General features: G+C 39.4%; 4 protein-coding genes, 1 non-coding gene and 1 pseudogene across 12 annotated transcripts in view; 3 read left to right on the top strand and 3 right to left on the bottom strand.

Annotated features, from left to right (window-relative positions):
- Window positions 1-7004, top strand: part of GNG5 (G protein subunit gamma 5) — an 8957-nt gene extending 1953 nt beyond the window's left edge. Inside the window, exons 2-3 of the mRNA XM_069596444.1 lie at window positions 2326-2470; window positions 6097-7004. Coding sequence (XP_069452545.1) covers window positions 2326-2451 — 126 coding nt within the window. The 3' untranslated portion in view covers window positions 2452-2470; window positions 6097-7004. The remainder of the gene's footprint in view (window positions 1-2325; window positions 2471-6096) is intronic.
- Window positions 7005-7065: 61 nt separating this feature from the next.
- Window positions 7066-27268, bottom strand: RPF1 (ribosome production factor 1 homolog). The gene is made up of 9 exons (XM_069596360.1): window positions 23159-27268; window positions 21678-21734; window positions 19568-19648; window positions 12917-13012; window positions 12193-12346; window positions 8786-8868; window positions 8192-8373; window positions 7884-8010; window positions 7066-7287 (listed from the first exon to the last, which is right to left on the bottom strand). The coding sequence occupies exons 1-9, from the start codon at window positions 23384-23386 to the stop codon at window positions 7246-7248; spliced, it is 1050 nt and encodes a 349-aa protein (XP_069452461.1). The 5' UTR covers window positions 23387-27268; the 3' UTR covers window positions 7066-7245.
- Window positions 27269-55880: 28612 nt separating this feature from the next.
- Window positions 55881-60357, top strand: LOC138428504 (mitochondrial transcription rescue factor 1 pseudogene; annotated as a pseudogene).
- A 29039-nt stretch (window positions 60358-89396) lies between these two features.
- DNASE2B (deoxyribonuclease 2 beta) lies at window positions 89397-107862 on the bottom strand. 6 transcript variants are annotated; one of them, XM_069596286.1, is made up of 7 exons: window positions 107666-107862; window positions 107009-107370; window positions 102464-102641; window positions 97711-97792; window positions 95058-95219; window positions 93520-93717; window positions 89397-90013 (listed from the first exon to the last, which is right to left on the bottom strand). In XM_069596286.1, exons 2-7 carry the CDS (start codon window positions 107119-107121, stop codon window positions 89673-89675), a joined length of 1074 nt encoding a protein of 357 aa, XP_069452387.1. In that variant the 5' UTR covers window positions 107122-107370; window positions 107666-107862; the 3' UTR covers window positions 89397-89672. The 6 variants fall into 6 exon arrangements, with proteins under 6 accessions (XP_069452387.1, XP_069452399.1, XP_069452416.1 ...); XM_069596298.1 differs by having other exon boundaries at window positions 95058-95153; window positions 107666-107832; XM_069596315.1 differs by lacking the exon at window positions 93520-93717 and having other exon boundaries at window positions 107666-107832.
- LOC138443640 (uricase) lies at window positions 104113-140676 on the top strand. 3 transcript variants are annotated; one of them, XM_069596415.1, is made up of 8 exons: window positions 104113-104252; window positions 119730-119948; window positions 121844-121960; window positions 122061-122139; window positions 134201-134387; window positions 136185-136308; window positions 137657-137740; window positions 139693-140676. In XM_069596415.1, exons 2-8 carry the CDS (start codon window positions 119772-119774, stop codon window positions 139765-139767), a joined length of 843 nt encoding a protein of 280 aa, XP_069452516.1. In that variant the 5' UTR covers window positions 104113-104252; window positions 119730-119771; the 3' UTR covers window positions 139768-140676. The 3 variants fall into 3 exon arrangements, with proteins under 3 accessions (XP_069452516.1, XP_069452506.1, XP_069452496.1); XM_069596405.1 differs by lacking the exon at window positions 104113-104252 and adding an exon at window positions 106156-106312; XM_069596395.1 differs by lacking the exon at window positions 104113-104252 and adding an exon at window positions 107966-108126.
- Window positions 112363-112435, bottom strand: TRNAG-CCC (transfer RNA glycine (anticodon CCC)). The gene has a single exon. It is a non-coding gene; the product is annotated as a tRNA-Gly (tRNA).
- Window positions 140677-144179: the final 3503 nt, after the last annotated feature.

Genomic DNA, 144179 nt, shown 5'->3' with positions numbered 1-144179 from the left:
AGTTAGATTTCATTTTGTGTTTCTGTTTTACCCATGACTTTTATAGATGCTTTTGTAGTGACATTTTACTTTTGAATTAGCACGAGTTTATTTTTTAAAAGCCTTTGTTTGAGTAGTTGATAGAAATTATCACAAATGCTCGACAAACTTCCCCAGTGTTGGTGACCATACACTTTGTTCCCAACCCAGGGCACTTTTGAGAGTGAAAGAGGGCACTGATAATTATGCCAGGATTATAGGGTTTCAACCTCTCTGATGGTTATTATTATAGTGTCTTAGGGGCTGGCAGCTTGTTTGAATTTTAAGCCTTTGTCTCCACTCTCCCCATTGATTGGAATTCTCACTGGTTATTTTCTCACTGATGGTTCCTTGGCTGGATCTCTTGTCACTGAGATCTCAATTTAAATGTCACCTCCTTGAAAACACTTAGCCACAGGTCCTGATCCAGCAAACTATTTTTTTTTTTTTTCTGCAGATCATCTTGTCTCTTTTCATCTGAACTGTTAGCTCTGTAACAGGGACCTGGTTGTTCTTACATATTCTCAGGGCCTAGAATTTTATTTGGCACATAGAGGGGATGAGAAGTTTGTGAAAGGGAGTTTAAGTTGGGAGTCTGCCTACATTTTTGGCAGAAAATTAACAGATTCTTTCTCATGTTTATGCTCAGTCATGTCCTAAGCATAAAGTCACAACTCTTTGTGACCGTATGGACTATAGCCCACAAGGCTCCTCTGTCCATGGGATTTTCCCAGCAAGAATACTGACTGGGTTGCCATGCCCTTCTCCAAGGGATCTTTCCAGACTCAGGGATCAAACCCACATCTCTTATATATCTCCTGCATTGACATGTGAGTTCTTTACCGCTGAGCCACAGGGGAAGCGCAGTAGATTCTTTACTGCTGGTTAATGTGAATGAATGAAACCGTGTTATAAGATAGTGAAAAATGTTGAGGGGGAGCAGGGTGCCCATTTCTTGTAGTACTTGGAACCCAAAACTACTTCCACAGTTGCTAATAAATTCATGAAACTCTTTATCCTGGGCTGGTGTATAAACCAAACAGATAAGCAGATTCCAAGAAGAGTTTAGATTCATCTCACAGTGATGGATCCGTTTATCAGAAGCTGTCATCTGCAGAAATTCTTTGTATAGAGAGCACTTGTGATGCCCTTAGCTCCCTTTCAGAGGGTAAATATTACCCAGCCAGATTGGACACCTGTTCTTATCCTTCTTGTGGATAGTTAAAACAGAATACAATAAATGATTGCCTTCCCCATCTTCCTAAACCACAATTCAAGAGTTAGGATACTATATTTGAGGCATCCTTTAGTCATTCATATAATATATATGAACTATTCAGTTTATTGTTTTGGTGTCCTGCACCACGCCTTAACAGAATATATATAAATAGTAGATGTTGAAGTTGGTATAAAGTTGTTTTAACTGTGAAACCACAGAAGTTCTGTAAGTCCTGTTTGAATGGCTTTGTATATATATATATGAAAATTATTAAGTCACATTTAAGGCAGTTTCTTAAAGGCAGGCTGCTCAGTAAAGTTCTTTAACTGAAGTTTGCTAATAATCAGCCTTTGAGTCACATGTCACTGAGCAGAAACTCATTGTCCAATTTTGTAACATAGAACAGCTGATGGTATGTAATACCAAGACACTCACAGCATTTTCTCAGTATACTGCTTTCAAGACAGAGTGATAGTTTACTAGCATTTTAATTTATCTTTACCCTATAATATCCTGTGTACTGCTTTTAATAAAAAAAAATTTGAGTACCTTCATGGTTACACTAGAACATCCTGTTGATTAGTAAACTAGCAAGATGTGCTATGCTTTGCAGATAAAACGGGAGTTGTACTGTTTGTGCTTGTTTTATTTACATGGAGTGTTTTGACTGTATATGACTGTATGTCAAACATATGTATATGTTGACAGTATATGACTGTTGATGAGCTTCCTGGTGGCTCAGTGGCAAAGAATCCACCTGCCATGCAGGAGATGCAGGTTTGATCCCTGGGTCGGGAAGATCCCTTGGAGAGGGAAATGGCAACCCAGTCCAATATTCTTGCCTGGACATGGACAGAGGAGCCTGGTGGGCTACAGTTTACAGTTGATGGGGTCGCAAAAGTCAGACATGATTTAGTCAGACACAGTTTAGCCACCAAACAACAACAGTAAGACTGTTGACCTTCACTTAGTGTATATATTTTTTGAGTTGTTTATTGGCACATAATTTTATTTAAGATTTGAAAAAACTTTCATTAAAACACTGTCATCACCTCCTGCCCCCTTCCCCCACTGCTTGTTATATACAGGTTTCCCAGGCAGCTGCAGATTTGAAACAGTTCTGTCTGCAGAATGCTCAACATGACCCTCTGCTGACTGGAGTATCTTCAAGTACAAATCCCTTCAGGCCCCAGAAAGTCTGTTCGTTTTTGTAGTAAGACAGATCTTGACAAGGTAAGTTTCCTTAAATTAAAACAACAAAATTAGTAGGGATAACTAGTCAGGTTTCTTTCTTTGTAGCACTTTGTAAGTTGAGCAAGCTCTTAGCATACTTTTGTTTTGCACTTGGATTTTCAAGTCTTTTTTGTTTTGTGAAGATTGATGAAATTTGCTGATTTAGTAATCATGAAGACTAGTTGTTTCTATTTTATCAGAGGGTTAAGTAGAGGATTCAGTAACCATAAGAGGATATAGGGGTTACTAGAAAATTTCACTATTGTGACAAGCCATGTTACCCTTTATAGTATTGCCTAATGGTGTACTTTGGTGCCCCAAATACTAATTTTTTTGTACCTAGAAAATATTTAGACATTTAAAGAAATCTGCTTTGTTCATGGTGGTGACTTTTAAAATACTGTCAGTGGATTTGGATTAATTATGATCTACTAGAATAGCATAGACAGAGAAGGCAATGGCACCCCACTCTAGTACTCTTGCCTGGAAAATCTCACGGACGGAGGAGCCTGGTAGGCTGTAGTCCATGGGGTCGTTGAGAGTTGGACATGACTCAGTGACTTCAATTTCATGCATTGCAGAAGGAAATGGCAACCCACTCCAGTGTTCTTGCCTAGAGAATCCCAGGGATGGCGGAGCGTGGTGGGCTGCTGTCTATGGGGTCACACAGAGTCGGACACAACTGAAGCGACTTAGCAGCAGCAGCAGCAAAGCATAGAAAAGAAGTAGTGAGTGCAAACGGAGGAGATAGCTGCATAAGCTTACATAGTGCAGGCATTTGGAGTTGGAGACAAAAGGTTTTAACTTTATTCTTTTTAGGTAAAGATTACAAGAGAGGGAAATGAAGTATCTAAGTTTATGGTGGGAGACAGCGGGTTGGTTTTCAGAGGATTAAGAAAATAAAATTTGGGTGGGTTTAAAGCATACTTCTATATGTTAACCTGTACCTTGCAGAACAGATGTCAATGTGTACAAAAATGTATGTTAATTCATGAGAGGTGGCAAGACAACATGAGGTGTGGATAATTGAAAATGTAATCTGGCCAGATAGCATGATGTGTGGATAATTGAAAATGGAATCTAACTGTACTGCCTTCATGAAGTCATAGGACTTTAGTCAGAGCATTCACTTGTTATAAAGACAACTCTGTATATGTTACACACCCTCTGCAAATATTCTGACTCCTCACAGTGCAGGAAGCTGCTTCCTAAAATACATGTTGCATAGTTGTGCCCTCCCTAATTAAATTTAGTAGACTTGGGAGTGTCCAGGAAGTCTGTATAAGTAAAAGCATGTCTCTAGTAAATACCATGATTAGTTGAATTGGTTAAGGTTCCAAACCCAGAGGGGAAGAAACCACCTTTGAGTTTAAGGAAGTAATTCTTTTCAACATTCAAGCACCTTCATATTTAATAATTAAAAAAAGTTTTTTGCTTTTGGCAATTTTGAGAAATTCCAAAATTGTTATGGTTCCTCTTGTATTTTCTTTATAAGTTTATTTTCATTTAAAATACTGGTAAGTGTGGCTTCTTAACTGGCTGTTCAAAGTTTCATTTCATAGAATACAGATCAGTGCCTAATTAACTTGGCTCTGGTTGGGATAAGAATCCAGATTTCAAAGTAAAATAATGGCTATTAATCCTGGCAGTATAGTAAAACCTGCAGGTTTATGAATATTATGATTTGAAGCACTTTTGGCTAGGAAGAGTATTTGGATGTAAAAGCATTTCTTCTCACACATGAATGTAGCTACAAATCACGGTGTTAAAATAGAGACTCTAAAACAATAGGTCTGGGATATTATACTGATGTTGGCTGTCCTTGGCACACTGAGTGGCGTCGATGCAAAACATCTATATTTAAATCTGTATTTGTCTTCACACTCATAACTTTTAAAACTATATGTGTAATTTAAAGCATAGATATTTTAGCAATAAATAGTCCAGAGTATTAAAATAGAATTTACCATGATTTGCACACCTAGAAATAACCACTGTTAACAGATGTTTCCTTTAAAAAAAAAAAAAATTATTGAAAAGTGATTATAGTATGCAGTTTTGTTTTTTTGAAGTTGAATTTTCTTGTTTCATTTAATAGTCTGTAAATTCCCTGGTGGTCTGGTGCTTAGGCTTTGGTGCTCTCATTTAATAGTTTTTGTAAATGAGATTTTTCTGTGGTTATACTATAACTTAAATTATACTTCATCAAATATTGAGGTTTCCAAATTTGAGGCTACACTGAGGTGAACATCTTGGTACCTATAAGTATACTCTACCCATTTCTTTAAAATAAACTTCTGGAGGTAAAGTTATTCTGTAAGGAATGACATTTAAAATTTAATAACCTTGATAATATTGCCAAATTAAACTTTGCTGTTCCACCTGGAGTTTAAAGAGTACTTTTGGCTGAGCCCCTGCCAAACAGATCACAGACTGTTTGCTACTATTTCCTGCCTATCTCAGTTTTGTAATTTGCAAAACTTGAGGCTAAACATTTTCACCACTGATTCTGTTTATGCTTCTTGTAAAACTTTTTGTAATGAAGTAACAGAAAATTTTAAATCAGTATAAAAAAACAATTATTTACTATCCTGAATTAAATGGTTTACCTTGTTAGTTCTGAGCTGTGCAGCTTATGGGATCTTAGTTCCCCAGCCAGGGAGTGAACCTGGTCCCTTGGTAGTGAAAGACCAGAGTCCTAACTATTGGACCACAAAGGAATTCCCAACCTTGTTAATTTTTATAAAGAAATAAGATACTTTTTCTACCTTTCCATATAAATAACTTACTCTGGCACTGTTATGCCCATGTATTTATTGTTTTATAGTTCTAAAATCCAGCTGTTATTTTTAAGGAATGATTATTAGTGCATTATTTTTGAGATTTGTGTTAATCCATACATTGTTTAGTCATTTAAATTGTTGTATTCCATCATGTTTATAAACCTTAGTTTATTTATTCATTGTCCTATTGAGTTGCATTTAGGCTATTTGCAGTTCTTTGCTATTTAAACACTGCTGCTGCTGCTAAGTTGCTTCAGTCGTGTCCAACTCTGTGTGACCCCATAGACGGCAGCCCACCAGGCTCCTCTGTCCCTGGGATTTCTCCAGGCAAGAATACTGGAGTGGATTGCCATTTCCTTCTCCACTATAGTCAATATCTGTGTGTATATTTTTCTTTGTGTATAGATTTATGTGGGTAAATAGAAGTGATTGCATCTTGCTCTTCTCAGTTGTTGCTCATTTTCTAGAGGTGTTCAGATATCTCCCATCGTAAGAGATTTTTATATTAACCTTTTTAAAAATTAGAGTCCGCAGTTGTTTTTTTTTTTTTGGATATATTGGCAAGTTACTCTTTAGGTCCTTTGATTCAGGCATGTTCTATCTGGTTTCTCATTTCCTATCCACCACCCCCCCGTACCCGCCCCCCCCCCCCCCCAAAAAAAAACCAACTGGGATGTCTTTAAAAAAAAAACAGGCTTAGTTTAATTGAAAGCACTTTATAAGTTGACATTGAAATAAATACCCTAAAAGTGATGTACTATAAGATGTACTGCTACTCATAAAAAAAGCTATTGTTCTTATGATACCTTACCCTAATTCACTTTTTCCCTTTTTCCATTTCAGGTTTTCCAAACCACGTTTCATAAACCAGTGAATATTCAAAGGAAAGCTAAATTTGAAGCCTGTACAAAAGCCTCTCTGTAACGTGCCATACTATACAAACTTCTACTTTTGTCAGTCCTTAATGTCTACCTCTCTGAATATTCATAATTTTCTGTTTCACAAGGGCAATTATTTTATATACACTGATGGCAATATACAATAAAATACTTAGTATAAAAATTTTATGTATTAATTTGTTTTGAACACTTAAAAAATGAAAATTTCCCCATCATACTTTTAAGTGGTTAAATTTTTAGTGTTCTAACAACTCATCTCATAACTTTATGCCATGTATTTATAAGATTACTAGAAAATTAAAGACTGCAAAGTTATTTTTTTAAGGTCAGGAGAAGGCTGCTAATAATACTAGTTTCTATTCATGAGTTACTTACATGGTTAACTTTTTAATAAACTCCTTTGTTGGGTGTTACTTTGTATTATTTACTTCATATTAGGTGGCTCTCCTAATAAGGATAGTAAAGACTAGACATAATTCCATTTTAAGATGTGAGAAAAATTTCAGAGCCTGAGTTAATTCCTGAATGGAGCCCTACAGTACAATGTAATGAGGTAAAGAAGTACCAAGGAAAAAAGGAACCAAAAAAGTAAGCATCAATAATTTGTAACTTTTGTTCTACGTCCTTAGGAAACCATCTTGCTTTAAAACTTTTTATCCTTCTTGAAAGGCTTAAAGAAATGTTAAAACATCTTAGAAACCTGGTCCAAATTATGTGTTTTCAGGAAACAGAATTGAAACTATGAATACTAGTCTGATAGAAAACCAGTAGGTTACACAGTATCTACCAAGCATTGTATTTCTCAGCAGCCCACATGTTCCATGAAAGTACAAATGGGAATGTTAGTTTGAATCTTGATTCCAGTTTATTCAGTTACCTAAAAATAAGAGAATTAGATTTTAGGAAACTTATAAACTCTTAATAAAATGACCTTTTTATTTGCTATATAAATAGTGGTAATTCATGGCACTTGATACTTTGTTCAGAGATGAAAGAAGGTTTATGAAATCGGTAACTGCCATTTTGAAAAGTCTTGTTTCATAAACTCCAGACAGGCGTGTTCAGCACAGTTTAATACTATCCTCTCAGTCCTTTATAAATGGAATTTTCTTCTACTTGTATCCATTTCCCGGGGCTGGAGGGAGAAAAAAAAAGTTAACATTCTGTAGGTAATAGTGCAAAACACTCTCGGTTTGTCTCTGAGACCGAATTTAAGTCTTCAGGTCTGTGTGTGTGTGTGTGTGTGTATATATATATATACATATATATATATATACACACACACACATATATATATATAATTTTAAAGTCAGGCCTATGTATTTTTAAAGTATTTTCATTTATGATTTAAAATGATCTCCAAACTTCTCTGTAGCAATAATTCTCAAGCATGCAGCAGAATCATCATAACAGGTTTATAAACAGACTGCTGGCCCACTCCCTAAGCTAGTGATTGAGCAGGTCTGTGGCCCAACAGTTTGCCTTTGTAACAAGTTCTTAGGTGATGCTACTGGTCCACCTTTCAAACCACTGATCTTTAGGGATGTTTCAGGTGAACCAAGGTTAATCTCTAGACCAGAATGCTGTATCAGAGATTAGTTTTAACTCATGGGAATAAATGCACAAGCATAATTTAAGGTATAAATATTCAAAACTTAAAGTGCATGGTTTTATTCTCATTCCATCCTTTTTAAAATTGCCTAACTGGCTTTTCATAGAGTAAGCACATACCTTATGGACCCATTCATATTCTCCATATTTAGAATCAAAGGTTCCTTTCTGAAGAGATCTTAATTTTAAGGTAAAACGTGGTCCCAGTTCCTGAATTCCCACTTTCTTTTCGCTCTTGAATATGTATCTTAAAGAAAAAAAAGAGTTAAGGAAATCAGTCTGAATGAACCCAACTATTCTTTAATATATATATCAGTTTTAATTTCTCATCTACAGTACTTGTCAGAATACATTGGGAAACAGGTTTATATAGAAAACATGTTTCATAATTGAAGTCAAAGTCCAAGGAGTTAAAGTACTTTCCTTACCTGTGAAATCTGAAGAAGATATAATCCCGTTGATTATGGAATGTGGCAACCTGCCTTCCAATAAACTGAGGATTATGGGGAAAGAGAGATGCAAACATACGTCCAATAGAGTGACCCAGTCGTGTTGTAAAATTGTTCAAAATTATTTCTGGTATGTGTTCTGTTGGGTCTTTGCCTCTTCTCTAGAAAAATGATGAAAAATCACAACAGTGGCAAAAGTACATCTCATTGCAGTTTCAAGTTTTAGAATTTACATGACATTGAAACATTTTAGTTATCTTAATGACAAATTACTATAGATAACGTCTCTGATCTGGGAAGATCCTACATGCCGTGGAGTGGCTAAGCCCACGTGCAGTTACAGAGCCTGTGCTCTAGAGCCCTTGAGTCACAACTACTGAAGCCTGTGTACCTAGAGCCCATGCTCTACAAGGAGACAAGCCACAACTAGAGAGAAGCCCCCACTCACCCCACAGCATCACAAAACCAACCAGCCCCGCCCCCAAATTAAATCAATGAACCTATAGGTTATAGCATTTACTAATCAGACACTGTGAGGAGACCAGTGCCAGTCAAGGAATGCATAAAACTCACCTTTATTTCTTTACGCAGACGAACACTGCTCATTTTAAAGTGAGCGGTTGGGCCGCTGGGCAGGTGACTCAGAATTAATCCATCTGTTCACAAAGCTAAGGACACACTGAACTCTGTAATCTAAACCTTAAGTTGTTTAAATAACTAGTCCTTTGTATACCCAAAGGCTCCTAAAATCTGTAGGTAATTCACCTATTAGGTGAATAGGTGGATGCATGTATTCCTTTGACTTGATTTTCACACCATACCCAAAACTCAAAAGACATAAATCAACCCGAATCTTTCACAAAGATTATGTTAAGCATTGAAGTAAGCGAAAAGAGCTAAAATCCACTACTATAATACAGGAATAAGGATAAGATTCTAGCATAACTGTAGCACCACAAATGGAATATAGTCTGTATATACATTTCATACATTTGTAAGGCCAGGATATGCAGTTTTCAATATCACGTAAGACCAGCTACATCTGGAAATCAAGGTTATTAGTGTTCCCAAGAGACAAGGTCTTAATTCTTGGGATTACTGTACTACAGTTTAAAATCAACCAATTAATTAACCCTTACAGACCCTACAAACAGAATTAAGCTATAAACTAAATTATAAACGAAATATAAGAAAACTACCTACAATCAAGGCTAGTCGACCAAGGGCTTTCAAAATTTGGAATGCAGCTCAAGCCTTTGTAGCACAACTTGATTCTTTCAAATAACCTTAAAAGGAGGTCAGAACTAGACTTATAAGTATCTGCACACAATATAAGTTTTATAAAACAGATGTTGCCATCTTTAAAAGACATCAACATTCTCCCATTCATCTATTAAATTAGAAACTATGGTGGTATCATCTTCAACTTTCTCCTCTCCCACCACCAGATCCTGTTCACTGCTTTTACCTTCATAAATTCCTCACTTCAATAGCTGCCTCTTACCGCAGGTGTTATTGTCTTATTTGAGGTCCTTGAGATTTTTCCGCCCAGATTAGGAACAGTATCCTGCTTGGTCTGACTTCTCTTTCACCACTTCAAGTACATCTGTCTCCTAATATAGACTAATCAAGTTGGATTTAGGCCTTGGTTCTGTAAGTAATAAGCTATGGGACTCAGCCGTGCCATTGTAGTTTCTCATAGCTTCTTATGTGCTAAGTGAAAACCTAGATACCTTGATAGTTTTGCCAGCTATAGGTAGTTTGAAACTACTCTCACCACAGACTCATCTATAGATTAAAAACATCAGCATAGCACTCATACTGTGGTTCCGCACTACCATTTTATTAATAACCTATCTCTACATATTGTTTTATAACTGGTAGACACAGTCTCTCTAATACACCATAAACAATCCTATCATGTGTTTTTTGCTTATGCTATTTCAAGTATCTACAATATTTTACTCATCCATTAAGGCCTGCTTCAAATGCCATCTCTTTTTACAGACAAAATTAAGCTCTAAATATTCTCAGCTCTCACTGTTACTATAGCAGTTGTCATTTGAGTTTTAGTTACACAAATGCCTTTCTTCCCAATGAATCCATTAACTCTAAAATCTACTTCTGACAGATACTATGCCTACTACCCAGCAGATTATCAGTAAATGTTTGAATTCTTCCCTTCTCTTTAAGGTTTGGCTATACTCATGAGGTACAGCCATAAGTATTTCTGTATCATTTGTACTACCAAAAAAAAAAAAAAAAAAAATCAAAATCTTAAGGGGATTAAGAGAAGTAGAAGTCATTTAACCTAAATCAAGGCTTGAATCTTTTCTAGAAATTTGCACTAAATTGTGGTTTGTGTCAAAACAAAGTATAAAACCCAAATGTATCAATTCCTAAGTACCTGCACTGTACAAAAGGTGTTACCTACGTTATTCCTAATCTCTAATACAAACCATGCCACATAGGACTCATCCCGATTTTTAGTAATGATTTTAGCAATGAAGAGTTTGAGAAGGGTCAGGCAGATTCATTCAAGTACTACATGGCATATCTAAACTGGGGTGGGATTACACCTGAGTCCTATACCTTAGCTGTTAATTTGCAGTCAGAAATATATAGGGGCATTTTGTTACCACTGATGTGAAAGTTACTTTGTTATGACCGACTCAAAAGGCCAGGAATGTAAAACACCCTATATAAGCTGCTCTCTACATCAAATTTCCATTTAGAAATAAGGAAGAGGAAAAAAGTGAAAGGAAGTACTGCCCCAAACAGAGGAACAAAGGTCTTGAAACCTCATTTGGGGTGGGGTGGAGGTGGGGACGACATGTTTTAAAAAGGCAGGGATTAGTACCTTCAAGGCAGATCTCTTCTGGAATAGATTAAGTACTCAAGACACTTTTTTTCTAAACTCACAATCCAGCCAAATTATAAAATGACTAACAATACAAAGCTAGTTTAGTCTTAAGTCTCTGAAAAACAACTGGTGCAAGGGGATACTTGGAGAAGGAAATGGCTACCCACTCCAGTGTTCTTGCCTGAGAAATCCCATGGACAGAGAAGCCTGATGGGCTACAGTCCATGGGGTTGCAAAGAGTCGGACATGACTGATCAAGTGGATGTCTTTAATTAACTTATACTGAAAACAATAAATGCCATAAAAGTTATTTAGATGGAAAAAAATAGATTGTAAACCATTATTTTTTAAAAAGCAGTGTTCATTGATTTTTAAAAATGTTATCCTCGCAGCATGGAAGTACTATCTCCATTGTTTATAAATCCTTGGTAATTTTAATAATTTTGACATTCAGTTGGCCACTTTTAAAGTTACTGAGGTCACAGGCAATGAGTAAGTGAAACAACATAAATGACAAAAACAAATCCAGGGATCCTTTATGTGATCTCTTATCTCAAAATAGGAAGAAATATCTAGGGTTGAGGTAACACATTCACCTTGGATCTGAGACTCATAGTAAAAGGATAGATTATTCTTGGTATCTGCAATACATAATATGGGCCCAAATACCTACTTCAAAAATGCAATCTTGTGACACCACTTCTGGCAACACAAAATCTAGCCACATCAAAATAGCTGCAGATCCCCAACTGGGAGAGGACCTTCATGCCTCTATCTTTTCAAATGGTTATGTTTTTGCAATAAGTATTCTTCCTCTGCCTTACCTCATTCACCCATATCCACCTAGACAGGGTTTAGGCGTCTTTTTTCTGTCAAGTACTTTCCTAATGTCCCCAAGGCAGATTTTTACCAAAGTTTGTACTGTATACTATATTTCACTCTGTAATTGTACTGTCTACACAATATTTTTGTTTCTTTACATATCTATTTTATCCTACTAGATTATGAATTCCCCGAAGCTGACTTTTACCAGGAAACATTTTCTTATTCTTTTAAATATATCTTAAAAGGGGGTGAAGGGGAGACAAGAAAACGCCTTAAAAAGAACAAAGGATACTTGGTATTTTACGATCTTCATTAATAACAATCAGGTCTGTGAAATCTCTTGAGATGCACTGTGGAATAATTTTTTTCAGAGCCAGTCCTCTTCTGTAATAAACATGTGAATTTGGTATAACTGTAGAGAGCTGTTCACAGAGTCGTACTGTTCTCTATAAAACAAAATAACAAAATCCTCAAAAATCAAAAAGAATAAAAATCTAAGTGGCATATACTTATAAGGAAAGTAATCATTATAGTGTTACTAATAGAGAGCAAGGCTAGGGAAGAATCAAATCCAAACAGTTTCATCCTCCATCAAAGGCTGATCTACCTAAAGCAGTCATTCTCAACTAGGGACAATTTTGTCATCAAGGGATGTTTGGAAACATCTGGAAACATTTTTGGTGGTCATGACTGATGGTAGTGGTAGAAGTTGGCTGCTATCAGTATCTAGTGGATAGAGGCCAAAATGCTGCTAAACATCCTGTAATGAACAGGACAATCTGAACAATAAAAAAATCCAGCCCCAAACGTTTAAACAGTGCTGAGGCTGAGAAAGCCTATCATGAAGAATCACACTTGGTGAACCTATATCACATCACTGATACATTTTATTTAGTTTATTTACAGACATTACCTAAGGCAATTACTAAAAATTTAACTCTTCTGAACGAAGTTATTTTAAATAACCTATGTAAGAAAATTAAGAATTCAACAACTATAGTAACTGATATGTTTACCCCATGAGGTCTATCTGACGTAGTGATGAGAATCTTGGGAGAAGTCTGTCTGTTGAAATAAGAAGCAAATTCATCTGTAGCTTCATCATAAGCAACCTGAAAACAGAGAGAGAGAACTTTACATCAAACACTCTACTGGGCCAGCATTTTACAAGCAATTCGAATAGGATTCTGTAACACTGGGTTATCTAGCTGACTCGTGGTTTAAAGAGGGCCCAGGAGGGACAGGTTAATGGCAACATGAAGAGGTTGGATAATTTTCTAGCTGAAGAATACTAATATGAAACTGGGGAAAAAAAACTGTCAAAAATAATTTCAAGAAATTGAGATGCATTCATTGAAAAATGGATCCATTTGTGGGCAAGAACATCAAGAATCTTGCCTAGAGCTATTCCATTTCCCATGTCAACCTGGGTGGCGAAAACAGTAACTGTATCAGCTTCAGGACTAACGGTAAGCGAGAACCAGCAATCCTGGGTCCACAGGTGGTAGACCAGATTCCAGGATGGGCAGGCAGGTGGTCTTGGACTTGGACTTGGCTTTGCCAGTCCAAGGTTACAGGCCTGGTTCAGGGTAGGTATGGATCAGCCAAAAATTTAAATGAGAGCTCTGGAAGTGAAAAAATCATAGACGAACTGACATAATCTCTCCCCAAATCCTTGACTGACAACTAAGCTCCACATGAGAGAGACCTGAGAATCCAGTGCACATGAAAGACAAGGGAGACTGGAGAAATGGCTGCAACTTTGAAAGCCTTCCTCAATCCACACACACCTCAGGTGGCAAGGGGAATGTATGTCTTAGGGGCCCAAGGTTTCACGATGCAACGTCTACCCAAATCACTAGCTGGCCACTGAGTCACACAAACACAGGGAAAAATCTCTAGGAAGGAAGGTTAAAAATAACACAAACTCATCAGTAGTGTAATGCTACTGTCAGAGAGATTCCAGTTTAAGTCCAGACAAGTTACTAAAACAACAAAAAAATCAATAACCTGTTAAAAAAAAATAATACTCCAGAGTTACTGCAATGTTTTCTAAAAGTGTCCAATTCTCAACCTATTAGATATACAAAGAAACAGAAAAGTATGCTGTATAATCAGGAAAAGAGAAGTCAATAAAAACTGACTGAATGGGTCCAGATGGTGAATTTAGTGACAATTTCAAAGCCATCATAACAAATATACCCAAGGAATTAAGGAAAAATACAGGCTTTTTATTTTTTAGCCTGTAAAAATACTATAAAGTAGATCTAAGATGCAGGAGAATCAATAATCCTGAAAACAGATTACTAACAATCCAATCTGAAGCATGGAGAACATAATCATAGCAAAAAGAGCAAAGCTGCAGAAATTTTTAGGATAGTGTTAACCATTTCAACAGTGTGTTAGGAAATCCCTCAAGGAGAGAAGAGGGCAGGAAAAAAAAGTATTTCAAGAAATAATGGATTAAAAACTTAACTGACAGGTCCAAACTCAACAAACATTAAGTAGAATTTAAAAAAAGAACAATACCTAAACACACTAGTGTCAAACTGGTAAAAGCCAAAAACCCAGAAAACTTTAGTAAATCATCTGGTTTTAGTAAAACCAGAAAACTTTGGTAAAACTTTAGTAAAAAACCGGTAAGTCATGACTGGTTTCTCAAAAGAAATAGTGAAGGTCAAAATTCAATGGAACAAGTTCAAAGAAAAAAACAGGTCAACCAAGGATTCTATGTCCCACAAAATTTTTTAAAAAATAAAGGCAAAATAAACGCTTTTATAAAGACAAAAACTGAAATAATTAGTTCTTAGACCTGCTACAAAACAAAGGCTTAAGAAAATCCTGCAAGCTGAAAAAGAATAATACTAGATGATCCAGAGGCAGGAAAGAAGAGGACTGTAAACAGGTAATGATGAGGGTAAACATAAGGCTTTGTGGGTGTGTTTTGTGTGTAAACTCTTTTAAATTTTTTTTTTTTTTAAACACGAGGATGTTTAAAGTAGTAATTACAACATTGGGTTTATAACATAGACAGATACATAACAACATGTGCTGACAATTAACAGCATGAGTAACAGTGGAGGTCACAAAGCTATACTGGTGCAAACTTGCTGTATTCTACCAGAATTGTGTCAGTATTTACTAGAAGTAGATTGTGATAAATCATTCTCCAGAACAGATCTTATGCTAGGACATTTATTCAATTGAAAAGGACTGAAATGAAACAAAATATGTCCCAGACCACAATAAAACTGAATTAGAAATCAACAGCAGAAATCAGCAGAAATCAGGGAAATCCTCAAATATTTGGAAATTAAGATACTTCTTGAAAATTGTAAGCCAAAGAAGAAATCACCAGAGAAATTAGAAAATATCTTCAACAGAATGAAAATGAAAACATCACAAACACACCAAAATGTATGGAAGGTGGTTAAAGCAGTGCTTGGGTGAACACCAGAGTTTTATATGCTTATATTAGAATGAAAAAATAAAATCAATAATCTAAGCTTCCATCTTAGGAAGCTAGAAAAAGAAGAGCAACTAAAACCCCAAGTAAGCAAAAAGAAAGAAAAAATAAGGATGGGACGGGGTGGGGGGCGGGGGGAACTAATGAACTTAAAAAATACAACAAGCAAGAAGAAATCATCTTTCATTAGAAGAGGTACTCAGATGTAAATGATAAAAGGAATCCATCTTAAAACTTGTGGGCGATAGCAAATGTGAATTTTATGACCATAATTTCTCATCATAAAAAGATGAAAATGAATCACATAAAAAAATAGAATAAACTCAGAGTATAAAAGAAATAATAAAGGTAAGAGGAGATATAAGTGAATTAGGAAACATTTAATAGACAAATAAAATAGTAACTTGAAAAGAATAACAAAACAGGTATGTCTCTGGTGAAAGCTCAAATAAACAAGATTAGGAATGAAAACAGGGTATTACTTCAGTTTCACTCATGAGCATATTCTATCTAAACAATGCATTTAACAAACCAAAACAATATTTTAAGAAGATAAAACACCTTAACTAAATTTGATTTACCCCATGAATAGAACAGGTTTAACACTAGAAAGTCCATTTCATTTATTAAATTACTGCAATAAAGGAGAAAACTGGATATTCATCTCCATATTTGCAGAAAAGTATATAAATTATCTTAATATTTGCAGGAAAGACATCTAACTTTCTAATTCATTCATTAAACAAACAAAGCAGCAAAAAAAAAGAATGGAATTTCCATAACTCATAAGGAAAATCTACCATTAATGACACATACATTAATGATGATACACTGGAAGTATTCTTTAAAATTAGTAACATGGCATAGAGGATAATGCTGCTTTTTAAAATTTATTTGACATTATGGTGCGATTCAAATAAGCACAAAAGAAATTGTTAATGGTTTGAAAGAAACAAACACATATTTGAAGAAATGATTATCTAAACATGAAATGAAAACATGTAGAAAAATTATTAGAAGTAAATTCTACTGATTAAAAGATCATGATTCAAAAAGCAATCTCATTTTTGTAAATCAGCAAATCAGATAGTTTTCAGAGACATGTGATTTATACTATCGAGAAAAAAAATACCCAGATACCCAGGAATAGTTGTAATAAGATTTATGTGTATAACTTGTATGAAGAAAACAATGATATTCACTGAAATACATTTTCAGTATTTAAAGGCCCAGTGAAGCAAAATTTGAGATCCCAACGGAACATTTCATGCCAAGATGGGCACAATAAAGAACAGAAATGGTATGGACCTAACAGATGCAGAAGATATTAAGAAGAAGTGGCAAGAATACACACAAGAACTATACAAAAAAGATTTTCACGACCCAGATAATCACAATGGTGTGATCACTCACCTACAACCAGACATCCTGGAATGCATATCAAGTAGGCGTTAGGAAGCATCACTACGAACAAAACTACTTAAGGTGATGGAATTCCAGTTGAGCTATTTCAAATCCTAAAAGACGATGCTATGAAAGTGCTGCACTCAATATGTCAGCAAATTTGGAAAACTCAGCAGTGGCCATAGGACTGGAAAAGGTCAGTTTTCATTCCAACCCCAAAGAAAGGCAATGCCAAAGAATGCTCAAACTACCACTCATCTCATTCGCTAGCAAAGTGATGCTCAAAATTCTCCAAGCCAGGCTCCAACAGTCTGTAGACCACGAAATACCAGATGTTCAAGATGGATTTAGAAAACGCAGAGGAACCAGAGATCAAACTGCCAACATCCACTGGATCATGGAAAAAGCAAGAGAGTTCCAGAAAAACATCTACTTTTGCTTTATTGACTACGCCAAAGCCTTTGACTGTGTGGATCACAACAAAATGTGGAAAATTCTGAAAGAGATTGGGAATACCAGACCACCTGACCTGCCTTTTGAGAAATCTGTATGCAGGTTAAGAAGCAACAGTTAGAACTAGACATGCAACAACAGACTGGTTCCAAATAGGAAAAGGAGTACGTCAAGGCTGTATATTGTCACCCTGCTTATTTAACTCCTATGCAGAGTACATCATGAGAAACGCTGGGGTGGATGAAGCATAAGCTGGAACCAAGATTGCCAGGAGAAGAATCAATAACCTCAGATATGCAGATGATACCACCCTTATGGCAGAAAGTGAAGAGGAATTAAAGAGCCTCTTGATGAAAGTGAAAGAGGAGAGTGAAAAAGCTGGCTTAAAACTCAACATTCAACTAAGACCATGGCATCTAGTCCCATCACTTCATGGCAAATAGATGGGGAAACAATGGAAACAGTGGCAGACTCTATTTTTGGGGGCCCCAAAATCACTGCAGATGGTGATTGCAGCCATGAAATTAAAAGATGCTTGCTCCTTGGAAGAAAAGCTATGACCATCCTAGATAGCATATTAAAAAGCAGAGACATTATAGTACTGTCAACAAAGGTCCGTCTAGTCAAAGCTATGGTTTTTCCAGTAGTCACGTAGGGATCTGAGAGTTGGACTATAAAGAAAGCTGAACACTGAAGAATTGATGCTTTTGAACTGTGGTGTTGGAGAAGATTCTTGAGAGTCCCTTGGACAGAAAGGAGATTCAACCAGTCCATCCAAAGGAAGAAAGTCCTGAATATTCATTGGAAGGACTGATGCTGAAGCTGAAACTCCAATACTTTGGCCACCTGATGTGAAGAACTGACTCATGTGAAAAGACCCTGATGCTCGGAAAGACTGGAGGAGGGAGGAGAATGGGACAACTGAGGATGAGATGGTTGGATGGCATCACAGACTTAATGGACATGAGTTGAGTAAACTCTGGGAGTTGGTGATAGACAGAGAGGCCTGGCATGCTGCAGTCCATGGGGTTGCAAAGAGTTGGACAAGACTGAGTGACTAAACTGAAACAAGATATATATACATACATACATATATACTAAGACTTCCCTGGTGGTTCAGACAGTAAAACATCTGCCTACAATGTGGGAGACGGGGGTTCAATTCTTGGGTTGGGAAAATCCCCTGGAGAAGGAAATGGCAACCCTCTCCAGTGATTCTTGCCAGGAAAATCCCATGGATGGAGGAGCCTGATAGGCTACAGTCAATGGGGTCTCAAAGAGTTGGACACAACTGAGCCACTTCACTACCTACCTACCTGCATATATACTATATATATATATATATATATATATACAGTGGATATATACACACACACACATATAGGGTTGGCCAAGAAGTTCGTTCCGTAAAATAGTCTGTAAGATGGCCCAGAAAAACCCGCATGAACTTTTTGGCCAACCCAATAGTACCTAGATTCTGACACTGATCTGATTTAGTACGAGTCACACTTTTATACGGAAGATGTAAGATCCAGGAAGATAACACTGTTGAAGAGAGGGATTTGAGGATGGGAATGGCGAGGGGCATCTTTCCTTCACAGCTATCAAAACTTACCATGAAGCTAAATAATCAAGAAACTAAAGAACCAATCCAGTAACAAGCTACCAAAAAAAAAAAAAGACTCAGCACATATGGACAACTAATGTATCACACAGCACTACAATTTACTATGAGATAGACTACTACTTCAAAAATGGTGCTGGGAAGCTGGTTATGTAAGAGGGAGAAAGAGGGAAGACTGGAAGAAAGAAATTGATTTCCTTTCTCACTCTAATAAGAGAAATCCATTTCTGATAATTAAGTACATGAATGTGTACCTTGACTCTTTCTCTGTACTGTTGCAAACTAAAGGGAAAAATGAAAGATTATCTTGAAACCAAGAGTTTTATATGGACACACGAAAAAATAGCATCAGATTACCTTAGCTGTCAAAATGTCTAACAAATACTACACAAATCTATAGTAAAAATTTATAAAACAAGGACTGCTTTTCAAATGACATTAAAAAACACTGGAAAAATTATTCATTGACAAATAAGTTTATCTAAGCATAAAATACAACACCTTCTGAGAAAATAATTTATTTCCTTTTTCTACAGCATTGTTGGAAAACCTAATTATGAAATAATCTTTAACAAATAATAAGATAATATGCCAGCATTATAGCTAAATCAATCCATTATATAATTTCACCAGCTAGTACTTTAAATTAAACACTGGCATAAGAACAGATAAGTTATCAAATGCAATTATCCAAATTTATTTAAGACTTCTAACATTTACCTCTTCATCATTAGGATCTACTATGGTTTCATCATACACTCGCTGGTTGTCAATAGTCTTGGGTACAGGCTTTGGTGGAGCCTAAATAAAAGAAAAAAATGTTAAGTCTGGGAAGCATTTCACATTAATAATTTTGCATTATGCTCGGGGAAGAATAACAAAAATCTGGAAATAATGCAAAAACTCAATCTGTTTCTCATTCAACCCACTGCTACATCAGTCCTAGTAACAATATTGAGTAAGAGGCTTTTTAACTCTTTAAGCACACAAATGCACTTACTGGAAGAACTGCTGACAGGATAAAATGGCTTAAAACCAGGCAAAAGTAGCAGAAAGAGAAAACGGAATTAATAATTATTCACGAAGATGAAAAATATCAAACATAACAGAAAAATCACAAAGGTCCATATTTAGGTAGCTTGGTTCGAATACTTTCAGAAAACTATTCAGAAATATCTAACAAAGGCTACAAATCTGTATCTTTCTGCTGAACTAGTAATTCTAGTTTAGAGAATTTATGGTAAGGAATGAAAAGGGGAGCAATTTATACAAAGAAATATGTATAATCACTATGGTTAGTGGAAATGAACACTAAATAGGGCAAATGTCCAACAAGAAGATAATGACTATGGCATTGCCAACTTAATGGAATAGCATTAGCATCAGCAATCACATACACTCAGCTTAGATCAAGAAATTGTGTAAATGAAATTTTAAGGAGCAAGAACACAAAACCATAACCATACACTGATTAAAACTAATCTAAAATATATGTACACTAACAGAGATGAATATGACCTGATAAACTATTTAGGAATTCTTTTTTATTATTTTATGAAATGAATATTAAGTTTTAAGTAATTTTTTTAAAAGAGGCAGTTCTAGATCATCTATCAATCCAAAAACAAGAATGGTGATATTTTCAAATGGTGATCAGCATATTAATTTGCTATAACTGATTATTGAGTTAAAAAGAGACTAACACTGCTTGATAGGATTTTGCAGGTGAAAACAGTCTTAATATTGAAATTTCCTGTGATTTAATCTAATACTATTCAAGAGAATTCATGAAAAAGTAGTATTTAGTTTGTATACAGTATATGTATATAGTCTGTAGTTTTCCCTTCCTCAAAAATGCTTATTACTTGGTACTCCATCTTAAGTAAGAGAAGGGAGGAGGGGGAGTTGAACATTTTTAAAATTTTGCAGGTATAAAACGCAACCTGAAGCATTCAATAGTTCTTTTAAAATTTTTCAATAGAGAGATTTCACTTTTTGTCAGCATCACAAAAACAGCTAAATCCTTTCTTGATGCTCTTTTCTTTGCCACAGTCCACTCAGGCGTTTCACCTTCCTCCTACTCCCCATTCTCACTCTTCACAGGTTTATACCCTCTGTGTCAGCTCTCATTCTCACACATCCCAACCCTACAACAGAAGAGGCTCTATTATGCCTTTCTTCAGCCTAGCATAACAAAATGCCTTTGCTTCAAGTCTGAAGAACTCCAGTTACAGGCCTATGGTGGGGATCTTCTCCATTCCCAGTCAGGGATAATGTGTCTCTGCCTCTCAAACACATGAAGTTAAGTAAAATAAGCAAGCTGGAAGTATATATACCATTTTGAAATTTTGAAAACATGCAAAATACCACTACTACTGTATTTACTGTTTATACACACAAACATAATAAAGGAAACAAACAAGTGCATGGAAATCATAAAAAGCAATTTCATGAGTTATTGTCTTTTTTTTTTTGACTCTGCTTCGAGACAAAAGGGATCTTAGTTCCCCAATCAATCAAGGATCAAACCCTTGCCTCCTGCAGGGCAAGTGTGGAATCTTAACCACTGGACTGCCAGGGAAGTCCCAAAGAGTGGTTGTCTTTGGAGGGGCAAGCAATCAGAAAATACCACATAAGACACTTGAACACTATTTACTAATGCATTATTTCTTGAGTAAAGGATAGAAAGGGGTGTGCTGTATTGTTTTTACATCATTTTAAACATTCAAAATATTTCATAATAAATTTTAAAATAAAGTGATTCAATGTAAATATTAGGGAACATTACTTAATACAAGATATAAAGCAGAGGACTAAAAATTTTATTTACCTTATCACCAAGAGCCTCTCTCTCTTTTTTAAGTTTTTTCTTAGCTGCCAACTTTTCCTAAAGGATTTAAAAAAGAAAAGAACAATATTGAGCAACTAGTTACATAGCAAACACATAATGAAATTACTAATGCTATGAATATTTAAACTGACCAGTCTAAGAACTGTATTAAAATAAACATCCAGACTTAGATTTTCACACCCAAGTTATTGTAAACCAGATGATCTTGCTCCCTCAAAATAATCTAAATTGACAAGTTTGAATATTTAAAATTTCATTAGCTTTATCTTTTACTCTAAAGCCTCAAATAAAGTGAAAGTGCAAAATGTATACTAAACAAGTTAACAAGCTTTTGTTATTTTGCATTCCTAACAAGTTGGAAACTAAAGAAAATTTATGGCTATTCTGGTGGCCTCTTTTGAAAAGCGCTAAAAATAATGAGAGTTTTCACATTGTTTACAATAAATCCATCACTAGTTATTCAAACATTTTATAATCAAAATATGCTTTTATTATTCAGAATCTGCTGGGTGTACTGTAAATCTGTAACTTCTGGGGACTTCTGAACAGTATGCTTGACACACAATATAAAATAAAAATTTTCTTTTCCCTAGCGCCTGTTGATCCTCAATCCACCAGGTCTCCGATTAGAAATTAGACCCAAGAAATCTAGGACACCCTTCCCCCATACGTGTGCACCAAAATGGGTTTTTTTGTCCCTTCCAGGTACTCCAATAGCACTTGTCACCTACGACAAATAGGACACTGTGTAGGGCCTTAACAAGTCTAGCAAGAGGCAGCAGGCAAGTAAAAAGAATACTGTGTATGAATTTTCGCGATATGCAATAAGCAACTTGGTTCCAAGCAAGCAACTTGGTTCCAAGCAAGCGTAATTTAACCACAAATGAGCACCGTGACTTCGGGCTTTATCTCTATGTGTATACCTCCTAGATTGGTATAAGGACAATGCGGGAAAGAGTAAATCCAATTTCTAGAAACTTTACAGTCTAACTTCGGTAAGAGCGGCTACAGTAATCAGAGAAGGATCCTTTTGGATATCTGTACTGCCTGTACTGCAGATTTTAGGCATTAACCAACGTTAGGTTGACTGGGGAAACAGGAGACGAAAATTCTTGCCTTTTAAGTCTGGCGGGGGTGGAGGGGGCAGAGGAGCCGGGTAGGAAAGTAATTTTTAATACTAGGAGAGCAAGAGTTCTTGCTTTCTTTCGCAACCAAGGACAACAGAGCTGGCAAGGAAAGCAATCCTTGCTACTCAGACGGAAAGCTGAGCCGAGAGTGTGGTAAAAACGAGGGTGCAGGAACCAGGGCAGGGCTGCTTGGCCCCTACCCCTTCCGGATTAATAAGCGCCGCCTGCGACCCGGGCAGGGGTGCCCGCGCATGTGCATCGTCCAGCCCGCCCCACCCCACTGGCTCTAGAGCGACACCGCGCACGCGCTCTGGCGACTCCGCTGCCTCATACCTTCCGCTGCTGCTGTTTCCACCGCGTGAACATTAAGTGTCGCCGCTGTTTGTTCTTAATTTCCGAAATGCTGAATCCTGGAGGAAAGGCAGCGGTCTTTGGGGGTTGTACCCCGCTTTCCGTCGTCCCATCCTCACCGACTGCAGCCTCCTGAGCTTCTTCAGTAGCGGCTTTGCGTTTCAGGCCTTTTTTTCCGCTGCCGCCGCTCTTGTCTCCGGCCTTCGCCATGGTATTTTTGCTCCTTGTGGTCTGTACGGAAACGGAAGTAGCTTCCTCGTCCCACCCCCGTCCTTAAGCTTTTATTTCCGGGGTCGGGAAAGTCTTAAAGGAAAGTGTATGTTTGCTGAGTTTTATCAGTTTTAAGGAGGTGCTGAAATTTAGGCTTGAGAAGAATATACGGAGCTTGCCCAGGCATGTGAACTGTGAATTGAGTTGCTGAAATCCATTATTGACTGTTATCCATGCGAGAGCCCTTCAAACCTAAGTGTTAGTTGCTCAGTCCTGTCGGCCTCTTTGCGACCTCATGGACTGTATGTAGCCTGCCAGGCTCCCCTATCCGTGGAATTCTCCAGGCAAGAATACCTGAGTGGATTGTTATTTCCTTCTCCAGGCGATCTTCCCCACCCAGGGATAGAACCTGGGTCTCCTGCATTGCAGGCGGAATCTTCTGAGCCACTATGGCCTAAGTACAAAACAATATAGAGTTTACATTCTACTAGAAACTAAAATGATCTCCCAAATAATTACTGTGGTAAGCTATTAACTATGCATGGTGTTGTAAAAATAGGACAGGATAAAAGAAGATGAGGGGGTAAAGGGATGGGTTACAGCTCTTAAATAGGATTCTGAGAGTGGTCTTAATTATTGAGCAGAGATTTGAAGGGCATATGGGTTTCCCTGGTGGTTCAGGGGTAACGAACCTAGCTGCAATGCAGGAGACCGGGGTTCCATCCCTGAGTACGGAAGATACTCTGGAGAAGGAAATGGCAACCCACTCCAGTATTCTTGCCCCAGAATTCAAATGGACAGAGGAGGTTGGCGTGTTACAGTCCATGCGATCAGAAAAGAGTGGAACACCACTTAGTGACTGAACAGTAACAACAAATGGAGCATACAGTGCAGTTATCTGGGGGAAGAGCTGTTAATATGAGAAAAGCAAAGCTTTTTATCTAGGAGAAAAGCTGTCCAGGCCAAGGAAACGTTCAGCTCCAAGGCTTCAGTCAGTAGCGAGCCTGGCTTGTTCAGAAAACCTCAATGAAGCCAGAGGTCAATGAGAGAGGAGAGTCAAGGTGGTGGGAGTGGGCGTGGGAGGTTAGGGTGACAGATTGTGTAAGATTTTGTAAGGACTTTGGCTTTTATGTGAGATGCAGATTTCTTGGAAGATTTTGAGTAAAGGAATGGTGTGATGACATATTTTAAAAGCATCACTCAGATTCTTCTAAGTGTAGACTGTAGGGGAGGGAAAGTGACAGGAGGGGAGAAATGAATGTCTTGAACGGGTGGTACTAGTGGAGGTGGTAAGAAGTGAACAGATTATTTTGGGAGGTAGAATTCCTGACAATTGAATGAAAGGCATAAGAGAAAGAGAAGAGTCACAGATGACTCCAAGATTTTGACTGAATGACTGGAAGGTTGGAGAGAGAGGTATGGGCTGGAGATCAGAATTGGGGAGTCATCAGCTAATGGATAGTAATTCAAACTATTATAGTGAGTGTAGATAAAGAACTGAAATTGAGAAGAGAATGATGAACTGAACCCTGAAGCAGTCTCACATGAAGAGCTAGAAAGAAAAGGAGGACCTAGTAAAGGAGAATGAGAATGGAAAATCAAGAGAGTAGAGTGTCATGAAAGCGAACATGTTTTCCCAGTGAGTAAATTTTGCCATATTCCTCATTCTAATTTTAGGAAAATGACCTCCAAACAATTCTTTTTGGTTTACTGTCAGCAGTTGATTTTCCAGAAATTACCTTAATTTCAAGTTATATGTTTCAATATTGACATTGGGTGTTTTGCTAATCTAATATTTTGGTTTCCATCCTTTATTTTCACCTTTTCAAGTTCTTTTCAACTGGATGTTAAAGATATCAAAACTGTAGTTTAGAATACAAACCCCACCAAAACCTTCTACCAAGCTACAAGTCCAGAATTGTGATTAGAAAACAAAACCTGTCTGCTTAGATCCAAAACTGGATTTGAATTATACAATACAATAAAAAGGAAAAAATAGTGTGGAGCTAAAAAGTCACTAGCCTACAGGTTTGGCTTCAAGCAGTCATAAAAATATTACTTGGCTTATTTAAAGAGGAATAATCAGATTGTAATTGAGGTGAGAGGGCAGCAGGAGGAGATAGACCAACCTTTATCTAAAAAACAGACTGAAATATTTTGGAAGTCTCTTCTAGTCTTAATATTTTCTGTCTCTCTACATATAGTATATTCGTTCCTTGTAAAAATAAAATAATCCTGAAGTGAATAACTGTCTTTATTTATTTAGAGGTACCATACAAGAACTGTTTATAGAGGCTGCCTTCATTGTTTGTTGCCTTCCTTGCTTGTTGGTAGTGATAGTTGTATGAGTTGAATAAAATGATTTATATGATCAGAATAGAATTCTTATCTGGAAGAAATCACAGAAGTGTTGACCAATTCAGCAGAAGTGTTTAATACTACTCAAATGAATAGGGACAGCAAGTATGATGGAAACAGTGGGCTCTGTGTTCAGATCTGTGTTTAGATTTTGATTCAGTCACATAGGTGCTATAAAATCTCAGTTAAATCAATAATCCCTCTGAGCCTCATTTTCTTCATCTGTTAACTGGGCTAATATTACCACATAGTTTCTTCGGAGAACCCCAGGGATGGGGGAGCCTGGTGGTCTGCCGTCTATGGGGTCGCACAGAGTTGGACACGACTGAAGTGACTTAGTAGTAGTTTCTTCAGATAATGTACATTAAAGAAACATACATGTGCAATAAATACTAACTAGTTATTTTTATTACTTCTAGATCTAGAGGCTAAACTAAACATTGTTGAGGAAAAAAGACATCATGCTTGCCCTCAGGTAGCTTACAGTTTGGAAGAAGATAAAACAGAATTCTAGTGTAAGTATTCAGTAGTGTTCGATATTCAATGCTTCTTAGTTTGAGGTCCGTTTCTTCCATGCACTTCTTTTCAGTAACTGCTTTATTGTTTATTATTTGCAAGGCCTACTCCTAATAGAGTATACATTATTTTAAAATAACACATTTAATTTTGATAGTTAATAACTTTTTTAACTTGATATATGAGAATAAAAATATACATGATATTCTGGAATACCCTGGAATACAACACATGGACACCAGATGAGTTCAGTGATCCAAACAAATATAACCTAAGATTCTTCTGAGAAAATTTGATCTATGTTTACAATATGACTTAAGCTCTTTACATAACATAAACCATTCCAAAAGTACAAAATATTAGTCTATTGCATGAAGAAAAAGAAATACCAGGTTTAGGGATAAAAAATTTTTTGTTTACAATGTGCTATAACTCTTTAAGAAACACAAAGTAATAAATTAATGCTCTCTGAGCTTGAATTATGCTATTCAGTTTGTTATTGGTTAAAGAAAAACCAAAATAGAAGCCTCATTTTGAATATACTGCTGGACCAAACACTCATAATTATATAACTAAAACTTTTAAACTGTCCAGATTTGCCCAAAGTCTAACTCTGATCTAAAACTAAAACAGCTTTTTTCAGGTCAGTATGACCTTAAAGCTTCCCAGCAAATTGCTATAGACAGTTAAGCTTACACAGTGCTGCTACTATATAAAGACTAAGTTTCTAGTAACCAGTCACACACACAACACACACACACACATGCTTCCTCATTCATGCTTTTTAAACTCAGCTGTCACTGCTGCATGCTGAGCTTCTAACCACGTTTCAGCTCAAAATTTCCCTGTTTTGAGCAGTGTTTCTTGCTTAATAAAATGCTTATATCAAGTAAAGCTCTCCAGATTTTCTTTTGACAGGACAATAGAACTATTACAGAGCTAGTTTTTCATCTGTGAATATTTCCCTGGTATCCAAGACCTGTTTTTGGCAATTAAATTACTTATCTCATAGAAGTTTGAGAAGCCTCTTTTTTGTTTATTGTATACCTTAAATTGTCTTAGTGACTAATGAAGATGGTAGAGAAGTTATTACAAGAATTCATAGTGTCAGTACAACTCTCAGGATGTCAGCTCTCCTTTGAAAGAAGTTAAAAAAGTCAATGAGTAGAATGAATACAACTTTGTGAGGCGATATTAGAGCCACACACACTCCTACCCAAAACTGAATTAGAGTACTCAAATATGAGAACTTCTGAAATACTGAAAACCTGGAGATTAATTGTATGGTTAATACTGCCATCTCTATGTACTCCACACTATGAAATAGGCATAATGCATATCCTGGCCTTTCCGGAAACCAGAAATATATTAGAAAACCAACAGTTTTCTTCCAGAAGTAAGTCTTTATAGGTTGTAATAATTTCCTTGAGACGTTTAACGTTTTTTCAGTAGACACTGAACTCGGCCATGATAGTGTTGGATGGAAGGACAGTCCTCACTTTATTTTCTGAGTAGTCTTATCCTTAGCATTAAGATGGGCTGTTGGCATAAACAGGGTTTTTTTTTTTTTTTTCTTTTTTCTGCCTGCTAATTTTGCAGAGTGCATGTAGTTCCACCATATCAGAAATGTTTCTGATCCTTACCAGGAAAACACCACAATAAAAATCCAGTTTCACTAAAATATCATCTCCTAAAGTGATTTCTTGTTATTTGAGTTCATCACAAAAGCTTTTATTTATATTTTTGTAATGCATTCAATGCCTCTGGATGATATTTCTGACTGTGGAGCAAGCATAAATATAATTTAAAAATCATCCTGGCATGACTTTTGTAGATCTAAGTATTTAGTATTCTGTTGATTGATTCATTCAACAAATATTTATTAAGTCATACTTAATGCCAGATCCTCTGGCTTTTTTTAATGTATGTATTTATAGAATTAAAAAACAAAAGCAACTCCTTGTCCTCAAAGAACTCCAGTGGGGAGAGCCCAAGTACAGAATCAAATCCCCAGAGTGTGAGAAGTTCTATGACCATTACCATGTTTTATAATCAAGACCAAATTTCTTCTCACATCTTCTTCAAAGAACCAGATTAGGTGTATTTGCAAGTCACTTGTGGTAGCTCAGAATATATTTTCCATAGATGTTAACCCATGTGTTGTGATTAGATCACCCAAACCAGAGATACAAATATTAGTTGTTTACAACCAATACTGTTTATTTTTCCCCACCTTTATGTTCTAATTTTCCATTATCATAGAATTACAATGTGACGTAAAATATTTTCTACTGTTACCATTTTACAAACAAAATATAGCAAGCATTCTGTATAATTATCAGACACAATATTAAAAAGTTGATGGAAGCATAGCCCTTAGCTTAGGCTGAAGTGAAATGGAGTGAAAGTTACTGTCATGTCTGACTCCTTGCTACCCCATGGACTATACAGTCCATGGAATTCTTCAGGCCAGAATACTGAAGTGGTTAGCGTTTTCCTTCTCCAGGGGATCTTCCCAACCCAGGAATCAAACCCAGGTCTCTCACATTGTGGGCGGATTCTTTACCAGCTGAGCCACAAGGGAAACCCATAGCTTAGGGTAGCAATTTTCAAGCTTTTATCCTTAAAAATTATTGGGAAAAAATTTTTTAAATAAAAAGCTTAAAAAGAACTATTGGGGACTCCAAAGAACATTTGTTTATATGCTTTATATCTATCGATATTTACCATGTAGAAAATTTTAATTTCTTTAGTTTTCTTAGAAAAAATTTATGTAAAAATAATGACAATAAACCAATTATGTGTAATATACACACTTTATGAAAATAAATATATTTTTCCAAACAAAAAGGCCAATGAGAAGTGACATTTTACATGCTTTGCAAATCTCTTTTATGTCTGACTTAATGGGAGGTACTACATTTGTATCTAATGTCTGTGTTTAACATATTGTGACATACCATTTTGGTTCAAGAATATAATGAAAAATCTGGCCTCAAACAGGTCTGTGATTGGAAAAGGGAGGAGTGTTTAAGAACTTTAGCAGATAACCAAGGATGTTCTTTTTGATATTACATTAATATTTGACTAGTAAGTTTTTTAAAGATTGAAAGTAAATGAAAGTCGCTCAGTTGTGTCCAGCTCTTTGCAACCCCATGGACTGTGTAGTCCATGAAATTTTCCAGGCCAGAGTATTGGAGTGGATAGCCTTTCCCTTCTCCAGAGGATCTTCCCAACCCAAGGATCAAACCCAGGTCTCCCGCATTGCAGGTGGATTCTGTACCAGCTGAGCCACAGGGAAGCCCAAGAATACCAGTATGGGTAGCCTATCCCTTCTCCAGCAGTCTTCCCAACCCAGGAATGGAACCAGGGTTTCCTGCATTGCAGGAGGATTCTTTACCAACTGAGCTATCAGGAAAACCCTTAATTTTAAAGATTAATTGTACTGTATAATCTAAAATCATGTCAACAAGCTCTTTATGTTCTATTACCTTAAAATCTATTGGTCTGTTTTGCATTTTGAATGGATCTTTTACTGATGCATGATTTTGTAACATCATGCATTCATTGGTCATCTGAAAAATATTGGTTCACTGAGTTATGCATTTCTTCTATAGGTTGACACACTATACAGTATCAAAAAAGTCACAATGTTGAAATCACTACTAGTCTCATCAGAGAAGTCTTCTGGTACTAGTAAGTTGTCAAGCTTACAGTAGTGAACAGTTTTCTGAAGTTCTGCTTTTGTTGAATAGGGGTTTCTTTTGGCTCCAGTTACTGATGGTAGTGCCCATAATGCAATGCAGGGATAGAAACTGAATTAGGAGACTTGTGAGTAGTGAGGGCCATTTGTTGTTGTATACTACCCAGGGCTAGGCCACCTCACTGTCACCTTTTTTCATCTGTGGACCCCTGAAGGTTGCCTGACTATACCCCTGCCACTGTTAGTTAGCTAGAGACACCTTTTGATTCACCTGAATATATTCTGGGAGTCTACTTATAGATGCAGTCTGAGGGGGGCTTTGTAGGGGTCCTTCTACCCTATTCACTTGTTCAGTTGATGCCTGCTACCATCCCAGCTGTGATGGATCCTCAGGCAGCATCTTGGGAGAGCCACAGTTTATAGTATTAGTGGATTCTGACTAAGGTTTCTCTTCCAACCCAGTATGGAAAAGAATACGTTCTCCTAGCCAGTCCTCCTCTTCTTGAGGCAATCAGCAAACCTTTCAATTTTTCTGAAGCTTCCTTTTTTTTTCTCTATAGCAACCAGATGAAATAGATATAAAAGACTTCTTATCCTTTATCCCTTTATATTCTAAAATGGATGATAAGGTCTGATAAGTTCTTATATATTGTTGGCCATTGGCTAAAACTTCATTTAGGGGAAATAACAAAAGTCAGTAGCTTTCCTGGAAATTCCATCATAAGAGCCAGGAGGACCTCTGAGACATCGAGAGTTAAGGAGATGGAAGAACAGTCTCAGGAACTGAAGACATGTTCATGAGATGAGCATTCATGGCAGTGACCTAGGCAGAAACTGCAGAACTGGATTATACTCCTCTGTATTTTTTCCCTAGGTCACTCCTACTTACTAGATTAGGGTAAAAAAGTAGAGATTAAAGATAAAAGACCCCTCAGTAAGTGACCAGACTCAAGAAGTTTCCACCGTGTACCAGTGCACTCCGGGGAGATTTTGTTAACTTAGTTTCCCTACAATTATCCCTTTATTCTAAAGACTTGGGTTCAGGATGTAGATTTGTGTATTCCAAAACTTGCCTTAGTCAAAGGCATTATTTCTTTTTTTGTTTGTTTTTTCTTTCTTTCTTTCTTTTTAAATTAGAGTACTCCTTGGAAGGAAAGTTATGACCAACCTAGATAGCATATTCAAAAGCAGAGACATTACTGTGCCAACAAAGGTCTGTCTAGTCAAGGCTATGGTTTTTCCAGTGGTCATGTATGGATGTGAGAGTTGGACTGTGAAGAAAGCTGAGCACCAAAGAATTGATGCTTTTGAACTGTGGTGTTGGAGAAGACTTGAGAGTCCCTTGGACTGCAAGGAGATCCAACCAGTCCATTCTAAAGGAGATCAGTCCTGGGTGTTCTTTGGAAGGAATGATGCTAAAGCTGAAACTCCAGTACTTTGGCCACCTCATGTGAAGAGTTGACTCATTGGAAAAGACTCTGATGCTGGGAGGGATTGAGGGCAGGAGGAGAAGGGGACGACAGAGGATGAGATGGCTGGATGGCATCACCGACTCCATGGACTTGAGTTTGAGTGTACTCCAGGGGTTGGTGATGGACAGGGAGGTCTGGCTTGCTGCAGTTCATGGGGTCGCAAAGAGTCGACTGAGTGACTGAACTGAACTGAACTGATAGGTGCTTTACATTGTTGTATTACTTTCTGCTGTACAGCAAAGTGAATCAGGTACCCAAAGAATTATTTCTATGACAGAGCATTGGTAGGAAGTTCCAAGATTCTTGTATTTGCTAAAATCATCAAAAGGCATATACCTAACCTGAAGTATGATCCATGGCCCAGCAGCAATGCATCATCTGGAAGCTTGATAGAAATGCAGAATCTCAGGGTCCACACCTAGACCACCTGAAAGATCCTTAGGTGATCCATAAACACAGCAAAGTTTCAGAAACACTGCTGAAGATGTGTTTCATCCCCCAACCCTATTAAGTTTCATTGATCAATCAGAGGCCTTGTTTCAGGCCAAAAACTTATGGTGGGTTTATAATAATTTATTATTGTCAACAAATATTTTAAAAATGATTGAATTGATTGAAGGGAAGATAGACTTGTGAGAACTGCTGTGGAAAGCTCATATCTTTGTGTTATTTTTCTAACTTAGTCCTTGCACAGACATGAAATGAAATTTAACAGATCCCTTATCGAACTGGTAGGCAGCAGATAAATCCAAGGACCTATGATTATACTTACCTCATCAGAACAAAATGGCTTTATTTTTCTTTCATGCAACTATCAACAAAAGTAATTCCCGAAGTATATTTCCAGGACCAGCAGCATCCACATCACCTGTGAACTTGTTAGTATGCAAATGCCTGGGCTAGCCCAGACCCTCTGAGTTGGATGCTCTGGGGATGGAACTCAGAAATCTGTATTTTAACAAGCCCTCTGGTAATCCTTGTGCATGCCCAAGTTAGAGACCCATTGGTCTTGACTCATAATTATCTTCTAATACATGTTCTGTTTTTGTTCAGTTGCTAAGTTGTGTACAACTCTTTGAGGTTTCCTGGACTGTAGCCCGCTAGGCTCTTCTGTCTATGGGATTCTCCCAGGCAAGAATACTGGAGTGGGTGGCAACCACCTCCAAGGGATCCTCCTCCAGGGGATCTTCCCTACCCAGGGATCAAACCCATGTCTCTTGCATTGGCAAGGGGATTCTTTACCACTGAGTCATCAGGGAAGCCCCCGATACATGTTTAGCAGACTACTTAAGGTTTTATTTCTCCAGTATCTAAGGTAAGTTTCCTTAACTGGGACCCAAGCGAGCCCCTTCTCATGTCTTTGTTTGGAAAATCTAGTTGTCTACACTAAGTGATAGCAAAAGAATAATCTTATCAAAACGTTCTCATGGATATACAAAAAAAAAAAAAAAGACCCCCAAACAAAAACCAAACAACAATGACCAAGAGCCCTCTAGAAATGATGGTAGAGCTTTTCTTGATACAATCATCTTTAGGTAAATAAAAGGTTAATGGCTACCTACAAAATCATACATTTTGCTAAGGTTAAGAATTTGACACTGTGGTGTGCCCAGGTGGCTCTTGAACACTCAATTTGTTTTTATTACTGCTCAGCATTAATATTTTGACTGATTAGCCTCATTGCCCAGAAACAGTTGATTTTTTAAATCTCAGCAGTAAGACATTAGACACTCCTATTAAATGCAATGTAGGGTATAAGGATTGAATCCTGAAACATAAAAAGGTATTAGTGTAAATAAATGAAATTAGAATAAATTCCACAGTTTAGTCAATAGTGATATTCCAATGTTGGTTCTTAGTTTTGAAAAATGTACTATGGCAATGTAAAATATTAACATTTAGGGAAACTGGGTAATGGTATATTGGAACACTCTGTATTATTTTTGCAACATTCTGTAAATCTAACATTATTCCAGAATAAAAAATTGTTTTTTTTTTTTTTAAATGTTTCCCTGACCCTTCACTTAGTAAGCTGTAGCAGTATTACCAGGTAAAATAAAGAACTGCTCTCCACCAACCCAGACTGCCCATTTGTTAAGTAGACCAACGTTGTTTAATTTATTTTGTTGGGATGCCAGTAAAGCTACTAGCAGCCACAAAACACATTTACTAAATATATAGGACAGGCAGTTAAAGCCGGAAAGGTGCTTCTTTTATTCTCCATTTCTTGAACTTCTGTGTATAGAGTTTCCACTTGAGTACTTGGTGATCTGTTGTGTTAATAATAATCCTTAAATCATTTCATGATGACTGTTCCCATCCACCCCCGCCCTCCTCCAGAGCACTTAAGGCAGTGTGGTGCAGGAAGTAGGCTTTCAGAGCTCAGATTTCTCTGACTAACTGACTGACTCAGTGTGCTACCTGTAATTATATTTTAAAATTTAATCAGGGCAGTTCTAGGAACTCAAGGGGATAAAGTAAAAATCAGCTATTCAAGTTAGGTTTGCATAAATTGTCTAGAGTGAATAGACTTCATCAAAACTTGTCAAAATGGAGAATTCATCAGTAGGAACCAGAATATCAGAAATTTAAATCATCCCTATGAAATACGCTTAAGACTGAAGGTGAATAGTTCGTTGCGAAGTTATCATTTCTAAAATAAATTTTGAGCTGAACGGAAAGTTATCAGTCTTAACCCTTGTGCTTTTTGAAAATTGTGCTTTGTTTTTTAAAGTAATCAAGGATCACAAATATTATCTTCTGGTCGTTGATATGTGTTAAGAAATTCTAAAAAAGGCTTGTAATAGAAGGAACCATTACCTCCCCAGTCTTCCTTACTAGTATCTATGTAAAATAAAAACCAAAGCTGTTTTAAAATACTAGGAATTATGATACAACTAACCTTAGATAGTTTCAAAGTATTTCTGATAGAGCATCACAGTCCTCCTAAAATTCCTATAAGTAGATGCAAGGCAGGCATTTTCACCATTTTTCCAGTGGGAAAATGGAAATTCAAAGAGATTTAAAACAGCATCCAGATTAAGCTATGAATTATTAGTTCATTGCTCTTTTAATTTACCATGGGTCATGCCTTTCGGTCCATATGACTTAGAGTAAATGATTAACTGAACACAACCCCATACAGCTGCATATAACTCATTTTCTTTTCTTAACTCTGCAGTGAATTCTCAGGAACAAAGCCCTTGATGAAGTCAAATGTGGATCCTGTAATAGAGGCAGATGCATGAAGTTTGAAACAGTGAATGTGAAAGCAATATTTGTTTTTCATTTAATTATTTCAAACCATGTTTTCTCTTGTGGAGATGATAGAGCTTGATAGAATTTTGGCAAAATGAATTTAAGCAAGATTTTACATATATATATATATATAAAATATATATATTTGATGTATTGTTTCCCATATCTTCCCTGATGGCTCAGACGGTAAAGTGTCTGCCTGCAATGCGGGAGACCCGGGTTCCATCCCTGGGTCGGGAAGATCCCCTGGAGAAGGAAATGGCAACCCACTCCAGTATTCTTGCCTGAAAAATTCCATAGACTGAGAAGACTGGTAGGCTACAGGCCATGGGGTCTCAAAGAGTCCGACACATTTCATTTTCACTTTCCCATATTTGTAACTAAAAAGAGATTTAACCTCAGGGGTTCCCAGTTGTAAAAAGTGGGAAAGAATTATCTTTATGCTTTCCTGACATAATAAGTTGAAAATTATTTGGGTGACACAATAACAAAATTATTGGTCAGAAGGCAGGAAAATTTCTCTTCCAGATTTCTTCCTCAGGAACAAAATAGTTTTCAAAGACCTGAATAAGGGGCTTCTCTGGTGGCTCAGTGGTAAGAAATCTGCCTGCCAGTGAAGGAGACACAGTTTCAATTTCTGGTCTGGGAAGATCCCACGTGGCAGTAGAGCAACTAAGCCCACGCACCACAGCTATGGAACCTGGGAGCCACAACTACTGAGTTAATGTGCAGCACCTACTGAAACCCGCGTGCCCTGGAGCCCGTGCTGCACAACAAGAGAAGCCACCACAAAGAGAAACCCATGGAGTTCCACAACTAGACAGTAGCTCCCACACTTCGCAACTAGAAAAAAGTCCGTGCAGCATCGAAGACCCAGTGTAGCCAAAAGTAAACAAATAAATAAAATTATTTTTTTAAATGCCTGAATAAGATTTTACTTTCACACCATTCATGGGGAGATTTAGTGCCTTCTTGCATTGTACAAAATGAAGATGCACCTAATGTACTGTACATAGCTAATAAAAGATGTCATCTATTTAATATTGTATTTCAAATTAACATGGCTTTCCTGGTGGTAAAGAATCCGTCTGCCAGTGCAGGAGATGCATGTTCAATCCCTGGGTCAGGAAGATCCCCTGGAGGAGGAAATGGCAACCCACTCCAGTATTCTTGCCTGGAGAATTCTATGGACAGAGGAGCCTGGCAGGCTACAATCCACGGGATTGCAGAGTTGGACGTGACTGATCGACTAATGCTTTCACACTTTCACTTTCAAATTAACAGAAACATTGCTGCAATTGTTTTGAAACTAACATCTAACATGGATTGCTCAGATTTGATGTTCTAGATAAGAAAATACAGTGTGTTATCTTTTCCAGAGGATGATTGTATTGTCATATCAAACACTTAAATAGGAGTCATGGCATTGATTCTTAGGCATCTTTATTAAAAATGGAAGTCTTCCTAAACTTAGAAATGTATTTAATGAATATAGCACATTTAGTCCATATAAACTATTAAGTAAGATTGTTCTAGTACTCATTTATTCATTCATTCTATAAATAATACAGAATACTATAGATATACTAGAGAATACTATTCATTCTATACTATACTTTCCAGAGTAAGGTATCTTACTCACCAGTAAGGCATCCTCACATGTTATTCCAGACATGCCAAAATAGCCAGTTATTTTTCCCTAGCCAGTAATCTGATTTTACTCATTAATACACATCCCATCAAAAGATAAACTATGAGAGATTAGGGAGGAGGGGAGGCATTTTAGTGATTTAAGTTGTCTTAAAGCTTGACTGTCCTTAAAAATAAATTGGCTTTTAATCCAGGACATTAGAGCCAATGCTTATTTTCATAACTACGAAAAGATACAGTGTCCTTAATTTGTAGTAAGCACAAACTACAGAAATGTCTGGCTTTCCAAGCATCTTGTCATATAAATAGTGTGACAATTTGGAAACTCCTGAACAGGTGATAACATATTTTATGACATAAATCTTACTGAGTGACCAACATGTTTAGAAAACTGGGAAAGCCGGTTTTATATGGTACCAACTTCATTTCAACTGGACTTAAAGTGAGTAAATAAGTACTTTAAATTTCCCTTAACAAAGGTCATTAGAGGCAATCCCCTTCCTCTCTTAGCCACTTCAGATTAAGTAATCTCATTGGACTCCTATTTGGTTATTTCCCAGTCACTAAGTTCTTGTGTGAGGAAGCATCCCTGAGTGGGTTTGGATTTCTGTTTACTCTGTTTTGGGCTTCCCAGATGGCGCTAGTGGTAAAGAACCTGCCTGCCAATGTAAGAACCACAGGAGACGCGGGTTAAATTCCTGCGTCGGGAAGATCCCCTGAAGGAGGGCATGGTAATTCACTTCAATATTCATGCCTGGAGAATCCCATGGACAGAGGAGCCTGGCAGGCTACAACCCATGGGATCAACAAAGAGTCAGACACGGCTGAGGTGAATTAGCACACCCACGTATTACACTATTTCCCCCATTCATTCATTAGCTCCTAAGGGTGGTTATTTATTTTTTTTTACTTTTGCTTTACAATACTGTATTGGTTTTGCCATATATTGACATGAATCCACCACGGGTGTACATGAGTTCCCAAACATCAACCCCCCTCCCACCTCCCACCCCATATCATCTCTCTGGATCATCCCCGCGCAACAACCCCAAGCATCCTGTATCCTGCATCAAACATAGACTGGCGATTCTTTTCTTACATGATAGTATGCATGTTTCAATGCCATTCTCCCAAATCATCCCACCCTCTCCCTCAGAGTCCAAAAGTTCGCTCTACACATCTGTGTCTCTTTTGCTGTCTCACATACAGGGTCATCATTACCATCTTTCTAAATTCCATATATATGTGTTAGTATACTGTATTGGTGTTTTTCTTTCTGGCTTACTTCACTCTGTATAATTGGCTCCAGTTTCATTCATCTCATTAGAACTGATTCAAATGTATTCTTTTTAATGGCTGAGTAATACTCCGTTGTGTATATGTACCACAGCTTTCTTATCCATTCATCTGCTGATGGACATCGAGGTTGTTTCCATGTCCTGGCTATTATAAACAGTGCTGCAATGAACATTGGGGTACATGTGTCTCTTTCTATTCTGGTTTCCTTGGTGTGTATGCCCAGCAGTGGGATTGCTGGGTCATAAGGCAGAAAGCCCAGAGATAAATCCACACACATATGGATACCTTATCTTTGACAAAGGAGGCAAGAATATACAATGGAGTAAAGACAATCTCTTTAACAAGTGGTGCTGGGAAAACTGGTCAACCACTTGTAAAAGAATGAAACTAGATCACTTTCTAACACCACACAAAAATAAACTCAAAATGGATTAAAGATCTAAACGTAAGACCAGAAACTATAAAACTCCTAGAGGAGAACATAGGCAAAACACTCTCTGACATAAATCACAGCAGGATCCTCTATGATCCACCTCCCAGAATTCTGGAAATAAAAGCAAAAATAAACAAATGGGACCTAATTAAAATTAAAAGCTTCTGCACAACAAAGGAAAATATAAGCAAGGTGAAAAGATAGCCTTCTGAATGGGAGAAAATAATAGCAAATGAAGCAACTGACAAACAACTAATCTCAAAAATATACAAGCAACGTATGCAGCTCAATTCCAGAAAAATAAATGACCCAATCAAAAAATGGGCCAAAGAACTAAACAGACATTTCTCCAAAGAAGACATACGGATGGCTAACAAACACATGAAAAGATGCTCAACATCACTCATTATTAGAGAAATGCAAATCAAAACCACAATGAGGTACCACTTCACCCCAGTCAGAATGGCTGCGATCCAAAAGTCTACAAGCAATAAATGCTGGAGAGGGTGTGGAGAAAAGGGAACCCTCTTACATTGTTGGTGGGAATGCAAACTAGTACAGCCACTATGGAGAACAGTGTGGAGATTCCTTAAAAAATTGCAGATAGAACTAAGGGTGGTTTTGAATTGCAGTGGTTTTGAACTGTTTCTTGTGTCCTGATTATTACACCAAAGAACCTGAATCCTACTGTGATAGAAACAAATTCATGTTTTCTGAATGCTTTCTGTAATTATACTTCTCATGTACTGTATTATTTTAACGATGAAAAATGATACTATGGTAGGGTATACATTTTGTTTCAATAAGAATGGTGGCTAACATTTATTTAGCACTTTTTACCTGTCAACCAGTGTTCTAAGTGCTTCACATCTGTGACCTATTTAACCCTCTCAATGATTCAATGGGTTGGGTACTATTACAGACCTTACTTTTATCGATTAGGTGCCTGAGGCACAGAGTTCGAATATTCTGGCCCAGAGTCACCTGACCAGTGCCAGGATGCACACCCAGGCAATCTGGCTCCTGCACCCTTGCTCTTAGGGGACAGTGCTGTGCAGTGAAATGTAAAACCAGTATTTCATTAGTAATTTATAAATAATTTGGAGTATGAACTTTACCATTACAGAAATGAAATGAAGACAAATAAAATTTGCAAAATTAGTATCAGCAAATAAAATAGGCAGGAAATGGTGCATTGTGCTTACAAGTAGACATGGGAATTAAGGAATAGTGAATATTCAGAGATTCTAATGAAAGCCTATGTCTTGCCTAGAACATTTTTCCTTCCCCACTGCATACCCTAACAGGGAATTAATGTGGTAGTAACATCCTGTATGAATCCCTACTATATCTCCTGTATATAACTCCAAGCAGTGTGAGCCCTGGGTGAATATTGGTATATGATTGGAAAATTCACTAATATATTCAACAAGTTTTTTTTTTTTAAGATTTTGTGTGTGTGTGGATCATTTTTTTTTTAAGTCTTTGTTGAATTTGTTACAATATTGCTTCTGTTTTGTGTTGTGGTTTTTTGACCTTGAAGCATGTAGGATCTTAGCTCCCTAGCCAGGTATTGAACCCAAGTCCCCTGCATTGGAAGGCAAAGTCTTAACCACTGGACCACCAAGGAAGTCCCAATTCAACAACTATTTATTCAGAAACTACTCCTAAAAGCTCATGTATCTATAGGTGAGGCAAATATATGAGCAAATAATTGCAATAGAAAAATGACTTTATTTGGGGATAACATGATAAAGAGAAGTGATGGAGAAAGAATATTAGGGAGAAAAAGATATCCCTAAAGAGGAAATGTTTGATTTGGGTGAGTGGATTCTGCAGGCAGACAAGGAATAGGGATGATCATTCCAAGCAATGGGAGTAGCATGTGTAAAAACTTGTGAATATGAAATAAGATAATGTATTCAAGGAACTGCATGTCCCTTAGTATTAAGGAAGGGGACTGAGGATGAAGCTGGAGGGATAGGCAAGCACTGGAAGAATATAAAGGAATTGAAGAGAATGAAGGATCAGTAAATAGTTGTAAACAGGAGAGTGACATGATGAATACTCAAGAAAATTGAACCTCAGCTTTTTCCAGTTGATTATTACACATGAACAGTGTATCAAAAAGTAATCAACATGGGGACTTCACTGGTGGTCCAGTGGCTGAGACTCCATACTCCCAACACAGGGGGCCCAGGTTCCATCCCTGGTCAGGGAACTAGATCCTTCATGCCCAGTCTAAGACCCAGTACAATCAAATAAATAAATACTTTTTAAAAAAAGTGATCAACCATATGAGATATATGTATATACAAAGTTGGCACCTATAGTTGGCATATATTATTTATGCCTGCCCAGCATCCATTCTTTCTGTCATTTTTTGTAATAGCAGTTAAATTTTCCTTTCAGGAGTTAACCCTTCCAATACCTACCAGCTCCTGCAAGTATCAGACAAATTATTCTACCCTCCTTAGCTGAAAAGGGATCTAAGTAAGTTTCATCCAGCTCTTCCTGGAATTTAAAATTTGTGAGGAGTGACTCAGGATGGGAAAAAATTGTAGCTGATGAACTTGGTGTCAGCACCCTGAAGGAAGCCTGTACTTCCTGTTACTCAGGTCATCAAAATTACTTCAATCTTCCTCTTCTGAAGCTAGATCTTCCCAAATTGCCTTTGGTTCCTTGAACTTCCCTCTGTGCGTGCATGCGTGCTAAGTCAGTTCAGTTGTGTCAGGCTGTTTGTGACCCTATGGACTGTGGCCTGCCAGACTCCTCTGTCCATGGGATTCTCCAGGCAAGAATACTGGAGTGGGTTGCCATGCCCTCCTCCAGATCTTCCCAAACCAGAAATTGAACCCACATCTCTCATTCTCCTGCATTGGTAGGCAGGTTCTTTACCACTAGCACCATCTGGAAAGCCTGAACTTCCTTATCACCTTCCAATAAATCCCACTTTTAAGGTAATACATTCTTTTCTTGCTCAAACCAGGTGCAATATGCTGCCAAGCTAAAAGCCCTAATTTATACATCACCTGTGGGAATGATCTGCTTTACTTTTATCTGCGGACTTTAGCTGAAAATTTTGTACTTAGGTCGTTGTGCTCTCCCAGCCCAGACACAGCAGGCAGCCTTTTCTCTCTGGGTCTTGCTGGTGCACTAGTATTCTGGTAGGACATGGGCTCAGGTCTACTTTGCTCTCAGAATTGCAAGCCTCTGCCTCTCTCTCTCCTCCCCTCAGCCGCCAACCTAGATCAGAGGAAATCTATTTATGACAGTCTTCTTCCCTTTTTATTTTTAGCCAAGACACTTTTTCAATCTTCAGCAAGAAACATATGTCCCCTTCACAAAACCACTGTATTCTCTTAAGATCCTGGAAGAATGATGAAAATGATTTGCTGCCATTTTCCACTTTCTGTCTTGTCTCAAAACTACTTGGAGGCAATAAATGTATCATTTCTATGTGCCTGAATTGGGAAGCAAGTTGAAAGTGGAAGAAAAATAAAAAGACACAGAGGAGGAAAAGAAAGGCAATTAACACTTCAAAATATTCCAGTAGCTTAATAATAAAAATAACGGTGTGTATGCTGTCACTTCAGTTGTGTCCAACTCTTTGTGACACTATGGACTGTAGCCCACCAGGCTCCTCTCCATGGGATTCTCCAAGCAAGAATACTGGAGTGAGTTGCCATGCCCTCCTCCAGGGGATCTTCCCAACCCAGGGATCGAACCCAAGTCTCATGTCTCCTGCATTAGCAGATGGGTTCTTTACCAGTAGCCCTACCTGGGAAGCCCCTGGTGGTTACCTTTCAAGATACCTTCATTAGCATTCTTTATTTTTTCTGTTTGTGTATTTTGTTTCATTTTATACTTTACTCGTGGAAGGAGGGTAAACATTTATTATTAGATGTATTTGGGTTGTTTTTCTGGGTACATAGTGGCCCTTTTAAGTCCCTGTAATGCCAGCAATGATTATGCCTATTTCACAAGATAAACAATTTTCATGCATTTTGAAGTACGAAATCATCTGAAACAGCTCTGGAAAGCCACACTTCTTGGCTTTCCAAGAATGTATGGACAACAACCCGTCCATCTTAAACACTGGACTTCGGTCACTGGTGAGGTGTTGTTCTTAGTCATCTCTTTCATGCACACCTTCTGGCAGTCAACGCTTCCTATTATGCTTTTGTGTAATATCAAATCCAGATGGTGGAATATATGGAAGTGCAGCAGATGACTGTGCATGTTTGAACATGCTTCATGACTGGACTTTATAATGGTGGACTTTCTTTCCTAAGTCTTCATTTCTGCCATGTTCTGTGATCATGTTTACCAGGTTATATAGACATCCTTGTAGAACTAGGGCTTAAGGGAGGTAAATGCTTCAGTCTCTAATGCTGGTCACACTCTCATTCTCTCTTCCCATATCATCCCTTTCTTAACCACAGAACCTCGGAGCTTAGAAGTATGGAGGAGATGGAGACAAAGAAAAAGGAAAAGGCCCCAAAGGGAGAAAAAGCCATTAAAGGAAACTGGAAAAAAGAATGAGAACTTGAAAGAGAAGAAGAAGAGAACCTATACTCCAAATATTTTGAAAGTTTTAAAAAGCAAAAGATTAGAATTAGTTAACAACCATTTTTACAAGTATTGCTTTATGCTTCCTCTCCTCATTTTACATCTGCTTCCTGCCCCCACCCCCACTGCATCTATCTCCCCCTCCCCAAGTCTTTCTGATACGAGATACTTCACAAAAATAATACTGGTTTTGTACATGTTCTTTCAGTACATGTATTTTATCTACTGCTCATCATTACTTGGGTTCCTCTAATTAAGAACTGCTTCTGACTGCTTTATCATTACTGGTAATGAAGTTGTCCTTCCGCCTGAGAGGATGATCCAGAGAGCAAATCCGGATTTGAGACTGCCTCTTAATTCTCTCCTCAGGATGGAAGCAACTTGTACTCTGGACCTCATCAAGTTGTTTTATACTCTTGTTCATGCTTATATTTTGGGTTTTTTTTAAAGGATTTTTTTAACCTGCATTTCTTTGGTATTATTTGAAAACTGTTGTTTGACTTCAGCTCTTTTCTTGGATATGAATATAGCCAATAGTAATATTTATGTTACTTTGTACAAGAGTGAGGGCAAATAAAATCTAGTCCATTCCTTTTATTTTAGGTTTGCCTTCTAAGGAGAAACTACCCTGAGATGAAGGTAGCATTATTTTTGGTAGCAAATATTATGTGCTTTGGTATTAAAAAAAAAAAAAAACTTTTCCTGATGTAATAATAAACTTCTTTCATTTGGTGAGCTTAGGAGGGTAGAGTGAGAGATAGCTTCATCCAGTGATGGCCTTTCTTTGGAGATTTGTTGTAATAATTACCTAGGCTTTATTGTCTATGTTGCCCTGTTTGTTAACATTCCTTGATGCTTGAAGTGATTTCCGTCATAAGCTTTTATCCTCATAACTTTACTTCCCAGAGGCAAAGGACCTGCTCTGTGCTTGACTACATTATGAAACACTTGAGTTTGTCTGACCCATCCCTCCACTGGCTGCACCACCCAGGACACTGAAAATTAAGATGCCACCGACTGGAGGTCAGCAGTAGTCCACTGGTTCAGATGAACTTAACCAACATGGAACCCCAAAGTCCAGGCTGTGGAAGGTCATTTCTGAACCTCCTTGAAGTAAGTTTTCAACCAGGTTGTTACTTATCTTAGTGCTGGTCTTTGAGATTGACTGGATTTAAAAAAAACTGATGCTTGTAGAAGCATGTAGGACTTCACTGGATGAGGGTGATCATTACCAGGTTCTATTTTCTTTTCTGTTCATAAGGACCTCTTTTTCCTTTGTTGCTATTTTATGCTCAGTATCTTGGGAGAAATACTTCTTAGGAATTGTTTCTATTTTATGTTATAGCAGTCTAGCCAAACCTAAAGAGAGAGTTGAATGGGAATGAGATGAAATTCAAGGATTAATTTAAACAAACAAACAAAAAAATATATATATTAATCTTAGGTTTTATATAGCTCACAGCCCATCTCTATACTGGGCTTCCTAAGTGGCACAGTGGCAAAGAATCTGCCTGCCAATGCAGGAGATGGGGGTTCGATCCCTGGGTCTGGAAGATCCCCTGGAGGAGGAAATGGCAACCCACTTCAGTATTCTTGCATGAAAAATCCCATGGACAGAGGAGCCTGGTGGGGTACAGTCCATGGGGTTTCAAAGAGTTGGACACGACTGAGCAACTGAGCACATCTTTATGCTCTAATTCACCTAATTCTCACAGGCTACCCCCAGTATTATTTATTATTCATTGATCCAACAAACATCTAGGGAGAGATTTCAAACAATATAAGTTCCATGACAGGAATTTAGTTTATTCACTGCTATATCCATAGCACCTGAAATAGTGCCTGGCACATCAGAGACGCTCATAAAAATTTGTTGATAAATGAATAAATAAATGAATATTAGTGCAACTTTTTAAAAAAGTTTGTTTTAGAGTAAGAGATATAATAAGTATATTGGATCTGGGGTTGTAAACGGCATAAAACCCATCATTAAGAAAAGAACCCTTTGGAAGACTTGAGGCACGCAAGTGTCAGAGGAGATATGTTCCTTTATGTTCAGAGTGGGCAGTTATTTTGTTTTCCAGATTGCTTTTACCTCAAAAGGGGGGAAGCAGTTAATTTCATTTTTTCATTTTCACCCTTGTCTAGATGGTAAAAAGATTCTGATCTGTAAACACAATGAATTAGCTTTATAAGTCTTTTCTGTGTTCATTTAGTGCCTATCTCTGTGGAATTCCAGGGTGTCCACCAGATGGTTGTATTAAGCTTTACAGCTCACCACAGAGATTGTGAGCAGAGCCAGCCCCTGGTGCAGACAGCATGTACTTCTGCACACAGCTTCTTCACCAGTGCCAGCTGACTCTCACTAGAGTTTCCATTTTTGAGTTTTCTATTTACAACAGTATTTCTGTATCCTTCTAAAGGGCAGCAGTAAAGAAAAAGAGAATTGAAGATGGGGACCTGGGATGTTGCTGGAGGACTTGGCTGGCACCCGCTATCACCCATTTTCTTTCCTGTATGCCTAGTTCAGAACATTGTCTCCCCCCCCTTTTCTAGCAGCAAAGTCAAAGTGGGAACCAACTGCAGATTTTGTTGTGGGCACTCCCAGGTAGAAAGGTACCATCTCTTTCCTTTTGTAGTCACAGGAACAGGTTTTCTGAGGGTATGCTGTGTCTGCTGTGGTGAGACCGGAGATTCTGTCTGAAGACTTTGCTATTATACTGTGCTATAAACAGCACATAACAGTTTTTTTTATGTCTCAAGTGAAGTGTTATGAGATTTCATTTTATTAGAACCTTAAGTCCTACACATGAATCTCTCTCCAGTCAGTGAGGCCTTGTATTTTTTGTTTGTTTTTTTCCCTGTGACTCACTCTGAGTTCATCCAAGGTGAATATTTTTTTTTTCAGTCGTGTTATGCAGCATGTGGGATCTTCGCTCCCTGGCCAGGGATTGAACCGATGTCCCCTGCTTTGAAAGCATGGTGTGTTAACCACTGAACCACCAGGGAAGTCCCAAGGTGAATATTTCTAAACCAGCTGGTTAGAAAAGATACAGTGGTGCATTGGGTAAAGCCCAAAATTGTGAATCAGTAGCTCAGTTCTAGAGTGGACTTTGTTGCTGACCAGCTGAATCAAGACCCTGTGCCTCATTTTTTTGTTTGCTAATAAACTGAAGGAATTGTACAAAATAAACAGTAGCAGTACTTTCAGCTTTAATATTGTTTGGTCTGTCCTCTCCACCTTTTTGAATAATGGAATATAAAACACTGGACAGAACTGTAGCATCAGTTCAGTCAAAGTGAAGACTGAGCTAAATAAAATCTAGACAACCTATCACCTACAACCTCCTCTGTAGAGGAGGGAACTTGGTAAGCACAGAAAAGTCAGTCCAAGTCAACAACTAATTAAAAGCAGAAACCTAACATTTTTTTTATCAATCATGAATTTTTTTTTCTCGGAAAAATTTCCTCTTATCTTGTGATGGTGGTGGTAGTCATGGCGGTGGCTGTGGAAGAAACAGAAGTTTTCACAAAAAGTGGAACTTCTATTTCTGCTGAGATGGCACTGCCCATTTTGATATTCCCTGTATAACTCTTGCCAAAATACTGGTTGCTGTTGTGCAGAAGAATGTGTTCATTGCTTTAACTTCTAGAGAAAAAGACTACCCATTCCTTAAGAAATTAGCACCTTTCTTTAATTTCTTTTTCTTCTGACCACTTTTAAAATCATGCTTATTGTTCAAATAGTAAAGGAGGACAGAAAAATCTGTTCAGACTATCAAGAAGTAGGAGTTCCAGTCTAGCCTCTGCCTAGGCTTTTGGAAAATCTGATGGCTGAGTAGCATAAGCGAATGTGAAAATAGTAACACTCTGCTGTACACACTGCTTCCTGCTCTGAAAGGAGTGCTGTTTACGCATGAACTCATCACGCTTCCAGAAGCCAGCTCTTCATGACTTCTCTCTTTGAACACTGTCCCTATTCTCCATGTTACTCACACTTCAGACATGAGTCATCTTTAACTCCCTCCCTTTCTCTAATACATTGGAACAGTTGCTGAACTCCATGGATTCCTTCTTTGCAACATGTCTTATATTAGTTTTCTTTTCTTCATTCCTATTTTTCATGTACGTCACATGAAGTCATGTTTTGTGAGCAGTTTAGAACATAGGTTTGGAGTCAGGTAAAACTGGTTTGAGTCCTAACCCTGATACTTACTACCTATGTGTCATTGCTTAATCTCTCCAACTCTTAATTACCTTATCTGTAAAATGGGAATCATAATTTTATTGGCTCCAAAGATCTGTTGTGAAAATTAAATGACAGAATATGTGTAAAATATTCAATAGAGTACCTACTGAAGAAGTATTCAACACATTTTGTTGTTGGTCAGTCGCCCAGTCATGTCTGTCTCTGTGACTCTAACGACTTCAGCATGCCAGGCTTCTCTATCCTTCAGTATCTCTCAGAATTTGCTCAAACTCATGTCCATTGAGTTGGTAATGCCATCCAACCATCTCATCCTCTGTCGCCCCCGTTTCCTCGTGCCCTTAGTCTTTCCCAGCATCTGGGTCTTTTCTAATTGGCTCTTCGCATCAGATAGCCAAGGTATTGGAGCTTCAGCTTCAGCATCCATCCTTCCAATGAATATTTGGGGTTGATTTCCTTTACGACTGACTGGTTTGATCTCCTTGCTGTCCAAGGGACTCTCAAGGCCTTCTCCAGCATCACAATTCAAAAGCATCAATTCTTCAGCATTCAGCCTTTTTTATGGTCCAGCTCTCACATCCATACATGATTTTTGGAAAAACCATACTTTGAGTATACGGACCTTTGTTGGCAAAGTAATGTCTGTGCTTTTTAATGGGCTGTCTAGGTTTGTCATTGCTTTTCTTTTAAGAAGCAAGCGCCTTTTAATTTCTTGGCTGCAGTCAACATCTGCAGTGATTTTGGAGCCCAAGAAAGTAAAGTCTGTCACTGTTTCCATTGTTTTCCCATATACTATTATGAAGTTTATATTATTTAATATTAATATTTTAAATTAATGATACATAATAAGTTAATATAAATTTTTGATAAATAAAAACCTATGCTATTTTCTTATATTTACTATTTTATAAACATACTCTGTATTCATTTCTCTGGTCTTGTGGTTCCTTCCACCTAGAATGCAGGGTGATGTAATGGAAAGAGTACTTGTAGCCCAAAAAGGGAAATAGGTTTTATATACTTATGTGTCAGCTTTGACCTAGTAGGAGGTATGTGGATTACTTTAAAAATACTCTGGGGCTTTGCATAGTTTCAGTGAGAAGTCATCTAATTTTTCTCCCATGGGCCTTAGAGGGAGAAGTGGAGACATATCTTCATATTTTTGCCACAATGAAGTATTCATTTATAAGAATCACAGTATATGTATAAAAACACATATTTTTGGGTAAAAGAAATTTTCTTAATACTGAGGCTACAGAAAAGAATTTTCTGACTGTTCACTTTATTGCATTTTATAGCATTCTTCTGATTGCTTTATAAACTAGAATTCATTTATTTCTCATTTATATATAGCATGTTAATACCGTGTTTTCTGAGGTAGATAGTATTACTGTCCTCATCTCCTTTCCTGCAAAGGCATAGGGAAGTCAAGTAACTTGCTTGAGGTCATGTGGTTAATAAATGAAAAGGCTGGGATTTGAAACGTGGTCAATCCAGTTCCAAAGTGTATGCTTTTGGCCATTATACTAAATATAACTCTTGATCCTTGGGTTACTTTTTAAGTAAATATATTTTAATTAAAAAATAGTGTAACAGTGCAATTTGAATAAATTTAACTCTATGCTTTCAGACAGTTCTGTGTATGTGTGCTCGGTCATGTCTGACTCTGTGACCCCAGGGACTGTAGCCTGCCAGCCTCCTCTGTCCATGGAATTTTCCAGGCAAGAATACTGGAGTGGGTTGTCATTTCCTTCTCTGGGAGTTCTTTCTGACCCAGGGATCGAACCTGTGTCTCTTGTGTCTCCTGCCTTGGCAGGCGGATTCTTTACCGCTAGTGCTATCTGGGAAGTCTGACAATTATATGAAGGCCCAAATCACTTTTCAAATATGTATTTCTCTGAAGATTGTCTTGATCCAATAATAAAATTAAGAGTGTGTTGAGCAGTGGAACAAACCACTGCTTACAGAACCCTAGGGTTGCACAGAAGTTTTTCTGGGATCTGCAGGTTGCTAAGTGATGAGCATAAAAGTGGCTCTGAGCCTCCATTCTTATTTCAACCAGGGTAGCCTTGTTTTATCTGTTTAAAAATTGGGATCCTAAATAAGATTTTTTGAAGAAAGAGCTTTGGGTTTTAAAAAATGAAAAAAAATCACTAATCAAGGGAAATAAATGGATAGCATATTTAGTCAAGAACACAGGTTTAAACTCTCTTCGCTCATACATAATAGAAGAAAAATCGTAACTGGCCTCAATGGATTTTATAGTATTTTGAATGTTCAACTTTTAAAAAATTCTACTTTTTATCCTGAGATTGGAAGTGTTTCCTGTAATTTACTTTTCATTAAGTTAAAACATCAAATGTCAAACAATAATCAGTATCAAGGCTGCAAAGAACAAAGAACTTTATTCGGGGTCTTAAGATTTGCAGTTCAGGAGACACAGATTTGGTAAAACAAGAGTGTTCCTGGAAAGAGAGTCAGGGGCTTATAAGGCAAAAGCCACAAAATTGTTAAAATTGTCTGGCAGGAATTATGATTAACTATGACACAAGAAAGGAAGTATTTATCCTTAATGGATAAGCTGTCATGAGTTATTTTAGGCTAAGGGTCAAATAAGTATTTTGAGTTTCTGGATCATTGGGAAGATGTTCTGGATGCCTATGTTAAGACAATAGTGATTGAAGTTCAGATTTCATCTGGGCTGTGCATGCATGGGTGCTAAGTCACTTCAGTCGTGTCTGACTCTGGCATTCTATGCACTATAGCCTGCCAGGCTCCTCTGTCCATGGGATTCTCCAGGCAAAAATACTGGAGTGGGTTGCTATGCCCTTACTCCAAGGGATCTTCCTGGCAGCAATCGAACCTGTATCTCCTGCAACTCCTGCATTGCAGGATGATTCTTTACTGCTGAGCCACTGGGGAAGCCCCATCTGGGCTGAGACATATGTCAGTCACTCTTCCTTGATGGCCTCCCACCTCTATTTTAGACAGTTCTGTTGGCAATACTGATGCCATTTTGATTTTCCTGTTACACAACGTTGGTTTGGAAGGGAGGGGGGACTGAAAAAAAGATAAGCAACAACTGGAAGAATGCTCCTTGAATCTACTTCTTAGAATACAATGAAGGCCCTAAACATGCCCTGTTGTTCTCTAGAACCCACTTGTGAAAATGCAGATTATTGGGTCACCCAGAGTTCTGGAGTAGACTTTTAGAAGTATGCTTCCAAAATAACATCTGTCTTAAGGAAAGGTACAATTCTACCAGCAACCAGTTTTTCCCTATTATAGGAAGAAGGACTCAGTTTTTCCCTGCTTCCAAAATATCATCTGTCTTAAAGAAAAGTACAGTTCTACCAGCAACCAGTTTTTCCCTATTATAGGAAGCAGGACTCTGGTACTAATGATTCAAAATTTTTGAATGAATAGTTTATTTGGCCTGGGGATGCACAGCATTCCTAACCTAATTTCCCTTCCTAATTATGATTTGCTTTAGGTGAGTGGCATTTAAAATGACTTTCCCTTGAGAGGCACTCACGGGGGGGCGGGGAGGAGGGGGCGGACAGGCTGTCGGTTTGAGAGAATGCTGATAGCATGAGAAAGTCAGCCTGATATTAACATTCCTTGTGGAAAATCTAACAAATAGTAGCCCACATAGGGAATAATTGAGAGTTGATTTTACAAGCAAAACTCATGACTCTAGTTGACTTGGTATTTAATTCAGCTGTAACTCTAATCTCCATGGTATACTTCGTCAGTGCCCTTATCTCTAAGAGTGAATTAATAAGACACTGATAGAGCAGGAGAAGGGAAATCCTCAGTCCTCACCACTGGCACAGCCTACAAAGCCCTGGATGCCTGCAGGCTTACTTTAGATGGAGTAGGATTTCAATTCCTGCTGAAACAAGTTATAGAATTCTAAAGCTATAGAATTTAAATGGTTACCTTTTTCATTTAAAGTTACCTTTTAAAATCATTCCTGGGCTTCCCTGGTGACTTAGTGGTAAAGAATCCACCTGCCAATGAAGGAGACACAGGTTCCATCCCTGATCTGGGTGGATCCCACGTGCCACAGAGCAGCTAAGCCTGTGAACCATAAATACTGAGCCTATGCTCTACAGCCAGAGCTGCAACTACCGTAGCCCATGAGCCCTAGAGCCCATGCTCCACGACAAGAGAAGCCACCACAATGAGAGCCTGTGAATCACAACTAGAGGGTAGCCCCTGCTCGCTGCAACTAGAGAAAAGGCAGCGCAGCAACAAAGACCCAGCACAGCCAAATATAAATAAAAAATAAAAAATAAAATAGATAAGCAACAAGGATTTATTGTATAACCCAGATGGTCAGTACTGAAATCAGGTTGATTATATTCTTTGTAGCCAAAGATGGAGAAGCTCTATGCAGTCAGCAAAAACAAGACCAGGAGCTGACTATGGCTCAGATCATGAACTCCTTATTGTCAAATTCAGATTTAAGTTGAAGAAAGTAGGGAAAGCCACTAGACCATTCAGTTCAGTTCAGTCGTTCAGTCGTCTCCAACTCTTTGCAACCCCATGAACTTCAGTACTCCAGGCCTCCCTGTCCATGAGCCTGCCCAAACTCATGTCCATTGAGTTGCTGATGCCATCCAACCACCTCATCCTCTGTTGTCTCCTTCTCCTCCTGCCCTCACTCTTTTCCCAGCATCAGAGTCTTTTCCAATGAGTCAGCTCTTCACATCAGCTGGCCAAAGTATTGGAGTTTCAGCTTCAATATCAGTCCTTCCAATGAACACCCAGGGCTGATCTCCTTTAGGATGGGCTGGTTGGATCTCCTTGCAGTCCAAAGGACTCTCAAGAGTCTTCTCCAACACCACAGTTCAAAAGCATCAATTCTTTGGTGCTCAGCTTTCTTTATAGTCCAACTCTCACATCCATACATTACTACTGGATAAAACATAGCTTTGACTAGATGGACCTTTGTGGGCAAAGTAATGTCTCTGCTTTTCAATATGCTAAGTTGGTCATAACTTTTCTTCCAAGGAGTAAGCATCTTTTAATTTCATGGCTGCAGTCACCATCTCTAGTGATTTTGGAGCCCCCAAAATAAAGTCTGTCATGGTTTCCACTGCCCCATCTATTTGCCATGAAGTGATGGGACCAGATGCCATGATCTTAGTTTCCTGAATGTTGAGCTTTAAGCCAACTTTTTCACTCTCCTCTTTCACTTTCATCAAGAGGCTCTTTAGTTCTTCACTTTCTGTCAGAAGGGTGGTGTCATCTGCATATCTGAGGTTATTGATATTTCCCCCAGCAATCTTGATTCCAGCTTGTGCTTCTTCCAGTCCAGCATTTCTCATGATGTACTCTGCAATAAGTTAAATAAGCAGGGTGACAATACACAGCCTTGACATACTCCTTTTCCTGTTTGGAACCAGTCTGTTGTTCCATGTCCAGTTCTAACTGTTGCTTTCTGACCTGCATACAGATTTCTCAAGAGGTAGATCAGGTGGTCTGATATTCCCATGAACTGTACAAAAAATATCTTCATGACCCAGATAATCATGATGGTGTGATCACTCACCTAGAGCCAGATATCCTGGAATGTGAAGTGAAGTGGGCCTTAGGAAGCATCACTACAAACAAAGCTAGTGGAGGTGATGGAATTCCAGTCGGGCTATTTCAAATCCTAAAAGATGATGCTGTGAAAGTGCTGGACTCAATATGTCAGCAAATTTGTAAAACTCAGCAGTGACTACAGAACTGGAAAAGGTCAATTTTCATTCCAATCCCTAAGAAAGGAAATGCCAAAGAATGCTCAGACTACCTCACAATTGCACTCATCTCACAAGCTAGCAAAGTAATACTCAAAATTCTCCAAGCCAGGCTTCAGTAGTCTGTGAACTGTGAACTTCCAGATGTTCAAGCTGGATTTAGAAAAGGCAGAGGAACCAGAGATCAAATTGCCAACATCCGTTGGATCAATGAAAAAGCAAGAGAGTTCCAGAAAAACATCTACTTCTGTGTCATTGACTCCACTGAAGCCTTGGACTGTGTGGATCACAACAAAGTATGGAAAATTCTGAAAGAGATGGGAATACCAGACCACCTAACCTACCTCTTGAGAAATCTGTATGCAGGTCAAGAAGCAACATTAGGACCTGACGTGGAACAACAAACTGGTTCCAAATTGGGAAAGGCTATATATTGTCACCTTGCTAATTTAACTTATATGCAGAGTACATCATGAGAAATGCAGGGCTGGATGAAGCACAAGCTGGAATCAGGATTGCCAGGAGAAATATCAATAACCTCAGATATGCAGATGACACCACCCTTAGGGCAGAAAGTGAAGAAGAACTAAAGAGTCTCTCAATGAAAGTGAAAGAAGAGAGTGAAAAAGTTGGCTTAAAACTCAACATTCAGAAAACGAAGATCATGGTATCCAGTCCCATCACTTCTTGGCAAACAGGTGGGGGAACAGTGGAAACAGTGACAGACTATTTCTGGGGGCTCCAAAATCACTAGAGATGGTGATTGTAGCCATGAAATTAAAAGACACTTACTCCTTGGAAGGAAAGTTATGACCAACCTAGACAGCATGTTAAAGAGCAGAGACATTACTTTGCTGACAAAGTTCCGTCCAGTCAAAGCTATGGTTTTTCCAGTAGTCATGTATGGATGTGAGAATTGGACTATAAAGAACGCTGAGCACAGAAGAATTGATGCTTTTGAACTGTGGTATTGGAGAAGACTCTTGAGGGTCTCTTGGACTGCAAGGAGATCCAACCAGTCCATCCTAAAGGCAATCAGTCCTGAATATTCATAGGAAGAACTGATGCTGAAGGTGAAACTCCAATACTTTGGCCACCTGATGCGAAGAACTGACTCACTGGAAAAGACCTGATGATGGGAAAGATTGAAGGCAGGAGGAGAAGGGGTTGACAGAGGATGAGATGCTTGGATGACATCACAACTCAATAGACATGAGTTTGAGTGAGCCCCAGGAGTTGGTAATGGACAAGGAAGCCTGGCGTGTTGCAGTCCATGGGGTTGCAAAGAGTTGGACATGACTGAGCAACTGAACTGAAGAAACATACATATTGTATAACACGGAAATATGTTGTAATATCCTGTAATAATCTATAGTGGGAAATTATCTGAAAATCTATACATATATAGCTAAATCACTTTGCTGTACACCTGAAACTAACACAATACTGTAAATCAACTAAATTTTAAAAATTTATTTTTTACTGAAGGATAATTGTTTTACAGAATTTTTTTTTAATTAAATAATTAAAAAAATTTGAAAGAGCGTTCTTGAAAGAAAGTGTTCCTATGGAAGGCAAAGTCCTGGTCTGAAACAAGGTTGTATTTGAAAGAATATTAAAACAGAGCACCTTCCAGTGGAGTTTTATAAATGCATCTGTATTGGTTTTTTTGCAACTTTAGTTCAAATGTAGTGAGTTTTGGAGAAATTGGACCAGTAGTCAAATGGAAAATTATGCTGGCTCTTTCCATAGTCGTTTTGGTATATGATGATGATTCACAGCCATGACTTTAGCTAATGATGTGGCATCTTTAGTCTTTCTGAGCAACACTGCCTCCTTGTGTAATGAGAATGACCTTCTAACCCATTAATCTGTTCAATTTTAAATATATCTTTTCATTTGAATTTATTTATTTTTCTTTCTTTGGCTGCACCATTTGGAACCTATGTCCCCTGTGTTGGGAGTATGCGGTCTTAACCACTGGACTGCCAGGGAAGCCCCTTGTTTGAATTTAGGCTCTTAAACAACCCCAACCAGATAGGATGCCTCACTGAAGAAATATCTTTGTGCCCACATTTGATAATTTCCATTGGTAAGGTCAACTGTCTTGTTTTCAGGGACTGTTTGCCTAATTTGATATTATCTTGGTCGTTGATATTTTTTGCTGTTACTTCTAATCCCTCTCATTATCACTTTAAAGTGGTAGAAAGCAATAGAAAAGTGAATGAAATACAAAACAGTACTTTTGCTACTTATTACATCATCTTGTGAAGTTTTTGTTGGAGGAAAGATAGAAAAGGTGAAATAATCCACTAATCAGAGATTCAATTATACAGATATTCTAACTTTATCAAAAACGGTTGATCCCAAGTAGTAAAGCCTGATGCATTTAAGTCACATATTTTCTCACCATCTCCTATTTACTCTTGGTTCAGGAGATTGGTGCTATTTGTCTCCATGCAATTCACCCAACAAATATCTATGTGCATCTGTTGCTGCTGCTGCTGCTAAGTCGCTTCAGTCGTGTCCGACTCTGTGCGACCCCATAGACGGCAGCCCACCAGGCTCCCCCGTCCCTGGGATTCTCCAGGAAAGAATGCTGGAGTGAGTTGTCATTTCCTTCTCCAATGCATGAAAATGAAAAGTGAAACTGAAGGTGCTCAGTCGTGCCCGACTCTCAGGGACCCCATGCACTCTAGCTTACCAGGCTCCTCTGTCCATGGGATTTTCCAGGCAATAGTGCTGGAGTGGGTTGCCAGTTCTTTCTCTGGTGCATCTGTTAGAAACACTCTTTTTCAGATGCTGGAGAACAAAACAGAGAAAAACCTTGCCCTCATGGAGCTTATCTTCTAGTGAGGAAACAGATAAGAGAGATACTAATAAAATATACAGTTAACCCTTGAACAACATGGGTTTGAACTGCATGGATCCACTCTTTTTTTTTTTTTTTTCATTAGTAAATACTATTGTACTACAGGACTGATGGTTAGTTGAATCTGCAGATATAGAGGTTATATGTGTTACATATAGAGAAATAATGTGTTACACGCTGATTTTTGACTGCACAGAGGGCGCCCCAACCCCTTTGTTTTTTGAAGGGCTCACAATTTATTATTTTAGATGGTGGGAAGTGCTAAGGAGAAAAAATAAAACAGAGAAAGGGGGTAGTGAACATCCAGAGTGAGGAGTGATATTACAGTGTTAGCTAGGGTGTCAGGGGACGCCTTCCTGAGGAAGTGATATTAGAGTGAGGTGAGGGGAAGAGCAGACCATACCATGAGGATATTTGGGAGAGGAATGTTCCATGCACAGCTAACAGCAAGTACAAAGGTGCTGAGAAGGGAATGTGTGCCTGGCCTGTTTGAGTGACAGCAAGAAGGCCAGCATGGCTGGAGCTGAGTGAACAAGCAGCAGAGTCATAGAAGATGAGATCAGACAGAATCTTAAAGCCTTTGCAAGGATTTGGGATTTTAGGCCATTGTGAGGTTTTGAGCAGAGAAATGAGACATTTTGACTTATTTTTTAACAGAATAGAATGAAAACAGATTAGAGTGAAAGTAGAATATATGACTAGAAGACTGGAATTTGACTTTGTCATTCCCCCGCTCCCATTTTGGGCACCAAAATCTGTTACCAGAAGGAGGTGTGTGTGTGGGGGATCCAGATGCTCGCCGCTCAGAAGCCAATAAACAGGCCAGGGTGGTGGAAAGGAAAGCTTGCTTTATTTCAGATGCCAGCAGCTGGCAGACATCTGTCCAAAGGCCAACTACCCCCACTAACAAGCAGTGGGTGAGAGCTTTTAAAGACGGAGTGGGATTGGGGGGAGGTTGCAAGCAGAAACGACATAGTCATCTCTAAGAGTCATCTTCAACTGGTCATCAGTGGTCTGACTAGCATCATCTTCTTCGTTTTAGGTACAGTTAAGCTTTAGTTCCTGGGCGCACTTGTTCCCATTTCTTTGTGGTCAGTTCTTGGCGTTCAAGTCCAGGGTCCAGGCTGGTCATCACATAGTTAACTTCTCTACCTGATGTTTTGGTATCTATAAGACAGCGCACAGGATATGGCTCAAAATATTATATCCATAGCCTTGGAGAAAGAACTAAAGGTCCTTGACTATGCTTAAGGGTTACATTATTATCATTATTTAGTTTCTTTTGACTGTTTTTCTTTGTTTCAGCATTTCCCACTTCTCTGATTAAACTTATTCTTTGACTAAAGTTTTCCACAGTCTAAGGCATCCAGAGGACATGGTGGAGGGGGCAAGGACCATATGGTCTCGCTCCGTTTCAATACCATCATTTATTCTGGAGCATGCATACATTCATGAACCAAGAATTTGTTAATAATGTACAGGGTACTGGTCATGATCAAGGGTTTGTTATTAATAATGAGTTACCATATAATAAAGTTGAATACTGAGTAGGCAATAGTTTTTAGAATTCTCAACAGTAATCAACAAGGAAATTTTTGTTTAAACAGCAAATGAGTAGATTTGGGAATAGAAATGCAAATATGATTTTAATTAGTATTTTATGTTTATAGAAACCTACCCTATTTTATAAAATTGTGACTTATGTAGAAAGAAACTTAGGATACTTCATCTTCCAAGAGTAACCCTTTCCTGAATGTGTTAATCTAGTCTAAACATTTTAGCTAGGAAGATCTTTTGACAAAAAATGGAATAAAAACTTGTTCTCTTTTCCTTTTTATATATAAGTACTCATCCTTCACAGCAGTTCTGCTTCCCGGGAGTCTTGTTTACATTGCAACTGATTATGTTTTCCTAGAACTACCTTAAATGCACGGCATCACCATTGCATTGTATTGTATTATAAAAAAAATGTGTATAAATTCACATTTTAAAAAATTAATGTTTGGAAAACTTTAGCATTATTACCCAAATGCTAGTCCCTGAAAGCAGACTGTGGTTTCTGTATATACTCTGGTAGCTCAGACAATAAAGAGTCTACCTGCAATCAGGAGACCTGGGTTTGATCCCTGCATCAGGAAGATTCCCTGGAGAAGGAAATGGCAACTATTCCGGTATTCTTGCCTGGAAAATCACGTGGATGGAGGAGCCTGGTGGGCTAAAGAGGTGCACACGACTGAGCGGCTAACACACACACACACACACACACACACACACACACACACACAGAGAAAAAGAGCTTAACACATTATTGAATTTGCGGCGTTTCCTTACATTACCCTTCCATTCAGTTCAGTTCAGTTCAGTTCAGTTCAGGCTCTCAGTCGCGTCCGACTCATTTCATCCCCATGAATCACAGCACACCAGGCCTCCCTGTCCATCACCAACTCCTGGAGTTCACTCAGACTCACGTCCATCGAGTCCGTGATGCCATCTAGCCGTCTCATCCTCTGTCATCCCCTTTTCCTCCTGCCCCCAATCCCTCCCAGCATCAGAGTCTTTTCCAATTAGTCAACTCTTCACATGAGGTGGCCAAAGTACTGGAGTTTCAGCTTTAGCATCATTCCTTCCAAAGAAATCCCAGGGCTGATCTCCTTCAGAATGGACTGGTTGGATCTCCTTGCAGTCCGAGGGACTCTCAAGAGTCTTCTCCAACACCACAGTTCAAAAGCATCAATTTTTCAGCACTCAGCTTTCTTCACAGTCCAACTCTCACATCCACACATGACCACTGGAAAAACCATAGCCTTGACTAGACGGACCTTTGTTGGCAAAGCAATGTCTCTGCTTTTCAATATGCTACCTAGGTTGGTCATAACTTTTCTTCCAAGAAGTAAGCGTCTTTTAATTTCATGGCTGCAATCACCATCTGCAGTGATTTTGGGGCCCCCAAAAATAAAGTCTGACACTGTTTCCACTGTTTTCGTGTCTATTTCCCATGAAGTGATGGGAGCAGATGCCATGATCTTCATTTTCTGAATGTTGAGCTTTAAGCCAACTTTTTCACTCTCTTCTTTCACTTTCAGGAATCATTAATTTGAGCATTAAAGGCTTTAATAGTGTTGATGGTGTTCAGCCACCACTGATGTGGCAGCTTTCAAGGATATACCTCATGTCCTTGAAAAGATTGTGTCAGTGGCCTGAGGTAAGAAAAGCTGTCAATGATCCCATGACTTAATGCTCAAGAAAATCTTTTATTATTTATTCACTCAACATATAATTATTGGACCCTATTATGTGCAAGCTGCTGTGAGAGAATTTAGATATTCAAGAATCAAAAGAAATAGCCTAGGGGAAGGGGAGGCGGGGAGGGAGGAACATCCCTGACGTACGATAGTATGTACCATAGCTATGACTAGTGTCAGACTGCCCAGCAGCACTTTAAGAAAGTCAGATGCCTGGATTGGACTCTGCAGAGCACAACGAGGGACACCTTCACTTAAAGGCTGTGTTTTCTGGAATCAATACTTGTATTTGTCTAGTGCCAAGTTCAGTTCAGTTCAGTTGCTCAGTCATGTCTGAGTCTTTGCGACCCCATGAATTGCAGCACGCCAGGCCTCCCTGTCCATCACCAACTCCCGGAGTTCACTCAGACTCACGTCCATCGAGTCAGTGATGCCATCCAGCCATCTCATCCTCTGTTGTCCCCTTCTCCTCCTGCCCGCAATACCTCCCAGCATCAAACTCTTTTCCAGTGAGTCAACTCTTCACATGAGGTGGCCAAAGTACTGGAGTTTCAGCTTTAGCATCATTCCTTCCAAAGAAATCCCAGGGTTGATCTCCTTCAGAATGGACTGGTTGGATCTCCTTGCAGTCCAAGGGACTCTCAAGAGTCTTCTCCAACACCACAGTTCAAAAGCATCAATTTTTCAGCACTCAGCTTTCTCCACAGTCCAACTCTCACATCCATACATGACCACAGAAAAACCCATAGCTTTGACTAGATGGACCTTTGCCGACTTAGTCGGCAAAGTAATGTCTCTGCTTTTCAATATGCTATCTAGGTTGGTCATAACTTTTCTTCCAAGGAGTAAGTGTCTTTTAATTTCATGGCTGCAATCACCATCTGCAGTGATTCTGGGGCCCAAAAAAATAAAGTCTGACACTGTTTCCACTGTTTCCCTGTCTATTTCCCATGAAGTGATGGGACCAGATGCCATGATCTTCATTTTCTGAATGTTGAGCTTTAAGCCAACTTTTTCACTCTCCTCTTTCACTTTCATCAAGAGGCTTTTTAGTTCCTCTTCACTTTCTGCCATAAGGGTGGTGTCATCTGCATATCTGAGGTTATTGATATTTCTCCCGGCAATCTTGATTCCAGCTTGTTAAAGGCATCAAATTATAAAACACTCCTCCATAGCATTTTCTCAGTGAGACTCCCAGGGCTTTTAATATCTCCAGAATATATTTTGCCATTTTTCCATAAGACTCAAAAGTAATATAAGTTCTAAAAAATCCACTAAAAGGACTGCAAAAAGTAGACGACAAAGGGCACTCTGATGAAGAGAGATACCATAATGACATGAATGAGCTGGAAGAGGAGCCCAGGGACCACCCTAGTGAGGTCAAAAGCTGTAAAGACCTGGGCAAAGTAGTACAGTCTTTACAGTTTGATGTTATCCTGAAGACGGGCCTAGATATTGGAAAAGGTTAAAGTGGGAGATACATTGAATCTTCTCATTGGAGAGGATAAAGAAGTGGAAACAGAGGAAGAGATGTGGATTCTCCTGAAAAAAGTGCTGAAGAAGAGCAGCAGAGAAGTACAGAGTGGTGTTATGACGGTAGAAAAAGTTACAACTGCTTAAAAAGAGTATGCTCAAATAAATGGATTGCTTTTCTCCAATAAAGCTGCTTTCTCATGGTGCAGGAAAGGGCCAGGTTCAAAAGAAGATGTTTTTGTTAAAATAAAGTTCTCCCACCATTTGTGGAAGATGCCGAGCCGTTTATGGAAGTCAAGATCCACATGGTAGCTTTTGAAGACGCTTCCCTTGGCCTGGATTTCCCTCCCAGGCTTGATTTGTTCAGATTTTGACCTCATGAGCAAGAGTGAGATGTGTGCTGAATAAGCTAAACTCAGAGATGATTTACATGATCAGCCCGCTGTTTCCCAGGTTAACTGCCTCGAGAGGCAGTGTACAATAAACTGGCCTTGTTCTTAGGGAAAAAAAAAAGAAATAGCCTAGAAAATGTATGCATTATCTTCAACTAATACTTTTCTACTATTAACAACTTTACTTCTGTCCCTAGGGATTACTGTTTATAAACTGAAAATAAATCTTAATCATAAAATATACAGATATAGAATGTTACATATTCTATCTTGACCCTGTATTTGAGAATTAACTGTCTTTTTCCCTCAGGCTTAGAATAGAGAAGAATCTATTGTCCCTTATCCTTCCACTTCCCACCCATACCCAAAGTTGCTGTTGTTTCTATAATTGTGTTTATTTATTTTGGCTGTGCTGGTTCTTCATTGCTGCATGGGCTTTCTCTCTAGTTGTGACAGATGGGGGCTACTCTCTCATTAGACTGTGCGGGCTTCTCACTGCAGGGATTTCTCTTGTGGAGTGCGGTCCTTAGAGTGCATGGGCTTCGGTAGTTGTGGCTTGTGGCCTTAATGGTTGCCGCTCACGGGCTCCAGAGCACAGAATCAGTAGCTGTGGTTCACGGACTTAGTTGCTCTACAGCATGTGAGATCTTCCTGATTTAGGGATCGAACCCTTGTCTCCTGCACTGGCAGGCAGATTCTTTACCACTGAGCCACCAGGGAAGCCCACGCCCAAAGTTCTGAAACATTTATTTTGTCTTCTGTGATCATAGTTGCTGATTCCCTCTGATTAGCCAAGCTTGTTTGTTAGACACAGACTCAGTATTCATGCCTTTAAGGAATTTCCCTGTCAATTCTAGGATGGATTACCACTTGCGCTCCCTCAATTATGTTTCCCTGGATACCGGAAAAAAACGTTCAGGCTCTTTGCTGAAGCTGTATTTAGGGCCAGTCTTGTTAAAGCATGGACTTTACTAGGTGCTCAAAGCCTTGTTTGAGGCCCTTCTCCACTGCAGGCCCTCTGGGCCCCGTGATGTCCCTTGGCTACTGGCAGTGCCTCAGGCTCACTTGAGAGGTCTCCTTCCTCCCGAGAGCAATCTGAATTTCTCCTAACCTTCTTCAGTCCTTCATCTAGAATTTTATAGGAACAATTTTTGAGCAAACAAATAAATCCTCATGGATCTTGTCAAACCATAGTAAAATCACAACATTCCACCTTTGGGGTAGCTGCACTATAGATTTATAACCAGAGTATATTTTTAGAACTAGAAAGAACCTTAGGCTTTTCTGGTTTTGTTTGTTTGCTTTTTTTAGTACTCATGATCTTTACTTAAAGAAACCTTATTTAGAAATCCAGCATATAAAACAAGTGAGAGTAGAGCTGTGCTAGATGGAGGTGTAATGGGTCCCCACATGTTCTAATTTCTCACTCTCCACAGCCTCAGAGCCCCCAGAGACACGGTAGAAACATTCTCCCACAGAGACCTCTGCAAACCGCCTGATTTGCTAGATGAAGATTGCCCAAGAGCTTCATTTTGTGTACTTCCTCCTGCCTTTTGGAGGTCTGATCTCTGCTTTCATAAACTTGTGGCTGTTATTTACCTGCCCCCAGCCTGATGGCACCCCACTCCAGTACCCTTGCCTGGAGAATCCCATGGATGGAGGAGCCTGGTGGGCTGCAGTCCATGGGGTCGCTGAGGGTTGGACACGACTGAGTGACTTCACTTTCACTTTTCACTTTCATGCATTGGAGAAGGAAATGGCAACCCACTCCAGTATTCTTGCCTGGAGAATCCCAGGGATGGGGGAGCCTGGCGGGCTGCCATCTATGGGGTCTCACAGAGTCGGACACGACTGAAGTGACTTAGCAGCAGCAGTAGCAGCAGCAACCTGCCTGGAGGCTAACAACACTTCACTATGGTGAATGTCACGAGGCTAGTTTTGATGGATATGGGTCGTGGAAACTATTCCAAGACCCAGCATACAAGGGCTAAGTTTTCTTTTATTACAGCATTACACTCTTAAAAATATTGTAACAAAAATAGAGACTTGTGAAAATGTTCTCCTTTCCAGTGACTCTGGTGAGAAAGCACTCTAGTCTGCAAAGACACAAAACAATTCTCATTCTCCCTTCAGCTTTTGACAGGCAAAATCCAGTTGAATTGCCCTTCATATCAATAGTCTGTGTCCCTAGAGAAATCTAAGCCCATTTCCATTTCTTTAATCAAAGTGGAGGGAGGCTTGGCACCAGGCTAATAGCAGTGATTATATTTTGGAAAAGTCTATGTTAGAGAACACATTGTTTCTTTTACTTGGCCCACAGGACAATTTAGGACAGATAGAAGATAATCAGGAAGCTTGATGTAGGCAACTTAATTTAGTTTAGGCTTCTGATTTAAAATAAATACCCATGTTTAATGGTGAGGGAAGTGGAGGGAAGTAAATAGAAGGCTCCTTTGTTTTTTATTCCTGGTAATTAAATTTTGCCATCACAATAGACCACGCCCTTCTGCAGAGGCAATGGGATAGGAAGGAAAGTATGGGAGCTTTCAAGTCTTTCTTTCATTTTTTTTTCTTGTCATTCAGTTCAGTTCAGTCACTCAGTCATGTCCGACTCTTTGCGACCCCGTGAATCACAGCACACCAGGCTTCCCTGTCCATCACCAACTCCCGGAGTTCACTCAGACTCACGTCCATCGAGTCAGTGATGCCATCCAGCCATCTCATCCTCTGTCGTCCCCTTTTCCTCCTGCCCCCAATCCCTCCCAGCATCAGAGTCTTTCCAATGAGTCAACTCTTTGCATGAGGTGGCCAAAGTACTGGAGTTTCAGCTTTAGCATCCATCCTTCCAAAGAAATCCCAGGGCTGATCTCCTTCAGAATGGACTGGTTGGATCTCCTTGCAGTCCGAGGGACTCTCAAGAGTCTTCTCCAACACCACAGTTCAAAAACATCAGTTCTTCGGCGCTCAGCCTTCTTCACAGTCCACCTCTCACATCCATACATGACTACTGGAAAAACCATAGCCTTGACTAGACGGACCTTAGTTGGCAAAGTAATGTCTCTGCTTTTGAGCATGCTATCTAGGTTGGTCATAACTTTTCTTCCAAGAAGTAAGCATTTATGAATTTCATGGCTGCAGTCACCATCTGCAGTGATTTTGGGGCCCCCCAAAATAAAGTCTGACACTGTTTCCACTGTTTCCCCATCTATTTCCCATGAAGTGATGGGAGCAGATGCCATGATCTTCATTTTCTGAATGTTGAGCTTTAAGCCAACTTTTTCATTCTCCACTTTCAGTTTCATCAAGAGGCTTTTTAGTTCCTCTTCACTAATCTATATTTTTCCCCATTCCCTCCCTCCTCTCCTTCTTTTCTTCCCTCCCTTCCTTCTTCTCTTGACAGTAGTTTTTGTCTCCTAAAATGTGCTTGGTGTTGCTAGCTGCTGGGGTCACAACACTAAATTACACAGTATGGTGCTTCAGGAGAATTCCTGTTCCATCTTTGCCATTTACTGACTAAATGACCTTTGCAAAATCACTCAATATTGCTGAGCCTCAGTTTCCTCTTTTATAAAATGGGAGCAATAGTAGGTATACACAGAGTAGCAACAATGAAATAATTAAGTGAGATAACATGTGTAAGTTACCTCCACAGAGTGCCTGGCACAGAGTAGGGGCTTAAAAAATGGGAACTTGTTATAGATTCACATCTTTTATAGTCATTATAATCTAATTCAGGTTCATCTTTCCACATTTTATGAGGAATTCTCTGAGGGGTTTGGCATCTGGCTCTTAATTTCATTCTGCCCCAGTCAGCAATTCATAGGCCAGCCATGGCTCCATCCCAGAGATGCTGGATTCTCAAAACCCCTTCCATACTCCAGCTTCTATCCTTCAAACTCTCTCTCCAAGTTCACTCTCCCACTAAATGGGATTTTCAATTCTTTTGACATCCCTGGTTTCTGGATCTCATCTCAGCTTCTCAGACTGTCAACCTTCCACATCCCGTTCCATCCCTTCTGCCCGCAGCTTCATTTCCTTCCACATTCTTCCTGCACACCACAGCCAAACTCATTGCAGCAGGCTCACCAGGATATTACTTATTGCATTGCTTGGTAATCTATCACTTAATCAGCCCAATTACAGATTTTTTTTTCCTTCTCATACCTTTGGTTTACCTGTTGCTGCTGTAGAACAGCATTCAACTGTGCCAACACTCATCTCCTTCGCTTTACATTTCCAATCTCCCTGTCCTCTCAATACTGCCCAGGGATTCTTTCACAAACTTTTAGTTGGTTTGATTTTCCTTTCCTCCTGCAGAACTGCTCTAGCATAAAACCTTTACTATTCTCCTTAAGCCCTCATCTCATTGCCGTTCTTCTGAAATCATCACCCCCACTGCTATCTAAAAGTCGTTTGTACATCCTTTCTTAACTCCCCAGGTGTCCAAGAACATGTACTCTTATTTGTTTTGAAGACTCAGCCTGGGCTCTTGATCCTTTCCCCTCCCAACTAGCCTGTCTGGACCAATCATTTCTCATCTGTCTCTCTCTCTTCATTGGCCCTTCATTAACCTTCAGACATGTTCAAATCAAGTCTTCGGAAGTTTCCCCTACCCCACTCTCTCCTCTGGACACCACTGTCTTTCTCTCTCTTCTTCTTCAGTGCCAGATGTATCGGTAGTGTTTTTTATTTTCATTTCTTTTACTTTATAATCTACCATTTAAGCTGTCACTAAAATTGAGTTTGGCCTCCACCACTGTGCTCTCTTGGGGTCACCAGGGTTCATAGCGAAGCCAATGGTTTCTTTAAGGACGATCCTTCTTGGCCTATCTGGATTTTGACACCGCTGACATATTCCCTCTTGACATGTTCTCCCACTTTGGTCAATCTTATAATCATTTCTTTAGTTTTCCTCCAGAATCTCTGAAGATTCTGTTTCTACTAATGGTTCCTTTTCTGCCCGTTCTTTAAATGTTGGTGATGTTCTACAAGTTTTCATAGTCAGCTCTTTTCTCTTCTTTTTCTTTATTTTCTCTGTGGATGATCTCACCCATACACATGACTTTAACTGTGATATATATATATATATATATATATAAAAGTTGATTTTTTAAATCTGTAACTCCATTTCCAAATCTTTCCCCTAAATTCTACTCTCTCTGGTAATATTAATAGCTAACTGGATAGGTTGTACACCCTTCAAATTCCGTGGAGCTTACCTGCCCCTCCATAATTTGATCACCCAATCCCTGCAACTTTTCAGCTCAATGTTAGATGCTTTCAGTAATTTCCATGGTGAAAAAAATCAGGATCTTTATAGAATTCTCTTTGTTTCCCTCTCGTCTCCATTACAAGTAACTAGTAATTTTCAAAAATCACTAGTTAATATTACAAGCAATTTCTTACCCCTGGACATTTCAAAAGTTCAAATTGAACTCAGAATTTAAATTATAAAGGTGAGGAAAGTCTTAATCTCCAGGTTCAATCTGAGTTGAAGAGACCAAACAAAGAAATAGCCTGAAGATGAGAGAAACCTGGCACCTAGTCAGAATTTGCCTTATGTTTCATCATATAGAACAGGAAAGGAAATTTCCAGTGTCTTTTAAATAAATTTAAATATCTTTGGAATACAGTTTTGCAGGTAAAGTCTAAAGCTATTTATTAACAATGTCTAATTGCCCTATTTTTTTGTTGTTTTAAAACAAAAAACAAAACAAAACAAAAAATAACTTGGGCTTCTTGGTCAGCAGGGGGAGCACTGCCACTTTGCTCTGGGAAGCTTTTCACCAGGGTAACCGCTATCTTTAATATAGACCACATCCTAGCAACGAGGAGGAAAAAAACAATGATACGATCGATACATTTGCTCCCTTGTGGTTGCAATTTTTAAAAATAACTTTTTTTTTTTGCTTTTGTAATTCAATAGTGTTTGCTTAGGAAGGTGTCATCTTTTGCCTTTTCATCTTCTCTGCCCTGTCTTTCAGTCACTTTCTAATTAGAGAGGTGTTTATTCAGGGGACAGGGTCGAAAATGGGTGGTGGAGGCCAGTGTAACAGCACTGAGGCATTTAGGCTATTCTGTGTGATGCAGAAACAAACACACTGGTTTGCTCATTTTATTTAAATTGGTCAACATGGTGGAATAAATCAGTCAAACCAGTTTTCTGTCTAAAATGACCTTTTGCTTGAGTGGACTGATACAAGGATATCAGTGGGACATAGTGTCCTTCCCAGACTGAGCTGGAGTGAAGCCTATCAAGCAAGGGTGGCAGCATTGTGAAAGGAGTCAGGAGACCAGGCTTTCATCTGGATTCTGCTCTGTGACTGTGGACAAAACACTAACTTAACTCTTTGTACCTCGATTTCTTCTTTTATTAACTTCACACTCTATTTTGAAGGGGAAATGATGTGATAGGTTTGAAAATACCTTGAAAGACCAGGAAATATCTATATAATAATTTACACAAAGATCTAGTTTGACACGTATGTGTCTGCATGTAGGTTATGTATGCACTGCATACATAGTGCATATATACCCTGTGTGCACATATATATGTATGTGTGTATGTATGTAGATATAGATATAGGTGGATGTGTCTGTGTAAGATACGCATGTATATATATGAATGTATATAGATTTGTGTATGTACGTATATATGTAAGTATGAAGTCTATACACATTACAGGAGATAAGGAGGTAAGGACACTTCTTTCTGAAAATATTGTATTGTTTATAATAATTACTCCACTCACTGAGAATAATAATAGCTTACAGCCTGAATAAAGAATCTAGGTCTCTATTGATGATCATTTACTTACTAAAATTCTTACTTGGTGATGAAAAGTTTGTATCTCTTATTTCCCATGCACATTTTATTTTTCTTTCTATGCACATTTTATAAGGAAAAAATTACAGATGATGCTTTAACTAAAGCTTATAATATACATTTATCCTTATTTAATAATATACCTGATGTGTGCTTAGTTGTTCAGTTGTGTCTGATTCTTTGCGACCCCATGGACTGTAGACCACTAGGCCCGTCTGTCCATGGGGATTCTCCAGGCAAGAATGCTGGAGTGGGTTGCAATGGCCTCAAAATAAACCTGATAAGACCTAATAAAACACTTTGCCGCTTTTGTTCACTTTCCCCTTGTCTTATTTGTGCTCTGAATGGAAGCTCAGAATCAAAATATTTTTGTAGGCATTTTGAGAGAAATAATGATTAAGAAATATACATGATTCCTAATAAAGAGAAATCTAGCTCAATATGATGAAAAGTGTACATTTTATCCACTTAGTTTCTAAAATGGCTGCTTGTTTCCAGTAAATCTTTCTTTCTTTCCAAATGACAACAAATAATTTAACAAGTGACATTAAGATTGTAAAGTAGTGAATTTTAAGAAAGCAAATGGAATAGCTTTCAGTTTTAGCAATATATTCCTCCATTTCAAATGCAATTGGAACTAATTTGATCTGTGGCTAGTTAACTCAGTGATTCAAACTGAAGTGCTAATGAAGTCAAAGAATAAATTTAATTCCTATGAAGTTAGGTTTATGCATTACTGTTGCATAAGCAGACACACACACATCCTTAATCCTAACTAGTCATTTGTCCTACAAATAATTATTACTGTCCAGAACTGAGACCAGACAATGAAATATCATCCACATAAGGCAAAACTATCATTATTAACAAGAGGAAAGCGACTAAATTCCCTTACCCTACTTCTAAATGTTTTTGGTATAATCTTGGTACAGTTGGGACACAATTATATTTTGTGTTTATGTAGTGTTAGGAAGGGCTTCCCTGGTAGCTCAGCTGGTTAAGAATCCTCCTGCAATGCAGGAGACCTGGGTTCAATCCCTGGGTTTTGAAGATCCCCTGGAGGAGGGCATGGCAACCTACTCCAGTATTCTTGCCTGGAGAATCCCCAGGGACAGAGGAGCATGGCATGCTACAGTCCATGGGGCTGCAAAGAGTCAGACATGACCGAGCGATTAAGCACAGCACAGTGCTTAGGAAAGGTTATAGATTGAAGAATTTCAGGTATTTTAATTGAACCTAATAGGAAAACTGATATTATCTCAGATAAAAAGCTGAAATGCAGTGAAAAATTTCCTGGACTGGGAACCAGACATACTGTATTTGAATCCCAACTCTTCCACTGAGCACTTAGACAAGTCACTTAGCATTGTCTAGCCTCCATTTTCTCATGGAAGAAGGGAGAGAACTATATTCCAACTTTATTGCAGGAATTAAATAAGATAATATATGTAAAGTACTTAGCATAACACTAGGCACAGGATTGGAGAAGGAAATGGCAACCCACTCCAGTGTTCTTGCCTGGAGAATCTCAGGGACGGGGGAGCCTGGTGGGCTGCCGTCTATGGGGTCGCACAGAGTTGGACACGACTGAAGTGACCTAGCAGCTTAGCAGCAGGCAAGGATAAGTACTCAATAAATAGTAGCCATTTTTATCCTACTAATCATTATTATAACTCCTACTGAAGAAGTATTATAAGAATTAAATGAATTATTTCCTGAATTGAAAGTATTTTATATACCATTAAGCATTAAATTCATGTAAAATATTACTATCTCACTAGGAGAAAATGATGCTAAGAAAACTGAGATGATTTCTTTGTTCATGAATTAAGAATTCATGGCACATTACTGTGTATTGTGTGCAAAATATTGAGATAAGGATCAAACAGTCTCATGAGATTTTCTCTTCTGGGTAAGATATAGTACACCATGGCAAGTCAACACTCCTCCGAATACAACAACTAGGTTAACCTGGATAAGTGACGATAATTGTATTTTATTTATTTATTTTTTTGATAATTGTATTTTAAAGGCAACAAGTTGCTATGGAAGCAGTAAGGATTAGATAAACTAAAATTTCAGAGAGAGAACAGAGTACTTTCCAAAGTGAGTTGACACTGTCTGTTATTTGTTCCCAAAGACACTTGCTGATTCTGAGTGTGGTCAAAGGATTTGTTTGGGCAGAAAACCTCTGCTGGGGCAAAGAAAAACCAGTGAAGTTCTTAGCAAGTATAATGCAATAATGGGAAAAATAGGAAAAAGAAGACCCATATGGCAGAGCTCCCCCATAACATGTTTGCTGAATTCAGGTACTGCACAGGAGGCTACAAAGCTAGGGGAATAATTTTCAAAAGACAAAGTGAAATCTACCTCCTTTAGTCTTGAAATGCTTAGGAAACAAAAGCCCTCTGAGGAAGGCTTTGCCTTCAGTATCTCCTCAAGATATTGACTTAAAGTGCTGTGGGACAGGAGGCTAAAGAGCTGGGCTAGAATTTCTGAAGGGCAGACGGAGATCTCTTGTAGTCTTCCAGGGCTAAGTTGCTGAAGACTCTTAGGCTCACAATCACAAGCCCAGGAGAGCCATATGCTCAAAACAGGGTCAGATCCAAGGTAGAGCAAGTCTTTGTAAAACTACAATCATGCCCAATGCACATCATATTCTCATGTAATGAAAGTGATCAACTCCTTATCCTGTTAGCCTAATAGAGGAAAGGGTGAGCTCTCTTTGGTAGAAGGGAACATTTGGAATCTTTATGACATTTTTATGCCTAATCTCTGGCATAGAATATAAAAATAATGGACATTCAATAAGGCAATAAAATGTAGCTAATAATCAAGAGAAAAGGCAGATCATAGAAGTGGACCCCAGAGAAGGCAATGGCACCCCACTCCAGTACTCCTGCCTGGAAAATCCCATGGACAGAGGAGCCTGGTAGGCTGCAGTCCATGGGGTCGCTGAGGGTTGGACAAGACTGAGCGACTTCATTTTACTTTTCACTTTCATGCATTGGAGAGGGAAATGGCAACCCACTCCAGTGTTCTTGCCTGGAGAATCCCAGGGACGGGGGAGCCTGGTGGGCTGCCGTCTATAGGGTCGCACGGAGTCGGACACGACTGAAGCGACTTAGTAGCAGCAGCAGCAGAAGTGGACCCACTGATGATCTAAATGTTGAAATCAGCAGTCAGGAACTATCAAACAATTCACAGCATAATGGGAGGCCAGCAAAGGCACCATCAATGAAGAATGACGATCATGTGTGACTGATCTATGGTTTATGGGGGAGTATCCTCAGTCAAGAGCATTTATCCTGTTTCTCTCCACCTTACGACGGTGGTGGGAAGATAAAAGGAAGAATGATCTTTGGACTGTGTAACCAGACAGGGGCCTCATGTCCTGGACTGTGAGTGAGAAGAAATCTAGATTAGCAAATACAAAATTCCAAAGAAAAGTCAAAGATTACCAGCAAAAAGTTCAGGAAACAATAACTGAAGTATTAAGGTGAGAACTGAAGACTTACCTTGATCCAACATGTGACTAAAGCAGCACACAGGAGCCAGGCTGGAGGCTGGCTTTGAGAGATACTAAAGGATTTGAGAGATACTAAAGAAGTAGAATCAAGAGGAGATAGTGGTTGTTTGGATGAGTGAATGAAAGAAAGGGAAGAATCTATAGTGTCTCCAAATTTGGGTTATTGATGAGTGGTTCTTAGATAGGGAAAACCCAAGGAAGAGGAAGTCTGAAGAGCAAGACTTGAATATGAGATGTTGTAAGTGCCATCCAGGTGGAGATGGTCACTCACTTTGGTTTACACAGTCACATGCAAATAATGGACACAAGTAAGAACTTTGCAGAAATATATAGATGAAGGTGTCATACAAGAAAGAGTGGGAGAGATTGTCCAGGGAGGATGTTTCCAACGAGATGATATTCAGAAATATTTAGAAACCCTATGAAATACTGATATAGAGGATTCAGACGGGAGAGGTAAAGTTGAAAGGGGACCTGGGTAGGACAGAGGTAGGAAGAAAGTATAGCAAGGGAGTATCACAGGGGCCTGGAGGAAAGCGTGGCTTAAGAAGGGGGGTGCAGTCAACTGCAAATGCAGATATGCAGAAGATAAGAATTTAATAAAAATAAAGCATTGGAAAATGGCAAAGAATTTCTTAGAGAAGTGGCCACAAGTTTCAGAGCTATTCTTAAAAGTTGGATTATGAAGGAAAGGAAAGGTATAGGTCAGTGCTGGGAGAGGGTGGGGTACAGGAGGACCTAGGCAGAGTTTCTTATTTTGGTTTGTTTAGGAGAGACTTGAATATGCTTATATGTTGGAGAGAAAGATCTAGTAGAAATCAAGGAGCTGGAAGTAATTAATGGCATCAGTTCCTGGAAGAAACGGCAAGATTTCGTTTGATTTAAAAATAGGTGTCTAATGTCTGTATATATATTTATATATCAGTAAGACTACATAGATAAAAATAAATTCTCTGGATGGGATTTTAGCATAGTAGTATTGAATATGCCTAATATATATTTAAAGCTTTTTTATTGGTGTATATTTGATTTACAATATTGTGTTACCTTCAAGTGTACAGCAAAGTGACTCAGTTATACGTCTACATGCATCTACTCTTTTTTTTTTAAGATTCTTTCTTCATATAGGCCATTACAGAGTATTGAGAAGAGTTCCCTATGATATACAGTAGACTTTTATTAGGTATCTATTTTATATATGCTGCTGCTGCTGCTAAGTCACTTCAGTTGTTTCTGATTCTGTGTGACCCCAGAGACAGAGGCCCACCAGGCTCCCCCGTCCCTGGGATTCTCCAGGCAAGAACACTGGAGTGGGTTGCCATTTCCTTCAATGTATGAAAGTGAAAAGTGAAAGTGAAGTCGCTCAGTCATGTCCGACTCTTAGCAACCCCAGCCTACTAGGCTCCTCCATCCACGGGGTTTTCTAGGCAAGAGTACTGGAGTGGGTTGCCATTGCCTTCTCCATTTTATATGTAGTAGTATGCATATGTCTCAATTTCCCAGTTTATCCCTCTCCCCCCACCCCTTATCCCCTGGGAATGTAAGATTGTTTTCTAATACAGCTGTGACTCTACTTCTGTTTTGTAAATAAGTTAATTTTTTAAAAAATTGCCAATTAAAAAAAATTCCACATATAAACTATATCATGTGATATTTGTCTGTGTCTGACATTTCACTCAGTATGACAATTTCTAGGTCCATGCATGTTGCTGTAAATGGCATTATTTTTCTGTTTTTTGGCTGAGTAATTTTCCATTGTATATATGTACCATGTCATTGATGAGCATTTCGGTTGCTTCCATGTCCTGGCTCTTATACTAGCACTGCAATGAACACTGGGGTACTTGTGTCTTTTAAATTATGGTTTTCTCTGGGTATATGCCCAGGAGTGGAATTGCTGGGTCATATGGTAGTTCTACTTTTAGTTTTTTAAGGAAACTTCATACTGTCCTCCATAGTGGCTGTACCAATTTACATTCCCACCAACAGTGTAGAAGAGTTCCCTTTTCTCCAAACCCTCTCCAGCATTTATTGTTTGTAGATTTTTCTATGATGGCCATTCTGACCATGTGAGGTGATACCTCATAGTAGCTTTTATTTGTATTTCTCTAATAATTAGTAATGTCGAACATCTTTCATGTGCTTTTTGGCCATCTGTATGTCTTCTTTGGAGAAAAGTCTATTTTTTGATTGGGCTATTTTATTTTTAATGTATATATTGAGCTGCATGAGCTGTTTGTGTATTGTAGAGATTAATCCCTTGTTGATTGCTTTGTTTGCAATATTTTCTTCCATTCTGAGGGTTATCTTTTTGTTTTGTTTATGGTTTCCTTTGCTGTGTAAAAGCTTTTAAGCTTAATTAGATTCCATTTGCTTACTTTTGTTTTTATTTTCATTACGTTAGGAGGTGGATCAAAAATTCTTGCTGCAATTTATGTCAAAGAATGTTCTGCCTGTTTTCCTCTAAGAGTTTTGTAGTGTCCAGCCTTACATTTAGGTCTTTAATCCATTTTGAGTTTATTTTTGTGTGTGGTATTAGAGAGTGTTCTCATTTTATTCTTTTACACATAGCTGTCCTGTTTTCCCAGCATCACTTATTGAAGAGACTGTCTTTTCTCCATTGTATATTCTTGCCTCCTTTTTCATAGATTAGGTGACCATAGGTGCATGGGTTTATCTCTGGGCTTGCAATCCTGTTCCATTGGTCTATTTTCCTTTTTTTTTTTTGTTCCTGTACCATACTGTTTTGATTACTGTAGCTTTGTAGTATAGTCTGAAGTCAGAGTGCCTTATTCCTCCAGCTCTGTTTTTCTTTCTTAAGATTGCTTTGGCTATTTGGGGTCTTTAGTGTTTGCATACAAATTATAAATTTATTCTAATTCTGTGAAAAATTCTTTAGTAATTTGATAGGGATTACATTGAAATTTGTAGATTGCCTCAAATCTGTAGTCATTTCCCCAATATTGATTCTTCCAATCCAAGAATATGGTATACCTCTCCATCTGTTTGTGTCATCTTTGATTTCTTTTATCAGTATCTTACAGTTTTCTGAGTACAGGTCTTTTGCCTCCTTAGGTAGGTTTATTTCTAAGTATTTTATTCTTTTTGGGGGATTATACTTAATATTTTAAGTGGAAGTGCTATTAACAGCCAACATGATATAACCTGAACTTAAATGCCAACTTTAAAACTTCATTTTGGAAAGTGATTTTTCCCAAATGCTCTACTTCGCCTTCTTAAACAAAATATTATGAATATAATTTGACCTTATCTTGATGACTTGCTTTGAACGTCAATCATTGTCCAATGCTACAAATGTTGCCATGACCTCAGGAATATTTGAGGTCCTCAGGGCTCTTAGCCCCAGGCTAAGTGGCTCCAGACAGCTGTGCATTTGCAGTTCTTCTGTCCTCCACCCTGTCATTAGTCACTTCTCTGCTGTTTTCAGTGTGTCCTGACTCCCTGCTTTTCACCCATTGCCCTCACTTTGTACATACTTGCTGAGTGAGGGCCCAAGAGCAGCTCCAGCCATACAACATACAGATGCAGATGTGGGGAACAGCTTGTTCAGCCGCTCAGGTGCCCTTATGCAGAGCCTGGCCCAAAGGGATTCAGGCCTTCCTTTCTCCAGGTCTCTTCCCTGGGTTCAGGTGAGAGCTGAGGGTGCAGAAATCTGACTTCTTGGATATAGAGATACAGCTGGCAAGCCTCCAGCTTGGCTTAGCCTCTCCTTGGTCACTAGGCACTCTTCCATCTTGGAGGTGTGTACACCTGAGTCATCAGGGAGCCCTGATTAAACCCTCATTTGCCTATGGTACTGCTCTAAATGAGTTATGAAATCTCACTAGTGTTCTGTTCTTGTTTTTCTGTCAATGAGGCCAGATTATTTTGTCTCTGATAAAAGTGGCTGGAGTTTAACAGCTTCCTTTTCCATTCTTTAGGAACCATATATGCCAGAGACAGATTACCTCATAGTTAGAATCTTTGTTTAATACCCCTGGTAGGAGGTATAATTCTCTCTCTTGGACTGAGTAGCCCACCTACACACACAGATATCCAGAGATGCAGAGGCAGAAGCCAGGAGGTAATTGCTGCTGCTTTCCCTGTAATTGTATCTGTACCCTGACATCTGTGTTAACTGCTGGGATGATTTTGACTTTAATTCTTCCAGCTCTTTCTCTATTAGATAATAGAGATAAGAGAATTGGTTCTTGGAGGTTCAGAATTATAAAAGAAACCAGAATATGACTCCAAAATATGATACTGTTGCAGAAGGATTATTTTAAGCTAAAGGTACTTGAAAACCAGCAAGTGTAAGAAGAGTGCTCTGATCTCCCCTTTTCTTCCTAAAAGCAGGAGATAAAACTTCCATGTGAAAGATGTCATGTCCCTAGCAAGAGGAAAGAAACATTCTGATCACCTGAAGTGAGGAGTTGAAGCTAAGAGAATTCTGTACAAACAGGCCTGGTTTAAATGATTCCTTTCTTCCATTAGCCTCCCCATTTATTTTAGTTACTTTCTACAATTGCCTCTAGTTGTTTAACCTAGTGTAAAATCATTCAGGCTCTGCCACTTATTTGGGTCTTCATTTCCTTGTGAAGGTGCCCATAAACTTAGAAATTTTATTATGTAAAACTTATATTACATAAAACTTGTATTATTTTCCCACTGTTCACTCTCTTGTATCAGGTAAATTCTTAGTCCTGGCTGGAAACTCTAAGAGGGTAGAGGTAAAGTTTTGCCTGCCTTACAATTAGCTCTGGAAAATGATAGCTTCGCCTCTGGAAGTAGTGGTCAGCATTTTCTGTTCTCCTACCTTTTAAAATATCTAGTAAATCTCTAGAAGCAGAGGGTTGTGTGGGTGTACACCAGGCATAAACCTACAGGTGGACTCACATTTTCACAGGCAGAGGTGATATAGTCAGGGGTATTGGCAGGAGCTGCCAGTGGGCTTCTTAGCACTCAGCTACCATGACATTACTAATGGCAGGTGTTGCTATCCAGCGTTTATACAGTGCCTATTAGGTGTACAGTGATTGTTGAATCATCTATAATGAGATCCTGGAGGTTGTAAAAGTCAGAATAGCTTCCCCTGTTTCTCTTTTTCCAAAGCAATTTTTTCTCTTCTGTGTTACATAATATGCTTTGTGGTTATGGTGGTAAAATCTACTTCCAAGCAAGAGAATAAAAAATTGAAATTGATAGAAAGCTGTTACACTTGATAAAAATGATACCTTTTTTGTATAAACAAATAAACATGTATGTTCATAAACACATAGAAAGATCATTTGAAGAAATGTACATAAGGATATTAACAATAGTTTTGTATGGGTAATGACAGAAGTACTTTGAAAAGTATGAATTGGCTTTTTAGGTATAATTTGCATACAATAAATCACATCCGGGTTGAGTATACAGTTTGATGAATTTTTACAGTATATAAGAATTCATAATCATTACCACCACAAAAAGTTTCTCTATGTCCCCTTTAATCAATTCTATCTCCCCCACCCTCCATGCCCAGGCAATCACTCATCTGCTTTTTTGCAGATGTATTTTGAATTATTTTTCTTTTGCTTGTCTATATAATATTCTTCAGTGAACATGTATCTTTTTTAATAAAAAAAGCTATTTTAAAATTCAAAAATTATGTTTAAAACAGGAAAGGAATACAAAAAAATTAGTCTATGAAATAGTTATTTCAAATTTATTCATATATTTCTCTCCCATAAAATATGCACCAAAGAGTAGGATTTTATTTTCCTGTTTTGCCCCTGACTCTGAAGGACCTCCCCATCCATCTCCCAACCCACAATCCAGTCATTTAGCTGACCCAGAGTCATTCAGCCCAAACCTCCCCAAAGTTGGGAGCTCCCCACCAGTCTCTCCCCTCCCTAGTCTCTAGGGCTTATAACAATCTTCTCACCCAAAATGGAAAAAAGAGAGATAGCCCTCTTTTCTGATGTTTGTAGATACATGACATTGATATAATTTATTGCACAGGGCAATCATTCAAATTATTATTCTTCCTTCAATTCTCTTTGAAATACCTCCTGACCACAGAGTGATAATTAAATACAGTGGAAGCTTAACACAGTCCAAATATGTTAAAAAGATTGTCTTCCATGGATAGCTCTTCTGCCAAACCACTGGAAACATTCTGAGACTAAAGGAAATGAGGAAATTGTGGTGAATGAAATAAGACAGGATCTTGGGATTAGGTCAGGATGCTGCAGACCTAGGAAGCTGGTAGCTTCTCTACCTACAAAGGTTATGAAGCAGATCCGAGATTAGCTGTTGGGATATGCAAAGTAATTCCATTAAAGCCAAAACAAATGACCAAATATTTGTTGAAGACCTGCCTGCCTAATATCCAGATACAAAATCCTCTTTGTACCATGTACAGTTTGAGTGACGTAGCCCAGTAGCCCTGATCAAAACTATTTTATTTAGTTTACATTGCTCTAGAGGAGTAAGGATACAATAAACACTGATGCTTATCTTGTATAAGAACTTTACATATATTATTTTTCTTGATTGTCTCCATTTCACAGATGAGAAAGTCAAGGCTTTGAAGGCTTAAGCAAATTGGCTTAGGCTGCATGGAAAGCAGCAGACTTGGAATTTAAACCTTCAAAGCCCTGATCTCATGAAGGGCCTCATGTCTGTTTGCTCTGCAAATATGGCTGCAGCACCCTTTAGTCTACTTATTAATCTTGTATTGAAAGCACTTGCAAAAAATTCTCATGGATATTTGTAAGGCTCATGCCTGCACCTTTCTCTTCTCTGAGAGTATTTCTTATATCCTTTCCTCTTGACTCCTCAAATGTGAGATAAAGTGAAAAATTACTGGCTTTTATTTATTCATCTGTTTGTTACTGAGCAAACATTATCACCAAGGAGAAAGAGAACAATTCAAATAAATGGCATTCTCAGTTCCTTTACTGTATTTACACCTGTGTCTGTTAGACCAATTTCTTCATGGGATTGAGTAGTTGTTAGAGTGTGGTACAGACAGAGCAGTTGATTTTCCCTCAATCTCTGAATTATTAAGATTAATTAATGTAGTTAATCTTTATTATTGGTGTGATAGTTTTAAATGGAAGGTGGGGAAATTTTTTATGTGCTAAGGACTAAGTATTTTACGAAGATTGTCTTATTCCTTTTATTAACATTCTTGTTTTTTAGTTTAAGAAAGTAGCTTAGAAAGGTTACATAATTTGTAGAAGGTCATGCAGCTGATAGTTGCTCAAGTTCAACAGAGCCAGCTTTCAAACCCAGGCTGTGTGATTCCAGAGCAGTTGCCCTGTGTTGTCGTTCAGTTGATAAGTCGTGCCTGACTGCACGCCCATGGATGGCAGCCAAGCTCCTCTGTCCTCTACTATCTCCTGGAGTCTGTTACAATCTGCTACACCTCTTCCCAAATTCAACTGGGCTCTTCTAGGGTGGCATACTGAATTCATTCACATAACAAATACATTTGACATTTCTTTGGCAAAAAAATGTGGGGGGAAAACAGCAACAAAAATCAAGCAATATTAGAAATAAATGAATCAAATGGAGAGAGAAGAAGAAGAAAGGCCAGTTAACAAGGGAGAAGAAGTGAAAGGTGGTGGGGTCAATTGGGATCTTGCTGCCTGAAGCAGGGAGTTGTGTTGATGCTTTTAAGGAGATCTGGCAGAGAGTCACATGGCATGAACCAATGCCTATTGAGTGATGAGTTATTTTAATTGTTTGGCTGGTGTGTGGCTTCTAAAAGTCTTTTGTAAAGAGAAGTGTCAGGAGGCTGGGAAGAATGAGACGAAAGGGATGGGCTTTTAAAGTGATTAATGGGAAAGGACTGTATTTATTGTATAAGTGCTGGCAAGATGGATAAGAAATCATTCTGATCCCTTTATGGTGCTGCCTCACAGAGGCCTGGTCACATGAGGTTGTAACAACTGTTCTGAACGGAGCATGTTTCTAATAAGGTCACAGTCATATAAGTCATAGGGACAGTTTACAATAGAGGACATCGTTTTCACCTGACCATGCTCACCCAGCCACCTGCAGCACACTGGTGACAGTGGATTCTGAGTGAGAGGATCTGTGCAAATTCATTGCCATTGTCACACAAAGGATTCTAGGTATCTTGCAATGTTCAGTAATAGAATCTTTTTATGGCACACAAGCAAATGTTTATCGAGCACCTACTATATTTTGGATTCCATTATGGAAATAACTATAGTTATTATTAATTTAGGCATGAAATCCTGATAGCTTTTTAAAAAAATCTCTCACATTAATCTTTCTGTTTCACTTGTTACTATCTTAGGTCAGGACCTCATATCTTACATCAGGATTATTGTTAGAGCCTCCTAAAATGGAATAGATTAGAAAATAATAAATTGTTTTATAGTTGAAGGGATATCATTTAGTTCAAATCAATTACAAGGCTCAGATTCTACCAGAGATGAAAATCTCTTAAATCATTGCCTTATCATGGTGTTCACCTATCTTCTCAAGGATACTCAGGATTTTCCCACAGAGTGTAATTCATAGTTTTTAAGGTCCCACCTTGTATTGTGGCCCTACTCTATCTGTCTAGTCTCGTTTTTCTCAAGTTCCCAAAGCACATCTTCTCCTTTAGATGACCCTAACTTCTTACAGTTGTCTCTCACTCATATGGTACTCAGGTCTGCCTCTGAGACTCTGTTCATGATATTTCTTTCTCCTAAAACATCTTTCCTCCCATTCCTACTGTCTAAATTCCACCATGGACATGAGTTTGAGCAAACTCTGGGAGGACAGGGAAGCCTGTCATGCTGCAGCCCATGGGATCGAAGAGTCAGACACAATTTAGGAACTGAACAACAACAATTGCATCTTTGATGAAGCCTTCTTGGCTGTTCCAGTCTCCATTTATCATCTCTCTCGAACCACTAGTGAAATTACAATGCATTCCATAAATTAGGGATTAATTGTAGAACTTCAGGATTGAAAAGGTCTTTAAGATCACCCAGTTATACTTTTTAATCTGTGTGCTAATCTCCCCTACTATAGCCTTCCCAATGAGCTTTTGCTCTTCACTCAAACATATATTCTGGCAGATCTCACCAACTTTACATTCATTCATACATTCGACCAATATTCACTGAGCACCCAATGTTCCAGGCATTGTACAAGGGGCTGAAAATTCGACAGTGGATAGGAAGCAAAAGTCCATGTACCACCATGAAGATAATATATAGGGATGAATGCTAAAATAAAATAGTGCTGCATTGCAAAGTGACTGGAGATGCTAACTTAGATAGGGTGACCAGAAAAGCCTTCTCATCAGAATTTACCTTAATGCTAAGGGCCTTAATGATAAAAGGCCAACCATGGACACGTCTGGGGGAAAAGCTTTTCAGACAGCAGGACTAGCAAGAACATGATGCTGAGGTCGGGTTGGTGAGTTTGAGGAATAGGAAGGATGACAGTAGGTGACCTGTAATGAATGGGTGGGAGAGCAGTGGGACAGTGGCTAGAGAGAAGCCTAGTACGGTAGATCCCATAGAGCTCGTTGGCCACGGGTAAATATTTGGACAACATGGTCTGTACTTCATTTGAGCTGAATGTGATTCACTCTAGTTTTCATTGCTTTATCCTACCTCAGCCTCTAGATGTCACACAGAACAAGTATAGACCCTCCCTCCTCCACAGAACAGTCTTTTATATATTTGAAGACTTATATCCTGTTCCCAGTGACCCTTTTGGGGATAGACATTTCCGTTTCTTTCTACTATTTCCTCTTCTGTCACAGAAGCCGTCTTTACTGTGGCCCATTTCTTGTACACGTCCTTCACTGTTTGTGTATATCTCATAAAGATGATACCTGGGCCACTGCCTATTTACTTACTCTTTCTAATATATGTATGATGCAAACATCTCAGTATTATAGTATCTTCTTCTTTTTTTTTTTCCAGCCAGTCACACTGCATAGTCATATTGTGTTTTCTACCAAAGTCCATGAATCATTTTCTGTCATCTGCTGTTAAATTATATGTTCCTTCAACCTGTTACCTCTATGATGGTCATTGTGGGTTTTTGTGGTTGTTAATTTTGGATTCAAGGGAACAGAATTATACTTATCTTTACTATATTCATTATTATTTAATTTAATCTATTACACCAGCCTTTCAAGATTCCTTGGGAATAAATTTCATCATCTGCAGGATCTACTATTTTTTTTTTACCTGCTTGTCATATGAAAATGTAATTAATGTGTTTTCTGGATACTCACCAAAGTCATCTAAAAATGTTTATGAACAGACCTGACAGACTCAAATTTAAGATCCTTAAGGGCAGAAACTGTCTGTCTTGTTCCTTGTTGTTCCTTTTGCTCATCACAGTGTTTGGTACAGACTATGTTTGATGGATTAAATTGGAAAAAGTGCTCAGGCTCTTTGGTATGACACCAAGAACTTCCTTTTAAACGGACATAAATTCAACTTGACTACACTTTGAATAACGTATAAATTCATCAGTCTGTATTCACATTCACACAATGTTATCTTCTTGACCACAGGATATTGAGAGATATCTATTTTGTTGCTATTCAAGGATTTCCTACCTACTACAATTTTGCTGTTGCTGCTATTTAGTCACTAAGTCATATCCTACTCTTTGTGACCCCATGGATTGTAACTGGCCAGGCTCCTCTGTCCATGGGATTTCCCAGGCAAGACTACTTGGAGTAGGTTGCCATTTCCTTCTTCAGTGATCTTCCCCATCCAGAGATCGAACTCACATCTCCTTCATTGGCAGGCAGATTCTTTACCAATGATCCACCTGTAACTCTTGTCCACATGGAATGAGGTGGTCAGAGATGCCTGACTCTTAGAGGGCTTGGTTCATTCTCACACCTGCAGATTGTCTAACTGATCATTTCCTAAGTGCTTACAATTTTGCCCTTTAAAGATTCACTGCAGGATAATTTTGGTGATTAAATTTCAGACCATACCTTCCATCCCGTTTTGGAAATTAAGATGATATTTGCCTGTCCTCCATGTTTCTGTAAAGATCTCTGGTCTTTCAGTAGTTTTCAGCTGTAATTTATTGGGCCTGAAAACATGAACTCAAGGTAAGGAAACTTTCTTAAAGCATGCTTTCTTAAAATTACTTTGCAGAAGTCTTGATTTAGTCATCCCCGTCCATTTTTCCCATACCTTCTCAGTTTGAATACCATTCACCTTTACTGAAAAGACAGAAATAAAAGAGGCAAAGATTTTTTTTTTTGGTATTCACAAACTACTATTTGTTTCAGTGTATCCTGATCAAATATAAGCATAAAACTTTTTTTTGTTAACCTTAACATTTTTTGCAACAAGTAGCCTTTTTTCTTTTGTGTAATTCTTTATATAGATGCCATTCTTTTACTCTTTTTTCATTGGTCTTTTTCTCTTATGCTTTGTATGCAACTGTTATATATAACCTCATGAGAAAACTGTATAATTACATTTCTTTTCCATTTCTTTCTCATAGAGAAACCACATAGTCAGAACTTCATTTTTGATAACTTCTTAACCTCTTAAACTATATCGCCTTAAAGAATCTTCTGCCGTGGAATCATATTTTCTTCTGTACCTCAATCTCAGGCTTTCCAATCTTAGGCTATATTCAACTTCTGTTTTCCTGATGATCATCCAGAGAAGTTTTCTCCTGGGACACCATTACTTTCCTTTCACCAACAAACTCTTCCCTTCTGGCAAGTTTTGGTCCAGAGTTGAAATTCCTCTAGGCACTTCATCTGCTCTTTGGGAGATGAAATTGTCTGTGTATTAAACTAAAAGTTAATCAAGAATTAACTTTAGCTGGATGAGACCCCTAGTAAATGTCTGAATATTTGAAACTACGTCATAACTATTATTCTATCCCATCAAGTGCTTCCTGTGAAAGCATATTTACCATGCCATGCTACAATATCAATGTATCTCCTTTATAACCCATATTCTATGTTAGTATGTAAAACACCTGATGTTATGAGACTCTGAGACTTGTTTAGGACACTATTCTCTATCATTTTTATTGAAATGATTTGCAACACACTCATAGTCATGCTTTTTTCTACATAATTTAGGTAAGAATTGTTTGCTTGCAAGAATTAGATACCCACTCAAATTAAACTAAACTAAATATGGGGGCCTTAATGACAGAATGCAGGAGTATGTTATAGAATATGTGACCATGGAGGATAGCTGAGCTCCACAAGGAACTCAACTGACATCTGACACCTAGGAATTGCTGTCTTTCCGTGCTTCTTTGATTTTGAGGTTCATCTGTACCATTCTCCAGCTTCTGCATCCTAGCATTTGTTGGTTATGTTTGCACAAGGTAAAAAATGGTGATGTTATCTGCAATGGACATGACCCTCCAGATCAAGTGTCCAATCCCTAAACTCAGTCTTGGTACCCTTACTGTATCTTCCATATCTAATTGCCTTGTAATGGCCTATAACTTATGTTCTTTGGTGTTACAAGCTCACTTGCTCCAGCCATCTGGATCTAGAGAAGAAAGATCTTCTTTTCTTGATACCAACAAACTGGGGAAAATAGCTTTTCTAAGAAGAGGGCACAGAAGAAAAATGTCTTGGAGTTTCCATGTTAGAACTACCATCTTTTACTCTCATTATTATTGCTATAGCTTTATTTCTAACTTTTCTTCATAATTACATTAAGTAGTTTATAGACAAACAGTCTTACACTTCTTGGAAAGGTACAGTCCCATCTTAGACATGGCTCTTTAATTTCATTGTTTTAAGTCATGGTTTAGAAAATTTCATTCACTAATATCTCCCATATTTTCCTCTTTTTCCCAAAGGTAATCAATTTAAAATACCTCATGTTCTCAAATATTTGTTTCCTTCCAATAATGTTATTACCCTAAAGATATGTCCCAATTGTCTCTATGGGAATCAGCTTGACTAGGTAACAGTCCTGGGCACATGATTGAGAAAGATAGCAATACTAGCTCTCCTTTGGTTTATTATAGCTGCCTCTAAGTTCCTCCATAGGGAGTTACCAACACCAACATAGATTCCTTCATCCCAGGGTTGTATTTGATAGCTTTGAACTACCAGGACTATTTAGTTCTGGCATTTTTTTCCTTCCTCAAGGGAGGTCCAGTCATATCCCATCTCTACTTCAATGAGAAACACATCCTTTCTGTGCATTTCAAATGAAACAGCATCTTCTATTTCTTCTCTCTGTCACATTCCTATATTTTTTATTCCATGAATTCTGATTTTTATTCTCTTCTCTGATAGATTGTTCTGTTGAAATTGGTATGAAACCACTTTTCTAGAAAGTCTGGATTTACTTTTGAGAGTAAATCTCATACTTATTGTGCATGTTTAGTTCACTTGAATTTCTTCACCTTTGCTATCTCTTTTTCCTTTTATTCGTTACTCTTTTATTCACTACTCATTTTATTCATTCATGCTGTTGGATCAAGTTTTTCTTACCAAGTCCAAGCTCCCTCTGCTTACTGCATGACAGGCCAATAAATCGGGAGACAAGTTGTTGGGGCAAAGAATAGTGACTTTAATCGGAAAGCTAGCAGACTGAGATGATGGCAGATTAGCATCTCAATAAATAAATAAATAAATAAATAAATAAATAAATAAAAGAGCCCCATCTTTTCTTAGCCCCAATTCCAGGATCCCTTTTTACAGAGTAGGGGGAGGGGCCCACTGTGGTGCTGACCAATGGCCGAGAGGGGCTGCTATAGGTAGCTCCTGCCCCACCCCTATTACAGTTTCCCACTGTCAATGTTCATTCCACAGTCTTGTAGGAAAACGGGTGATGATCTTTTTGGTTACATCCCACTGAACAGATGTGATGAGGGTGTGATCATGAAATGGAAGTGATTGGCTTTGGGTCTGAAATATTCCTAAAATTTTTAGTAAGCAATATACTTCTCTGTCCTTATTTACAACTATTTGAACCTAATGAAATTCCTTCTGTGATGAAATTTGAATCTTATCACATCACCTCTGTGATGAAATTTTACTCTTTTAGAAGAGCAATCTTGACCCTTCTATTGCTCTCTAGACCTCTCAGGAGTTGGGTCATTTTCTGATGTCTGTGGGGCTACTTTAACCCAAGTGTGATGAATCTATGGCTTTACTCTAGCTAGCTTGATGGATGAATGTGTGATGAGTAATACCACGTGTGGTCCTACCCACCTTGCAGTCAGCTGGTGTTCAGGCCCTTGTTTCCCACAGGTTTTAAGGAGGATTCAGTCTCCAGACCAGAAAGGATACAAGACTAACTCAGCTGGATAAGCAGAACTACTGGAAACAAACTCATGAACAGAGGTTAGTATAGTGTCCAGAGTTTAACATAATTGGCAACTGTTAGGTTTTTCAGAGCATTTATAGATTCTCCGGCCCAGGTAGACACCTGGAATGGCCTACCATACAATATTTCAAAGGAGCGCAATTTAAGCCTGCTTCTGGGAGCCATGCTGATCCATAGCAAGGCAACTGGCAAGGCCTTATCCCAAGTTAAATTTGTCTCTTGACATATTTTAGCAATGCTCCTTTTTAATGTATGATTTATTTTCTCAGTTTTTCCTGTTGATTGTGGTCTCCAGGATGAATGTAGCTTTCTATTAATTTGCAATATTTTAGACACTTGTTGGGTTATTCTAGAAACAAACACAGGCCCATCACCTCTTTGATGGGACTTAGGCAGTCCAAATTGGGGGATAATTTCCTTAAGGAGGACTTTAACACCTTCGGAAGCTTTTCCTGACCTGGTGGGATATGCTTTTACCTATCCTGAAAAAGTGTCCACAATGCTAGCAGGTATCTGAAGTTTCCTGTGGCTCGAGGCATTTGAGTCAAGTCTATATGCCAGTCCTTGGTGCACAGGTTCCTGTGTTGGGTCCCCATCTGGGGAGGTCTGACAGCAGTCTTTGGGTTATTTTTAGCATAAATTCTATAATTTTGAGTGACTTGTTGGATGGTCCTTTGTAGGTTAGGCCCCAGTACACTCTTTTGTGTCCGCTGTAAAGTGACATCTCTCCTAGAAAGGGTACCATTATGAATGTGCTGCAGCACAGAGTCCAAGAGGGCCTTGGGAAGCAAAACATTTCTGTGTGCATGACACTCCCAGCCAGGAGAGGTGTGATGAAGTGTGAATCTCCACTGTCTGACCCTCTCCTTCCCTTTTCTGAATACACAGGCTGGTATTTTGACAGGCTCAGTCTGTGGGAGAAGTCATGGTTTGACCGTCCCCACCTTGGCTACTTTCTTTATAGCTTGGTCAGATAACTAGTTGCCTTTTATTAAATGAGCATTGCCCTTTTGGTGGCCCGGGAAGTGCATTATGGTCACTTGTGGAGGTTTATGGACTGCTTCAAAGAGTGACAGGATTTCAGAAGCATGTTTTAAATCTTCATTGTTTGAAATGAGAAGCCCCTTTTCTTTCCAGATTGCTCTGTGAGCATGCACCACAGAGAATGAGTCTGTGTATGTATTTACTTGCTTGCCTTCAGTGAGTAGTAGGGCTCTTGTCAGAGGAATGACTTCTGCCTCCTGAGCTGAGCTCCCCGGCACAGGGCTTTTGCCCAACAGTCTTTTTAAAGATTACCACCGGCACAGGGCTTTTGCCCAACAGTCTTTTTAAAGATTACCACTGTATACCCAGTGCACTGCCTACCTTGATCCATGGAGCTGTTTCCATTGGTGAACAGGTCTGATAAGTGTGGTCTGCTGGAATATACTAGCTGAATGACATGTAGGCAGTCATGCTCTGGGGATTGTGCAGCATTAACTGGGAGCAGCGGGGCTGGATTTATGACTGAAGTGACCTGAAGTCCTACATTGGGATTGTCCAAAAGAATTACTTGGTGCTTTCCCATTTTCTCAGAAGTCAGCCAACAGCTCCCTTTTCGTTCCAGTAAAGAAAGGACATGGTGAGGGACAAACACAGTGGTGGGTTGCCCCAGGGTAAACTCTGCAGCTTCCTGGAGTAATTGCTTCAGCTCAGAGGAAAGGTGGCTCCCAGACTGTCAGTTTCTTGCTCCAACTGCCAAGTGCTGGGACAGCTGGTGCCACTTCAGGGAATTTTGAAGGGAAGGTCCTCAGGACAAGTGGTCCTGGAAGCTGCTAGGGCCTTACATGAAAATTCTCTAATTGGGGTCAGCTGGCTTCAAGCAGCAATGATCCTGGCTGACTTTACCAAAATTTGTTACCAAGCTGGGGCTCAGTAACATTTTCACCCTCTTCTTTTTAAAAGTCAAGATTTTGTACTTTAAAATTCCTCTTCTAATCTGATTTTGTTGGAATTATTTATGTTCAGATGCTCTCTGCAAAGCCAAAATATATTTTTCAAATCTTATATTTTTAAGTATGTAAGTTAGCTAGCAAGTATTCAAAATTCCCATAACTTATGCTTGCTTCTAACAGGAAGACAAACTTCATTTTTCCCTCTGCATTCCACTGAACTAGTGACATTATGTCCCATGAATGTTGGTTAATTAAGACATCAAGATATGTATTATCCTATATCACATCATTGTTTAAAACTCATCTCTTGAAATAGAAGTTAACACCATAATAGTCTTAGAGGTCAGCTGGACCTCTGTGATACTGGAAAAGCTACTAAAATTCTGTAGGACTCACTTTCCTTGTCAGTAAAGTAAGGATTATAATAGTTCCTAAAGCATAGCATAGTTATAAAGATCAAATAAGAAAAAGTGGGTTGGCTGTTTACTGCATAGTAGATGCAGTCCCTGGGACAGTAAGGAGATCCAACCAGTCAATCCTAAAGGAAATTAACCCTGAATATTCATTGGAAGGACTAAGGCTGAAGCTAAACCTCCAGTACTTTGGCTACCTGATGTGAAGATCTGACTCACTGGAAAAAACCCTGATGCTGGGAAAAATTGAGGGAAGGAGAAGAAGGGGATGACAGAGGACAAGATGGCTGGATGGCATCACGACTCAATGAACATGAGTTTGAGCAAATTCTGGGAGATAGTGAAGGACAGGGAAGCCTAGCATGCTGCAGTCCATGGGGTTGCAAAGAGTCAGACATAACTGAATGGCTGAATACAACAACAAAATGCTCAATAAGTGCTGCTGCTGCTGCTAAGTCGCTTCAGTCGTGTCTGACTCTGTGCGACCCCATAGACGGCAGCCCACCAGGCTCCCCTGTCCCCGGGATTCTCCAGGCAAGAACACTAAAGTGGGTTGTGATTTCCTTCTCCAATGCATGAAAGTGAAGTCACTCAGTCGTGTCTGACTCTTAGTGACCCCATGGACTGCAGCCCATCAGGCTCCTCTGTCCATGGGATTTTTCAGGCAAGAGTACTGGAGTGGGGTGCCATCGCCTTCTCTGCAATAAGTGCTAGCTTTAGTTATTCTTATGATTACTTTTGTTAGGTTTAAGCTTATTTAAATTAGGAACCATGTTCCAAATATTATTAAACAGTGAATACCTAATACAAATATATTATTTATTATTCATTTATATAACAATTGTATTTAGTGATAAGAATTCCAGAAAATGAAACACACTGGAATTAAGATTACTAGATTTAATTCTAGTTTATGTTCCACTTCATTATTTCCCCCAAGTTGGTGGGTTGTTTTATTTCTTCCTCTTAATCTGACAATTTTTTCTTTTTGAAAAATAGGAATAATTTCTAAACTTCCTTTTGTCTTTTCTCACTGCAGGGTGATTCACATTCAAATTCCACCTGTATTTTTAAGTGTTAGCTGCACCAGGCTCTGTGCTAGGTACTTGAGCATACCATACAGAAGAAAACCAAGGCTTAGAAAGTTCAACTGAATGTCCCAAGATCATACAATTAATGGGCTTCCCTGGTAGCTCAGATGGTATAGAATCTGCCTGTAATGCAGGAGACCTGGCTTCAGTCCCTGGGTTGGGAAGATCCCCTAGAGAAGAGAATGGCAACCTACTCTGGTATTCTTGCCTGGAGAATTCCATGGACTGAGGAGACTGGAAGGCTACAGTCCATGGGGTCACAAAGAGTTGGACATGACTGAGCAACTAACACATACTAGTTCAAGAATGACCAATTAGACTTAACCATAAACCACTGAAAAGAACTTTAGGAGGAAAATGACTAAGTAGTTTGATGTACAGAGAGATAGAAATGTCTCTTCTTCAAAAAGGGGTGAGGAAGAGAGTCAAGGAATTCTTTGTGAAGATGAAATTACTCTAGGAGATGGCCAGTCACTCCATGGACAATTGAGAGCTGACTAATCTGGAACAAAACTTTTTCCTTACACTCCTTTCATTTTATATATATATATATATATATATATATATATATATATATTTATATATATATAATAAATACATATTTTATTAATTATATATATGTGTATATATATATGCATGTTTATGGCATATAAATGAAAGTAGATAAATTGCCACTATTTGGAAGAAACACAGTAGCCATGGGAGAAAAGCATTTTATTTGATGATACGTGGATCATAAGTACTAGAGAAGGAAATGGCAACCCATTCCAGTATTCTTGCCTGAAAAAATCCAATGGACAGATGAGCCTGGTGGGCTACAGTCCATGACGTCTCAAAGAGCTGGACATGACTGAATGACTAAGATGATGATGGATAATAAGTAAATTCACAGGCTTTTAATATATAAAGAATGAACCCAGTAGAAGACCCCTTATCAGTGTTGAAAATGATAGCACATATGTCCTTTCACCAAGTTTAGTTACAGTTCTCATAATATAAAACTAATCCTTGAAATGCTCGGTAAATGTGCTGATTCTGGGTACAGATGAATCCACCACTTCTGAAAACTTGGTATGGACTCCGATTTAGGTCTCCAATACATGTCCAGCGATTTTTGGTGCCCTTGCGGGAAATACACCATTTGGCATGATCCTGATAAGAGCTGAAATAAGAGTGTCTAGATATCTTAATTGCTTTGATATTGTAGACATGGTGGGGAAGGGAGCAGTTTGAAGGAAGCTCTTGTCTCTTTCGCTGCCAGGTTTCTGTTAGCAAGTGTGTCTTCAACTGTTGAGCCATCCAGGCTGCAAAGATGTCTAGAGTTTATAAAGAGAAAAATAGCGAGGTTAATATTTATTCTTAGATAAATCCTAAAAATATCCTCAGGAAGAGAATCATCACTCATGCCTGATATGTGGATGTCACAAGCATAATAAAAACAACATGACTGAAAGAGTGGATGGGAGAACATTTTGTAAATGCTAAAATGATATGAAAACAAGTTATTATCATTATTACTAAGATGATATTGGTGCTGAAAATGTCTTCTGTTCTGCACAAACAAGGGAGCAATATATGTTTTTGTCCTGAAAAGACCTTTGGAAAGACTAAGGCTAGAGAAGTAATCAGAGGCCAGCATCTAGAAATCTTTATAAACCAGGCCAGAGTATATGAATTTTCCTGAAATCAATGTGAAATTTTTTAATACTGTATTTTATTTATTTATTCTAAATTAGTTAATTTTATTTCCTTTGCTCTGGATCTTCATTGCTGCATGCGGGCTTTCTCTAACTGTGGAGAACAGGGGTTACTCTCTACTTGCAGTGCACAGGGCTTCTCATTCAGTGGCTTTTGTTGTGGAGCCCAGGCTCTAGGCTCATGGGCTTCAGTAGTTGGAGCACATGGCTCAGTAGTTGCAGCTTGCTGGCTCCTGGGCATGCAGGCTTCAGTAGTTGTGGCTCATGGGCTCTAGAGTGAGGGCTCAGCAGTTGTGGTGCAGGGGCTTAGTTGCTCTGAGGCAGGTAGAATCTTCCTAGGCCAGGGACTGAACCCCTGTCCCTTGCATTGGCAGGCAGATTCTTATCCACTGTACCACCAGGGAAGTCCTCAACAGAGAATTTTTTAAGGAGTGTTAGTGGGGGATCACAATAAACTGTGGAAAATTCTGAAAGAGATGGGACTACCAGACCACCTGACCTGCCTCTTGAGAAACCTGTATGCAGGTCAGGAAGCAACAGTTAGAACTGGACATGGAACAACAGTCTGGTTCCAAATAGGAAAAGGAGTTCGTCAAGGCTGTATATTGTCACCCTGCTTATATAACTTCTATGCAGAGTACATCATGAGAAATGCTGGGCTGGAAGAAGCACAATCTGGAATCAAGATTGCTGGGAGAAATATCAATAACCTCAGATATGCAGATGACACCACCTTTATGGCCGCAAATGAAGAAGAACTAAAGAGCCTCTTGATGAAAGTGAAAGAGGAGAGTGAAAAAGTTGGCTTAAAGCTCAACATTCAGAAAACTAAGATCATGGCATCCGATCCCATCACTTCATGGCAAACAGGTGGGGAAACAGTGGCTGACTTTATTTTTATGGGCTCCAAAATCACTGCAGATGGTGACTGCAGCCATGAAATTAAAAGACGCTTACTCCTTGGAAGGAAAGTTATGACCGACCTAGACAGCATATTACAAAGCAGAGACATTACTTTGCCAACAAAGGTCCATCTAGTCAAGGCTATGGTTTTTCCAGTGGTCATGTATGGATGTGAGAGTTGGACTGTGAAGAAAGCTGAGCACCAAAGAATGGATGCTTTTGAACTGTGGTGCTGGAGAAGACTTTTGAGAGTCCCTTGGACTGCAAGGAGATCCAACCAGTCCATCCTAAAGGAGATCAGTCCTGCGTGTTCATTGGAGGGACTGATGTTGAAGCTGAAGCTCCAATACTTTGGCCACCTGATGTGAAGAGGTGACTCATTTGAAAAGACCCTGATGCTGGGAAAAATTGAGGGCAGGAGAAGTAGGGGACGACAGAGGATGAGATGGCTGGATGGCATCACCGACACAATGGACATGGGTTTAGGTGAACTCTGGGAGTTGGTGATGGACAGGGAGGCCTGGCGTGCTGCAGTTCATGGAGTCGCAAAGAGTTGGACACTACTGAACAACTGAATTGAACTGAACTGAGTGGGGGAATTAATAGAAACTGATTTATGATCATAAATATCAACTGAGAAACAATGTGCAGGATGAATTGAGAAGACTGCATTGGACTGGAGAGAGGAAAAACACGAGGTTGTCATAATAACTGTGATACCAAGCACAAGTGTAGACTATGGCCATGACAAAGAGGAAAAGTGAGAGTTATTAAGGACCTGGAACTGATTGTATTTGATGATTTGATATGGGGGGGCAGTGAGAAAAAAGAGGAATTGAGAGTTTCCAGGTGACTATGCAAAATATGAGAAAAGGGGTAACATGTGAGGGATAATGATGAGTTTGACATGTTGAATTTTATGTGGCTCTGCCACTCACTGTTGGATACATCTGTTTAGAACACAGGCCTTGGATGAAGATCTAGATTTGGGAATCTCTCAAGGGCTAGCTGGAATTGCCTCAAGTGCATTGTAGATGAGATAAGGATGAGTAGAGGACCACAGGGCAGCCTAGTCACAGAAGGAGTATGCAGAGGAAGAGGACATGGCAGAAGAGTCTTAAAAGCAGGAGGAAGACCAGAAGACTGTATACTGCCAGGACTCAGGGAGGGGAAAGTTTCAGAAAGGAAACTGTTCCAACTGTGCCAAATCCTGCAGAAGCTACTTCTGTCCTGTTAATTTGGGGATCTCTCATGCCTACCTCAGGGCTTGACAAGTAGTAGGTATTCAATAAATTTATTCACTATTAAAGGAAGGAAGCAAGGAAGGAAGACTGAGGTCAATTAATGCTGTCATGGGTGACTGGGGATAGATACAGAGAAACAAGACTGTAGTCAGGGAGCAGTGAGCAAGTAAAGACCCTGAAGAGTTTTCTCAAAATAAATGTAGAAGAAAAGAAAAAAAAAAAAACCAGAGATATAGGGAATCTAGAATTGAGGGAGGATTTTTTTAGGAATGTTTGGGGCTCGTAGAATAGGTAGGCTAAAATACAAGAGGGAAAACAGATTGACTGTAAGAATCCATGTATTCTGAGCCGGGATAATTTCTAGGGCACAGGGGGGCACTGCTTCTGTTGGGAAGGGAGGAACTTGGTAAAAAGGAATGAAAGTAGACATGATTGTTGAGGGTGGAGAGTGCACTTGGAGTGGTTTCTCCCTCTATTCGCTCTGTGAAGGAAAAAGTGAAGATGAGTGAAGAGACCGGGAAAGGTAAAGGACTTGAGGGTAAGGAAGGCTTAAAATAATTGCCTAGGGAGTGAAAGAAAAGGAAGAAAGCTTGATTCTGTGCCCAACTGAGGCTGGAGACTGAGTTTTTACTGGCCTCTAGCTAGTGTTCTGGCCTGGAGAATCCCAGGGATAGGGGAGCCTGGTGGGCTGCCATCTATGAGGTCACACAGAGTCAGACACGACTGAAGTGACTTAGCAGCAGCAGCGGCAGCGGCTAGATGGTTGTGATATACTTTTTTTGGATGGATCAGCAATCCTTCTATTCAAATGGCTATTGTTTGAATTGATCGTTGATGTCCCTTTTCCCTTTCCTTTTTTTGTCTTTCCTCCTTTTCTATTTCTACACCCTTAAATAATCAGTATATTTGCTCTTTGCAATCCAAAGTGAGTCCAACAGCACTGTTACAACATATCGTTTTGATGATGGTCTTTCTTACCGTCAAGAAAAGAATCAGACTTGGCAAAATGGAGGAATTTTTGTCCCTGGGCTGACTGAAGTGTGGCCAGGTGCCGGCCTGGGATCTCTGAGGAGCTGGATCCAGCACACAGCTGGGGCATGTGGATGAGCTCCATGTGAAAGGTTACAGGGATGGAGCAGCTGTAAATGTTTGGGTTGTAGACCAAGAGCTGAGAGTCTGAACCGCAAACAATAAAGAAAAGTTGAGAATTAAGATACAAATGGAAAAGCTTGTTGGCATTTTAGATCTTGTTGGCATTTTAGATCTTGTTGTGAATTAAAAAACTGAACAGAACAAAAAACAAAAATGAAAGTATTTCCTTCTTTAAGCCAATAGCCTTCAAACTTTTGATTAAAATAGTTGACACCTATTGAGCACTCCCTACTTTTTATTACATGGGTTTACTAATTTAATCATAAGAATATTACCTTATTATTGGGTAAATTATTTTATCACAATCCTCATTTTATAGATAAATTAATGGTGAATTTATGCCCAAAGCTATAAAACTTGTAACTGAAGGAGTTGATATTCAAGCCCAGGCAGGCTGGCCTTGGAGACCATGTGTTTTTTATCCTATGTGTAAACGTGCAAAAGTAGAAAACACCCATATACTAACCATCCAGCTCCAAGAATGACCAATTTATCACCGTGAACACCCAGTCTCTATGCTATTAAGCTCTCTAATCTTTGCAGGAGCTCAGCTAGCTAGACCAGGGCTTAATTTGGGTAAGAGGCTCAGTGATCCTTTCCATCAGATGGAAATTTGATTTAAAAAAATCATATTTGAAACCTCCTATATTAGAACAAATCACTCTTTACTATTTAGCAGCTCCCTCAGTAAAAAATGATTGGTAAAATACCATTACTACTTCTCCTCCTCATTTGCACTTTGGATTTTTAAAGTCCAAGTATTTTTGGCCACTTGAGCTTGAGATCTTAAGGGAAAATCATCTGGTTGAGGCTCAGAAGTGTCACGTTGGTGGCCTGTAAGCAACATGGGGTCGGCACTATTTAAAAAATAAGGTGGAGACCATATTAGAAACTCATAAGATCTCTTTCTCTCTCAATTTCTCTTTCTCTCTCTCTTTTCTACTTTACTCTTCCCCTAGATTTCTGCTTCCTCTGAAAAATATGGAGATGTAGGTCTTCATTCTCATGGAGCCACAACATAATGGAGTTGCAGCTTTCGAGGAAAGCTAGTGGAGAGTTACACCCCATTTTGTCAAATTCCCCACTGCCCATGCGATGTCCACCAGTGCCACCCAGTTTTGTCACCTGCCTGGCCCCTTTAGACATTTGAAACTACCACTTCTGATTAAGTTCAAAGACTTCCTTGGACCAGGAAACCAAGGTTCAGTAAGTGAGCCTGCCCAAGATCTCATCATGGCAAAACCAATATTGGAATCTAGGTATCAGGGTTTATGAATAGAGAAGCAAATGAAGTAATACATTTATTCATAATTTCCAAATCCCTTCTTAAATATTATGTCTTTTTTTAAACACTCTAATGTTACCTATTGCTTCATACTGGTTGTACTTGAAAGTTATACAGATGCCAGCTTGTCCATTTCGTCTCCCTGTGGGTGGATAATCATAGCCTTCTTCAGGAACTGGAGGAAAATGGGGAATGGAATGAATCAACCAGAACCCCTGGACTCTGTTCCACAGAAGTACACCTACCAAAGATACAGTTAATACAGATAAATTAGAAAAACAAGACTTCTTTAAAAACAGAGTTCAAAGCTACAACGTTTAAGCCCTTTAAACTTCAGGCTAATGTTTCCTTAGGCTAATAATGACAAGGATAATGTTCTTTTTCAAAGATTTCAAAACAATTTCAGGTACACATTGCCCCATTACTGATGGTAACCCGACACAAAAGGGAGCTAGCGCAGACACCCTGTGAAGAGTTAAGAGGCATTTCATGTTGAAACTACAAGGAAAATTTGTTTTGGCAGAATGCAAATTTGCTAAATTGGAGTTTGACCTCGATAGACTATATAGTCACCTGGCAAGCTTCAGATAATGTTTTTACTGCTAAGCAGCTAGGCCATTTTCAAAACTCAGCTGAAAAACATAGTTGAAAGAGAAAATATCAAATGAAAAAATGTATTTGCAGTAATTTGTTGTGAGAAACTGATGCTCATTTATGTGCAGAAGTCACCCAATTTCACAAGTTTGAAAAAAAGGAAGCAGAAAAGGGGTGGGGGTGGGGATGAAGGAAGCCATATTCTAAAGCATCCTAGTTACTTGTATTTTGTAAAAATCTCTGGAGCAGACACTATGAAAGCCAGAAAGGAAGAAAACAGAAAGATTTTCAACATCTTGTGACATGGCACAAAGAACTCTGTCCAACAAGCACCTATGACTATTTCTGTGTTTGTAAATATATTAGGATAATTTGGGTATGCTAACTTGGCTTTCTGGTTTGCACATGACCACGCAGACATAAAAGTCATGCTTGCCTTAGTGTTAGAGTAGAAACCAAATGCCTGCCAGTTATTTCTTTTTCAAAGAACATACTTTAAGGGAGCACATTGTTGCTGTCTCGGTGACTGTGGAATCAATGCCTGTGTCGAGATGGAAAATGTTCAAAGTTCAGTTGCCTCACAGAGCTGGATGACCTCAGGGTCTCTCTTCTGCCCAGATGAGTATGCTGTTTGTCTGAAATCCTAACTTTCTGGTACAAGTGCCGCAGGATGTTGGAGCACCTGTTGGCAGAGAACTCTGCCATATGACATCAGGTTTCACTCCATTTCCAATCTTCTTTCTGAGCCCTTGTATCAACTAACAGAGTGGAGTGACAATGGTGGTGAGAGGTTGGTAAAGAAGAGTTTGCAGAACGTGGCAGGATGTGCAAATAAGACCATCAGGAGGGCAACTTAGCTAAGTCAAAAGCTAAGTTGCTCATGGCATTTGATAGCCATTACAAATTAAATTCTTAATCAGAGGTTGCAAACTGGCAGCCCACAGGCCAAGTCTAACCTGCAGATACATGTTATGATGCTTGCAGATTATTTTTAAAACTTCAAATTCATTGCCAACAATTAAAAACGGATTTTCCACAAACTCCTCATTTTCTCTGGAAAAAATCACATTGCCATAAGGCAAGCTGAGTGGTAACTGCTTCTTTAGACCATGTGTATACTCTCCAGTTCTCTAGTGACCTGCCAATTCAGCCCCCTTGGCTTGCTGACATCATTTTCCTGACCCTGAAGGCATTTGATTTGGGAACCTTCTGAAAAGTACTTATTGCCATGGGAAGTTATTCATGGTATATTAAGTTGAAAAAAGTTTGAAGTAGTCACTAAAAAAGTTTTATAAAAAATGTTTCAAAATATATATTATAGAAAAAGTAAAAAATATTAGACTCAACTGGGGCTTCCCAGGTGACTCAGTGGTAAAGAATCTGCCTGCAATGCAGGAGAAGCATGTTTGATCCTTGGGTCAGGAAAATCACCTGGAGGAGAAAACGGCAACCCACTCCAGTATTCTTGCCTGGAAAATCCCATTTTTCAGGAGCCTGGTAGGATACAGTCCATGGAGTCACAAAAGACTTAAACATGACTTAGTGACTAAACAACAAGATTAAGAGTAATTAGCTAATGAATATTAGCATTACAAATTTTTTGTTTACTATCATTTTGACTTCTTCAACAACATACATACTTATATACATAGTTTACAAATAGAAAAATATAAAAATCCCTATAATAAAATCATTATAATATATAATTATTAACAAATTTACTATAATATGAAAATTATTTTAAAATACTTTTTCAAAAATGTTTACTGTATTTTAAATGGGACTAAGAAGAGTGAATTTTATTCTATGTAAATTATACTTCTATAAGTTTGACTAAAATGTGTGTACACACACACACACAGAGTCTGGCTAGTATTTTCAGTAGTCAAATGCTTGTATATCTGCTTTAAAGTATATTTTAAAAATGTTGAGAAATAAAATGGTATTCATGTGAAGGATATTTCAAAGTCAAATTATATCATTATAAACTGTGATATAGGAATCACTCATCTTGATAACTCAGACAATTAAAAAGAAAAGCTATCTTTTTAGTGTGGAATATAAACCTACCAAAGATAGGATGTTTTAAGAAAATGCTGACTTCCAGTAGGAAAGAGAAATAAGAGCCTTTGTCATACCTTTGGTGTGTCCATACTTTCTGCTGTAATTCACGGATTTAGGGACTCCATCATTGTATATTAGATAGGCTGTGCTGTTATTCTGCAGGAATATTTTAAGGTTATAATGGCATAAGTCTTTCACTCATAAACATTTTTCGCTGACAACATTTCTACCAGCTACCCAGCCTATAATATAGAACTTTCATTAATACACATGAGAAATCATCCATTCCCCTAATAGGCAGATTTCCCATCAATCTGAATTCTGTGACATGCAAGGCAGGAGACAAGAAGTCCATCCTCAACTTTGAACTTGTGTGACAGGAGCCCTGTGCTCTGTGATGTGTGTGTGAGGGCAATATTCTTATTTCTCCCAGTCGTTTTGGACTCATGTTTCTGACGAAGCAACCAGTGTATAATAAAGGAGTCCTTAAATATTTGTTCAGGAAATGAAGTAGGAACAACCAGCCAAGGATTACGTCTGGGCTTTTTCCATTGATATTATAGACACAGTGCAGAAATGGCTGTCAGGGTTTGATTTCCTCTGCCTACTTTGTGTTTACCACTTGGTCATAGCTTCCTGTTTAATCAGAATTCCTCATTCTCTGCTTCTACTACCTCTTTGTTAGTGGAGGATTTTCCTGCAATCTATTTCTCTGTGTCACTTCACCTTTCCAACTAGACATTTCCCTGCTTAAAAAATGTGGTGTAATTGAATGTGTGATATTGGATTTCCTCTGGTAAGGCAAAATGCTAGTAAATTCTCCAAACAGTTTGCCAAATCTGAGTCAAAATGAAGCTATTACTTTGATAGTGTCTTTTTGTCATGTTTTGGAAACTTGCTTCTATTTGTTCAGTGTCACTCCATTTCAGTTGTATCATGAAGCAGTGACTTTTTTTTTAATTTTTATGTTTACTTTATTTTACTTTACAATACTGTATTGGTTTTGCCATACATTAACATGAATCCACCATGGGTGTACATGCGTTTCCAAACATGAACCCCCTTCCCACCTCCCTCCCCATAACATCTCTCTGGGCCATCCCCATGCACCAGCCCCAAGCTTGCTGTATCCTGCATCGGACATAGACTGGAGATTCGTTTCTTACATGATAGTATACAGAAGCAGTGACTTTAAATGAAGCCAGTAATGTCAATAGTACAAAGTCTCAGCAACATATTAATAATTAAAAGCAGGAAAGGACAACCCATCTCTGTAAAAAAGGTTTTTGTTTTTCTCTGAGAAAAAAATAAGAGTCTCTTACAGTTGCTTCATTATTTGATTTCATCTAAAACCATTTTTTTTAAAAAGGCATAAGGTAGTCTGTATAGCATTTTTGGCTACTATGTTTAGGGATATTTGGGGAAATAAGTTGTTTTCTTACCTGCATTTTCCATAATTGACCATAGCTACAGTTGGCATTCATATTCTCCACTGGAGAACTCTGACAGTTATTCTATGAGCCTGTGTTGAATGTGGTAACAAGGCCATTGTGTGCCTTTAGGGTACAATGTGGAGGGCCTCTGGGAAGATTTGATGAGGAACATAATTCTCCAATAGATGAAGTTTATCATTCTAACTAGGACAATCAGCTAAGATTAAATGGGGTGTAACTCTAGTGAAGAGAGGCCCTCTTACAAAGAGGAAAAATCATGAACTAACAATAGGGCCCGGAGATTATCATACTAAGTGAAGTAAGTCAGACAGAAAGACAAATATCATATGATATCATTTATATGCAGCATCTTAAAAAATGATGCAAAGGAGCTTTTTTACAAAACAGACTCACAGACTAAGAGAATAAATTTATGGTACCGGGGTAGGGGGGAAAGATGGGGAGGAGGGATAGATTAGGAGTTTGGGACTGACATGTACACACTGCTATATTTAAAATAGATAACCAACAAAGACCTGCTGTATAGCACGGGGAATTCTGCTCAGTATTCTGTAATGAACTAAATGGGAAAATAATTTGAAGAAGAATAGACACGTGTGTGTATATAACTGAGTCACTTTACTGTGCACCTGAAACTAACGCAACATTGCTAATCAACTGTGCTCCAATATAAAATAAAAACAATAAAAGAATAGGCAGACCTAGTCCTGTACCTTTGGACATCTCTATTTCTTTAACTCTTAGCTGGATTTGACTTATTTGACTACTGGATGTTGAGCAAGAGGGTTACGGTCCCCAGTCTAGCTGGGAATATAGTCAGGCAAAATAGGCAACTCTGATATGGTCTAAGTGTTATTGTCAAGGTATATGGAAGGTTCTCATTTATTGACACAAAAGTAGAAGAAGGAAAGTATTTCCCAACATAACCCCAGATATTACCTTAACTTGACATCTGAGATTTAAAACCAGTTAGTCTGATCTTGCTTTCTGCTTTCTGTTAGAAGTTCAGTTCTGGGTCAGAAGACGGGAAAGTTATATTTTCATGGTCACTTCTGGCACGTATGTTCAACTTCCAAAGAGCGTTCAGTCTTATCTGAATATCACCCCCTATTATTGTTATTCTTATTTTGGCTCTATGCTAATCAAACATGGCAATCAGCCCCTCTACTGTCATTTTCTTCCAGAATCCACCACGCATGGCATTGTGTGTGAGCAGGGTTTACTGAAGCTATGAAACATTGAATGGTTTTACATTACCAAGCTGACCTGCCTCAGTCTCCCTCCATGTTTTCTCTACTTTTGAATTCCTAGCTTCCATCTACTTTTTTTTTTTTTTTTTTTTGCAGAGCAGTTTAGCTCTCCTGCCCTCCTAGGCTCTGGGACTACCTTTGCACTTCCAAAGATCATTATTATAGTTTGTCAAACTAAGAGCCATCCTCCCCAACCAAGATAAATGACAGAGGCTTTGCAGTGTTACTCTTTCCTTCCTCTTCTTGGGCACTGTGAAGTGGGGAGGGGAAGAATATGGTTATTTTTTCATTGATGGGTTATACTCTAGGTTTTCCCACTGCCAACCTTGGAAAGCAGAAGCAGCTGCAGGTAGTTTTGATTTTACATAATAATTTATTAATTCAAAACAGGCTTGTTGCTGAGACTGAAGAATTTCTTCAAGTCTCTAGGACAGTGTTTGGAACATCACATGTATTCAAATAGCTTACAAGTAAGTTTTGACTTGGTAACTTGACTCTGAAGGCTGGTGTTAATGACAGGTGAATACAGTGAAATATTTGCACACACAGAGACAGCTCTCCACACATTTCAAGTAAATGTTCAAATAGCCCTGTGCACTACGGCATCTCAGATGGTAAAGAATCTGCCTCCAGTGCAGGAGACAGGTTCAATCCCTGGGCCGGGAAGATCCCCTTGTGAAGGGAATGGCAACCCACTGTTGTACGCTTGCCTGGATAATCCCATGGACAGAAGAGCCTGGTGGGCTACAGTCCATGGGTCCGCATGGAGTTGGACATGACTATGCGACTAACACTTTCAGTAGTGCTACAGTCTAACTCAGCTGTTGTGGGAATTAAATTAGTTGACATATGTAAAGGCCCAGCACATTGTTAAGTGTTGAGTTATTTCACATTTTTACTTCTCAACAAATTGTTAGGAAATGCATAGATGAATATGAAGTGAAGTGAAGTGAAAGTCACTCAGCCATGTCTGACTCTTTTTGACCCCATGAACTATACAGTCCATGAAATTCTCTAGGCCAGAATACTGGAGTGGGTAGCCTTTCCCTTTTCCAGGGGATCTTCCCAAACCAGGGATCGAACCCAGGTCTCCCACATTGCAGGTGGATTCTTAACCAGCTGAGCCACAAGAAAAGCCCGTAGATGACTGTAACTGGATATTAATTATTGTTTGATTTACTTGTCATCTCTGGTTGAAAAACAGTATCTTGTCACTGAATAGCAGATGTTGCCTGGATGTTGGGAGACTGCACAGAGGCACTAAGCCTATTTACCCGTGTCCCTTTGGCTGGTTTGTTCATTGCCTGATGAAGTCCAGTGTGTGTGCTCAGTCACTCAGTCATGTCTTACTCTTTGTGACACTTTGGACTGTAGCCTGCCAGACTCCTCTGTCCATGGAATTTTTCAGGCAAGCATGCTGGAGTGGGTTGCCATTTCCTCCTCCAGGGGATCTTCCCAATCCAGGGTTCAAACCCACGACTCCTGCATCTCCTGCATTTGCAGGCTGATTCTTTACCGCTGAGCCATCGGGAAAGCCTGATGAAGTCCAGATAGCAGATTTAATCTCCATACAGGCAAGTTAGTTCCAGGGCCTTGAACTAGTTCTTAACCTAGTAACTTAGGTACAGATCGAACCCAGTCCTAGCTCTTAACCTACTATTTTGAAAATGATTAATTAAAAGGAAGACCAAGTGGAACCCTTTACTTTTCCCATCAAACTCATCACACTATGGCATGAACAACCCATAACTCATGGCATATTGACAATAGATCTATACTGCATTGTAATAGGAAAGCGCTTTTCTCTCTAGTTCCCTTTAAAAGGCTAAGATAGCCAGTACTGAGAAAATTGGCAGAGTTTGGCAGCCAAAAGATTTCAATATGTAATTAGTTCAGTGATGCCATTGGACATAATGCTAAATGTATCAACAGTTTGGCATTGCTGTAGAATCTGTTGACATATCCCCTAAGGTCTTGGTTAGGTTGATTGAGATTCTGAGTTAATTTACTTCCAGTTACTAGGATTGGGGGTTGGGTATGTGAGCAATTATAACTTTTTGGAAGCTTTGGAGTCTGTATAATGCATTTAATGTGATTCAAATGAATGATCAACTATAACATACCTCAGAGGCAGATGCTTCATACAGTTGTTGTAATGTCCTTCCCAAAACACTCGTGGAGGCATTCATTAGTTGCTTACTCCTACTCCAGCTTCTGGTTGTAGAGTCTAGGTATAGGTACTCTAACCCAGTCTCTCTGCTTTCCTGGTTTTGCTTTTTGGGCAACTTATAAAAGATAAACCTAACAAAGGAAATAATTATGAATTACTAACATTTACTGTTACATTAAAAACATAATTTATTTATTTGGAGGAAAATTGCTTTACAACGTTGTATTGATTTCTGCCATACAACAATGTGAATCAGGCATGAGTGTGTGTGTACGCACACACACATTCATCACGCCTTCCTCTTGAGCTCCCCTCCCCTTCTGCTACCCCATCCCTCTAGGTCATCACAGAGCGCCAGGCTGGGCTCCCTGTGTTATACAGCTGTTTCCCAGTAGCTCTCTGTCTTACACATGGTAGTGTATATATGTCAATGCTCCTTTCTCAATTCATCACACCCTCTCCTTCCCCTGCTGTGTTCACAAGTCTGTTCTCTATGTCTATGTCTCCATTCCTTCCCTGCAAATAGGTTCATCAGTACCATTTTCCTAGATTCCACATATGTGCCTTGATATATTTTTCTTTTTCTGACTTACTTCACTCCGTATAATAGGCTGTAGGTTCATCCACCTCACTACAAATAACTCCAGTTTGTTCCTTTTTATGATTGGGAAATATTCCATTGCATATACATACCACATCTTCTTTATCCATTCATCTGTCAATGGGCATCTATTGCTTCCATGTCCTGGCTGTTGTAAATAGTGCTGCAATGAACACTGGGGTAAATGTGTCTTTTTGAATTGTGGTTTTCTCAGGGTATATGCCCAATAGTGGGATTGTGGGATCATATGGTGAATTTATTCCTAGCTTTTTAAGGACTCTCCATAATGTTCTCCATAATGGCTGTATCAGTTTACTTTCCCACCAATAGTGCAGGAGGGTTCCCTTTTTTCCATAGCTTCTTCAGCATTTATTGTTTGTAGATTTTTTGATGATGGCCATTCTGATTAGTGTAAGGTGATATCTCATAGTAGTTTTGATTTTCACTTCTCTAATAATGAGTGATGTTGAGCATCTTTTTCATATGTTTATGTCTTATTTGGAGAAGTGTCTAAGTATTTTGCCTATCTTTTGATTGGGGTTTTTGTTTTTCTGATATTGAGCTGTATGAGCTGCTTATATATTTTGGAGATTAATTTCTTTGTCAGTTGCTTTGTTTGCAGTTATTTTCTCCCATTCTGAGGGCTGGACTGACTATTTTCTTGATGGTAGCCACTGTCAAGCACTTATCATTTCACCTGTATTTCACAGAAGGTCTTGAAGTTTGAGGAGAGGGATTTGCTCAAGCTTTCTACCTCTTATATTCCACCCTTACTGTTGCTCCTTCCCAGAGAAGGAAATACAAATCTGACTGTGCGTGTTCTGAAAACATTTACTGGCCTGGTGTGTGAGATCCCTGTGGTGAAAGCCCACATACATTGAGAATGACTCTTCTATTCTTTCCACAATTGGTAAGAATGCCAAGGCCCGGGCCTAGACTAGAGAAGTCTTAGATGTGTCCCTGCTGCCTGAAGGGCTTGGCACGCACATCTCTTTGCAGCTGGCTGGCTGAATCTGAGATTTGGGTTTGGGCATCAGAGGCAGTGCAGGCAGTTTTGAGCCTCTGCCCTGAGCCACGTTCTTCAGCTCACTGTATCGGCATACTCTGCATCGAGGATTCAGGGCCAAGACCAACCAATTAAGTAAGTGCCTTGCTTTCTTTACTATTGTCTCCTGTTTGTATGTTTCCTTTGGTTGTCTCACAGGATGGAGAGGTGGTTGGACCTGCATGGTATTCAGACATTCTTGAATCATCTGGCCCAGGGTTTCTCAGTGTGCTCTATTCATATTTTGGGGCTCGTTGTTCTTTGTTCTGGGGGGCTGTCCTATGAATTGTAGTATCCCTGGCTTCTACCTGTAAGTAGTACATATTCCCCTGGTCGTGCCAATCAAAAATGTCTACAGACATTGTCGAAAGAACCTGAAAGGTGAAATTGACTTTATCTAGCCAAATACCTTTTAATAGCATGAACACACATTTAACCCTCAAATACTCACACTGAACCAAACATTGTAATGCATTCACTATTACCAGTAACAGCATCTCACTTTACCCAGAAAATCTTCACTTTTCATTGGGTTCTCATCAGTCTTATGCTTCTATTTATGCTCTTTCCTGCCCTATCCAGGCTTTCTGCCTCTCAGGGCCAGGTCCTCACATGTGGCAGGAAACATGAAATTATTCTTTGGTGCTGACCTTATGTTCCTCTGGCCTTTAACTCTCACAGCAAGTTGTAGACTCAAGACTGTGCCTCCCTGTGTGCTCCGTTCAGCATTCTCTCTGACAGATACTGCTAAATGATATGTCCATTCAGTTGTGGCAAAAATAAATTTTTTGTGTTGATCACAATTTGATGGCCCACCCATGAAAGGTTTGTGAACTATCATGGCACACCAGTTAAGGACTAGTGCTTTTATAAACAATATTCCTGGGTGACCATCTCCAGGTATAATCTGAAGATTCTTGAATCTATTTCTAGCCCAGATCTCTGTGCTGAGGCCTCAGTTCAGTTCAGTCACTCAGTTGTGTCCGTCTCTTTGTGACCCCATGAATTGCAGCACGCCAGGCCTCCTTGTCCATCACCAACTCCTGGAGTTCACTCAAACTCACATCCATCGAGTTGGTGATGCCATCCAGCCATCTCATCCTCTGTCATCCCCTTTTCCTCCTGCCCCCAATCCCTCCCAGCATCAGAGTCTTTTCCAATGAGTCAACTCTTTGCATGAGGTGGCCAAAGTACTGGAGTTTCAGCTTTAGCATCCATCCTTCCAAAGAAATCCCAGGGCTGATCTCCTTCAGAATGGACTGGTTGGATCTCCTTGCAGACCAAGGGACTCTCAAGAGTCTTCTCCAACACCACATTTCAAAAGCATCAATTCATCAGCGCTCAGCTTTCTTCACAGTCCAACTCTCACATCTATACATGACAAGTGGAAAAACCATAGCCTTGCTGAGGTCTAGATAAACCCAAATGCAAAGATGGTTCAGAGACCAACTCCATGTTTTTGAAACCAAGTTCATGATATTGTGCAACAAATCTATTCATTCCCTACTCTTAGGGGACACATTCACACAGTCACAGAAGCTAGCAACCTGTAAGTCTTTCTTAACATCTTCCTCTCTCCTACTACTCTCTGCCCATCCATTACTAAGTTTTCTCAGATGCTCTTCTGCTTTACTTCTACTTCTTTAACTTGAGTATCCAGACATTGTCTGGATACTTTTCTCACCAATTATGCTACAGAAGTCTCGCTGGTCTCTATGACTCTGCACTGGTTCCTGGCTAACTGGCCTTCACAGTACTGCCAGTCGGCTTTCTAAAATGCAAATCTGACTTTTTCAAGTCCCTACTTGACGTCCCTCAGTAGTTCCCTTTCAAGGTCAAGTTCAGACTCGGCAGTTTAACCCATAAAGCCCTTCATGACCTTGCCCTCACTTCTCTCTCTAAGTTCCCCTCTTGCCGTTTCCCCATGTTCTCCTGAAGCACAAACATTACTCAACTGCTTCCAGACTCTCCCCATTGTTTATTGCCTCCGGACCTCCTCAGTGCTTCTCCACTGGCCTGAGATGCCCTGACATCTCCTTTGTCTTTCTAACCAACTCAAAATTATTCTCCAAATGTCTCCCAGAGAAGTCTTTTGGGCTCCATCCTCTCTAATGCTCCATCTATGCCCTTACCATACAACTATGAGCTCCTCAAGGGTAAGAACTATGCCTTATTCATATTTATATTTTCAAAACTTAGCACAGGACTGGTGTGTGCTCAGTAACTGTCTGGTGAGAGGGTGAATGAGTGTATCTGTGTCCTCTAGCCTCAACTTTACACAAAGCTTGATGCCAACCATAAAGGCAAAATACCCTAATTAAAGAGTGAAGAAGTGATCAGAGCTTTTGGAGAATCCATGACTGTAATGCAAAGCTGTGTTTCACCACTTTGACACTTCAGGAGATCAGTGGCCTCCCACCCACTCTTAACCAAACAGTGCTGTGTACCATCAAGCCCTCTTTCTCCTTCACATAGGTATATGCTCCACTATCAGGAAAAAGTCAACTTAAAAGGATGCTGGTTCTGTTAGGAAAATCACAAAGCAATTGAAAGAACTTGCCAAATGAGAGAAGCTGTCAGGTCTGCCACACCTCTGTGGCCACCAGCTTTGCCCTGCTGAAAGCATGAATCAGGCCCACAAGGCACTGCTCAGCTCCTTCTCAAGAGAAAACTCCCTCATTCAGAGCCTATCCCTACCTGGATACATGGCCCATTTACACGCTTTCACTTCCTTTCCTTTTATGGGGAGAGGTGGAGCAGAGGTCTCCTTCAGAACACACAGTGAACCAGGTAACCACCAGTAGTTTGGCTTTCCACTGGCAGGCATGAAGCCTTACATTTCATTTACTTACCAATCCACAGCTTCTCCTTCTTCATTTCTGCATGATATTTTTGTTGCCTTCAGGATTCCAAAGAGACCAAGGAAGAGCACAGTCAGTGGTGTTCCTAGAAGTCTTGCTGTCATTTTCTGTCACCTTTAGTCCATGGTACAGCAGGAAACTTTCCCCTAGATGGTGGAGTCTGAGTTTCAAGTCTCCCTCAAACTGTGCTGGCTCTGACGTTTGATTCCATTTACCTCTGCCATTTGCTGTCTGGGCATTTTCAGAATGGGACGCATCCTATGTAATTGTGTGATTCAGTCACAACATGCCAGCGTGACTCCTCATGCCTTTGTGCTGAATTGTTGACTGGTTTGCAAAGTCATCAAAAAGTCCTGGAGAGAAAAAAGGGATGTACAGGTAACTCTTTGGAGTGGACATCATGTGATAGGAAGTTCAGTGGACAGGAGAACTCTGTATTGATAAACAGATGTTGAATTAAATCTATTTCGTGTGTTTTCCCCTTATGATTGTTTCTCTATGAAAAGAAAAGAAAGTAAAGTAAAGTCACTCAGTCATGTCCGACTCTGCGACCCCATGGGCAGGCAAGAATACTGGAGTGGGGTGCCATTTCCTTCTCCAGGAGATCTTTCCGACCCAGGTCTCCCACATTGTAGGCAGATGCTTTACCATCTGAGCCACCAGGGAAGTCCTCTATGAGTTTCTCTATGAGTGAGAGTAAATGTTTGTGGTTCACCCATTAAACAGAAATGACAAAATCTTATGTCTTAATAATAATTAGGATCTATTACTTGTGATACTCTCTATCTTAAGAAAACATTTCCTAAAAGTACTTCAAAGGCTTGCTTCAAAGAAAGGGCAAATTCAGAATTGCTTTTAGCAAAGCTGTTTACATATCCTCTTCACCTCTTAGTTTCAGCCACTCAGCATGGTGCTTTACTTCAAAGAGGCTTTGCTGTCCAATAGGTTACAATGCAATCAGATAAACATACTGACCACTCTTGCTTCAGATCAAATGAAAAATGTTGCAAGCATTGGTTTTGCCCAAATTATTCTTTGTCGCTCTTGAAACTGAATCTGAAGTTGAAAACAAAGGGAGAATGGCTCATTACCATAATGACTATCAAAAGGTGAGCCTATTCTCTTTTTGGAGGAGGGAAGAGATGGATGGGCATATGAAAAAATTTCTGTAAGCGCCTGCTGTTTTTTTAATCAGTTATTAAAGATGCTGTCATAATAAATGGTAGTTTACTTTATACCTGAAAATAATTATGGCTCTGATCTGTCTCTTTGATTATGGATCCAGATCAGAGTTACTTAAGGATTCAGACTAAACTGGACCCTTGCAAATTGGATCACTTCTATGGTTGAACTGGAGTTATTCAGGATTCTTGGGGGTTCATAGGAAAGAGAGAGCTAGTTCTCCTATAATAGAATTTTGTGTGAAATATTCTGGACCACCTGTCCATATTTTCCTGAGGTGCCTGCAAGAAGAATAAAATTGTGGGTCTTGATCCAAACCTGATAAATAAAAATCCTTCCAGTTGGGTCAGGAATCTACCTTAATTACTAGGTTTTTGGTGATCTGCTGTACTTTAAACTTTGAGAATTACTGGCCTGGGATCAAGGCTGTGCTGTATCTGGTTACCAAACTGGTAAACTGAGAAGCCTTTTTCTGACTATTCCTCCATGGGTATCATATTATTTAATGCGTGTTTTTACTGCACTCAGATTAAAATGATCTCAGCAAACCCAAGCTTTTCATCAATTTTTTAAAAATTTCATAGCATGAAGTTTACTTTTCTAAGTTAAAGTGAAATAAATTTAATTTTATTCATATTTATCTTGTGATACCTTTTCATATTATGATAATAGATGAACACACTAGGCTTAAGATTCATTAATTCATAGAAAATATAAGGAACTTGTTTTCAGTTATGTAAGCTAAAGAACTTTTGTTGAATAAGATAGAAAATAATTCATGTTTTCTCCTCATTACACACTTAGCACATGCATGCATACTTAGTCACTCAGTCGTGTCTGATTCTTTGCAATCTGATGGACTGCAGCCTGCCAGGCCCCTCTGTCCTTAGCATTTTTAAAGCAAGAATATTGGAGTGGGTTGCCATTTCCTCCTGCAGTGGATCTTCCTGACCCAGGGATCAAACCTGCATCTCTTGCATTATCCTGCATTAGCAGGCGGATTCTTTACCAACTGTTCCATCTGGGCAACCTACACACTTAGCACCGTGCATGGCAAATAGAAAATGATCTGTAAATGATAGCTAAGATTATTTTCACTTCAACCTGAGCCTTTCCTGTGACTGGGCTTTAGGATATCTGTATTAGGATGGTTTTGCTAAAGCTAATTTTATTTCAAGGTCTGGAAAAACAGGTAGCTTCTTTTCTTGGAGATGTCATTTTCAATAAGCTTTCTTATCTCCTGTTTCTGACCTGATCATGCTGGTTGTCAGTCAACAGCCTTCATTATGCAATCACTAAGTGTCAAACAGTGCACCCCAGACACTGAGGGGATCCAGGGATTTCAACATTACCCTAAAGCCTAAATTCCAGTGTGTCCTGGGTTTTTACTAAAAACAGCAAAGTAATGTCATGGAAGGAAACACAATGAATTTAACGGATAGACAAAACAAACTGGGCAGAATGTTTTTCACATTACCTACTTTTGAAGCCAAAGTAATACAATATTATGAAGATACCATGTCTCTGTCATAATGATTCAATCTTTATAGAAGAAATCGTAGAAAACTCCCTTCATTGTAACTTGGCCAAGTATAGTGAACAAAGATGAGTTCTTCACTTGGCACTGGGCTTCTTGTTTTATGGTTAGAAGTTTGCATTAATTCATCCAGTAATTCTAGAAAACCTGTCTTTTTAAATTGAAGTGTAGTTGATTTACAATGTTAATTACTGCCATACAGTAAAATGATTGTTATACACACATATTCTTTTTTAAATACTCTTTTCCATTATGACTTATCATAGGATATTGAATGTAATTCTCTGTGCTATACAGTAGGGTCTGGGTGTTTATCTGTTCTACGTATAAAAGCTTACATTTGCTAACCCCAAGCTCCTAGTCCATTCCTCCGCTGACCCTCTCCCCACCACAAGTCTGTTCTCTGGGTCTCTGATTCTGTTTCAAAGACAGGTTCATTTGTGTCATATTTTAGATTCCACATATAAGTGATATCATACGATATTTGTCTTTCTGACTTCGTAAAATAATCTCTAGTTGCAAAAAGCTCAGTCTTAATCTCTCCAAATTTTGCCTCTTTCACTTTATCTTTATCATATCTTTCTAGAACATTTTTATACTATTCTTTTTCTAAAATTTTTTTTTCATTGAAGTATGGTTGATTTACAATGTTTTGTTAGTTTCAGATGTACAACAAAGTGACTAAGATACAAAATATTGAGTCTAGAGTTCTCTGTGCTGTACGGTAGGTCCTTGTTAATTATCTATTTTATATATAATAGTTGTGTATATGTTACTCATAAATTCCTAACTTATCCCTTCCTCCAACCTTTCCCCTTTGGTAACAATAAGTTTGTTTTCTATGTTTGTGAGTCTGTTTCTGTTTTGTAAATACATTTTATGTTTCTTTCATATATTCGATCTCCTGTGTATCTGCTTTAATCTCTGATTCTTTATTTGGGTCAGTCTCCCAGATCAATCTCTTTGGCAAGAGTAAATTGTTACTTAATCTCTCTTACAAATAACTAATTTTTTCTGTTTCAGTCTGTTTCTTAATCCACTTATTAGTGCATTTCTAGAAGCTCTGTTGGATTCTTTTTCAAATTTTCTTGGTCTTTTTTATGGTTTTTTAAATTTTTTGTTCAAGACAAGCTATCTTAATTTTCTCTTTTATTTCTGTAAAAAATATTAAATATATGATTTTACATTTTGTGTCTGATAATTCCAGTATCTGAACTCTTTGCAGCTCAGACTTTGCTACCTGTTATTTCTGTGACTCTCTCTCAAGATACCTTGTTACTATGTATGCTTTTGATTTTTCATTATGAGTTCATGTTCCTTAAAGCTTTATATGTGAGAATGTGAGGATGAGATATAGCTGGGTTTGTCCAGACCATGGTCTATGTTGGCTTCAGCACAGCGCATTCATCTTGCAAGGACTCCTAGGAATTAGACTGCTGGCTTTGTTTCTTTAGCCTCAATAACTCTTTGAGGCATGGCTTCCCTGGTGGCTCAGACGGTAAAGAATCTGCCCACAATGTGGGAGAGGTGGGTTCGATCCCTGGGTGGATAAGATCCCCTGGAGAAGGGCATGGCAACCCATTCCAGCACTCTTGACTGGAGAATTCTGTGGACAAAGGAGTGTGACAGGCTACAGTCCACAGGGTCGCAAAGAGTCAGACACGACTGTGCTACTTTAACCTATGTACTACAACATTGTTATGTTTAAGCCAAACTTTAATTTTGCTCAAACTGTTAAAAAAAAAACCCTATTAATATACAGAGTAAAATCTAGAATGTGACAAAGTGAAAGAAAAAGTTGATACGCTTGTTGCATTGTTATTTTGATGAAATGGGCTGAGACAAGCAAAATGGCCCAGGTATTTGTAATATAAAGAATTGTTGATGAAAATGTGGTTAAAAGAAAAGATAAGGAGAATAATCAGAAGAGGACCAGACAATCTGCCTGTCAGCTATGTGACTTCAGGAAACTTGCTTAACATCACTGACGTAGCTTATTTTAAAATAAGTGTTCTTTCCACCAAATCACAGGGCTTTTGTGAGGAATAGATTAGATAGTGTAGGTCTTTAATGGATGGAAAATTTTTAAATGTATAGAAGCGCAAGTTTCTACAGTAGCATGTCCACGTCCCTCCTTCTGTTGGGATCAGAGTACTCCCTTTCTCTCCCTAATGAGTGTAGGGACTTTGATGTAGTAAGATAGAACATATCATTTTAGGGCAAATGGGCTGGGTTTTCCTCCTGCCTCTGTCACCCAATAACTGTGTGACTTTGACAAGTACTTAACCTTAAAGTCTTCCTTTGTGAAACTTGGATAAGGATATCTGCTTCACAGTGTTCTGGTAAAGGGTTAGAGGAAATCATACATGTAAATTTCCCAACACGCATCAAACCCTCACTAAATGGTTGCTACTCTTATTTTCACTTGTAAGTCTTACACATTAGGAAAGAGAAATCTTTCAGTGTATGCGTTTTAGTAGAATTTCCTTCCAACTGCATGTTTGGAAGTCTCCATCAATTAAAAAATTTTTTTTTTACAAAGTTTAAAAAACATATTTATTTATTTATTTACAGACTGTGTTGGGTCATAGCTGTGGCAAGAGGAATCTTCAGTTGCAGGCTCTAGTTCCCTGACCAGGGAATGAACCCGGGGCCCCTGCTTTGGGAGAACAGAGTCTTAACCACTGGACCACCAGGGAAGTCCCTCCATCAGTTCTTTGTTGTGAGATTTCTTGCCCCTAATTCTAGAGGCTCCAGAGGCCTGTTTCAGCTAAGGCTGTTGCTACCTTTGAGAGGCTGGCAAGAAGAAAATTAGCATTTCCTTTTGCATTTAGTAATGAGTCTCTCTTCCTTTGTAACAGGCAGAAGTATGAGATAACTGAGCACCTATAAATGGAGTCTTCATTAGGTGACAGGTCGCCTTTTCCACAATAATTATGCTTATGAATTTTTACATTGTTCTTGAAACCTCTGCTTGACAAATCCCTTAGTGTTAGTCAAAACACTTTGAACATAACTTGAGGCATATCCCCCTTTGATAGTAAAAATGAGCCACTCTACAACCTAAAGCAACATGACATTTTCTACGAGATATCAATATTTTTCCATCTGACATTTAGTAGATCCTAAGCAGCCAAAAACAAAACAAAACAAAACAGTTGCCTCTAAGGTTGTTATTTATCATTATTGTTTTTATCATTATATGTTATTAAGATCCACCAACATGATATTAAGATGGTTCATATGAATGCTCTTTTTTTCTCATATTAGTTCAGCATTTTTCTTGGAAGTCTTCTTGTTCACAAATGCCCAAGAAAATACCCAGGCAAAGGAAGAACCTAGGCAGAGAATTGGAAGGACTTCTCTAACACATTCCAAAGACAAGGAGGGAGGCATGTTTCCTGGCTGAGTTCTTCCATCTATCACTGCACACTGCAACTGAATTGGTATTTATACATGAGTGATGAGTCCAAAATAGCTTGCACTTCTGTATTTCCCTCTATTATCGTGCGTAGAGATGTGCTTACAAGAGCTCCTTTAATACTTGAGAGAAAATTCTAGTCATTCTAAAATTTAAATTTATAACAGCTTTCTCTTGTCTTTCCTAATATTTTCGACCTCAGATCCATCCACTAGACCTTATAGACCTTAACAGACTCCAGGCTAGCAAATCCTAAACCTGTAGTGACAACCTACTTCACTTTCAGTGTGATCTGGGAAAAACAGAACACTCAGTATCTCACTGCAGAAGTGAAAATGCATGAGTCATTTAAAATCTCTGAGAGTTCTCTCCAACATTACTTAGAGGCAATCAATGATTCTCTTTTCCTTTATATTTCAAGACTTGTCTAAGAAAAGGGAACTTTTCTTGTGCAGTGCCAAGTATAGATTTACTCCTACTGATATTTTGGCGAGAGTACTGCTCTAGGAAATTAAGTTTTCTTTTATAACTTTGTTCCCCCAAGCCACATAAGCCTGAGGAAGGACAATCAAAGTATGAAGGCAGAAGTAGGCTGGATCATAAAAGCAGTCTTTGAGTTTAGCCACTCTAGTTCTGGACTGACGTGGAGCCTGAGTGTTTCTCTCTAATGGTAACTGGAAGAACCCTTTGATGCAAAATATGACATACAATTATTGTTTATTAATGGTAATCATAGCTAATGTTTGTTGAACATTTATTATTTGCCAGGTGCTTTTCTAAGTGTTTTATGTTTATTTTGGTCATATAATCCTCCCAGCAATCCTGATAGATTGGCTCTAGTATTATTGGTTTTACAAATGAAGAAATTTGCCTCCATTCAGAGAGTTAATAGGTGGCAGAACAGTAACTCACACTTGGCCCATCTGATTCCATCCTCTCAGCTCCCCACCCACCCTGCAGATGAGAGCAGCCTTGGTATCTTCCTATCCGGTTATCTTGGATGTGGATCTATGCCCCACACTGTGCAGTGTACACAATAGGATTCTGGCACCTACTTCTGATTCTCAGACTGCAGAACTGGGGAGGCTTCACTGAGGAGAACAACTTCAGTCTGGCCTGGGCCATTATCTGTTCTGTCAGGTCCTGCTGAGGGACTCTTGAGTGTCCCACACTGTTCTTATTCCTTCTTGCTCCAGCCTCAGATGGTTATGTCCTCTTTATTCTGACTCATTTGCTCAGTAAACATAATTACTCAGCCTTTGCTGGAGTGCCAAGGCCTAGGCAGGGGCTTTCTACGGTTGCTGACCTCTCCGGCATGTGTCACCCATGAACCCCGGGTGGCTGTGTGGTGCTGGAGCGCTCTGTCTTGTTAGCATTGTGAACGCTTTGTGCTGTGTCACTGACTCTGTCTACCCTCAACTCTGCCCTTCCTGACCTTATTCTCCGGCCAGCTGTTCCTGTGATCTCTGTGCTATGGTGATCAGACAGCAGAAGATGCCTTCCCCTCTTTTCTAGGAAGAGGAACTTCCTGATGGGGGTTCTGAGCTGAAGCAGCTCTTCCTGTATTGAAATCTTAGGGGCATTTTCATGAACGAGTGAGTCTGTGTCACTACACAAGAGGTGCAGGTGATGGGGCAGCAGTCAGTCATTCAAGTACATTTATTAGGCACCTATTTATGTTCCAAGCACTCTGCTGAGCACGGGGGTTGCTATGGCAACCAAGATGGAAATTGTTTCTGCTTTCATGGCTTACTATTTTTGAACAAATCACACACATGAAGAGGCAGTTATAGTTCTACTTGATAAAGTCTCTGATAAGGCAATAACAGAGCATTTTGAGATCACACAGAAGGGGCACCTACTTCAGACTTGAAGGGCTGGGGCAGATTACCTAGTGGAAGTGACATCTAAGGTTTGAAGAAGCTGAGTCAGAAGTTAGTCAGGTGAAGAGATTGGTAGTCAGATAGCGAGGAAGATAAGAATGTTCAAGAAAGAAGTAATAGTAAATTCAAAGGCCTACTGGCAGAGCAGAAAGTATGCAGAGCCAGGGTGACCACAATTAGCTCAGGATAGCCAAAGTGCAGCTTGAAGTAGAATGTGGTAGAATACAAAGTTGGATTGGTGAGCAGGAGTAGGGATATGAAGGGTAGCTTCCATTCTATCTTTCTTGGTATGTCATGGTAACTACTTGCTTTCTGGGCAAAGGCTAATAGAGTTTTGACAAGGGAACGCACTGGTCATAGCAAACACCCTCTTCTGAAAACACAAGAGAAGACTCTACACATGGACATCACCAGATGGTCAACACTGAAATCAGACTGATTATATTCTTTGCAGCCAAAGATGGAGAAGCTCTATACAGTTAGCAAAAATAAGACCAGGAGCTGACTGTGGCTCAGATCATGAACTCTTTATTGTCAAATTCAGACTTAAATTCAAGAAAGGAGGGAAAACCACTAGACCATTCAGGTATGACCCAAATCAAATCCCTTATGATTATGCAGTGAGAAATAGATTTAAGGGACTAGATCTGATAGACAGGGTGCCTGATGAACTATGGACAGAGGTTCGTGACATTGTACAGGAGAAAGGGATCAAGACTATCCCCAAGAAAAACAAATGCAAAGAAGCAAAATGGCTGTCTGAGGAGGTCTTACAAATAGTTGTGAAAAGAACAGAAGCAAAAAGCAAAGGAGAAAAGGAAATATATAAGCATCTGAATGCAGAGTTCCAAAGAATAGCAAGGAGAGATAAGAAAGCCTTCCTCAACGATCAATGCAAAAAAATAGAGGATGTTAAACAATAGAGTAGAAAACACTAGAGATCTCTTCAAGAAAATTAGAGATACCAAGGGAACATTTCTTGCAAAGATGGGCTCGATAATCTTGGCTTGATTATCTTCACGACCCAGATAATCACGATGGTGTGATCACTCATCTAGAGCCAGACATCCTGGAATGTGAAGTCAAGTGGGACTTAGGAAACATCACTACAAACAAAGCTAGTGGAGGTGATGGAATTCCAGTTGAGCTATTTTAAATCCTGAAAGATGATGTTGTGAAAGTGCTGCACTCAATATGCCAGTAAATTTGGAAAACTCAGCAGTGGCCACAGGACTGGAAAAGGTCAGTTTTCATTCCAATCTGAAAGAAAGGCAATGCCAAAGAATGCTCAAACTACTGCCCAATTCCCTCATCTCACACGCTAGTAAGTTGGACACAACTGAAGTGACCTAGCAGCAGCACACGTTAGTAAAGTAAAGCTCAAAATTCTCCAAGCCAGGCTTCAGCAATACATGAACTGTGAACTTCCAGATGTTCAAGCTGGTTTTAGAAAAGGCAGAAGAACCAGAGATCAAATTGCAGATATACTGGATCACTGAAAAAGCAAGAGTTCCAGAAAAACATCTATTTCTGCTTTATTGCCTATGCTTGACTGTGTGGATCACAATAAACTGTGGAAAATTCTGAAAGAGATGGGAATACCAGACCACCTGAGCTGCCTCTTGATAAATCTGTATGCAGGTCAGGAAGCAACAGTTAGAACTGGACATGGAACAACAGACTGGTTCCAAATTGGAAAAGGAGTATGTCAAGGCTGTATATTGTCACCCTGCTTATTTAACTTATATGCAGAGTGCATCATGAGAAACACTGGGCTGGAAGAAGCACAAGCTGGAATCAAGATTGCAGGGAGAAATATCAATAACCTCAGATATGCAGATGACACCACCCTTCTGACAGAAAGTGAAGAGGAGCTAAAAAGCCTCTCAATGAAAGTGAAAGAAGAGACTGAAAAAGTTGGCTTAAAGTTCAACATTCAGGAAAGTAAGGTCATAGCATCTGGTTCCATCACTTCATGGGAAATAGATGGGCAAACAGTGGAAAACAGTGTCAGACTTTATTTTTGGGGGCTCCAAAATGACTGCAGATGGATTGCAGCCATGAAATTAAAAGATGCTTACTCCTTGGAAGGAAAGTTATGACCAACCTAGATAGCATATTCAAGCATATTTGCCAACAAAGGTCCGTCTAGTCAAGGCTTTGGTTTTTCCAGTGGTCCTGTATGAATGTGAGAGCTGGACTGTGAAGAAAGCTGAGCACAGAAGAATTGATGCTTTTGAACTGTGGTGTTGGAGGACTCTTGAGAGTCCCTTGGACCTCAAGGAGATTCCACCAGTCCATTCTAAAGGAGATCAGTCCTGGGTGTTCATTGGAAGGACTGATGTTGAAACTGAAGCTCCAATACTTTGGCCACCTCATGAGAAGAGTTCACTCATTGGAAAAGACCCTGATGCTGGGAGGGATTGGGGGCATGAGGAGAAGGGTACGACAGAGGATGAGATGGCTGGATGGCATCACCGACTTGATGGACATGGGTTTGGGTAGACTCCGGGAGTTGGTGATGGACAGGGAGGCCTGGCATGCTACGATTCATGGGTTCACAAAGAGTCAGATATGACTGAGCGACTGAACTGAACTGAACTTGCTTTCAACGGACTAACCAGCATAGGTACTTAGTGGCAGGGAATGGGACTGAGGAGTAATATTTATGAAGTCTTGCTGTGTGCCGAGGTTGCTGGAAGGTCTCAGAGACTTCGGGTCCTGGACCCCAGCCCATATCACCCAGGGACCCCAAGCCAGCCAAGCGCCTCCCTCCTCCGGGTAGAATTCCTAGTGGTTCTAGAAAGAGCAGAGTCTTCCTTCTGCTGCTACCAGCAGGGCTCTCCGCTCCAGAAACTAGTGCCCTTGCTCAGGGTTCCTTCTGCCGTCTCTGCTGCCGCTGCACCCACAGCCAGACCTGACATGGTCTCTCTTGCTGCGGGGGGACCTCACTGCTTCAGTGGGTACCAGGGATGGAGCCCAGCCCTTCACATGCACCAGCACTTGTTGAGGTAGTTACTTCCATTTTTACAAAGCAGGGGGGAAACTGGGGCTTACAGACATCAAATTATTTGTCACAGCCACAAAGCTATAAATGGCAGGGCAGAATTTGGACCTGGTCTGATTTCAAAGCCACTACAGTCGCACAACTGTGCCTCTTTCCTGGTCAGCATTAGCGTTCTTATTAGGATCCTTTAAATCTCCTCTTCAGTGTTTCTTGAAGGTGAGTCCCCCAAAGATTGGATCAGAGGCTTCTGAGGAGACTCTCTAAGAGTGTCCCTTCTGCATGTCACTCCTACAGGGGAAGCACCGAATGCAAAGACCTCAGACCCTCAGGGTATGTGCAGCAACAATAGCAGCAAGCCCTACTAGGCTCTGTCTCCAAGATTTAAGACAGCTTCCCCTACCTCAATTTGATAAAGGATATGACAATAATTTCTAATTTTAGTATTTTAAAATTCCTCCTAGGGGGTGTGGTGATTTTTTACATGCAGGTAGGTGTTTAGGCAGTTCCTGACCTGTCTGAGCATATCACATATGTGTGATTAGCAGGTGAGGTTTCTTCTTTGTGACCTCCCCAGATTCTCACTGCATTTTGTTTTTGATTTACTTTTATTTTTGTCACCTTTTCTTATTACCGTTTCTATGACAATTTTCATGCTAAATAAAATAAGTTTTCCTGTCGCTCTGCTCCTTCCTGCCTCTTTTCTCAAATACCAAGAAAGCCCAGGCACAACTCTTAAAGGGCCTAGCAATGGAGACGGGTGTAATCGCTACTGAGGGCTCCAGCTTCAGACAAGGATGCTAATGAATCAATCACTGGCTTTTATTAAGTGTCTCTTCTCTAAAAGCATAGCTCTCCCTACAGCCAGATGGCCCTGGCTCTGTGCTGCTGAAGGTCATCAAGACCCTGTCACTAATTGCTCTTCTTCCTGGTAGCAAGTAGAAGAAGCAATTTTCCAGTTGTTTTTATTGATCATAGGGCTGTTTCTCCAGAATACTACTCTCTATAAAAAGAGGGATATGATTATTTCCAGTTAGCATTGTCAAAACACTTTTATAGAGGAAGGCAGTTTATACAGTGGTTGCTGCTGCTGCAGCTAAGTCACTTCAGTCACAATTTAGAGTCAACAGCCCTGAGGGTGAATTCTTGGCTCTATCCTTTACTAAATAGGGCAAGTCACTTAAATTCTTTGAACCTCAGTTTTTCTCTCTGCAAAATGGAAATAATATTACTTCATGGAGCTGATACAAGGATTAAGTTAGTAGAGATTAGTTAAGACAGAGTAAATAGTTAGCCTTATAAGGTACTGTTTTTATTATCATTGGTTAGTATTATCAAGAAAGTCATCTACCTGTCTCTCTTAAGGCCAAACTGATATATTTTAGTCTATTTCTTGCAATTCTCTTTTCTCCATACAAGTCCTCATTCTTCAAAGATAAGGCATGATTTTGGTTTCATGAATAATTTGACTCTTACTGTTTGCAATTATATGATAAAATTAAGGCTAAAAGAAATTGCATTCAAGAGGGAGGGGACATATTTTTACCTCTAGCTGATTCATGATGATGTATGGCAGAGACCAACACAATATTGTAAAGCAATTATCCTCCAATTAAAAAAAAAATTGCAGTTGACTTCTGGTTTTCATCTAGCCTTCTTCAATAAGATGATTATTTTCATTGCAGAATGATGAAGTGGAGTTTGTCCGAACTGGTTATGGTAAGGATATGGTAAAAGTTCTTCATATTCAGCGAGATGGAAAATATCACAGCATTAAGGAAGTGGCAACTTCAGTGCAACTTACTCTGAACTCCAAAAGAGAGTACGTGCATGGAGACAATTCAGACATCATCCCGACAGACACCATCAAGAACACAGTTCACGTCCTGGCCAAGTTCAAAGGTGTATGTGTCATTCTTCTTCTTAGATGCTGCCTATCTGGATGGAGAATTCACTGTACTATAGTGTGAGGACCGTACTTGCTTATTTCAAGTTCCCTGTACGTTTTAGCTTTATTTTTACATTTAAGCCTTTGAAAAAAAGATCCCTTTTCTATTCTAAAATTCTTAGCTTTACAGAAAATTTCACTTTTTAAAAAACTCACCACTTTATTTGCTTTTCTTTTTTTTTTTGTTCCCTGTTTGTTCTATTTCCTTGGTTTTCAACTCAGTACAGCATCTTTTAGAAGGCAGAGAATCCTATTTGACAAATTTACATGTTATCACGTATTTAGGATCTTTGGCAAATCAAGGCCCTGAGACAACTTCAGATTAGAATTTTACCCATTGTTGCCATGCATTTATTTGAGTCCTATTGTTTTTTTTTTTTCTTTAAGAATAGTGTGTATTTATAGAAGAAAGTACCATTTCTCTTCTTGGTATTACTAAAGAAGAAAATTCAGTATAAGATATAGTTTGAAATCTATTTGTCCAACTTTTAATGCCTTTCTAATTTTCTCAACTCTATGACCACTTAGTGTCCCTATTTGATGGTAACTGTACTTTTCAAAAGGGTCTTGGAACTAATAGAATCTGATTTTTTTTAGCACTTTACCTCAGATTTCTCTAAAAAGTGTGAGTGAGATTGTGCTGGGTGACCACCAGATTTCTGGGCAATTCAGGATGATTTTTTATTTACTAAGAAGTTAAAAAAGACAAGAAATATAGACTATAAAGTTTCTTTTTCCATGATTTTACATGAAATCCACACCTATAATGCATGAAATGAACAAACTAATTGAAAGATTATTTCTGCAAGGCCTGCCTCCACCCTGAACCTTTCTCTTGCTAATCAGAATGGCCCAGCAAGCACAGACAGTGATCTGGAAAAAGACATTGCTTTTTTAAAAAATAAATTGAAAATCAGCTTCTAGTACTGTGTTTAAGAAGATGATTGGGTACCACAAATTCTTATATTTCCTGTACTATGTGAGAGATATAGAAAAGTGAAGGAATGGACCTGGATGTTTAAAAAAAAAATTAAATTCATTCATTGTACATAGCGACCGTAATTTCTTATCCAAACCAAGATACTTTTGAGAGTGCAATAGGATGCTTATAAACCTCAGATACGAAACAAAACTATTCTGGAAACCTGTATAGTCTACCTTGCTGCTGCTGCTGCTAAGTCGCTTCAGTCGTGTCCGACTCTGTGTGACCCCATAGAAGGCAGCCCACCAGGCTCCCCCGTCCCTGGGATTCTACCTTAATTATACTCAAAACCATAAATAATCTGTAGACTGAACTAGTACCATAAAATAGAGATTAATATGAAGAATTTGGGTAGAAGTAGGGAGCTGCTTTTTGGGGGTAGAGAGTTGGAGATGGTCTATAGAAGGCATGTTTGCAGGGAAAGAAAGCTGAAGTGACCCCTCCTTAACATTTTTCCTGGGGAAACTGAAAGGTCTGTTTGCCAGCCTCACAAAGAGAGCAGAGTGTTTTGGAGTATCCTGCAATACTTTTGCTGGCATGGGTGATGACCGAGCTCATCTTGAGGAGAATCTGAATATTCAATTCCTTTTTGCTCATCCACTGACGGACAGACACATCCTCTCCAGCACACAGTTTTCTTTTAAAAACAGGGTAGTCTCACCTGGTGGTGGTGATCCATTAACTACACTTAGGGGCCCATGTGAAAAATTGGGATAAAAAGATAAATTCATCTCTAAGATTCTCTCTAAGTCTTCATTTCTCTGATTCTAAAAAACAGTTGATCAGGAAAGAGAGTCCCATGGATATTTAAAAATGATTTTCAATTGGGGCAGGTATTGCTGCTCATTCACATTTGTTTCTCTTTATAGATCAAAAGCATAGAAACTTTTGCTATGAATATCTGTGAGCATTTCCTTTCTTCTTTTAACCATGTCATTCGAGTTCAAGTCTACGTGGAAGAAGTCCCTTGGAAGCGTTTTGAAAAGGTTGCCTCACTTATTTGTGTTCTGTTTAATTAAAGACACTGGCTTTATGACATATGCTGAAATTTTATTGGAAACAATCTTTTTTTTTTCTAATTTTCAGAATGGAGTTAAGCATGTCCATGCATTTATTCATACTCCCACTGGAACGCACTTCTGTGAGGTTGAACAGTTGAGGAATGGTGAGAAAATGTTTTTCATGTTTGATTCTGTAATAGCAATTTTAGTTTTTTTTTTTTTCTTCTAAACAACTCTGTTTATCAGCACCAAGGAGAAATGTAGAGAATTTTGAACTCTTTAAAATCTGAGATGGGAATGAAAGTTGTGACCTTGGATTACATTAAAGAACTGTATGCTTTTTATCTTAAAGTATAAAGATGAAATACTACCCTTTGCAACAAATCTGGGGGTTGAGTGAGGTCAATCATTTTTATTGCATGATCTTGAGGTGAGAGGAAAAAAAGACTCAGGCTGACAAAAGTCTCAAATCTCTGAAATTTCTGACCAGTGCTTTTTATACTATACCAAACTATGATTATAATAACTTTATAGGAAATACCTAGAAAATAACAATCATGTTTCCTTATTTTGTCCTAATAATAAAACCATTGATATTATTATAATTACAATAAAATAAGCTTCATTTAAAATAGCAGTGACAATTATATAGTTCTTTCTGTTTAATAATAAATCTAAACATTAACTGTGGAACATAATTATAATATAGACCTTATTGCTACTGATGACTAAACTTAGCAAAGTATGTCTTTCATTGATTTATTGAGGTTGTCAGAACAGAGTTCAATAATTGGTTAAGAGTTGGACTAGATGAACTTTAAGAACCGTGAAGCCACCATGGTAAAAGTGTCCCTATCCTAATAAAAGATAAACTTTCGTGATCATTATAAATTGAAAGTGAGAACTCTGAATTTTTTCTTTTCTCATCTCTCTTTTCTTTCATCTCCTCTCCTTCTCTTTCCCCCTTGTTTCTTTCATTTCATTTCTTTTACTTTATCTTTCTTTCATTTCTAGCTCTCTTCATTAAGAATTTAAGGTGGCATCTGATAAACATCATAAATATCTTTTAAAAGATTAGTAAAATATAAATGTTTCTTATTCTGAGTTCTACTGGATACTGCCTTCCCTTAGAAAGTCCTAGTCATTTAACATTTTAATCACTTAATGTTTTCCCTATCTGTATTAAATTCTAGGCACAGCCAGGGCCTTCTCGGTGTTTGATTAATAGTTATGAAATTATTATTATATAAAGAAGACTGAATAACTAGTTAATAAGTTGAGAAAACAGTGAGTTTTTAAATCCTCCAAATGTGAAGAGGTTGGTTTGGGCCTTAATCTACTGTACTAGCAAGACTGGTGTAACTAGAAAATTCCTGGTGGTCAAGTGGTTAGGACACCACACTTTCACCATTGAGGGCCTTGGTTAGATCTCTGGTTCAGGAGCTGAGATCCTGCAAGCTGAGCAGCATGGCCAAAAACACAAAACAAAGCAAAACCAAACCCTGGTGCAATGAGGAAGTTTTTGCATGGTAGTTAAGTCTACAGTTCTTGCAGACTAAGATGTTTTGCTTCCTTTATTGCTTTCCTATTTTAATTTTTTAAATGTAAACCATTTTTTACATTATAGTTTAACTTACAGTGTTGTGTCAGTTTCAGATGTACAGCAAAATGATTCAGTTATACACACACATATACATATGTGTATATATATTCTTTTTCAGCTTCTTTTCCATTAGAGATTATTTAAATCCAAGATATTGAATATAGTTCCTTGTGCTATACATTAGGTCCTTGCTTATCTATTTTATATGTAGTAATGTGTATATATTAATCCCAAATTCCCAGTTTATCTTCCTCCTACAGCTGCTATCCCTTTTGGTAACCATAGGGTCCGTTTCTGTGTCTGTGAGTCTATTTATGCTTTGTAAATAAATTTATTTGTATCTTTTTTTTAGATTTCACTTGTAAGTGATATCATATATTTGTCTTTATCTGATTTACTTCACTCAATATGATAATCTCTAGGTTTATCCATGTTGCTGCAAATGGCATAATTTCATTCTTCATTATGACTGAGTAATAAATATTCTTTATCCATTCATCTGCCTATGGACATTTAGGTTGCTTCTATGTTTTGTTGCTATTTTTGTTGTTGTTGTTGTTTGGTCACTAAGTTGTGTCTAACTCATTTGTGACCCCATGGACTATAGCCCACCAGGCTCCTCTGTCCACGGGATTTGTAGGTCTCCTTTTTCCTTCTCAGGGGATCTTCCTGACCCAGAGAGTGAATCTGAATCTTCTGCACTGGCAGGAGGAATTTTTTTTTTAACCACTGAGCCACCAGGGAAACCCTTCCATGTCTTGACTATTGTAAACAGTGCTGCTATAAATGTTGGAATGCCTGTATCTTTTCAAATAAGAATTTTCTTTGGATATATGCCCAGGAGTGGGATAGCAGGATCATATGATTAATTCCTTTCTCTCCACAGTCTCTCTGTCATTTATTATCAGTAGACTTTTCAAGTAATGGCCATTCTGATCTGTGAGAGTGATACGTCATTGTAGTTTTGTATTTTTCTAAAATTAGCAATGTATGTATACGTGTATGCACAGTCATATCCAACTTTGTGCAACCCCATGAACTGTAGCCTGCCAGGCTCCTCTGTCCATGGAATTCTCCAAGCAAAAATACTGGAATGGATTGCCATTCCCTTCTCCAGGGGATCTTCACAACCCAGGGATTGAAACCGGGTCTCCTGCTTTGCAGGCAGATTATTTACTGTCTGAGCCACCAGGGAAGCCCCAAATTAGCAATATTGTGCGTCTTTTCATGTGCCTATTGGCTGTCTGTATGTCTTTTTTTGAGAAATTTCTCTTTAGGTCTTCTGACCATTTTCTGATTGCATTGTTCGCTCTTTTATATTCAGCTGTATGAGTTATTTTCATATTTTGGAAATTAATCCCTTGATATCTCCCAGTCCATAGGTTGTCTATTCATTTTGTTTATGGGTTTATTTGTTATGCAAAAGTTTTAAAGTTTACTTTGGCTCTATTGTCTATTTTTCTATTTGTATTACTCTAGGAGATGAATTAAAAAAAAAGTTCCTGCAGTTTATTTCAAACAGTGTTCTGCCAATGTTTTCCTCTAGGAGTTTTATAGTATCTGGTCTTACATTTAGATCTTTAATGCATTTTGAGATTTTTTTTTTGTATATGTTTTTAGAGAATGTTCTATCTTCAATCTTTTACATATAGCTGTCCTGTTTTCCCAGCACCACTTATTGAAGAGACTATCTTTTCTCCATTGTAAATTCTTGTCTCTTCTCATAGTTTTTATTTTAAAGTCTATTTTGTCTGATATAAGTATGGCCACTCCAGCTTTCTCTCTTAAAATTTTTATTTACTTTTTGGCTGTGCTGGGTCTTCATCGCTATGCACAGGCTTTCTCTAGTTGAGGTGAGTGGGGCCACTCTTCTAGTGTGTGAGTTCATTTAGTGTGTGCAGTGAGTGAGTTCTCATTGTGATAGTTTCTCTTGTTTAAGAGCACAGGCTCTGGGGACATGCGCTTCAGTAGTTGTGGCACACTGGCTTGAGAGCACTGGCTTGGTAGTTGTGCATGGGCTTAGTTTTCCCACTAAGGCATGTGGCATCTTTCCAGACCAGGGATCGAACCCATATCCCCTATGCTGGCAGGAGGATTCTTAACCACTGGACCACCAAGGAATTCCCTCTAGCTTTCTTTTGATTTCCATTTTCATGAAATACCTTTTCGAATCCCCTCGCTTTCAGTCTATGTATATCATCTAGATCTGAAGTGAGTCTTTTGTAGGCAGCACATATGGAAGCTGTTTCTTTACCCATTCAGCCAGTCTATATCTTTTGCTTGGATCATTTAGTCCATTTATGTTTAAGGCAATTATTGGTATATATGTTCCTATTGGTTTCCCAGGTGGCTCAGTGGTAAAGAATTTACCTGCCAAGCAGGAGATGCGGGTTTGATCTCTGGGTCAGGAAGATCCCCTGGGGAAGGAATTGACAACCCACTCCAGTATTCTTGCCTGGAATATCCCATAGGCAGAGGAGCCTAGTGGGCTACAGTCCATGGGGTCGCAAAGGGTCAGACATGACTTAGCGACTAAACAATAGCAGCAGTAGCTTGTTCTTATTGTCATTTTATCAATTGTTTTGGATTCGCTTTTGTAGGTTTTTTTTCCCCTTCTTTTGTTCTCTTCTTTTGTGATTTGATGACTATCTTTACTATTATGTTTGGATTTCTTTTTCTTTTTCTGTGTGCATATCTATTATAAATTTTTGTTTTGTGGTTATCATGAGGTTTTTGCACAGCAATCTATCTATCTATATAGATAGATAGATACTTTGCATTTGTATTCTCCTCCCCTCATGATTATTGTTTTTGATATTATTTTCTAATCTAAATATTTTGTGTATCCCTTAACTTCTTATTGTGGATACGAATGAATTTATTACTTTCGTCTTTTAATCTCCCTACTAGCATTTATTACTTTCATCTTTTATTCTCCCTACTAGAATTTCTACTTTTATTCTATGAAAACTGAAGTGTTTTTGAACTTGAGTTCCACTATTTAATGGGCTTCCCTGGTGGTTCAGATGATAAATCTGACTGCAATGCAGGAGACCTGGTTTCAGTCCCTGGGTTGCGAAGATCCCCTGGAGAAGGGAATGGCAACCCATTCCAGTATTCTTGCTCGGGAAATCCCATGGACAAAGGAACCTAGCAGGCAGTCACAAAAGTCAGACACAACTTAGTGAATAAACCACCACCACTTAATAACTTTGTGACTGTTAGCACATTAAATACACTACTTCAGTGTTTTTTAATTTGTAAGATGAGGATAACAATGTCTCCCTCAGCAATTATCCAGATAATTAAAGGAAATAAATGTTAATTGAAAGCATTTAGTATAGTCCCTAACATATAAGAAGCACTCTTTGAAAGAAAGATGTTATTATTATTATTATGAATGATTATAGAGATCCAGGGAAGGTCTTTGTGTATATATGTGTACATTTGGGTAATTCTGACCAAGATTATGGTAAACTGGCTAGAGAAATAGGCCATAAGGAAACATTTGGAGACTTGTTTCAGAGATGAAGTAATGATGTAGGCTGACCTCAGGCAGTAGAGGCAGAGATGGAGGGACTGCAGAAGCTGGGGAGGGACATTATGTGAGGCATTTTTGAGTGCTTAATAGGTCTGTGTAGTTGCATAGGGATGCAAGGTTAGAGAAAAGGAGGGGTTAAAGTTACCCTAAAGTCAGGAGCCTGGGGGTGTTGACTAAGAATAATACATGTAATGAGGAAGTTTCCAGAGGAAGCTGGTGAGTTTGGAAATAAGGAAAAGATTTGGAGACTGATAGTTGGTGAAGCCATGGGAAGAAGGACTAATCCAGAAAAACATATAAAGTGAGAAGAGGAAAGATGAAAGGGCCATGGGGAAAATTCCCCAGTTTAAGAGTTAAAAGTTTAAAGACTGAGAGAGAAGAATGGTCAGAGAGACAGGAGGAAACTTGGAGACAATGGTATTATGGAAGCAAAAGGAAAAGTACATTTCAGGAAATGAGGGATAGTTACTGGGGTAACAGAATGCATAACAAGTAAGCTTATATGCAGTGGCTTCCTACACAAAGTTTACTGCTATGTGTAAAAGTCAAGTTCACTGTGTATGTGTGTGTGTTGGGAGGGTGCTCTGCTCCAGGAATTTATTCAGGAACCCAGGTTGATGCAACTAGACATTTTAATCCTTTCCTTTCTGGGTCACCTTGAGAGTGGGTCCCATACCAGACAAGTGGCAGAAAAGAGCTTGGAGAAGAAAACGGAGGGGCAAAACCACTCACGCATAGCACCAGGCCTGAAAGTAGCACAGAGCACATCAAATGAAGAGAACCCAACCTGAAGGCTGGCCAAGGACCCAGGAAGAAGAGAAGCTGCCCATGGTCTCTGCTGCAGGAAGGTTAAAAAGCTTGGCTTGAAAGGAGGCTGAAGAGATGATTGTGAGGTTTGGCAGTTAGACATTGGTGACCTCCCTCTGCAAGAATATCTAGCAGAGCCCTGGAGGTGGAAGTGGAGTGGCCAAATATAGGGCTCAGCGGATCAAAGAAAGAAGACAGGCTTCACACCCTGTTCTTTCCAGGAATTACCAGGAGCTATCATCAGCTTGCATGCTAGTCACCTGGCTGCTGCAGGGTGGGAAAACTTATCAACAGAATCAGGCCCAGAGCTTTTTCTTTCTGCAGAAAACTTCAGGGTGTTGCGATCACTGTGGCGATGTTCCCAGAGCTCCAGCTTGACTGTCTAGAGCCCAGTAAATCCTGCCCCCCGCCCATAGCATGTGGGGCTGGCAGGGATCTGAAGGGAGGAGGCATCTGCTGCCTGGGTGTGTGCAGTGTGTGTGTGCACACATCCCTGAGTGTGCATATCTTCCTGTGTTGTCTATTTGAAGATGATATTCGTACTCTGTCCCTCTTTGGATTTTTGGTGACAAAGTTTAATTCTTAATTTGCTTATTTTCCAAGAGCTAAAGCCACAGATATTATGAGGTGATTCAGTGTACAATCGTTATCATAAGAAATGCCCTTACATAGGCTTAACTGAAGAAAATAATTATTATCTGACACACTCCAGTTCACATGCTGAAGGCTACTGTTTTTTGTTATTTAGTTGCTAAGTCATGTCTGAATCTTTTGTGACCTTATAGACTATAGCCTGCCAGGCTTCACTGTCCATGGGATTTTCCAGGCAAGAATACTGGAATGGGTTGCCATTTCCTTCTCCAGGGATCTTCCCAACCCAGGTATCGAACTCACATTTGCTGCAATGCAGAATGACAGGCAATGTCAATGACAGGCAGATTCTTTGCCACTGCACCAGCAGGGAAACCCAAAGGCCACTGTTACAAATCTCTAAATAAGACTTTTGGTGGGGGGCTGGCTAGAGTCGTGAGAATTCTGCGCTCTCGAACATATATACTTAATCACACATTCAACCTACAACTTTCCCCAGCAGGATATGTAACTGGGTTTCTCCTAGTGGACTGGATTCATTTTTATTGATTGAACAAACATTTAGAGAAAGCCCACTGAATCTGAGGAACCTATTTTAGGCCCTGAGGATTGCTGTAAAACTCCCACTACTCTATCTTTTCCTACCGTATCTTTTAAAGTTATATCATGAAGTGTACTTCCAGCTGTTTCAGAGTCTGCTAGTTCGATGGGGGAATCTGGAAGAGAGAGAAATTTTTTTCACCAAAGGGATGAGGGTGGGTGCTATGTTTGTGACTTCCTCAGCTCTGAGAGGAGAGCGAGGCTCTACATGTGTGGTGCAGGCTGTGGTGTAGGCATTATATGGAACCTCAGTCTTCTAACTCTTTCTCTCACGAGCCTCTGTGAACTGCAAGCTTAGACAAGCCTTGAAGTCACTAGCATGGTTAAGTCACTAACTAGTTGAAATAGGCAGAACACCCTGCCAACACACACACACACACACACACACGTACACACACACTATTTGAATTATAATTCATAATTCTTTAAGCATCAAATTTCTCCCAATCTGACACTAATTATAAAAATGCAACTAAAGTATAACCAAATCAAGGAATGAAAAATAAAGAAGATATTTCAAATAAGAGATATTGTCTTCTAGTGGTGAAAAAAAAATCTATTGACATGGGGACTAGCAGGGGTAGGAAGATGGTTTTAAGGAAGTGGGGAGATGAAACTGAAGTCTGAAAGAGGAGACTTAAGAGGTGTCAAGCAGGGCAGATGGAAGAGAAGAGAGAGGAAAACAGGAGACTCAAGACGGAGAGGGCCACTGCCAAGAAGTTTGCTTGTGTCATCCTGATGTCAGGACTAAGGCAGTCATCAGTTATTTCAAATTAAAATTTCTTGGCGAGCACAATATCTATTAAAAATTGTCTTGAGGATCACTTTGCTGTACAAAAGCCCAGTTTACTTCCTTCCATAGGGTGACATCATCTCTCCTCCTCCAGAATTGCACACAGAGAGCTTTCACCTTCCTTCCATGAGCTAAATGGACTCTCAGAGGCAAATGATATTTAATTGATCTTCACTTGTTCTAGCACTTTATAGGTTTGAGGTTTTCTACTAGAATTATTTAATATAGTTTTAAAATAGCCCCCTTTTAGCTATTTGTGTCCTTTTTGGAGGTGTTAAATGTGGAAGCAATTATCCTTTTCATGACAGGATTTTTTTTTTCTTGGCTCAGTAAAGCTTTGTGCTTTGTGACACCTGATGCGTAGGTAAGGAATCGGGCTTATTTTCTATTAATTTGCAGTGAGTTTCTTTCCCTTAGAGACCTGAAGGGGTAGGATGTATGCTTCTCTGAGAGATAAACCACAATCTGTTAAGTGTGTAGGAGGACACTAAAAGCTGGAAAAGATTATGTTCTAGCAAAGGAAAATGTGGAAATCTTCCTTTTGTGTTATCCATAAACATGGCAGAAAGGCAAAAAAGAGCTGATTAAGTGGTTTCATGGGAAGTAACCTAGAAAAGGACAGTCTTTGGGGTTGAATTATTTCTTGTCTTCTAAATTGGAATCTTTTTTAGAGTGTGTGAAGTATCATATTTTTAGTTGATGGGCCCATGAATTTGAAAGGCTCAGGTTCCTACTAGTGTTCAGTAAGCTGGGGCACCGCCAGCAGAAAAGATAAAATAAGCTCCCAGATTTCATCGAGGGTGTCTGATGTGTGCCAAGAGAATTTATTTTTTGCATTCAAAGAGAATAAGTTTTGTTGTTGTTGTTCATAGAATGATGAGCATACCAGCGTAGATAGTTTGCGTTCTGCCTAAACCATGGCAGTAGTGAACCGTCTTGGAAAATGTAAGATGTTTTATACTGCATGAAACTGCAGCCAAAATATATTGGAAAATACAACTGCTTTCTCCATTTTCAGATTCTAACGAGAAAGTAGATCATTTCAAAGTTGCCTAGCAAACTGACACTCCCCAAAGATGAACAAATATCACCCCAGGGCCAGAGGTGGATAGGAATGGCACGTCAGAAGGAGTTTTCAGAACCCAATGATCCTTTGTGAAACATGGGCACTATTTACAGGGGGTTGAAGTCAGTTAGGGCAAAATCACCTTAGTAACTTCTGCAGAGCATTTCCAATGGGGCAGCCATTTCACTGAGTCCTTTATGTGTGCCGTGTTAGACATCTATCACCCCTAGGAAATAGTTATGATTATCATCTTCTGCAAATGAGAAAATCAAGATAGGGAGAGGTTAAGTAATTCTATCAGGGAAATACTGCGCATAAACAGGGGAGGAGAAGCATGAAGAGCACTGGAATTGAATTCAAAGGATCAGAGTCCCAAGACTGTGGACTCAGCTGTATGGAACACAGAATCTGGAAATCCTTTTATGATTGAGAAAGCTGAGGGGTCCAAGTCTGGTTGGCTCACAGAGATGCTGGTGATCAAGGCCATCTATATAGGAAAAGTGAAAATGGATAAAGTTTGCCTTTGGTTTCTCTTGCTTTCTCTTTATCCACCTTCAAGGGTTCCCACCGCTTGTTCTAACCCCACTCCTGATTGCAAATTGAAGTCTCATTTCTAGAGGATTTTTTTCCTAGGGGGGATTACTATTAGAAGTAAATTATGATACCAGTTTATAAAATATTAAGGAGTCACTCCTTTAAGGGGTCTTGGTATTTCAATAGGAAATTTTTGAATGATAAAATATTTTCAAAGCACCTAGGGATCATTTCTAAGAGTCATGCTTCATTTCAAACCAATGGGGATGGTATTTTTCAACTAGGGGCTCTGTCTGAAGCCCTCAAAGCACATTGTGGAATGGTGGTGGCAACTTTCTTGTCTCTTGGAAAGTCTTCTTTTATTACAGAAATGGAAAGAGAGAATTGAAAGAAGGAGGAAGCATTCTGAGGATGGGAAATGATGCAAAAGGGGGGAAGAAAAGCACGAAATCTCATAATGGGGTGGTGAGTTCAAACTCCACCTCTGCTAGTGTCTAGCCATGTGACTAGGATGCATGTTGGCAGTCAGGACCTTCTCAGTCAGTGCTGATGCCCTCCCCTTCTACGCCTGCCATACTGTCTGAGAGCTGAGAGGAGGGCCCAGATCAGGAAGGGAAATGCTAGAGACTGATAGAGAACTGTCTAGAAGAAAAACACACGAAGTTATGAGGCTAAGTTGTTAAGGTGACTCAATGGCAGTGCATTCATTCATTCATTCATTCATTTAACGGATATTTATTGATTGCTTCTGCAGTTCTCTTGGGTCTGAGACTAGACTCACTTGGATGAACTCTACACTGCATTTTGAAATGCTGATTTTGCAGAATTGTGTCTTTATACACTTAGAATCTGATAAAGCCAACCAACTTAAGGTATTAAGTCCAGGTATTCTCTTGATCCTTCTTCAAATAAAGCTTCCAATGAGAACTTCAGAATGTTAAACAAATACCGTTTTCTATCTTACCACATTATTCTAGAATACTCTGGCCCGAATGCTTATTTAAGCAGCACATATTTAATCAGCAGATCTACCACTAACCGTGGCCCCTGCTCTCTCTGGTAGGTATACACATGTGGTTGGGAAAATATAAAAAATATAACCATGGTTTACCTACTTGTGAAATTCCACAGTTCCCAAGTTAACCTCAACAATTGAAATCACATAGGATGATGTAAACCATTGGATTATTAAGAGCTGTCTAGGATTTTAATTGACGATCATGGATTACATTCTTGTTCTTCAACCAGGGCCATGTGTGACATAGTGATACGTGATGATATACCTCCAGCTTTTGACTTAAGATTATAGGTCAAAAGGGGTAGATATTAGTCAGGACTAATTTCAAGATCTAAAATAGGTTGACCTTAGTCATCCTGCTTTGACTATGCTATTGGCAGTTTGCACTCAACTGCTCCCTGAGTATACCGGCCTCACCAGCCTGCACATACAAAATAAGGCCATGATGATGTGAATTCCTGAATTTCTCTGGTCTTGTAGTTCTCTTATTATCACACTGTTGTACTTCTCCAGCCCAACTCTCCCACCTTCTCCCAGCTGGGAGGGCTGTCTCACAGGGGCTCAGGGGGAAGTCTGCACCCACTGAGGACAGCTGCTGCCTCACAGCTCTGTCCAGCATCTGCTGTGCCAGTTACCACTGCTCCTTGGGAAGAAAGCTGCTCTCCACAGACACTGTGTCCTGGGCTTCCCAGTGTGTCAGCTGGTGCCATGTCCTCTTCAGGCTACACCAAATTGCTGGAGCTGCAGTGCGTTCCACAGGGGAAAAGAAAGACTCTGCCCCTCACTAACTCAGTACCCTGCCTGTCACCTGGGCCCTGAGCTAGGACTACCTTGCATAAGCAAACAAGGTTTTCAGATTTTTGCCTCTCTCCCCACCACCTTTCCAATGCACCTCATGAGGTGATGTCAGGGACTGCCAGAGAGACATATCATCTCCTCCAATATTTTCAACTCTGCCCTCTCCCTCCCAGGTCCCCACAAACCAACTTTGCCCCCTCTCAGTCCAGTCAAAAGCTAAAAATCTTTATGGGTGTCCACGTATGCAATCTATAACTTATGGATCAGTGGTCTCATCTTCCTAGTCTCCATTTAGGCTCATTAGGGCCCATGCTGCTACCCATTCATAAAATTGTCTGGTTTTGCTCAGTTTCTAAACACAGGGAACTGAGGGGTCTGATGGGGTCTGAGGGGTCTGGAGCCATTCGGCAGTACAGAGAACCCATATGAGAAGCACCCCCAATTGAAGGCATCACAGTGCTGGACAGAGGGGCTGCTTTTGAGGAGTTTGTGAATTCTCCAGCATGACTGCCTGCTGGGGGAGATGGAGCTCAAAATGTGGAAGGTAATTTGGCCTAGAAGACACACTTGCATGTAGCTGAGAAAAGGTTCCTGTGGGCTTCAACACAGGATGGAGGTTCAGTCTCTGTCCTTCAGTTCTCTTAGGGCATGAGAAGGCAGGGAGTTGTGGAATTCAGATGGGGGAAAGGCACACCATCTTCATCACATGGTCTGCAGAGGGGACCAAGAGACAGAACACTCGGGGAGGGATGTTGCTCTCTGTACAGACACGGTGTGCCATGTTTTACTGACCCCAGAATCCTCAGGGCTAGGCAGCAAGAAGGCACTGTTTCCTTTATGACTTCATCCCCTCTTACCTTTTGACTTAAAACAGGACCTCCAGTCATTCATTCTGGAATCAAAGACCTCAAGGTCTTGAAAACAACGCAGTCTGGATTTGAAGGATTCCTCAAGGACCAGTTCACCACCCTCCCTGAGGTGAAGGACCGGTGCTTTGCCACCCAAGTGTACTGCAAGTGGCGCTACCTCCAGGGCAGAGACGTGGACTTTGAGGCCACCTGGTATGAAGAAGTGCTGGGGTCTGGCACCGGTGTAGGCAGTGTCCGCTCTCTTCTCCAGGGCCTAGGAGTCTTCAGCCTGAAAAAGAAACTTGGAGGCCGTTTAGTTCAGCCTCCCCACTGTAAGAAATCCCTTCTGATGGATAACAGAAAGAACACTGGTCTTACTCTGAGTTGGTAAATCCGCACTTGAATCTTAGATGCTCTTAGCTATAACAGCCTTCAGTGGACTGCCTGATTTCTCTGATGCTCTCTTTCCTAACCGACTAAATCAGTAGTACACAAACATGATTGGGTATCAGAACCACTTGGAGGGTTTGTTACACTGTAGCTCACTGAGCCCATCCCCAGAGGTTCTGATTCTGTGGCCTGGAATGGGGCCTGAGAACCTGCATTTTCTAACAAACTCCCAGGTGTTGCCCATGCTGCTGGACCAGAGGCCACACTTCCAGAATCACTGGATCAAATGAGGATAGTGGCCTTGTCACTTCATAGTAGATGCAGGGAGAGCTAAACCAGGCTGACCAAACTCGTCCCAGTCTGTCAAGGGCTTTCCAGATTTTAACACTGAAGGTCCCATGTCCTAGGAAACCCCTTGGTCCCAGTCAAATTGGCCACCATAGGCCAAACTCAAAACGAGATGACAGTTACAGAAGCATTTTCTAAATGATAAGTTCTTTAACATTGTAAAGATATGACTTTTATTTTAACATCCTTGACAAGCAGCGATTAGTCCTCTGAATTCCCAGTTTGCTTTTGACCAGGTATCTCATTCCTTTGTCGAAGTTCTAATTGTTAGAAACTTCTACCCTGTGATGAGCTAGAATCTGCCTCCAGTAGCTTCCTCCCACGGGCAGAGTGTTGCTCTGCTCCTTTTATTATGGGCTAGGTTGGAAACACTTGAAGAGAACCTCACCTCAGTCTTTTTTTTTTTTTCCCTCGTTTTTAAAAGTGTTACCCATGGGCAGCAGTCTGATGTATTTATGTTGAAATGAGTATGAAATTGAGATAGTCAGGGTACAAGTTGGGCCTCCCACTGAGGAAAGGGACTGAGAGTGGATCATGTAATTTTTAAGCTCATATTCCTTCCAAATTGGGGATAATAATAATAGGAACTGCCTCAGGTACACTGAGAAAATTTAATGAAGTAATCACATAAAACACTTAGCCTACAGCCTGGCATGGTAAAACCCCTGAAAAATGCAACAATTCAAGCAACCAGCCAAGCCAAGCAGAACAAAGTTTAGAATATGAGGAAGTCTTCTTCATAAATTCTTCAAGCATGGAGGGAAATTTACCCTGGAATGCCCATTGAGTCCTGGTGCCAGATTATGAAGATAGCCTGGTTATGCTCAATATGTCTGTTGACTGGTGTGTGTGTGTGTGTGTGTAAGGAAATGAGAAGTTAGGTTTTTTTTTTTTCTTTTTGGCATTATAATATATTCCCATGCTGTGCTAAGTCACTCTGTCGTGTCTGACTTTTTGCGCCCCTGTGGACTGTAGTCCACCCGGCTCCTCTCTCCATGTGATGCTCTAAGTCAGAATACTGGAGTGGGTTGCCATGCCCTCCTCCAGAGGATCGTCCCAACCCAGGGATTGAACCTGCATCTCTTAGGTCTCTTGCATTGGCTGGTGCGTTCTTTACCACTAGCGCCACCTGGGAAGTCCCTATAATCCTCTCTAAAGCCAGCAATAAAATTGTTTTGGGGGGGTCGCAGAGAGGTCTGCACATCTTAGTTTCACAGTGAATTCCCAAAGACCACCCTGCGGGAGCCCTCAGTTTTCCTTTCTGTGTTCTAGGGAGGCTGTCAGGAGCATTGTCCTGGAGAAATTTGCTGGACCCTCTGACAAAGGCGAGTACTCGCCTTCAGTCCAGAAGACCCTCTATGACACCCAGGTGCTCTCCCTGAGCCAGCTTCCTCAGGTATGTTTTGTCACTTGCCATTCTGAAGACTGAGAGAACTTTCTGTGTCTCCTGTTAGCTCTGAGAAAGAGCTGAGAGTTAAAATAAGAAAGTGGAAGACACATGAAAAATGACATCTGCTGTTGCTCAAAAGCTTGTTATAGCAAGTGAGAAAAGAGAAAAAAAGTGGAAAAATCTGTGCAACCTGAAAACATAGGCCACTGCTGTAGTTCTTTAGTTTTTTTGAAGACTCTAAGTCTCTTCAATCTGCTACAATTTGAGTATTATATTTAGGACACTCGAATGGCCTGAAGGAAGGGTAATTATCCCAAGGGTCTATGTTTCAGGAGAGCCAGAGAATGAAGGATAGAAGCAGAGAGATTGCATTCTTTCATCCATTTGATATTATTGAATGTTACTATGTCTCTATCAGCACATGAGAAAATCAGGGATAAATTAGACACGCTGCTGCTGCTGCTAAGTCACTTCAGTTGTGTCCAACTCTTTACAACCTTACGGACCATAGCCCACCAGGCTCCTCTGTCCATGGGATTCTCCAGGCAAGAATACTGGAGTGTGTTGTCATTTCCTCCTCCAAGGGATCTTCCCGACCTAGGGATTGAACCCAGGTCTCCTGCATCTCCCGCATTGGCAGGTGGGTTCTTTACCACTAGCGCCACCTGCTGCTGCTGCTAAGTCGCTTCAGTCTTGTCCGACTGCGACCGTAGACGACAGCCCACCAGGCTCCCCTGTCCCTGGGATTCTCCAGGCAAGAACACTGGAGTGGGTTGCCATTTCCTTCTCCAATGCATGAAAGTGAAAAGGGAAAGTGAAGTCCCTGAGTCATGTCCAACTTTCAGCGACCCCATGGACTGCAGCCTACCAGGCTCCTCCATCCATGAGATTTTCCAGGCAAGAGTACTGGAGTGGGGTGCCATTGCCTTCTCCAACTAGCGCCACCTAGGAAGTGCTAAAACATCTGATGTGGGGACCTCCAGATGCTCTCACTCCAGGGCCTGCAAATGTTGAGGACAGGCCTGGAGAGGAGGGTATGGACTGAGCAGGAACTGAGGAGGTTGACGGGCCAGCATCTGGAGGCCAGCTGGATGCTGAATATCTCCCAGGTGTCTGACCCCAGGAGATTTTACTTTTCTGAGAAATGGATTTCATACACAGAGGGAGGAATGAGTCCATCATTTAATAATAGTACTAGTGAGAGAGAATAGCATCGAGCAGTAGAGGAACACCAGAGGGTGTCCTGGAGACAAATGTGGAATCTGAGTAATGAGCTATTTGGAGGCTGGGGGAGAGTAGTGATAAAGACAGATTCCCAGTTTTCCAACGTGATACATATTATTGTGGATTCCAGATAGAAGATATGGAAATCAGTCTGCCGAACATTCACTACTTTAACATAGACATGTCCAAAATGGGACTGATCAACAAGGAAGAGGTAAGAGAACTTTTAAAATATTTAAAGCACATTTCCCCTGCCTTGCCCACTTTTTAACCCTCTTTGTAAACTTGGGGTGGTACAACTGCCACAACTTTTAATAGCTGTTGCTGTTGGGATATTTATAGTTGCAACTGTTTAGAGCCCACTTAAGACTCTGGCCTTTCAATATCTGAGGCTGGGATGCCCTAGAAGTGGATGAATGCTTATAGAGGAGGCTTGAAAGTTGCAGAGAGTAAAAGACAAAGAAAGAACAGAGTGTGCCCAAAGAAGCAGCTCTGAAATCCACTTCTCCAAAAGGTGCCACAGAAGGTCACAGCTTCATTATTTTTCCATCACAAGGTGATGAGAAGAAAGGAAGAAGATTATCTTTTTATTTTCTTCTATCATCCCTAACTTTTAGATAGTCAGTTTGAATAGCATGCGATAAACACACACAAAATGAAAGATATTTGTGTTTCTAATTGCAATTACAGCAGGCAAGACGAGGAAGTTCAGTTTTCGAAAGGAAACCAGGCCTTAGAACAAGCACTTAACCATGACTTGCTTTTAGCCATGGCAGAAGGTTCAGCCAAGTTAGTGTGTCTCACTAGCCAGCCTGAAGTCCCAACAGATAGGCTTGCTCAGTCCTGGGAGATCAGAACTGTCCCTCCCCACTTGGATCACTCTCAGATTGGCAGGACTTCTCTGATCCATCTTCCCATGGGCTTCCAGTGTGCTAAAAAAAGCACACCATTCTGTTGGCTGCTTCTAGTGTGTTGGGGAAGTGAGATAGGAAGGAACCCTCTATTACCATGGCCGCACAGTCAGAGAATCATCTCCTTTGATGGAAAAAGGTCAGTGAAGGGTGTCCAGCAAGTCCTACCTTCTGGGCCTGCTGCCCCAGGAGCCTTATCAGTCACAGCCGTCTGGCCAGGTACCCTGTTTCTGTTCTGTATGTTATGCTCCATCACGCTCTGTACTGCGACAGCTGTGAGGGAGGCTGGGGAGTAGCGCTGGGTAAGTATGGTCATGCTGAGGTGCCTGGTATGGCTGAAATAGGGCCCCGAGTTGCAGAGGAGGACAGTCACTGTCCATTCAGCTGGAAGGAGAGGCAGCACTGTTTACTTCAGAGGACGGAGGAGATGTAGATTCCCAGAATGCTACTGTTAATTTGGATGTAAACACTTTTCTGACAGCTTACTTTCTAAAGGGAAGAAAAGGGCCATGTTCAGCAAAGATGAAACCAATGGGCCCCAAACAGAGAAAGGTTCAGGCTCATGGGTGGAGCAGTGCTTAGCTCAGGAACCCCAACCTAAGGAGGAGGGTCTCCCAAGTCTCCTGATACCCCAGGTCTGCAGTGATCCTAGCTCGATGGTATTCTGGTAGACTGAGGCCACTGTGTCTATTGCTCTAAGAAGTCAGACTCAAAACTTCCCCTGGAGACCTGCAGGCAGGAAGGCCTGAGATCCTCTGGGTCAGGCTCTGTGTAAAGGCGCCCAGGGGGGTGAACAAACTGTCCCTCTGTGTTTGCACCTTGAGGATGACTGGTCACTCTTGGGCCCTTACTCAGCAAGTGCCTACAAAGTGAGGGCAACATATGAGAAGCAGGGAGTCAGGACACAAAGACAACAGCAGAGAAGTGACTAATGACAGAGTGCAGGACAGAAGAACTGCAAATGCACAGCTGCCTGGAGCCAGTTAGCATCGGGCTAAGAGTCCTGACCACCTCAAATGTTCCTGAGGGCATGACAGTATTGTAGCTTTGGACAATGATTGATGTTCAAAGTGAGTCATCAAGCGAAGGCCAAATTGTGTTCACTACACTCTGTTTAAAAAGCAGGGATATGTAATGTATCTGAGAAACATTTATATACTGATAAGTAAAAATTTTTGAAAAACTCTTTAATTTTCTGGAAAATCACCTCATCTCTCTTCAGTGTCTCTGAAGTTGCCCTGTGGTTTTTCTACAGGTCTTGTTACCATTAGACAATCCATATGGCAGAATTACTGGTACAGTCAAGAGGAAGCTGACTTCAAGGCTGTGACACTGTGGCCACCAGTGGGGGTCCATGCTCCATTGAGGCATTCCTTAAGCCACTTGTGATGCTGGAAATCGTAATGCATAGCCATGCAAATTTTCAAGCTAGTATGTTGATTTATAGTGTTCATTTTCCTCCTATATGAAAGAATTCTTCTATACCTAGCTCAGCAAAGTGTTTTGGGATTAGTAATTAAAACATGTTTTGTGGATACAGTTTACTTCACAAATGCTGAGTAGTGTTAGAATAATCATAAATCAGTATTTCATTTTAGTGGTCTTGGGCCTTCCTATCTTAGAGGAGCTTTAGAATACATTCAATAGGAAGATAATCATGAATCAATGGAGGTGTGATAACAGTTAATCTTGTGAACAAATTTAAGAAGCCAGCATTGCTTTCATCCTACTGATGCTAAAACTTCTGCCTTGGCAATGCAGAAAATGTAATGATAAAGTAAAATTTTGAAAAATATCACCATTGCGACTTCAATTAGACTGAATACTTGAGTTCTTAAATATGCTCTAGCATATGTACTATTGGGAGTTTATTTCTACTCTAAAAGTACTTTTGAAACTTTAATGTATTGGTTTTATGGATTTTTACAGCCCTTAAAGAATGTTTAGTACACATTGAGGGATTGAAAAAAAGTATAAATTGTTTTTCTTTGAATAATGCATCACTTTGGCACAAAGAGTCACATTTAATAAATGGTAAGTCATTACCCAGGTGGTTAAATATACATATGGAAAGAAGACTAAAGACTATATGTATGAATGTATCAGCAGTGATGATTTCTGGATGGTGGGGTTATGAGGGATTTTTATATTTTGTCTAATGATTTTCTGAATCTTCCAGATATGATCATTTATTACTTTTATAATCAGAGAAATAAATATAATTGATTATTTAAAGATATATGCCTATTTGAATGGTGGTTATCTTTACATCACTAAGTGATGTGTCTTACCAACACTAAGTGAAAGTGAAGTGAAAGTGAAGTCACTGAGTCGTGTCTGACTCTTTGCAACCCCGTGGACTGTAGCCCACCAGGCTCCTCCGTCCATGGGATTCTCCAGGCAAGAATACTGGAGTGGGTTGCCACTTGTTGTACATATACCACAAAACTTCATAAACTGGAATTTTAGAAACCCATGACTAAAAGTTGTTTACATGAACATCCTAGATAACCTTCCTCCATTAAAAAATTGTCATCCTGCTTATTTAACTTATAGGCAGAGTATATCATATGAAATGCAGGTATATTATCACCCTGCTTATTTAACTTACATACAGAGTAGTACATCATATGAAATACCAGGCTGGATGAAGCACAAGCTGGAATAAAGATTGCCAGGAGAAATATCAATAAACTCAGATATGCAGATGACACCACCCTAATGGCAAAAAGTGAAAAGGAATTAAAGAGCCTTTTGATGAAGGTGAAAGAGTAGAGTGAAAAAGCTGACTTAAAACTCAACATTTAGAAAACTAAGATCATGGCATCTACTCCCATCACTTTATGGCAAACAGATGCCGAAACAATGGAAACAGTGACAGACTTTATTTTCTTGGGCTCTAAAATCACTGTGGATGGTGACTGCAGCCATGAAATTAAAAGATACTTGCTCCTTAGAAGAAAAGCTATGACAAAACTAGACAGCATATTAAAAAGCAGAGACCTTACTTGGCCAACAAAGGTCTGTCTAGTCAAAGCTATGGTTTTTCCAGTAGTCATTTGTGGATGTGAGAGCTGGACCATAAAGAAAGCTGAGCACCGAACAATTGATGCCTTCAGACTGTGGTGCTAAAGAAGACTCTTGAGAGTCCCTTGGACAGCAAGGAGTTCAAACAAGTCAATCCTAAAGGAAATCAACCCTGAATATTCATTGGAAAAACTGATGCTGAAGCTGAAGCTACAATACTTTGATCACCTGATGTGAAGAGCTGATTCACTGGAAAAGACCTGGATGCTGAGAAAGATTGAAGGCAGGAGGAGAAGGGGATGATAGGGAATGAGATGGTTGGATGACATCACCAACTCAATGGACAAGAGTTTGAGCAATCTCCAGGAAATGGTGAAGGACAGGGAAGCCTGGTGTGTTGCAGTCAATGGGGTCACAAAGAGGTAGACATGACTGAGCAACTGAACAACAATGATTAAAGATCTCCATTTATTTAAATTTTTTGTCTCCCTTTTTATAAATACATACCCATGAGTACTTAGTATTATTTGACAATTCTGCATTCAGTTTTATAATACTATTACTTAAGGTGCCATGTTTGATTGCACAATCTTGTTTAAATCCTGACTCCGTCTCTTACTAGCTCTGTGACAAGTTTCCTCATCTGTAAAATGGAGGTGAACATATAGAACCTACCTCATAGGTTTTTTTGAGGATTAAATGAATTAATGTCTGTAAATAACTATGGTAGTAAGGGGGCTTCCGAGGTGGTGGAGTGGTAAAGAGTCCCCCTGCCAAAGCAGGAGACGCAAGAGACAAGGGTTTGATTCCTGAGGCGGGAAGATCCCCTGGAGGAGGAAATGGCAACCCACTCCAGTATTCTTGCCTGGAAAATTTCATGGACAGAGGAACCTGCCGGGCTACAGTCTATGAGACCGCAGTTGGACACATCTGAGCATGTGGTAGGTTTTACACCTGACATGTAAATTTCTGTATGTGTTTGTTAAATGAAAACTTCTGCCTTCTTTTCATTTGTTTTTAGACCTACATGGAAAGTTACCATTGGACTTTGTGGGTGAGATGAGAGATGGGAGGTCTGAGAGCAGCAAACTCTGGAGGGTACTGCAGGCCATTCTCAAGCTGCTGCTGCTTAATGCAGAACATGAGATAAGACTGATGAAGTACCTTGATATGGAGAGTTTTGTGCTGTATTGATTACTCTTGTTACAAAATGTGCTTTGACATCATGTAACTTGCATGGACAAATGGCTAGTACATTTTATTCCTCTGCTGATTTGATAATTCTGTGCAAAGAGGAATTTAGATTCTAACATGATTTTTCCTAAAAAAAAAAAAAAAAAAAGCTTAATTAGTCCCATTTTACTCAATGGTCATATAAATCTTAGAAATACTATATCTGTTTCAGAGAAGAGCAGAATTCTTAGAAATAGTAGTTTACTTTATACATATATGCATGTATTATAATGAATTGAAAAAGAACTATTGGAGGTTATATCCCAGGTATGTGGCAGGAAAGTCTGTAGTCTGTGAAAATTTCAAGGAACAATTTCCTGTTTTGTGTGGTCAAGCCATTCAAGATGGCTATTCTCTTGTTCTCTGTGTAGCTTCTGCTCAACCACGTGACTGCCTCACTCACGTGACTATCCAGTCCTCTGAATCAGAGAGCTTAATCAGCAGCTGCCTATGTGCTTGTCCCCTGCCCCAGCTGCTGCTTTCCCTGGTAACTGATGAGCCAACTTGATGTCAATCCCCCCTATAAAGGGTAGCCGCCTTCCCTAAACAGTGAAGACTGAAGCCATGTCCTGCCTGTTGTTTGCCAGACATGGCGGAATGTTGCTCCAGGATCCTTTGTTTTCTATGTATAAGACATCAAACCACTGATGTCTCTGGCACTGTCTCTGGGCTCTATCTTCAGTCTTGAGCCTGGGCAACTACAAGGCTTGCAGGCCTGTGGGCCTGTGGGTGCAGCCCAACAATTGGCAAGCCAGCCAAGAGCCAAGGAAACTCCCATGAGTGCTGTGATATCAGGAAATAAGGACAGGAAGTGAAAAGCTGTGTGGGTAACCCTGAGGTGACTAGCATGTGGGCCTGTGGCAGTTGACCACCATGAGACCTGTCTTCCTCTTCCATTATATTGATGATACTCCATAAACTTCAGTCTCTTTCCAGTTAAAAAGTAGCCCTGTGCTCATGGCTTATCTGACTGCATGGGGTGGCTGGTGAACACAGACAAAATGCCAGGACGTAGATTATCTATCAAACACTTGGGTGTTACCTGGTTAGGTAAAATAGGCATACTCCCAACCTACCATCCTTAAAAAATAAGCCATTGACACAGGTTTTAAGGATATTAACTCAGGGACAGGTTTGAGAATTGGATGTGGCCAGTTACCTTGAAGGGTTTGTTTGGGGCCTGTGGCAATGCCAAAATAATAGAGCGCCCTTGGACTTCTGGCCCCAGCTCTGAAGGATGCAGTGTGATGCAACAGCAATGATCTGTGGCCTACAGTGCCTTACAACAGGTGGAAGACATTGCAGCAGGCACCTGAGTCATCAGGCCACAAGAAGAATGACTGTTCAGAGTCTAGACAGCTGTGCACACATGACACACAGGGCCCCCCTTGGTACTGATGGCGAGCAAGGATCCCACTTTGCCAGCCATGAAGTTCATTCGTGGGCTGGGCTGATAAGAAGTCATACACTGGTGTTTCCACC

Source organism: Ovis canadensis, chromosome 1 (genome assembly GCF_042477335.2).
Source record: "Ovis canadensis isolate MfBH-ARS-UI-01 breed Bighorn chromosome 1, ARS-UI_OviCan_v2, whole genome shotgun sequence".
NCBI lineage: Eukaryota > Metazoa > Chordata > Mammalia > Artiodactyla > Bovidae > Ovis > Ovis canadensis.
The sequence above is the reverse complement of the archived record's forward strand: the minus strand, read 5'-3'. Positions and strand labels throughout refer to the sequence as shown.

Bases quoted from the DNA above. Each gene is read 5' to 3' on its own strand.
- LOC138443640 (XM_069596395.1), top strand. From the start codon at position 108,019: ATGTTGCAAGCATTGGTTTTGCCCAAATTATTCTTTGTCGCTCTTGAA. The intron at 108,127-119,729 runs GTGAGCCTATTC...TTTTCATTGCAG, and splicing joins ACCATAATGACTATCAAAAG to AATGATGAAGTGGAGTTTGT. The intron at 119,949-121,843 runs GTATGTGTCATT...TTCTCTTTATAG, and splicing joins TCCTGGCCAAGTTCAAAGGT to ATCAAAAGCATAGAAACTTT.
- RPF1 (XM_069596360.1), bottom strand. From the start codon at position 23,386: ATGGCGAAGGCCGGAGACAAGAGCGGCGGCAGCGGAAAAAAAGGCCTG. The intron at 12,347-12,916 runs GTAAACATATCA...TTTGTTTTATAG, and splicing joins CGTCAGATAGACCTCATGGG to AGAACAGTACGACTCTGTGA. The intron at 8,374-8,785 runs GTGAGTTTTATG...TCATTTTTCTAG, and splicing joins GTCTGCGTAAAGAAATAAAG to AGAAGAGGCAAAGACCCAAC.
- DNASE2B (XM_069596286.1), bottom strand. From the start codon at position 107,121: ATGACAGCAAGACTTCTAGGAACACCACTGACTGTGCTCTTCCTTGGT. The intron at 97,793-102,463 runs GTATGTTATAGT...ATATTCCTGCAG, and splicing joins ATGAAGCATCTGCCTCTGAG to AATAACAGCACAGCCTATCT. The intron at 90,014-93,519 runs GTAAGAAAGACC...TATAAACTCTAG, and splicing joins GTCTGATTCTTTTCTTGACG to ACATCTTTGCAGCCTGGATG.